The following is a 144,179-nucleotide window of genomic DNA, read 5'->3' as shown; positions in this document are numbered from 1 at the left end:
TAGTCATGTCCGCGTTAGGAGGAGTGGTCCTCTTGCATGGTGGTGGGATGAGGTCGGCCTGTAAGGCCTCGTCAAGGAGACGGGATCTAGGAACATTTAGGGGGGCATATCTGGTGAAGCGGGGTTATCGGGGTTCTCGGGGTCTCGGGTCAGGCCGGGAAGTTTGTGGAGGAGGGGTTGTTGTGGAGGGTGTGTAGTCATTGCAGAATTTTTTATGGAGAGTTTGCATCTCCTCCATGCAGACGTACTCGGCGGCGCGGAGTTTCAACTCATGCATGAAGGGGGTGGGTGGAAGTAGACGTTGTTGGCGAAGGGGCCGGGTTTGAGAGTGAGGGCCATGCATTAAAGTATCATTTCTTGGTTGAGGTGTGGTGTGCGAAAGGCAGCCTTACTAAAACAGTCAATGAAATCCCAGAGCGTCTCGTCTTGTTCTTGTCTGACGCCAAGAAGTGAGATTGTTGTAGTTTGATGTGGGCGGCTGCTGGCGAAGTGGGTGGTAAACATGTGGGAGAGGGTGTCGAAGCAGTTGATGGAGTATGGGGAAGGGTGGTAAACCATTTGAGGGCAGGGCCTTTGAGGGTGGTAGGAAAAGCCTTGCAGAAAATAGCATCATGGGAAGTGTAGAGGGCGACGTGTGTGATGTAGACCTTGAGGTGTTCGTCTGGGTCAGTCTCGCCGGTGTAGCGTTCTAGTGTGAAGGGTTCCCACTGAGCGGGGAGGGGGTGTTGGCGATGAAATCGGTAAAAGGATGACGGTGTGGAGGTTGGGCAGATGGTAGCTGGTGAGGGGGGATGAGATGGTGAACGAGGGTGGGAAAAGTTAACGTTAAGTTGTGATGGGGGATATGGGCGGTAGGGAGGGTGTGAGGGTTGTTATAGGGTGGGATATGAGTAGTGTGTAGGGTGGAAGGCATGTTATAGGGTGGGATGTGGGTGGTGGGTAGGGTGGTGGCGGGGGTAGGGGCCGCAATGTTTCCTGGGAGGGTGGGATGGAAGTGTGTATGATGGGTTGAGAGGATGGAAGTTTGTTGAGTAGTGGTGAAGGTGTGCGGGGTAGGATTGTACTCGCTTTCTTCTTAAGTGGGCTGGAAAGCTGGGGACCCTGGGACATCGGATGTTTCCTTAGCCTTTCCCTTTTGAGTGGGATCGGCCTCAATCTTTCGCCTTAGGCGTGAGTTCTCTTGTCGTAGTGCCTCCATCTCATCAGCACTGCGCTTCTTCAAATCAGCCAGCTCCTGTTGCATCTTGGCTTGACCGTCTAGGATGGCGGCCAAGTCCGAGGTGATGTTAGCAGGTCCTAAGGGACCTGCTTCAGCCTATTTGTTAACTCCTACTCTGCTACGGGTAGAAACCATCTTCGAAAGAATGCGGGTTGGTCCGTAAGGTATTATCTCGTGCCCTACGGTGGGCGCCAATTGTTCCTATAGAGAACAAATAAGATATGTTAAACACAAGCATTACCTTACTTCAGCCCGTAATCTCCTCAGTAGGCTTCCTCCCGACTGGTACATGTCGTTTGTGGATATCTCGGTGTGCATTGGTTTGGACCCGAGGGGGGTTACCTGCTGAAGAGACTCTGATGCTCAAGTCAGGAAAACCTCTTAGAAAGTCAAATCTTGTAATTAGGAGAGTAATGAATGCGTCACTTTAATTGCTAGGGTCCATACTTATTTATAGGTTTATTAATTATGTCTTGCCACGTCATGGGTTGGGCTCATGCTTGGGCCATAGGTGGGCTTGGGTCATGATCCAGGCTCCTTAATTCGAATATCATGGGCCCTAAGGGTCTTGCTGGTAGTGCCCTGAATATGCTAAGTTGTTGCTAAGTTCGTGTTTAATTATTCTCAGTTAGCAGCTTAGGCCGGTTACTTTTTTGGCGGTGTGGACCGGGTACTATCATTTGTTCATACATGGTGATTATTATTATTTGCATCCTTGGTGGTTTATGTAGATAGCTTTATGGATATAACTTGGCTAGGCCGACTAGGTGTGGTACACCAGTCCCCCAACCTTTGCAGGTATAGCTGTGATGGTAAAGGATGAGAAGTGTTGGTATGTATGGCTAGGCCGGCTAGGTGTGGTACAAAAATAAAAATAAAAATAATAAAAAATAATAATATAAAAAATAATAATATAAATAATAATAATATTAAATAATAATAATAATAATATAAAAATAATATTTATAATAATAATAATACATTATTAAAAGTAAAAATAAAGCTAATAATAATATAAAAAATAATATTTATAATAATAAAAATAATAATAATAAAAATAAAAATAAAAATAATTAGACACTATAAAAAATAAAAATAAAAATAAAATGAAATGAAAAATAATAATAAAATAGTAATATCAATATGATAAAACAATAATAATAAAATAAATCAATAATAATAATAAAATCATCATTAAAATAAAATAATGATATAACTAGTGTACAGATAGGTCTATCGCCTATGTGTGTACACATTTTTTAAATATATGTGATATTATATTAGTAAGTGATGATAATATAATGTTATTAAGTTATAATACATAAAATAAATTATATTTATTAAAAATAAAGTAAAATATATAAGCAAACATGTGAGAATGATTGTAGATAAATAGAGAAAAAGAGAAAAGCAGAGACAATTTTATAAAAAATTCTGTAGAAATAATGGTCAATTTTAAAAGTTTTTATAAATAATTATATTTTAAAGGGTAAAATTGGTATTTTGAAATGTAGACACAAAAGAGAGAATCATCTTTATATATTGTTATAGATAATAAAACAATAATAATAATAATAATAATAATAATAATAATAAATAATAATAATAGTAATATAATAATAGTAGTAAATAATAGGTTAAAATACTCCCTTGGTCCATATTTTTGTTAAAAAATCTCAAATAAGTCCTAAGATTTTTTTTAGTCTCAATTAGGTCCATATTTTTGTAAATTTGTAACCATTAGGTCTATTCCGTTAGTATGGTGTTAACGGTGTTAAGGAATAGATTGATAACCATTAGGTCTATTTCGTTACAGTGCATTGTGGCAATAGATTGATATATTCTGAACTTGATTATAACGTTATGGAAGAATATAATCTATTCCAAAGGAACTTCAATTGCATGATAGGTAAATCGTTCTTATTAAGATGATTTTAATCATAGGATTATTAACTGACCACTATAATTGTACAGGTGAACAAAATAAGATATTTAAAAAGGTCAACAAGGTTGTGATGAACAACATAGTAGGAATATTCTTTTTTACGTTTATAGAGGAACAAGAAAAATATTCATGTGGAAAACAATATCTTCAGCATTATGATCGAAGGGGAAAATTGTACTAACAGTGGCATCAAGTAGTATAGCATCTCTTTTATTACCCAGAGGAAGAACAACACATTCTAAATTTAGAATTCTCATTCCTACCCTAGAAAATTCAATTTACAACATCAAACAGGGATCTAATGTTGTGTAGCTATTAAAACAAGCTCATCTTATAATGGGATAAAGCCCCAATGAAACACAGATTTTGTTTTGAAGCTTTAGACAAAACATGAATGACATAATGAAATACTAGGCAATATGTAATCCAATTTTTGGAAGAAAAGTTATAGTCTTAGGAGGGGACTTTAGACATATTTTATAGGTCATTCCTAAAGGAACTCGATCAAACATTGTCCATTCAACCATTAATGCATCATACCTATGGGACCATTAACAAAGAATATATGACTATTACAATCAGGATTATAAACATCTACAACATTAGAAATTCAAAAGTTCTCGAATTGGATAGTTAAAGTTGGAGATGGAAAGTTATGCGAACTAAATGATGGAGTTGTTAATATTGAAATACCACCATAATTCTTGATTTCAGAATTCACTGATCCTATTGAAGCAATAGTGCCATCCACATATCTTAGTGTCAACACCCAATTTCGTCCGGGTAACAATGATAAAATAAAATAATTAATTAATTAATTAATTAAAGTTCAATTGAGAAGAATAAATAAATAAATAATTAAGAAAAGAAAAGAAAAAATATGTTTTGGTTTGAGAAAAATAATTATCTATTTATTTTATTATTATTATTATTATTATTTTATATATTTTATTTTTGTTTTGTTTTATTTATTTATTTGTTTATTTGGGCTTATTATTTTGATTATTACTTTTTTTTTCTTTCTATTATTACAGCTCCTTTTTTGTTTTACGTCTCTCATTCTAGTTTAATAAAAAAAATATAAAAAGAAAAAAAAAAGAAAAAAAACAGAGAGAAGGAAAAGGGGAAAGAAAAAGGTAACGTAAAGCCTCTCTTTTGTCAGACCCAAGCATGCTATGCTATCATGGTTTTGTATTGGGAAAGGTCTGTGGCATGGTCATGATGGCTGAAGGAGCAGGAAGCAACATCTGCTCTCAGTCTGGTCCCAAATTTCGAAATTGGAAGGTGCAGAGGGTTACATAATAAAAAGGGGAAGATTCATGAGAGGAGGGGTCTTTTTTTGAATTACTACAGAGAGGGGAGAGGGCACTAGAAATCAGTGAGGGAGAGAAGGAGTCAAATTTGGAAACGGAAACAAAGCTGTGAGTGCATTAAGTTTTATTTTCACGGTAAGTGTTCTTAACTCCTCTTTAGTTTATGTTACCGTGACTTGATGTTGTTGTTGATGTTCATGGGTGTATGAATTAGAGCTTATGTTAATTTGATATTGATGTTCATGAATGTATGGATGGTTTGAAATGAGCATGGTTATTCTTTTGTTTATTCCCATTGCAACTGGTACAATAAAGAACAGAGCACAATTTCTTTTATTTTATTTTTATTTTATCTGTTAAGATATGTTCTTGTTTGGATGTTACTGTTGTCCGAGTGAATGCTGGAAAATAACCTCATCCTCAATCTCAATCTCTCTCGCCACCATCATCTTTCCCTCATCACCTTCACCTGCAAGACTGCCAAGCCAGAACCCAAACACAACACCACAAACAACCAGAATCACATTCATTTGTCATCATCATTGTCACATACTCGTTTTCACCAACACACAACTAGCACACGAACGAGCCAACATCTGTCTTGACTCACCTTCAAGTTCATCCACCTGCACAAAAATCAGAATCACAGCCCTCACCCATGCAATCCAATACTGCATCGGATCAAAACCCCATTCTAGTCTCATTTTCTCCGATCAGTCACATCCAATCATAGCACAGAGATAGGCAAAGGAGTAGAAACCATCGCCGGCGGCGAGGCTGCCGGCGGTTCGGAGCTTTGAACGGAAATCGCAGCGACCCTGGGTGTCGCGAGAGCAGCGCGAGTCGAGCCTGAGAGAGGGAGAGTGAAGGTCGAGCGTCTCGGGGTTCTCGCCGTCAACGTTTGTGGTGGACACCGCTGCCGCTGCCGAGAACGAGAGCGACGTCTCCGGCGTCGATTGACGCCGCCGGCAAGCTGGTCGTATGTTGGCGTAGAGGTACCTCACGCGAGGCGGATCGAATAACGACGTCGTCGCCGGCGGGGCTTGCGACGGTGGTCGGCATCGTCACCGGTGAGTCAGGCGGTGCAGGCGCGGTCCCAGAGGTCAGAGGTCGGAGTCGTGGTGGTGTCAAGGAGAAGCGGCTGCCATGTGAGGGGAGGAACCCTTTTGTTAGGGTTTTCTGGAAAAAAAGAAAAAAAGGGGGAGCTGCAGGCTTTGAGTTACCACACGCACCCCCTCTTTTACCTTAACCACACCCTTCTCTTTTCTTTTCTTCGTGTACACCCCTTTTTTTAATTCTTACACCTCTGTTTTGCGTTTCCTTAGCACATTCCTTTATTTACTGCACGCACCCCACCTGTTACTTCACGCACCTCTCACATGTGATACTCCTGCACCCCATGCCTTTGTCTTTTGTTTTTGGGTTTGTTGTTGTATTTGCTTTGTGCACCCCACCAATTACTCGTGCACCCTTACTGTTTTGTTTTCCACTTTTATCCATCTTAAATATTTTCATCCTTTTATAAATTTACTTATTTATTTATTTATTTTTATTTATTTTATTTAAAAAAAAAAGAAAACAATTATATTTGAACATTATAAAAATTAAAATATAGAAAAAATCAAAAAATGGTTCTCTTTCATTTTTATTGTGTCTGTCCGACCGCCCGCGTCGTGTGACACTTTCTTCCAAATAATTTAAAAAAAATACTAAAATAATTTTCTTTCCCTTTTAGTGTCTGCCCGATCGCTCGCATCGTATGACACATGTTTTCAAATAATTCAAAAACACCAAAAAATATATAAAATTTCAAAATACAAAAACATCAACGTTTTTAAACAAGATATCTTTTTAAGAACTACGTAACCCTGATTTCTCATTTTTAATGAGAATACGTAGGACCAAGGTCAATCCTTGTCGGGCCCAAAAAACAAAAAAAAATTATTTTTGTTTCTTTTTAGTTTTTTTTTGTCTTATTATTTTTTGGGAAAAGTTAATATTTTGAAAACCACATCAACTTTGCATTTTTTAATTAAAGGTACTGCCCTTGGGCGGACGCGATAGGGTGCTAACACCTTCCCTACGTGTAACCGACTCCCGAATCCAAAATATGGTTTTTCGCAGACTTGTCTTATCTTTATGGTTTTCCATAGTTTTCCAGAATAACTATGGTGGCGACTCCTAAATCTTTTTTAAACCCATTTCTTTTTTCGATTCGCCCTCCCGTCGCGATTCCGGTTGCGACACTTAGCTACTTCAAAACTACATACATGAAAATTATTTGAAGACAAAAGCAATATTAGCAAGTAGGATAGAGACAATGGATGAAATCAATGAATATGTATTGTCCTTGATTCCTGGTAAATACGTTCATATTTTACCTACGTCGATCAATTTATATATTTTATACATGTCATACCAATCCTAGCTATTATTAATATTATTATGCAGTGGAAGCCAAAAAATATCTTAGTGTAGACTTAGTGGATGAATCTGAAAAATCAGCAAGTGAGGATATAGATTTCATTACTCTAGAATTTCTAAATTCATTGACTACCTCAGGAGTGCCCAATCATATTATAAAACTAAAGGTTGGAGCACCTATAATGCTTTTGAAAAACTTGGATCAATTAGAGGGTTTGTGCAACGGAACAAGATTAATTATCACAAGATTGGAAAATCATGTCATTATTGCAAGGGTTATTATTGGAAACAAAAATGGAAATGAGGTTTACATACCACAAATGTCTATGTCACCATCCCAGTCTCCATGGCCATTCAAGCTAATAAGAAGACAATTTCCAGTTATGTTATCATATGCCATGACTATAATAAATCTCAAAGTCAATCCTTAGGTTTTGTGGGATTATACTTACCAACTCTAGTCTTTAGCCATGGACAATTGTATGTTGTTATTTCTAGGGTTTAGAGTAAATCAGGATTAAAGATCTTAATCCATGATAATGAAAAAAGACCTCTAACTTCTACAACAAATGTTGTATTCAAAGAAGTGTTCCAAAATGTATAACACATTACAAATCTCTTAACTTAAAAATTTCAGTATTCCATGATTATTTATTATATACAATTTTCTATATTTATTCTAACTATATATAATCAACAAACAGTAACCCTATATGTGTGCTTAACCTATGAACATCATCTTCGCAGAACAATGTTAAATAACAATTCCACTTGAAAATCATATCCAACAACTAATACATTTTTATAAATGTTGAAAAAAAATCTACAAAAATAAATATAAACATTAATAAAGAATCCACAAAAATCCAACTGACTATACAATAGAAAAACTAAAATAACACTTACTTTCAAAACTCCAACCAAAATCAAATTAAGAAACTACGGTTTCTTTAGAGCTTACTTACAAAGTAGCGATATTCTTCCTTGCCCACCTTCCCTACTACGTCATTCTAATCTCAAATAGTGTGTATTATATTCTTACCAAAAAAGCACCCTTATCATTTAAAACAAGACCAACCAACACCCCAACAAACACAATAATAGTAAATAAATTATTTATGGACCCACTACACATTATGTTTTTCTATCTACACCTCCATAATTCAATTCTAAGTTTGTATAACTGAATCCAGTAACCCATAATTTTAACACGTACATATATTCAATTTTCATTTTCTATAAAGAAAACAACTTTAACATAATGCAATTTCACCATATCCCATCAAGACAACATATCCTAACCTATACAACAGCTTCATCGACCCAATTATTTTCACATGTTAACTAATGACACCACTAAAATAATTTTTTTTATATACGCGATGTATTGTTCTTACAAAATAATAACGCCATGAATATGTTTTACTTGAAAATAGGTAATTAAAAATACTCAACGTATGTCATTAATACATAAATCATTATACGAATGAAATAATAACAATTAAATTCAACTATAAATAATGAACAAAATAACTAATACATGAAACATATATATAATAGTAATCAAATTCAATTCTTTAATCTATTCATTTCATTTAAATTATGAAACTTTTCCTAATATTATAGTATTATAATGAATTTTATATAATAACTTACATTTTTTTGACATTATTATATTTTGTTATTATGTTCATTACTATAAAACATTGTTCAAAGCAATATCTAAAATAAAAGAAGATAAATTATATTGATGTTTTATTAACATACGTTTCATATATATACCTTATGCAACCATAAAATCCATAATAATATTCTTAATATATTGTTTTCAACTCAAATACTACGAACATTTTTGTAACTGAAAGGGGAAAATAAACAAACATTCTTACAACAAAACAACATATTCTTTCAACTACAGACAATTAGAAACATTCTAAACTTTGTTAACATGCATGATTTTTTCGTACTCTTTGTTAATCTCCAACTTTATGGAATCCCCAGCAACTAATAAATTATCGTTCACGAATCTTTTTCATCTAAAGCTGAGATAACATTTAGTTGGAGTTCTTCTAGACCATCTGATTGAGCATGACCAGTACATTGCATTCCCAGTACAAAGTAGGTAATTCTTCCTTGCTTTCAAAATGCAGTAGCAACAAAGCATGATTTAAGGTACCGAAATTTATAATATATCAATTAATCAACCAAACATTACAATATAACACAAACACAAATTACAAAAAATACAATTAAACGACAAAGACGATTACTAGCGAGGAACCTTCAACATCATAAGAACTTAATTGTTTAATCAATGAAACATCATTGTCATTATCAATGGTGTTTGTAGGATAATGCACAGTACCAGAAGAAGATTTCAAACGGCTAGCATAATCCAACTTCATACCTTCTAAAGAAAATATCATATACAAGAACACATTCTCGAAAACATAGTTCAAATGTAAGTAAACTTCATTCCTTAAATTATTGTAGTTAACCATATCTTCCACAACACTAGTTAAATGAAGTCTACCACTAGGATTTACATAATATTGAAACTTAAACATTTTCATAGTAGGATCAATCAATTCCATCTCCCTACCATTTAGAACCTTCTTCTCCCAAAATATGTAAAAAAAGGCATCTAGTTTGATAAACAATTGTTTTGAGAACAACACTCAACATTACATTCATAGCAAACAAATACACATAATGGGAAAAAGTCAATAAAAATAATTTGCAAAAACTAACCTTTGATGGACATAACTTCACCCTCAGTGAAGACAAAAATTGAGACATGGCAATTTTTCCTCAACAACAATAGCACTTGCAAAGCCGGGATATCAGATTGCATCCCAACCCATATTAAAAATCCTTATTTGGAAATATCGATCTCTACATAATAGAGTACATATATAATGCACGTCATCTAGATCATAGAACTTTTCAAAATCAGACGATATACGAAACAATATGTTACTAATCAATGCTTCCTTAAACTCCATATAAAAAACATTCCCCATTGAATTCGTAGAGTAGATCGTCCCAAATGACAATTTCGATCCCAATTCAACCATAAAACCTTCTTCGAAAGCCAGATATTCTAATCACACATATACACACAAAGATCATTGGAAAAACTACACATGCAATCAAAGACATAAAATTTCTTATCCAAAACACAAATATTTGTTAGGAATGCTCAAAAAATAAAACATATAACTTCATTATCCTTAATGAAAGTTAAAAATATCATAAAAGTAAGTGGAATCAAAATCAAGCAAAGAACCATATCACATAAAAAACGAATGACAATATAAACAACACTATTAAATAAAATGAAATTTTATTTTAGGTTACCGCACTGAGATGTAGTAAGGAAATTGAATTCTAAAATAGATTCTTGAAACTATATCTACCACTAGGAGAAGACGACATCTTCCTTTCCAAAAAATGATTAACTTCTATTTATTATATACAAAAAACAAAACGAAGGAATAAAGGCAGAAACACACAACTCTATAATCTATTTAAAACCCCTATTGGAAAATACTTTTGCACACTATATAACCTGATAAAGTAAACTTCTACACAAATTCAAACCTTGATATCCCTTCCTTATGAATGAAATCACTAGGATTTGGGAGAGGTATGAGGTTTAAAGTAGTGAGAGGATTGAATCCATACATAACCTCAAAAGGAGAGACTTTGGTAATATGGTGAACCACCATATTATATGCAAAATATGGGAAGGTACTCATCCCAAGATATGGTTTCCCTTTAGGATTGCCCTTAGCATGGTCTCTAGTGATCTATTCACAACCTCGTTTGGGCCATTCGTCTAGGGATGACTATAGGTGGAAAATTGAAGCTTGGTTCCTAGCCTTGACCAAAGAGTTTTCCAAAAATGGCTAAGGAACTTTGTATCTCTATCAAACATAATGGTTCTAGGCAACCAATGGAGTTTAACCACATCTCTAAAGAAGAGTCTAGCTATATTGTTTGCATCATCTACCTTGTGGCATGGTATGAAATGAGACTTCTTACTAAACTTATCTACAACCACAAAGATAGAACCAAATCCCCTTTAGGTCTTGGGTAGACCTAAGATAAAAATTCATGCTAATGTCTTCCCAATCGGATGAATCAATAGGGAGAGGGTTGTAAAACCATGAGGCATAATCTTAGCCTTAGCTTGTAAAATATGAAATGCACATATGAAAATGCCTTTGTGCTTTTTTTCATGTGTGGTCAATGGAATTTATCTTGAAGAATGCTTAGAGTTTTGTCAACTTTAAAGTGGCCCATGAGACATCGTTGATGTGAATCATTGATGAGGAGTTTCCTATGGGAACCTTGAGGCACAAATAACTTACCCTGCTTAAACAAGTACCCCTTGGACACATAGTAACCCTTTCGTGCTTTCTTTTGACACTTTGCAAAGATGGAGGAGAAGAAATCATCTTATTCATACAACTCTCCCATGTGATCAAAACCAAGATTTGAGCTCCTAATTTTGAAAAGAGGTTGTGTCTTCTTGATAGTGCATTGACCCCAACATTTGTTTTTTCCTTCTTGTATTGATCACATAAAGAAATTATTCCAAATATTCAATCCACTTAGCATGCCTATTGTTTAACTTGTATTATCCCCTCAAATACTTAAGTGACTCATGGTCATTATGAATGACAAACTCTTTGAAGACTAGGTAGTGCTCCCAAGTTTGAAAAGGAGGAAAAACATCATCATATTCTTTCAAAAGTTCTTCCAAATGAGATGGAAACTTGGGTTCTAGATTGGAAGTGGTGCATGTAAGTTCTCCCTTGCAAAGGAGGAGGTATGCTAGTTTGATAGAGCTCCAAGCATGGATTTGGAGAGAAGGAACTCCATGGAGGCAGTGGAATGATGGAGCAAGGTTGAAGGCCCTTGAGCAATGGTATGATTTGTGGAAGTGAAGCTCTAGGAAAGGAGACTATCCTAGGGAAGGAGGCTAGAGGAGCTAAGGTAGAAGCTTAGTCTAGTATGACTCTCAAAGGCAATTTTGTGGAGTGCTCTCAACATCTATCAATTACCATTTAAAGAGTAACCAAATACAAGTGGTGGAGGCCCCCATTTATAGTAGAGTGGACAGCCAAAATGTAATACAAACGCATAATAAAATGAAATGCAAACTTGGCTTAGGCTACAAGAAGCCTTTTAGATTCGTGTGATGCAATGGGAGCAAGGATCATGTGGCAAGTCACAACCTTCATGCCTTTGCACCATGTGATGAGCATGTGCAATGAAAGTGACTCTCGGCCAAGCCTTTCAATTAGGTTTGAATTAGCCCAATTTAAAAGTCAATCAACAATGTACTTTGGCCTTTTATTTTATAAAGCATGGCCTAACATGTGGCCCAAAATTAAAGTCTACACTAATGCTTTGACATGCAACCTCTCATATTTTAAAATCCTCCTTGGCCCATGAGAAGAGCATTTGAAGCCCATGAGGATTTTGGTCATCTTGAGAGAAACTCATTTGAATCTTTCTTAACATGCTTCTTGTTATTGGGCCTTTGATTGAACTTGGGCCTTGAGGTGCATGTGGACCAAGGGTAGGGCCTAGAATGGATTCATCAAAGTTTCTCACAAATGAGAGTTTTCTTGAAATTTTTCTAAGACAAGTTCTTCCCCTTATGAGTGACATTGAAAGGAGCAACTCTTCCCTCCTTTCTCTCATATTGTATGCATGAGTTGGGAGATTGCTCACTTTTATCTTTGCGCCCACTCTCTTATTTTCTCTCTTCATCCCTCATTTTCCTCATTTGTAACACTTTTGAAGGTGCTATGGGATGAAGCACAAACTTTTTATCCTTATGGTGAATGGTGATTTCGTTATTAAGACCATTGTGTATAGTTTTCTTATCAAATTGTCATGGTCTTCTTAAAAAAATATGACAAGCTTCTACAAGGACTATGTCACAAAGCACTCTATCTTCAAAATTCCCTATGGATAACTTGACTTCTACTTGTTAGTTCACATCCAAATACCCCCTTCATTTAACTATTGAAGTTTGTAAGGTTTGTGATAGGGTATGATTGTGAGACCTAACTTTCTACTAACCTAATACTACAATAATTGCAACATAACCCACTATCTATATATTTTGAGAGAACATGTTTTGTTTGAAACTTTACATTTTGTATGAAAGATTTTCTCTCTTTGGGTTAAAGCTTGGGGACTAGGTTGATTATTGAGAACTCTTTTCATCATGCGGAGTTTTCCTTCACAATGGCAGGAATCTTCTACATGTGACCCCTTACTCTCATCCTCACTTGCACTTTCTTCCTCTTTTTCTTGGCTCTTATATGAATCAACACCCCTTAAGATCATGATCTTTTTAGTGGGGTATTGAGATGCAATGCGAGCTCTACCTAGACACTTGAAGCATTTAATATCACTTGTGCACATGGATATGGTGTGAGTTGATTAAGAAAGCTAAGTGAAATCCCAACTGGACATTAAGATAGCAAGCTATCTAGATGTGAAGGTTCCTTTCTCAAAGCTCAAGAGAAGAAGATGATGGATTGATTCAAAATGAAAAGGAAATGGAAAGCACATAAACCATATAAAACCAAGAACAATTAAAGGAAGAAGAAAACATAAAATGGAAAGGAAAGAAATGGTAAAAATGTGAGAAGCACGCCACTACAAGGCTAGGCTAGAAGCCATGACAACCTTGAAGATGAGTGGATGTGTGCCGCCACTTGCTATGCAAGATAAGGCTTAAAAGTATTCACTCACTAGGGAGGAAACTCTCACAAATGGTTGAGACACAAGAGTGTTTTTACTTCAAAATCTTCAACCCTTTTACATGCCTAGGAGCACCCCTTATATAGAAGAGTTTAGGGGCCTCTAAGCAAATAAAAGATACCTAAGGATGTCTCTACAAAAACCTAACCCTAGCTTCTAGAAACTAGGTCAAATAAGGTTACAAAAAATGAGAGACAAAAGAGCTAACTATGGTGTGTGCAAGGCTAATTTCGTTCTAGCACAAAAGGAGACAAAGAATGTGTCTCATATGTCTCCAAAATGTGGCCAAAGTGTGCTAAAAACAAAGGAGACCAAAGGTACATAGGTACACTACTTTTATGTCTTTTACTTTATGCTTTATGCCTTTGCTTTACTCTCTCCTCCACATCATTTATGCTCCCCAATCACCATGTGCCACCTAGCATTGCTTTCTTACTCCTAATTAACCTACAAAGCAAATAAACATAGATTAGCATGTTGTCTTAAGTCAAGTCAACTATAGTCAACAAGTCAAACCTAGTCAAAGGTCAACAAGTCAACTAAAGTTGATTCAACTAAGTCAACTTAGGGAATCAAAAATAACAAACACAAATGAAAAGGATGAAGGATTAGTGAACTTCCTTTCTAAACATGCTTAGTCTTCTTAAGCATGTGTCTCCATCCCTGGTTGGGGTCAATCCTTCGTCATCCTCCCCTCCTTGGAGAGAATTTGACTACAAATTCTTTGAGCCTTTGTAGATGGAGCTTGACTTGATTTGGGGGAGGATTTGCGCCTCCCTTTTATGAGCTCTTGTTCCATCCTTTCTAAGGGTATTACCCCTAGCTTTGGTTATGCCATCTTTATTTTCTAGACTACTTTTCCTCTCTTTCTTGTGCTTTGGGCCTTCCTTTTTGGCTTGGGAAGGGAAGGAAGGGTGATGCACATCTTGCTTTGAAAGAATTTTTTTGTAGGCAAGTAACACCTTAGTGAAAGCTTGCCCCTTTTCTTTTTCTTCTTTATCTTTTCTTATTATATTTCTATCCTTATTAACTTCTTGAGGTGATAGAGGTTGTAAAGTAGTCTTTTTCCCATTTTTGAAGAAAATGTATTGGTTGGTATGACCATCATGTAAAGTTTGTTTATCAAATTGCCATGGCCTACCTAGTAAGATATGTGTGACTTCCATGGGAACAACATCACATAGCACCTCATCTTTGTAGCTTCCTATAGAGAAGTTAATTAGGACTTGTTTATTGACATCTATTTCTCCCTCTTTACTTATCCAAGCAAGCTTGTAGGGCTTAGCATGAGGAATGGTCTCTAAGCTAAGCTTTTCCACCAACCTTGTGCTAGCTACATTGGTACTACTTCCTCCATCAATAATTAGAGAGCAAACCCATTTGTTAATTTTGCATTTAGATTGAAAAATGTTTTCTCTTTGAGTTGGCTCAAGCTCACTTTGATCTTGACCTATCATGCGCCTTAATAACATAGGGTCTTTCTCAAAAAATTTAGTTTTACTAGAGGAAGAAGATTCTTTTGAAAGAGAATGGGAGATGAGTGTTTACTTTCAACATCATTACTCTTCTTTAAGATCATGGTCCTCTTGGTTGGGCAATTTAAAGCAATGTGATTATAACTCAAACATTTAAAACATTTAATGGAACTTGATCTTGGAGAAGTGGAATGGTGAATGTGATCACTTGGTGACTTACTTTTACTTGGTGGTTCTTGATGAGAGTTAGAAGGGAACTTATCATGTTTCTTTTTATCCTTTCCCTTCCATGAATGACTAAAGTAGTGGTTGGGTGAGTAACTCTTCATTGCCTTTCTTTTTCTTTTCAATTGAATTTCAATCCCAAGGGCAAGTGTGAAAACATTTTCAAGAGTGGAGTACTCATACAACTCTACTTGGTCTTGTATGTCTCTCCCCTAAGACCACTCACAAATCTTTTTATTTTCTCTTTGTTAGTTTCTTTTATTTCAACCTACGCATTTGAGACTCTAATTCTTTAAAGTACTCACTCACACTCATAGAACCTTGGTGAAGCCTTTGGAGCTTCAAAAGAAGTTCCTTCCTATAGGAGGGAGGAAAAAATCTAGCGCGCATAAGAGTTTTAATGTCCATCCAAGAAGTCGCGGGTGGCCCTTGGCCATAATTCTTACAAACTTTATGCCACCAAGTATTGGCATACTCCAAAAATCCTAAAACTACTATATCAACTTGTGCTTGATCCTTTACATGATTTTCATTGAAAATTTGATCAACTTTAGCTTCCCAATCAAGGAAGATTTTGGGATCACTTCCTCCATAGAACTTAGGAATCTTTGGAGTTTGCTTCTCTTGTGATGGGTTGCGCCTAGAATTCCCTCTTTTCCTAGCCTCTCTTTCTTGCTCTTTAGCTTCAAGCCTTTGAATGTGCTCTTGGATTCTTAGGTCACTTTGCTCCTTTTCTTTTCTCAATTGTTCAAAGGACTCCTTCCTAGAGAACTCCAAATCTCGAAGCAATCTCATCAATGTATTATTTTTGTTTGGAGTAGGTGGATTTGATGAACTTGCCATGATTCCTACAACAAAACACTCAAAGCCAATACAAAATAAATGAATTAGGGGTTAGACAACATGAAAACCGAGACCAATTCCAACCCAAAATGCAACCTAAGTGTTTAGATCACACTCCCAAAGTAACAAGGCAAGGCTAGCACTCAAAATCCACCAAAGGATTGAAGAAAACACTTTTAAAAACTTGTGCAAAACCTTTCAAATGCAAGACAAGTGATTCGGCCACAACACCCCAAGAGTTTCAAGAAAAGAAAACTAGTAAGACAAAACAAAGAACACCTAGTGACAAGCAAGAAAAGCACAAAAACAAGGAAAGCTAAACTCTAAAGAAGAAAAGTTTGAGACAAAGCTTTTAACAAGACCAAAACAAGAAAAGCACATTTTAAAGACTCTATGAAAAGTACTTGACAAGCATCTTCAAGTCTTAAATCATGCATACACCAAGAAAGATCATAACCAAGTTAAAGCATGAAAAAAGACTTAAGTATGTTTTAAGTTCCTGATAAATTTGAGAACTTTCAATTAAGCCTCTAATAAATTTTTGTAATATATTGAGTACTCAATAAATTTAGTTTTTTCAGTTAAGTCCCTAATGTTAACTTCTTTTGTTAACTTGGTAATGTGACGGTTGATTGGATGGCGTGATTATTATCTTATATCATATTACTTGCTCAATTGTGACCACATGTCATTTTATTATTTTAAAATTTTAAAATTTCATAATATAATTTATAATTTATAATTTATGGTTTTATATTTTTATAATTTAATAATTTTAATATTTTAATTCAAAATTATATAATTATAAAATTATGATTTTGTGAAATATAAAATAATGATATATTTTCAAATTTTATTCAAATAATAAAATCATACTTTTATAACTATGCATTTTTGACTTAAATTAATAAAATTATAATTGTCCAAGGGTTTAATGCATATTTTTTTCTCTAAAAAACAAATAAAAATCTATTTGGTTAAATAAAAGTATTATTGAGAAAGTTTGTATGAATTTTATGGATATAAAAAGTAATATATTAATTTTATTGAAAAATTTATTAATTACTTGATATTGTTATGTATTAAAACTTTTATTTTAACTAAAAATTTAAATTTTAGGTGTATGTGGTACCACGAGTTTCTTATCACCACTAAATTAAAGATTAATCTAAATGTATATTTTTAAAATTGTTGTTTTTTGGAAATATTATTTAAAAATTTAAACATGATAATTATATTTTCTCAGATAAAATAAAAAAAATTCTCAAAACTAACCTTCTCTTAAAATATTTATTATTATTTATCAGTATTTGTTTTAATGGAATTCAATTTCCATCATTAAGAAAATGTAAAACCTAGATAAAGTTAACCGTGGGAACTTGAAATAATTAAATTTATTAGACCATAAAAATCTATAAAGTTTCCAAGTTTAACAAGAAATTAAAACATAATTAAACCTAAATAAATGATAAATAAGTCGGTTTATCTCTTAGGCAATCTTTTAAATGAAATAATTCTTCTAAATTAAATAGTTAATAAACCAATTTTTGTCTTAGAAAATTTTTTAAATTAAACAATTAAAATATCATTTTATATCTTAAAAAATCTTTTAAAATTAAATAAGTAATAAACATGTCTGTCTCAGAAAATCTTTTAAATGTAATAAATATTCTAAATTATTGTTTTTAATTTTATAAGTTCTTAAACTTAATTTCGATGATAAAAAGTTAGACATAATTTGAGTTATTGGACAAACCAATATAAAAATGCAAAAATGCATTTCGTAAATCTCTCTTTTAACACTTATTTTTTACATTACATGTTATTTCGGTAACCAATTTAAGTATGAGAAATTTATGAAAATATCTTTGGAAAGTATTTTAGAAATTTTGTTTATTAGTTTATAATTGTGTTTGACGACTCGTCATGAGTCTTTAAAAAACTTGTTTGGCAGTGTTTTTTATGTAACATTAAATTTCGTTTTTTAGTGTTTATCAACTCAAACTTTACTACTCATTCCAACAAATTTTAAATATACAATTCAACCTTTTATTATTGTGTATTGTTTGTGTGTTGAGTATCATTAAAGATTTTTATTTATTATTTGATCAATATCCCTTTTAAGTTTTTATAATTGTTATACTTGGTGTTAAATATGTAATGAACCCAAACGGGATGAATAGCCTTTGTGGCACACTCACAAATAATCATAATCATGTACTTATATATTTGTCAAATTGTATATTTTAATTTCATATTTTACATAATTTTTTTTAATAAATAACAATATTTATATGTGAATTCTTTGAAATTTAATATATTGATAAAAAAGTAATTACACATAAGTGTTATTGGTTCCTCTTTTCCTGTGTTTTCTTCTTCAAAAATGAGAAATGATTTTGATGATAATATTTATTGAGTTTGTTTGTTTTTATGTTTGATAATTACTTTAAATTAGGGCAACTCAATGGTATGTGAGGCCTAAAGCAAGCTTAAAAAATAAGATCTTTTATTTAAAATTTATTTTTTGAATTTTTTGTACAAAATTATTTATTAAATTATCATAATTAATTTTATTAACATTTCTTTCTCAATAAATAATAGGACTAATTCGTTTATCTTTTTCTTGAGATAATATTGATCTTAAATAAGTTTTTATTATCTTTAGCTTTGAGAAACTCCTATTGGCAGAAACAACTGACACTAAAATTGTTAACATTATTCTATAAGTTATATATACATTTGGAAAAAAATTTAATTTTTTTATATAATTAAGAATGTCAATTGGTTTATGACTTTTTAAATCTATAATTTCTCTTAAGATATTTAATTTGTAAATTAAATCAAATTCATCAATATCTAACTAATTATCATGTTTTAAAGATTTTCAAGGTTTAAGCATTTTTTTCAAAAATGAAATATATACAAACCGTAATACACAAGACATTTGCTTTGTTTTGTTCATAGCTCTTTTTTGTTATACAAAAGTCTCGATTGTAATGTCCCAATTTAGTAGAATAATTCAAATAAATAGAATGCCTCATGTTTATAGTATAAAATAGAGCACCGACATAAAGTATATTAGAATTAACCTTTTACAACTATCCCAAATTATACTGGAATGGAAGTCCAAAGACACAACACAATGTCATGAAAAGAATCTAAACACATATTAGATTAAACTGGAAATTTGCTCAAAGAGCAAGAAACTACAAAATAATCATACTCCATGAACTTCTTGGTGAGATCTCATGGTGGTGCCTTATGTGATGGACATAATTCCACGAACCTCTTTGAAGGTTTCATGGTGGTGCCTCAGTGTATATAATTAGGTAAAGATTCAAGTAAGGATTGCATCCTGAAACTCTAAAGAGTCAGTTAGTCTCACGTAGAGCGTACTGACTCAAGTGGTGAGAGTAGCAAGAGGCCCTAGTCTTTGACACGATAATGGCTTTAGATGTTTGAAGGTTAACCTTGTGTGTGGTAGGGTGAAACTCATTGATAATGAATCTTAGAGTGCAAGCATCTAGTGACCACAAGTGCAAGCATCTAGTGAATCCGACCGATTATATGTATCCAAATAATTGAGTCTTAGAGTCTTGCTTGCTTGCTATCACATGATTGTTTGCCTATCTTGTTGCATGTTTATGATCGGTTTTATGTATTTGTGTGCAATAACATGTTAAACTGATTTATACTCTAGCTTACCCCTTTCTATTTGCTTGTGTTTGTCTTGTGTGTGGTTTTTCCTTTTTGCAATGATCATCAATTTATTGATGTGAGCAGATGTGGGAACCCCTAGTGGTCACCAGAGTGATCCGCAGCGTAGCTAATCTTGGGTTGGATCCCTTTACTCTGAGTACTCTTTTAAGGCATTGTGGCATATGTACTATCTTGCTCTATGAGCATGTATTCTGGATAACTGTCAAACTTTTATTCTTGTTCTGTTCATGGCATCGTGGTGCGCCTTAGTTTCTCTTCGAGTATATTTTGGATCACTATAATGGTTAACACATATATACTTCATTGTGTGGCTTTATATTATATTGCATGTGATATCTCATTTAATTAAGTTTTTATTTACTAAATGGGATGTTACATTAGTTAATACTAAAAAAGTTTTGATGCCCTTTTTTCTTAAACATAATTTTATAATTAATTTAATAGACAAATATTAGTAGTAAAAAAATTTTTTTTGAAACATTCTTTTTCTTGAGACCAAAGGGAGTGCTTTACTCACTTTATCCTTAAGTCGACCATGATTTAAATTAATCACATTTTAGTACATGTAAGTGTTATTTTATTTAATTTTAATTTATAAAAATGATATTTTAAAATTCCTTATATTTTCTAGTTTTTTTATTAACTATAATTCTTTTAGTATTAAAAAATGGAAAATATAATTTATGATAAAAGAATAAAAAAATAAGTTTCAAATAAAAATAATTAAACCATTTTTAAACATCCTAATCAAATAAAATATTTATTACTTAATACAGATAAAGTAATTATATATGTTATTCTAAATTGCATTTTCCATCCAATCATGTATTAGAAAATATACGGGTATTATTAGTTAATCTGAATCAAAATATATTCTGGTTTTATTAATTTGATTTCAAATCATGAAAATCATACCGGTAATAATTTCTGTGATTATGCCTTAAAGTATATATTGTATATATATGTATAATAATAATAAAATAAATTTGAGTCAGAATATATACCTATATTACTGGTTTGAATCATCACATCTTAACAAAATATGTTTATCGTAATTTCTCAATTATTATAATAACATATTTTATGAATTAAAATTTAAAAAGAAAAAAAATGAACACGTGAATCCTGCTTCATTAATAAATATAATAGATTTAAATTGTGAATATAAAGAAAGAAAAAAAGATTAATATGAATATATTATACAGGTATAGTATGTAAAGAAAGAAATTGAAGCAGAAGTGATTATTATTTTTTTGTGTATTATTATATAAATAAATAATTAAATATATTATTTAGGTAAATAAAAAGGAAAAGTGTTGGTATATATAAAGAGAGCGAAGGAGAAAATGCATCAGTGAGCGTGCGATTAAGATGGAGGCGTGATGGAGTGTGGGCCGTGGGATCTAGAGATTGAGGAAACGAAAGGAGTCTTTAAGTGGAAAGAGGAGAGAGCGATCTAACCCTTTTGGCATCATCGCATCAGCGTTTGCGTTTCTTCGCGAGTTGCGCTGAGTTAAGAAGAAGGTGGTGAGAGCGTCTGCAATGGAAAGCCGTCGCTGTTAGGGTTTCGTCCACATTGCATTTGGGAGGTCACGCTATACACACCCAGGTTCTCGATTGGATTCTACTTAGGGTTTCCAACATTTTTCTTTCCCTTCCATCGCGCATTCTCGAGATCTAGGGTTTATGCTTCGGTTATTCTTTTTACTTTCCTTTCCGTTTTTGCAATTCTTTCGTTTCCTAGTTTCTCTCCTCGATTTTAAATATTGAGCGTGTTATTGCTCACTTCGCTGTGCCAAATAGGGATTTTTGAGGAATCTCGCATCTCAATAAGTCGCGATTGCTTTCGACATTTTTTTTATTGGAAGCGAATTGGGAAACGGACAAACTGACATTAGCCGATAGGGTATGAGAGAAGTACACCCGTCACTGGGTTTTATGATATTTTGCTTTAAAATTTGGAGGATAAGACTTGATTTGTGCTTCGGGGTATTGGGGTTTTTTTCAGAGATTGTTGTGTGGGAGTAAAATTTGTTGTCGGCGTTGATATGTGCAGTTGTTGGAGTTTTATCTTATGGCACCTACTGTACCTATAGAGTTTGCTGGACAAAAGGAATCCAGAAAGTACTCTCATTCACAGAATATGGGGAAGTCTAGGAAATATTCCAAAGCTTATGCTACTGGTTTTGTTCCCGATTTTCGGCATGCTGTTGAGACTATGGGTGAATCAGAAGGGTTGGGCAGCTTGGGAAGGGTTGATACGGAGCTTACGGCATCAGCAGATTCTTGTGCACCAAAGAGGAAATGCCCTGGTTTGAGCACGGGTGGTTATGGTAGTTTTGATGTACCTTTTCAACTTTTCTCTTTGTCAAGGATGTCGGGTTTTGAGAGAAAGGATTTGAAAACAAGGTTGACATGGGAACTTGAACAAGTAAAGGAATTTCAGAAGAAAGTTGAAGCTATGAACTCAAATGCTCTAGTGTTATCACCCTCCAGTGACATTAGGAGCTGCAGTGCAGGGCAGAAGAGGCCTAAGTTGGAGAGCCAGCATTTGGCAATGGAAGTATCGGTGCCACATGGTAAGAAAAGGCCCTTACCTGGAAATAGTGGTCCCAGGACAAAGAAAAGTATATCTGGACGTCCTGAACTTCCCAAACCTGCTGCGCCAGTGGCCTCACATGCTGCGATGATGAAACCGTGTGAGGCATTACTTAACCGATTGATGACTCATCAATTTGGTTGGGTTTTCAACACACCTGTTGATGTTGTTAAATTGAACATTCCGGATTATTTCACTGTCATCAAACATCCAATGGATTTGGGTACTGTGAAGAGGAGAATAACCTCTGGTGAATACACTAATCTCTTGGATTTTGCTGCTGATGTGCGACTGACTTTCTCAAATGCAATGACATATAATCCACCTGGCAATGATGTACACGTCATGGCTGATACCCTTAATAAAATGTTTGAATCGAGATGGAAGGCGATAGAAAAAAAAATTCCTGTTATTGACTGTGTCCCGTCTGAGCCTTCTAGACCTACTCGTGTGGAAACAGAAATTTCTGATCGAGTTCCTCCCTCAAAAAAGAAGAAAATAACATCAAATAGTGTCAAGCCTGAGCCTCTTAAAAAAATCATGAGTGTAGAGGAGAAGCATAAATTGAGTGTAGAGTTGGAGGCCATGCTTGGAGAGCTTCCTGATGCTATTGTTGATTTCTTGAGAGAGCAAAGTTATAATGCAGGGCAAACCAATGATGAGGAAATTGAAATTGATATTGATGCTCTTAGTGATGACACCCTGTTCAAACTGCGGAAGCTTCTGGATGATTATTTGCTGGAGAAGCAAAGATCTCAGACAAAAGCTGGACAATGTGAATTGGAGGTCTCTCACCCCCTCTCTGTATAACTAATACATTTGTCCAGCATATGTGATATTTTTGTGACAAATTCTATACCCTTATCTGAGTCTTATTGAATAGTTGTTCTGGAAATTTATATTAAAAGTGTATGATACCACAAGAATAGGTAGATCGACTAATTTTATGTTCTATCAAGTTATAGGAAGAGTTGCTTATGATGACGCTAAAAAAATCATGAAATTTGATGCTAAAAAAATTCAATGCAGTGTTTTGAGAGGTCTTAGGCAAGATAGGTGGTTCCCTGATTATGTGTGTCATATGGACTGACAATTTTTTGCTTGCTTGATTTTTATACAGCTCCTGAATGAATCAGGGTTCAGTAATTCACCGGTGCAGCCTTGCAAAGGTATATTCTTTTTCTTATGCTGTCATGTTTTCATACCCTTATTATATATGAATAATTGACACCATGTGTGGTCTTTTATTTCTCCCTAAAAATGCAGTCAATGAACAAGTTGAGGAGGACGTGGATATTGTTGGTGGTAATGATCCTCCTATTTCAACTTATCCTCCATTAGAGATCGACAAAGATGGTACCAATAGAAACAGTAAATGCACCAGTTCAAGCAGTTCTAGTAGTGAATCTGGCACTTCATCCAGTGGTTCGTGTAGTGCATAATTTTGACATGTTTCACTTTTCAGAAAATGTTTTTCTTTCGATAGTTTCTTTTAAATTCTTTAGATACTGGCAACTCTGCTTGTGTGGCCCATGATGCTGGCAAAATTAATCACTTAAAATACGAGTTCTATATGTTGGAATAATTTATTCTTGTCTGTCGCATGCAAATGATTGAGTGCTATTGTGGTGTCCCAGATTCAGACTCGGGTAGTTCATCTGGAAGTGAGTTGGATATAGCTAAAACATCAGAACCTCTTAGTGGTACCAAGGTAAATGGGATACTAATGGTTTCAGATGTCATGTTGTTCAGATACAATAGAAAAGGCTAGTGATTTGACCAATATCTTTGCTTACACAAAGCTATGTATTGCAGGAAAATGTAGGTTCTGGCTTGACTTTAGATCAAAACAAAGGGGATCCTGGTAATTCAGAAACTGGAAAGGGTGTGTACCAATGTTCATGTCCATATTATGGTTTGTTGGCATTTTTTTTTATGAGGATGCCTCGGCTATTGTTGCCTTCTTTCTCATGATTTCTTTCTTTAGATTCGACAAATGTTGGTGGCCAAGTTGAGCAGACTTCCCAGAGTAAGCTTGTTGCTTCTGAATCAGAAAGCCATCAAGAGGGTAAGCTTGAAAAATTGAAGAAACCTGTCTGCTGTTTGTTTTGAGGGTATGATCTCACCGTTCATGCTGTGACATTTTAGGGGAGAGTGCTGCATCTAAGAGGCAAGTCTCTCCCGAAAAGCTCTATCGTGCAGCTTTATTAAGGAGCCGTTTTGCTGACACCATTCTTAAAGCTCAAGAGAAAGCCCTTGAAAAGGTTTGTTAAGGGGGTAATGCACTGATTGCAATTTTAATTCCGTGCATCAATCAATTCGGTGAAAAAAAGAATTTGATAAACTTAAAAAAATTCTTTTTGTCCTTTCTTCCTACCAAATAGAGCATATCTGTGGCTGCTAAGGTATCATTAAATCTAGTAATTACCAATTTGTCAACATTATTGTCTTTCATGAAAGTTGTGCCCGCATTTTTTAAAGTTTTTATATCTGTTATTTCATCTGTATTGATCTCAGGATGAAAAGCGGGATCCTGAAAAACTTAGGTTGGAGCGAGAAGAACTTGAAAGGCGACAGAAAGAAGGTATGTTCGTTGTTCTAAATAGAGTTTGGTCAAAACATTGCCTCGTATTCAAGATTTAACTGAAAGTTGTAATTTTGTTTATGGTGTGCATTAGAGAAAGCACGGTTACAGGCAGAGGCAAAGGCTGCAGAAGAAGCTCGGAGGAAGGCTGAAGCAGAAGCTGCAGCTGAAGCCAAAAGGAAAAGGGAGCTGGAAAGAGAAGCAGCCCGTCAAGCTTTGCAAAAGGTAACTATTATAAACAAAAGTATGTTAGGATGCAAATGCAGCATCCCTGAATGTTGCACTGAATGATTCTGTTTGCAGATGGAGAAAACTGTCGATATAAACGAGAGCAGTCAATTTTTGGAAGATCTTGAGATGCTGAGTGCTGTACATGACGAACCTATGCCAAGTTTTAAAGAGGAGACAAGCGCAGATCTACCTCAAAATGGATTGGGTAGGATCAACCTACAGGGGAATCCCTTAGAACAGCTAGGTTTGTATATGAAGGATGATGATGAGGAGGAAGAGGAGGAACTGCCTGTGAGTGGTGCTGCTGGACCATTAAATGATGTGGAAGAAGGAGAAATTGACTGACTGTGACATTATTTTGGCCAAAAAATACATAAACGGTGGTTCTTGCGAGCAGTTGCTTGACTAAGGAGGGATGCTGCTTTTTCGGGTGGCTATGGTGCGGAATATATCACTATTTGTATGGTCTGATGCTAGTTCACACCTAAGTTTGAAGATGGACAGCGAAAACTTATAGCAAAGGAGTGAATATTGGTTTTTGTTTTGCTTCTTTCTGATTATTTTGGTTTTAACTTGAGAAATGATTTCCGAAAATGTGGATAGCTAGCTCGCAGCCCCATTTATTGAAGGGCTTTGGTAACTTGGATGGGAAGTTTGTATCAATCAAGATGTCCAATTTTGCATGTAAAAATGAACTCATTTGTAACGAGTTCTGTGTCTGACTTCCAAGTAGTTTAGTTTCTCTGACAATGTAAAATATTTTAGAGCCAGGGTAAAAATCAATTCTTTCTATTTATTCTTTCCTTTGATACCGATTGTTAGTTTATATGTTCTTTTCCTAATCTTTGGTTTTCTTGACCTGCAAGTAAATAATTGTCTTAATAAAAAAAGTGTATATCGTTGATCCTTCCCGAGTTTTAATACAAAAACCAAATCATCCTCATGACGTGTTGTGGCTTATGTCTGGAACTGACTCTTGGTCGGTGAAACTATTAGATATAGGTACGACGTACTGGTGGGTTTGATTTCAAAGTTATAGGTACTTTCGGTGAACTGATTTCAAACTATTAGATGTGGTAAAGCAAACTGGTTGTGGTTTTGGGCAAAGGTAAACGACGGCAATGACACCATTTTCACGGTACATGTGTGCATTTAACTTGATACATACCATTTTATATGATTATTTCTGAGCTGACATTTTAGATTAACATTAAAAATACGCTATGTTTGATATTTTAAAAATGTTTCTCCAATCAATGACGGATATTAGAATAGAAAAAGTGATACATCCTAATAATTTCTCCAATCAAATACCATTTTACTGGAGAAAGCTTTCCGAATTAAAAAGATAAGGGATTACCATAAACACGTTTAAAAAACATCCCAGAAATCGCTGTTGGTTACATTTCTTAAATGGCGAAAAAGTTCGAAACTATTTCTACAATAACTTATTTTAATATTTTGCTTAAACAGTAAAGTTTAAAACTGCTTGGTTTAACATTTTGACAGAATGTCTTGATGCACTGCATAAATTTTCGCAACTTGATAAAAGTGCATGCATAGGAAAATTTTCGTGATCGTACAAATAATTAGATTGCCATGATACACAGCCAAAAGTTTTGCAGATTTCTCAGCCTAACTGTACATTCTAATTTTGCTACATAATGCTCTGCATACATCAGTCCTCGAACATGCCCTCACCTGAGATTGTAGAAGACTCGGTCCCATTAACATGAGGCTGATCTGAGAAATTAGTATCTACACTGTTCAGAATACTGAAGTCAAAATAGTCCTCGTCATCTTCATCATCCTCATCTTCCTCATCTTCATTTTGATTATCCTCACCTTTGCCTTCTTGTTCCTTTGACTGAGCTTCCCTTTCAATCTGTTCCTTGATGCAATCATCGTAGGACATTGAATACCAGACATCTGCCTTCCCCACAATTTTTTTGTTATGAATATCAGTCATCCGCTCTTGAATGCTCTTCTCTGAGTTCTTTGGTTCCCCCCAGTAATCATAACGATACAGTGGACTTGTCGGATCATATTTGCCTTTTTCAAAATTACTAGCATCCACATACCTTCCAGGCTCTTCCAATGGAAGACCAAGAGCTTTGCGACTGCAAAAGGGAGAAATAGTTGTTAAAAAGTCAACCCACCATTACAAGAAATTATGTTTATGAATATCAACAGAATAGTACCAGCTTATGTCTCTAATCAATGCTTCTCTTTCCTCAAATGATCTTCGCCAATGCATGTAGTCATACTCATCCATCTCAATATTGCGCCTCAGTTTGGTAATTTTGTATTTTTCACCTCTGTCCGTTGCTTCTTTCCTTAGTTTAACATGGTGCTGTGTACCAAAAGGGTAACATCAGATTTTGAAAAGAGGAAAACTACAAGTATCAGTAACAGGTCGAGGAGCTCTACAATTTGAAAAAAAAAATCAACAATAAAAATTAAAGGCGTCCCCCCTGCAAAAGGTGGCCCTTCTAACAAGCTCTAATATATGCATTACAACAATAACAGAAAAATGTTTTAGCAAAAAAGGATAGGTGACCTCACGCTCGGCAAGTGCAGCCTCCAAATCAAGCTCCTTGACACTTGTTTTCTGCCAAAGTGTTAAAAGTCAAAATAGGTAAACAAATCCGCAACCATATAGATGCACAATCATAAGAAGAATACTCACCAGAGTAATTTTTGGTATTACTGTATTTTTATATTTAACTTCGGAATGCTGAACAGCATTTTGTTCATCAAAATCTTCATCATCAGTCAAATCTGACACCTTTTTACCTTTATATTTATCAGGATTAATTGCCATATCATCCAAAATCGTTTGTTCAGCTGCATTAATTTGCCACAACTGCAAAATAAAGACAGTAAGTGAAGATAAACAAGGATAAGACACGGTTATGATCAATGTGAAAATCAAAGCACTCATTGAAGAAGGCTCGTGCCACAAAGTTTCGATCAATGTAAAATTCAAACCGCTTAATGAAGAAGGCTCATGCCACCAGTCTTCAAGTTTCTAGTTGTATCAGCACACGATTTACTGAATTTGTTCAACTCAAACATAAGGAAAGATATTATGTTGACGAATTTTGAGTTTCTTTTAGGTTATAAAGTATTGCAATGTGCAAATTTGACTCTACTAAGGTTAGCACTGATAATATGAAAAAAATTTCACACACTCTTTTCTGGGGTTAGAGGTCAGGTACAACTTGCGGTATTTGGAAAAAGGACAAGTATTTCTTGAAATGCACCAGGAGGACCTAAGTTCAACCAAGAATATGTAGTTTTTCTTTATCTCTTTCTCTTCTTTTCATTTTCTTTCTCTCCATGTGCAGTTAATTCTTTATCATGATGATTTCAATTAAACCTCTTAGAAATTTGAGTTGTTCTTAATTTAATTCTTCAATTTGAGTTGTTCCTTGCAAACCATTAACTGATTTTAGATTTAATTATACAATTGGTGGCTCTGTTACATTTGGAGTCCCTCACCATATATATGTCCTTAGTCTAGGAATATAACGATGTGCAAGTGATACTGGTTAATACCTAATGAAATTTGAGATATTGAATTCTTGATTAGGATAAATTGAACATTAGCAAATTGTGTGAATTTGATCATGAACTGAGGCAAGGAGTTTGAATTAAGTGTTGTCAGAGAACAATATGTATGAAATCAAATCCCCCATCCACCTTTTGTTTCGTATTTCACCTTCTAGAAACTAAAAGAAAAAACATTACAAGTTTAATTCTCAACATATTAAAAATGAGGATGCAGCCAGTTTAAAAACTAAACAAAGTCACAGTCACAAAAGGGATTTGGAACCACCATGTGTGCTTATAGACATATCGATTCCAAAATAGCAAGTTGGCATGACCCACCACTGACCTACACTTATATTGACTGGTATATTCTTAAATGGGATAAAATTTGGTTTAAGAGAGAAGCATAAAATGCATGAGCTAAAAAGCCCACCACAAATGTTCCTCCTTGCAACTACTAAAAGTGATGTATTTATAAGATACCTTTTCAACATATGGATGATTAGACAATAGAGGTTCTTCCTCTGGCTTGTCTTCCAAATCTTTTCTAGGAACAGGAGGTCTTCCACAGTCACGCTGTAAATTGTGAAATTTCAAATCAAGAGAATATCTATAATAATAACACTATTTAAAAACAAACCACATTTTGACAGATTCAAAACATAAACCTAGAGGAAGTTGAACCTCATTAGATGTTTAATATTATGCATTGAAAAGGCACTAATGCTTTGTAAATACAAATGCTTCCAATTGACAAATCTGGCTTAATATATTATATTAAATTGAGTGAAATATAGTATCCGTGATTTTGTAAATAGCATCATGCGTTCAAGCATCAGTATCGAATCTTCTTGATTGTATTAAAGCATTGTAGGAGCAGGTACTTTACCTGAACCAAACCTCATGAAAATATCTTGAATTAAATAAACTTAGACATTGAAAAATCCAGAGAAAAAGTAATATTCGAATGCTTTCCCACAAAAAGTAAGCATGAAAGAAATCACAGCCAAGTTATTGTGGAAGAGTTCCATAGTGCAGAGCAAGTTTTATCATGCATTGACACGGTCTGGTATAACAGGGGAAGGTGTGCAAACCCGTATTTCATCTTCATTGGTATCTTCATCACGGTAAAATATTGGTGGGAATTCAAATTTGTGAAAGCTGAAGTTGAAAATAAAACAAATGTCAAATTTACGGTTTCAATCGTATCAAATTAATAAAGATTAAACTATGCACTAAGAATGAGTTACAGAACATTGAATACCAAAAATACGTAATCATACATTAGATGATCCACATTCGGATCAACAAAACGAAGTTCAATAGGGAAGCGGAAGCGATAAGGATCTCGCTTTGCCTGCAGAACAAAATGTGAACAGGTGAACTGATGGTAAAGGAAATTCATTTGTTTAAATACAGAAAACATGGAAACCAACACTATAGTAATTAAATTGATTTGATATTCAAAATTGTCAGTCAGCAAGCAATTTATGGATACGGATGCAGAAATATTAAACATATGATACACAAGAAAAAACTTCAATAACATACGGGAAATGGAGTGGTTAAAGTTATATCAGTGGAGTATTAATGCAAACTCTGAAGCAAGATATTTTCCATAGCTTAGTACCAAAAATAGGTTAAAAAAAGTATACCAGCAAACAGTAAGGCCACGAACCAGAAATTCCATTCTAAATACCCTCCCCCAAAGAGGCAGCAAGCACAGTTGAGAGGGAAATTTTACATGGCATACTACATGTTCAGCTAACGTTTCTATTTCAAAACATAAGTAAAACAATGACTAAAAATGCAGCATTGAATAGCATATTACCAATGAATTGACACAGACAGCAATTTGGTGAGTACTAATATAAAAGCTTCTGATAGGCACAGAGACAATGATAGCAAATGGAATGTATATTATAGAAGAAAACTTATTCATAAAAAGTAGTTAGAGGTGCGCTTGTGTAATAAAGTAGTTAGAGGCGCACTTGTGTAATAGGGTGAAACTTTCTGAGGAAGTCTTTATTTAGGGCAAGGGGCTGCTGTGTGAGTTAGTTTTCAGAGTTGTGAGATTGTTGACAGGGAATTACCCTGTGGGAAAGGAGACATAATTCTTTGTAAGCAAAGACCTTGGTTTCCCTTTTTGACTTACTGTTAGAGTAATATCTCGAGAAACATTCAGTGTAGTTGATATGTGATCTTGTTTTCTGAGTCTTTTAACTGTGAGACGAACAGCTTCATAAAATAATAATATATTAGCAGAAAGCAGAACAGTTACATAAGTTGAATTGTGACTGTTATGCTGCCAGTTTAGGCCAGAAAGTTAGTGGCAAGTAATTAAATGTGTATAGGGCATGTATATTATTAAAAGTTAGTGGCTAGTGTTTATTATTTTCTAGTAATTTGCAGGAAGTCTTTGATGAGGGAATCTGATTTTGAAACAGAAAATTCTGCTGTATTTATGTATTCTGTGTGAATTAATATTACTCTTCTCGAATATATTAGTGTTCTATCATAACATCAAATAAACATTTAGTGATAACTTATGGGAAATTTTCAACTAGTGACTGAAACACTCACCGTAATTTCAACCATGACGTCCATACCAACTTTTATGTGATGGCGAAGCCAAAACCAATCATTCCTCCTTATAGGAACCCACCTAAAACACAACATGGTAGGTGAATCTTCTTGAAAAAAACTGACAGAAATATAAACATCACATAGTAACACTAAACAAGATAAGCATGCTACAAAAGAAGATCATCAAACTTACTTATGCTAACAATGAGTGCGCTGGCAATACAGCTACTGGAAATGGAATGAAATATGTACTAATTAATAGCTCAATATAAATATAACATAAATTTTAAAGATTTACTAAATGGGATTGTTTAACTAAAAATAGAATAGCCTACTATCAGTTACTTCTCTCTTGTATTTAAACAATAATTCCTTCTTCTCTGCAAAATCAATGGAACCAAAATCAAAAGATTTAACTAGAGATGTTAACATAGGTTTCAACCCGTGAACCAACTTGTCTCACAGTGGGTACGAGCCAGGTTAGATTGAAAAAAATTCAGTTTTTTAAATGTGAATCAAACTGAACCTTACTAACTTAACTAGCGAGTTAAATGAGTTTAAGCCGGAATGAAGGTGGATTGACATGTAACCCACCAATAATCCTTTATTAATTTTTTACCATTTTTTAAAGTTTTTTATCATAATTATTGCTTAATAGCATTTTGGGTCCCTATATTTGTAGCAACGATTCAATGTTTTCCCTCAATTTATATTTGAATCAAGATGGTTCCTATATTATTTAAAGACTCAATGTGATTCTTTCCATTTTGTTAGCATTAACATCATTCCTCCCATTTTGTCTTTGGAATTGGACAATAAACACGTAAAAAGAGTGAGGGATTGTAGAAGCAAATTCCAGTTTATCATTCTCTAAACGACCTTAACACTGATATAGAAAAAGGGACCACGTTGAGTCTTTCTAAAAAATAAAACCACATTGAGTTAAAATTAAATAGAGACATGAGATTAAAATTGAAAATATATGATTAGAGGGCTAAAGGGACCCCTCTTACTTTCTAAAAAATAAAACCACATTGAGTTAAAAATAAAATAGAGACTGAAGATTAAAACTGAAAATATATGATTAGAGGGCTTAAGGGACCCCTCTTACTTTCTTCTATTTATAATGAAAATATGATATAGTTATATAGAAGACTAAGAGACTGCACTAGGACCCTAGGTGCAGAACTAGATACAGCTCTAGGAGGTTTCCAACACTCTACATCCTTTACTTAGGGTTAATGATAATACATAGATGTAATAATTCTAACAGAGAGAAAACATTGAATCATTTCTATAAATATATGGACCAAAAATGCTATTAAGTCTATAATTATTTACTATTTCTAATCATGTAGGTTGACAATTTGATCTTTAAATACTAGAATGTTGTTCAATAATATTTGAATAGTTTGAATGTTTAACTTATTTGTTTGTCAAATTATGTAGATTGACACTTTAATTTTCAACTATTGTCTTTATAGTATAAGTTTGATGAAATAGGTTAAAACTTTGATTGAACTACTCTAACAAAATAAATCGAGTGAATCCATTTTGATTGTACTACAACAAATATATAAAATAAATCAAAAACAAGACATCCTTGTAAGTGAGTAATCTGAGTAACCCACCAACCCATGGTGGGTCGAGCCAGGTTACAAAACTTTTGGCTAGTGAGTTGGGTTGAACAACTCATTTTAGCTCAACCCATGAGCCAACCAATGTGAGCTAGGTTGCTCACTTTGACACCCCTAGATTTAACAAGTATCACGTCAATAAAGCATTTCAATGCTACAAATATGCTTATGAAGTTGCTTTTCATCATTTTAGAAAATGCATCTACTAGTTTCTTTTGTCCCTTGAGAGACTGATTTCGTATAAATTAAATAACTTGACACATTCTAAAAGTGTAGTAACTCAATTAGCAAGATTATGATAGTGGAAGTAACTTGTTATCATGTGAGCAGTACATCAGCATTCCAAACAAAATGGAAATTACCGCTTTACAAAAATTATTTAACGAACACTAAAAGGGACGAAAAAAAGTATTGATAGCTACCCATCATGTACCCCGCCAATGTCAACAAATGCCCCTTGATAGAGATGCAACATTGTCACTTTGCCAACACAAATCTGCACATAAAATGTCCCAAGTAATTAATGACAACATATTAAATATACTTTTAGGTACTTTATTAAGAATTATGTCACAGAGATTGCAGAGAAAAGTATGTTTGAACTTTGAATTATATGTAAACGTGACTATGAAACTAAGGCAAACAACGATAGGATTAAACACAATTATCCAAAGAGGACAATCACTCAGCCAGGAGGGAAGAGACAATGCTAATACTCTTTAGAAATCTCAGGACAGATCATAAGTAAAGTTTCTACTTTCTAGAGTCTAGGACATGAGAACAACAGGCTTCAAGATTAATAAGATTGAAATCGCATACTTACTTGACCAGGATAATAGAATGGAAGCTCATACTGCATAAAACGTTAAAGAAGGTAAGAACTAGAACCACATTTTCATAAGCCCCAAATACATTTAAAGGAAAGAACAATGGCAAAGCTGCCTACCATGCCCTCCTTGTAGTCCTTCCCTCTTTTCCTTCTACCAGGGTAATAATCTTGGTCTTGCTGTCACAACCACATTCACATTAACATTAACCATATTCAAAAGAAATAAAGCAAAATCTTAAGAATTTATTTTGAGAAAACACTTTCTATTTTAATTTTAATCACAATTTTTTCCTGGTAACGATAAGGCAAAGTGAAAGAATGAAATTTAAAGTTTCATAGTGGCTGAGAATTATAGTAAAATCCAATACACATATAATAAACTCCTTTTGGTAAAACCAGAGCATTCTCTAACTAAGAGTCATTCTGATTTCTTGAGATACAAAGATTTATTAATAGTGTGTTGGGATTAACTTCCTGGTGACAAATAATCAATTGATTTTTCATGGAGAACGTAAAGCGACAAATGGTTGCTTCTATTTTGTCAGGCCATACACTATATTTGTAGGATCGTATGATTTTAGTTAATGTTTCCCAACAAATGCACTCCAATAAATAGAACTAGAGATCGAAATCCCAACTACATACTTATGAGATGCAAGACCATCTCCAATCGTTCCCCAAAACCTCCCCATGTGTATCTATAAAATAAACTCTAAAGTTCATTAGAATGTCTAGATGTTATTTTCTAATGATTATTATTTTATTTCATCTTTTAAAGTTTACTTTACCTTCATCCTCATTTTTAAAGGAGTCAAACTGGACATTTTTGTAAGAAAAAGAAATAAGAAAATGTCTTCTCAATCCAATCCAAACAGCAAAAAAGTTCACCATCAGTTTGAAGTGAAATTGAAACCTTATAAGATTCCTCTTCCAACCTATCCTTGTTAGCCTCCACCCACTCCTTATACTGCTTCAGAAACACCTTATACCTATCCAAGCACACATTATCGGTGTCAGTCCTCACTCCATTCTCCACCTCCTCCAGGCTCACCCTCTTCGCCTGCATCTTATGTGCCTCGCGAATAAACGCCAGCTCCTTTCGGTCAACGTGCCACCCCCGAGGCGGCCAGTCGCGCGGCGGCACGAGGCGCACCACGAGAGGCGCCGACCACGTGGTCACGAGCGGGTCCGGAATCTCGCCCTTGATCTCAAACTGCTTAGCGACGAACTCCGCCTCCGTCAGCCCCATCTCCTCCCACTTCTTCTTGCGGTAGCTAGGCTTCAGCATTTTGAAAGCTTCGATGGCTTCGGGGGATTTTAGGGGAACTTCCTCGCCTTCGTTGAGGCTCTTGCGTGCAAAATCCGCCTCCGGAGAGAGGATTTCCTCCCACGGAGCCCACCCACGCTCGATCCAGTTTCGGCGCCGGGCTTCATCCTCGGATTCCTTGTCGTTGGGGCCAAAATTCTCGGTGAAGCTATCGTCCACCGGGAACTCTTCCGTGCGAAAGGATTTTGGGACGAGGAGGGAGCTGGAGAGAGCGCGGAGTCGGAGGATAAAGGGCGGAGGATGGTGGATAAAGGGCGGAGGACGGTGGTGGAAAGGAAGAGGGGAAGGGTTTAGGGGTTTAGGCAAAATGAAGAGATAAGAAGTTTGCAGCACTTGCATGACTGAAGTAGGAATGACACGCACTTGTCTTTGTTTTCTTTGTATTTGAAGAGACTGAGCGGATAAAGTTTTTGTATTTCTTTTTCTTTATTAACTAGTAGGAGACCCGTGGTCGTGTTTTTTTGCATTCATTATTTGATTATGTTGAAAAAATATTTTTATATTTTTATGTATAAATAAATTATCAGGAAAAAAAATATTTTGAAGAGTTCAATACTTAATTTAATTATATGCAAAGATTAAATTGATTTAAGGATATATTATTTATATAGTTAGTTTAAATGAACTATTATTTTATGTTGTATTTTTAGTATATTTGATAATAAATTAGTTGTAAGGTAGGTTTAAGTATATGTGTGATATGTAATTTGATTTATTGTAATATATATTATTATTTAATGTTATTGGATATAAATGATTTATTCCGATTTAAATGTTTTGAAATTATTGATTTGTAAGTTTTAGTATATGAAATTATTATAATTATTAAGTAAATATAATATACTATAATTACGAAGAATTATATAATTTGATGTACTATATTTAAATTTTTTAATTTTGGTTATATTTGTAATGTTATTGATTTAAAAGTTTATTAATTGTTGGTAAATTTAAATTTGAAATCATTATTATTAAATTTGGAATATAAGGTCATTAAGATTTTAATTGATCAAAAAACCTATTAGTAGATATTTGAAATTGAATCAGAAACGTTATTTTTTTGGTTGAAATTATTAATATTATTAAATTACAAATAAGATATTGATGGGAATACGAAGAGATGGTGGCAAAAGGAATTATGGTTAGTCTTGTCAACGTGCTTAGACTGATATTGTGCAAGTTTTTATTCTAAAGGTCAGAACGTTTGGATGTGCAACAAGACGTTTCCTTTATTTTAGTTAAAAGGAGATATCGTGGTTGTAGCTTCTTTTGTTCAGAAACGAAGAAGAAAAACAGTGTTCCTCACCAGTCACAGAACCGTCCGACGATCAATGTCTGCCTCCAAGGATTTCAGCTTCACCAATTTCTACCAAAACTCTGTGATGGTGATGGAACCCTTAGAGGTTAGTCCGTTTGCATGTTTGGTTTTTTAATGTTTTGTGTGTTTCATGTATACAGTTAGTTTTTGGACGAAAGTTTTAATTTTTCTGCCATCCTTTGCTTCAACCATGTCCATTATGTTTTATACAGTTGTTATTTTTAAGGATCTTTGTGGTTTTATGCATTACAGGAGTTTTTGGAGTTTGAAAAAGGATTTTATGAACAATGGGGCAAATCTCTACTGCTAGGGACAAATTTTTTCAGTGATCCTAGAGGAAACGTGATCAACGTAGAGTTTGAACAAACTCTTCTTCCTCAAAGACAGTTCCGTGCGGTAGAGCAGTTTATGGGATTTTATGACCTAAACGATGTGTATTACGTCTGTAGCTTTTACTGTGGAGATCGATATTTCCGTATAAGGTTGTTCGATCTGGACTGGAATGAAGTCGTGTATCCTGGTAGAAGGAACAATGGTCTAGCATGTGACCCTCTGTCCTCAGTCGGATTTTTCCAAGCCTTTAGAGTGCAGTTCATTCCAAACACGGAATGTAAGTTTAGTCATTTTTTTTATTTTTACTTTACATTTCGTGTTTTTTACTAATATAGGGTTTCTGTTGGTTGTTCTGGTAGCTGTTGATAATCTTGCCCGAGTACTTCCAAATGTTCTGTCAGGAAAAAATTTCCTTTAACCATCCGGTCAAGTTGTACGATCCTTTGACAAAAAAATTTGAAATTTTTGTGGACACAAATGAGGGTGGAAGGATGGTATTATTTGGATTTTTTCAGTATGTTGAATACTATGGGTTTGTTTCTCCTTGTTTCCTACATTTAAATTATGTAGGAAACAATGTCTTTGTTCACAGGATCTTCTCGGTGGAAGGAGTTGAAATTGATTATAGGAGAGATTTCGAGCCTGGTGGTAGCAACCAAGTTGAAGTTGGTTCTGTTGATTGTGAGAAAATATTAAGTTCTTATGATGTTCGGTCATCTTCTTTGGTATGGCTGATAGTTGTAGTTATTACTTAATTTTGGTTTATATTTATCTTGTTAACACAAATTCTTTGAATGTAGTATTTGGATGCGAAATTTGTGAAAGAAGGCTTGGTGAAAGGGAGAAAAAACTATGTTCTAACGAATGGTCATTCACAATACTGGAACTGCAAGATTCGATGGACAGGCAGGAGTTCATTTGAATGTTATCTGACTTGTGGTTGGAAGAAATACTGTCAGGAGAATGGGTTGGTTGCTAGAGATCGTGTTAGATTTATGGTGTAGATTGACCAAAGCAACGTCATCCAAATTCTGAAGATTTAGCAAGTATAAGTGTTTGTAGTTATTTTGGTGTGTAAAACGAATATATGGCACGTATGAACAATGTCTATTTAGTTTTCTTTATTTCAATAGAACTAATATTTTGTATGTCAACATTGATATTTTTGGTATGTTGGCATTAATGTTTGTCTAATATTTTGTATCTGAATATTAATCTTTTTTGGTATGTTGTCATCTTTGTTTATAAAGACCAGAATATATAATATTAAATGAAGTATGTATTGTAATTATATGTGGTATTTCGGATTGGTCAATGTATCATAATTTCATTTTAGTACTTTATATTATTTTTAAGTAGATTATTAGAGAAAAGAAAGATTTGAATAAATAAAAAATATATATTGTGAAATTAAAATTGTGAACGTGTACATTGTTTGAAAATCAAATTACTTAGAATAAATTAAAATAATATATTACTATATTTTGCATTATATGAAACGTAGAGCAAGAAAAATTAAAAGTTAATCAACTATTTTTAATAGCAATTGCTAAATAAAATTGGAAATTTATAAGTATTATTATATTTTGCATTATACGAAACGTAGAGCAAGAAAAATTAAAAGTTAATGAAGTATTCTTAATAGCAATTGCTAAATAAAATTGGAAATTTATAAGTATTATTACGTAAAAATCCATCCGAGTTCATTGAATATAAGTATTGTCATTGGGAATATTATGTACTACACAAAATTAAATTAATTTAATAATGTGTACTATGAAAATTAATAATTTAATGTGTACAATTAAGATTGAGTATAATGTTAAATATTTATAAAAACTATAATAAGTTAAAGATGTTAATATTTGTTACAATTATTATAGAGAACTGAATTGAAAAAGTAATTCGAAAGTTCATGATTTCATGTACTTAATATAGGTAAGATAGTCATAATTACAATAGCTATTTGATATATGAAAATGGATCACAATTTGTAGAGCTTATAACAATAATAATGTCAACTATGTGGGAGGTGTGGTAGAGAATGATGGTGGTTTGGTTAGTAAATAGTCATTATTAATTGGGCTAGTTATAGGTTTTAGAGTCTTGGTTTACTTGAAAAAATTAATAACGTGACAGTTATGTTATGAAGGTCCATGGCATAATTACGGTGGTGTGGTTAGTAAGTATATTCAGTATCAATTGGGCTGAATATAGGTTTTAAAAATACTTATTTTCATAACTAATTATTATACGAAGGTACATGGGCAACATTTGATCTGATTGTGGTAGGTGTGCCAAATAATTATGTTGGTGTGAATAATAAGTAATGACAGTCGTTTGTTGAATCTATGCATTGATTAAATATTGTTTGGTTTTTTTGGTGTATGGTAGATTAGAATTTTAATGCATATGCCAAAATAAGCACATATTCAAGGAATAAAAATGGTAAATTGAAGATATGATAAACCAACATATATGATGACAGAAGGAACCAATTTACTTGGATCTCCATCTTTTCCTTAAATGCATTCAAACAGAAACTTAAAACAGGACACCAATTCAGCATATGAATGCAGCACAATGAACAATTGATATCTTCAAAAGTAGCCTCTGATAGGAATTTTTCACAAAATACAGGCACACAGGTATGTTACCATACAATACAGTCATACATTGTTAAAAACTTCTTTGAAAACTACATTTGTCGTAGTAGTCAAAGGTTTGTTTTCATTGTCATGGATTAAAATCTTTAATCCAGATTTGCTTTTAACTCTAGAAGCTGCAACATATAATTGACCATGACTAAAAACTGGTGTTGGCAAATACAACCCAACACAATCTAAAGATTGTCCTTGAGATTTGTTAATGGTCATAGCATAAGACAACATGATCGGAATTGTCTTCTAATCAGCTTGAATGGCCAAGGGGACTGGGATGGTGACATGGACATACGTGGAATGTAAATCTCAGTCCCTTTTGATTTTTCAGTAATAATCTTTGCATTGATTACATGGTTTGCAAGTTTAGTCACTATTAATCAGCTACCATTACACAAACCTTGAGATTGATCCAAATTTCTTAAGAGCATAATTGGAGCACCAACCTTTAGCTTGATGCTATGGTTTGGTAGTCCATATGTTCTTAAAGAATTTAGAAATTCAGGTGTAATACCATCATATGCTTTAGCTTCTGTTGGCTCAGAGGTATCTATGCAATCAGAGCTTAGATATTCTTTAATTTCTCCTGAAATACATGAATTAGATTAAGTTGACAAATCTTAGTGATGATTTAGTAAATTGTTAATTATGAATAATGCCTGACCTGGAATTGATTCCAAAACAGATTGATTAATTTCATCAACTGTTTCAATTCGACTGGCTAGAATAGCTCTTGATATGAGGAACCCTTCATCTTTGTACTTTTGCATTAATCCTGGATATGTGCTATTGACAATGGCTTGGATAGGATCATTATATTCTGATATTAGTAATTCTGATGGGATTTCTATGTCAACTAATCCATCGTTTGGTTCATTCAATGCACCATTGCCAATTTTTATTATCCACGAAGAAAACTCTTCAATTTCAGCTATAGTAGACTACTGTAACCCATTTTGCAATAGCCGCATGTTCTTTGTCAAATTCATAATCTGGCAATGATCCCAAAGATAGGATGAATTTATAGTAGCATGAACAATATTAGACATGCTTCCACGTGGAATAACAGACAGTATTTGTCTAAAATCTCCTCCAAAACCAACTACTTTGCCACCAAAAATTGAATTAGTTTTGTTCTTTTCCCTCATGATGTCTTTTAAAGTACGATCCAATGCTTCAAAACAATACTTGTGAGTCATTGGTGCTTCATCCCAAATTATTAGGTTTGCCAATTTCATTGCTTCCACGTGGAATAACAGGCAGTATTTGTCTAAAATCTCCTCCAAAAATAACTACTTTGCCACCAAAAATTTAATTAGTTTTGTTCTTTTCCCTCATGATGTCTTTTAAAGTACGATCCAATGCTTCAAAACAATACTTGTGAATCATTGGTGCTTCATCCCAAATTATTAGGTTTGCCAATTTCATCAGGTCTGATAGTTCACTACCTTTTGTAATGTTGCAAACAGAGTGCTCTAGTGTAGGAGCTGGAATTAGTCATAATTTATTAAGTTATATTTTAATGTCTTGATGAATAATGCATAGAGAAAAGAACACAAACCTGTCATACGGTTAAAGTTAGATTCAAATATATGTAGCTCATCATCCTTGTTGTAATCAAGTTCTGCATATACCAATCTATTTCCACAATAAGCTACCACAAAATCATTGGGATAAGGCATAGACGGTCATTCCTTTAATGTTCTCTAGTTATTATGCAAGAGCTTCTCAATCTCAATTAAAGTCAAATTTTGAAGAGTTTCAATATTGAGAAGGAGTTCTGCAACACAAAAATTCAATTAACATACTTGGAACATGAAACATAGATTTGATATGCTTTAATTGATTGTACCTTCATTTGTAGCAATAATCCGTTCGTTGTATAGTATTCCATCAGACAACCATTCTCATGTTTTACTCCACAACTCTTCAGGTTTTAAGACAATATTTGACATGAGGATGGTTACAAATAATTTCCTTAAGAAGTGTCCGGATCCCCAATCTTTAGCTTCCTTAATAGCATCAACATATTCGGTATCTTCTGCTAAAAATCCACAAGCTTCACACACTTCTCTAAATGTAGCATATATTATGTTGTCAACAGTTCGAAGATCTACATATGATTGTGGACCTTTTACTACTGTTAGCATCCTCCTTAAGTAGAAAAATTCACCAGTTGCTGGGGGAACCCAGATAAGTCTGCCAATGGTGTTGCCCTTTTGTCTTGGTTTCCAACATCTTTTATTCTTGTTATAAACATACTTAGATACAAATTGTGGATATGTTAAATTCCTTGCATCAGAATATTTTTTGTTGCAGTCTATCCAGGTTGTAAACATTGACTCCTTAACTATTGGTTTTGCAATGATTTCATCAATATCATCATCATCCTTGAAGTACACTGATTGCTCACCAGGCAAATGAAAAAATAGTCGTTCAACAGCTGGATTTCTTCCATTAATAGAAATGAAAATATTCTCCAACATGCTTCACATGGGGAAATATATCTATAATCGATATACTGTTTGATTTCATCTGTAACAAGTTGAGGTACATTCTCATCATTGCCATTGGAAACTATAGCAGCTGTAATTCTATCATATCCTTTATTGATGTACTTAAATAAGTACTTGATATAATTGAAACGATTACACCATTCAACATTGACATGAGCTTGATATTTGACCAATATTGTAGGATTGTAAGGGACAACAAAACGATTATCTAGTTCTATGTCATTCTTGACAACAGTGATACTGTTGCTTCTTCGACGATAATGAGGAAAACCATCTTCTGCAATTGTGGTAATATTTTGGAATTTCTTCGGATAAAATCTGGAACATGAACCATTCTTCATGCACGAAGATGATCTATTAGATAATCCACATGGTCTATGCATCATATGTTCTTTGACACAGGCATACAATTGTGGCTCCTTTTTGGCACATGGTATTTCAGTTGAAATGACCTTATCTATATCCAAGGCTGTTGGATATTTGCTAGAAGGATGCAAGAATATTAGCAAATGAGCATGTGGTAAACCTCATTTCTGAAATTCAATACTATACATGTCTGTCAAAAATAAATTAACAATTACGTTGTTAGAAGACAACAATAGTTCAAAATTTGGCATTCAATCATCAAAATATTAATACTTACATGCTATTACTCTGCCCAATATATGCTTTTTCGTTAAATCTGATAGCAACTGATCAAATTTGATTCTAAATACTCTTGCAATAATATCTGGCCGGTCTGAAGACTTAACTTTGAACTCTTTAATATTTGAGATATCTCTGGCCATTTCGGGTTGCAAGTAAAAGTTAGAAATAGATATGGGAATCCTACATGACCACATATTGCCATTCCATCAAAATATAATTGATCCATAAATCTTCTGCCACCAACAAAGCTTGACGGAAGCACAAATCGTTTTCCTTTTTTAGAGGCATCAGTTTGACTTTCATTACTTGGTTGACAAAGGTTATTATACTTATCAACCCTCAGCTTGGATTGATTGTTTCTGATGAATGATAATCTTTCTGACTCAATCATTGTGTATCCATCAACAACAATTCTTAGAACAATCTTCTAGATCTAAGAATAGTCATTGCCTCACAATCTCGAGTCTGAATTCTAAAACAAAACCATTCCCTGATTGTTAACTGATTACGTTTTGATGCCAAAGAATCGCGATGACTAATATCATGCCTATAACCATCTTCACCATATGGAAACAATAGAGGATATTGATATCCCAAATAACTGGTGTGCAACTCATTTATTCTTTGCAGCTTACCTGTCCTGCTTTCCATAATAAAATATCTCTAGGAGAAGCGCTATCAACATCGCCAACGATTAATGCAGCTACTTCTGAAACCATTGGCATGTTGTATATTCGTCCATCCTTTTGCCTATCTGCTATAAGCCTTAACTTGAGATCATGAAATGGTTGTTCTGCATATCGATCCCTAGCCATTCTGAAAGATTTGCATTGTACATTGTACTTATCAACCATCTGAGTTAGTGTTCTTACAATTTCAGCATCAATATCATTATGGTTCCTACAATGACATTGAATTTCAAATCAAAATGATAGCCTCATTATATAATAAATTCAGAAACCATAATAGTAGTTTACCTCAAAGATTGAATTCTATTGTGTATCTCGTTATCAGTATCATATATGTATAGCTAAGCAAACTTTGGCTGTTTTCCAAGTGGTGGTAGAAGACTACCAATTCGATGACATGACTGGCCATGAACTCTTAAATTTGGTGGTCCACGTCCATTGTTATATTTGTTGTCAATTTTTGCTCCAGGAGATGTGAATGCAAACATTATGTTGTATGTTCTAATGTGTTGTTGATAACTTCGACTTTGTTTAGAATCAGATTGAAACAGAAGTTGTTGAAGTTCATCAGGGGGGCTTTTAACATTGGCAATTGAACTTTGCCATTACCACAACAAAGTTGAAAGTTGGGATTAATACTTCGATGACTTTTGTCAATACGTTCTTCATACCACATATGACCTTGGCAATGCTGACAAATATAGATTGGATCCCCTATATCTGCATACAACTTGCAAATGAATAGATTAGTGAGTTTATATTATCATAGATGATTGAAAAAATATATGACAATAATTGTTTTTAGAAGCCCTATCTTTATTTGTGATTGATGAATTCGTAGTTCATTTCATACTTTGCATGACTGTCTGCAAAATAAGTATTCATGTAATTTATCTAATACAATTGTAATCAAACTGATATAATTTTTTTATTTGACAAAGTATATGAATATTCATTTTGTTATTATAACTTAATTTTACCTTCTACATGGGAATTAAATGAATCTGAATTATCTCGGCTTAACTGTAGTTCATCAATAACTTCTAACTGCACTGATTGAGTTGGCATGTTGGAATCATTGGTTGTTGTGACTATATTAACAGTGGCTTTAAACCTCTGAAGAAGATTTTGTTGCTTTCTTCTGCTTCCAGCAATATCTCTTTGCTCATTCACCAAAGTAGGATGTCGACCTTTCATTGGTAATTCCTTATGAGACCTTTCTTCATTCACAAAACAACTTGTTACATCAGCTAATGGTGTACAATTTCGTCTTTTTGTTTCAGGGTGCTTCTATTGTATGCACGTAGCATTCATCCTCTTGTGTTGGATTATTTGTTTCCTTTTTAGTCTTGCACTTGTATTGGACTGGGTATTTTCATTATCCATCCTAATAGATAAAATAGTACATGAAAAATTTATATTAGAAATAACACTATGATATAAGGCATAACATATAAATTTAACATTTACGAACCGGATTCTTGGAGAATCGTTAAAAGCATCACAGCTAAGACACTTAAAAGAACCAACTTCGTGAGTTCTTTTCGTACAAACGTTACACACCAGATAATTCCATCCATCATTTCCTAAGTTAAATTTAAGTGTAAGTGCAACAGTAACACAAGAAATCTCCTATATCAATACAAAAAAGGTCAATAATATCATCAACAATTACAAAATGGACTTAAAAGAAATTTACAAACATGACAACTACCTCTAATACAGTAATAATCTCTGAAACACTTTTAACAACATATTTATACATAAACCTATCAACATGACTAATCTGTGAAGAGCCACTATATTGACTCCCCTCCTCAAAAGTTTCACTGTTAGAGGTTCTACAAAGAACAAATTTGTTAGTGTTTATGAAAAAATAATAATTAATCAACAATACATGGCTAACATATAAACATACTCTGCAAATTGCTTCTTAAAATCAATCAGCTCAAGTATGTCATCACCCATTATCAGTTTCGAACCATTCCAAGAATTAGACAGTGACACTGGCCATGGACCTATACAAACAAATTAAATTAGATTAAATAATAATGATAATCTAAATATAGTAATGACGTTATTCATAACTGAAGCAGGCTTTATCTTAGCCTGAGTAAGAATAATAGCAACATTAGATGTTTGACTACATGTCCTCCAATAACTCAATAATTTCTCACAATACGAATCCCACAATGTGCAACAGATTATAACACCACTACATTAATGACATAACAACAACAAATTACAAAATAGTTATCAAATAATTAAAAAAATATTGTAAATATAAAACACCATACATAATGAAACAAACCTCAAATCTTTGAGGTCAAACACAACATTTTTGGAATGGCCTTTCTCCTCTACATTGTCCAGCATACCAATCACATCTAACATGCAAAAAAATTAATAAATTAACAATAAAAATAAATATAGGGCACATACATAACGATACAACAATAAACTTACCAACCAACAAATCAACACAATACTTTCCATCAATGATATCCTTTATACTTTTGAACTTCCAAAGCTTTCTAGGTATGCTTGCAATGGGTTGTGGTCGTATAGACGTTGCTCCTATAAACAACAGCTTAAATGGATGCTCACAAACTCTATATTGAGCTCTGTTCTTCAACAGTTTAAAGTTATGCATTATGTAAGTTTCACCCTCTTTTAGCTTCTCTTCCCAAACACCCATATCTTCCTTCTTAATCATTGCAACAATAACATCACCCTGAACAACAAATTAAAACATATATGGTTAAATATAGTTGTCATCTAATAAAATAAAATGTACAACATGCTAAAATATGGTACTTTACATTATCTTTTGATCCATCAGAACCATTTCCATACTTCGTTTGGAATCCCAGGACTCAACATACCACGAATCTACGATTCTAACAGCAAGTTTCAACATTTCCTTTCTTCCATCAATATCCTTGATCATATCAAATTTTTTTGCCATCTAATACGTGACAAAAATTAGGTGTTAAGTTTCAACCAACGACACAACGACTTCAAATAAAGAAAACAAAAATAAAGTAAACAAAATATCAAGGTACGAATCTTCTTCAACAAAATCACAACAAAATCTTCTTCAATATGTTCTAATCATATACAACTGAAAAAATGAACAGAAAAAAGTCCTGAAAATAACAAAAAAAATTTCTTTTCAACAAAAACATCACAACATCTTCCAAAAAAGATGAATAAATAATATCTGAAACAAAAGGAAACTTCTATAACGTCTTTTAAAACATAATACAACACAATGACGAAGTACAAAAAAAAAGGAACAAAATAATGAACAAAAAAAAACATCAGAAATTTCTTTTCAAGAAAAACATCACAACGTCTTCTAAGAACGATGAACAAATAATATCTAAAACAAAAAGAAACTTCTATAAACGTCTTTTAAAAGATAATACAACACAATGACGAAGTACAAAAACAATGGATAGAGAAGAAAGATGCATCAAGAACAAAAAACAGTAAATACAAAATATTTAACTTTAAAAAAAAATATCAACAACAACGATCAACAAATAAAATGTAGTTCAAAAGTTAAAGAAAATGAACTTACGGAACTAAGAAAGGAATGAAGAAGAAGAAGAAGAAATAGAGAAGAAGGAGGAAGGGAAAAGAAGGATACCTGGAGAAGAACGACGCAGGTAACTTGCCTTGGAGAAGAAGAATTTTCAAATGTCACAACAAATGTCCATCACATCATTTAACACTCTGCACCGCCAAACACACTACAACACCAAAATGACCAAAATACCTTTAGTCTAGCACACGTGTCAATGAACGGGAATGTCTAATTCAGTAACTTTATTATCCTAACATTTTCTTAGATATATAGTAGAAGTAACATTAGAATTTTTTTTCTCATTTTTTTTTTCAAAATGCCGTCTTTAATCAATTGTAACAGCTTCTCTATTTGTAAAAAAAAATCACACATATTTGAAAAAATATAAAGCCGAATTTAAATTTACTTGTACAGATACTAGTTTTTGGGGTTAATTTAACCACTTAAGCATAATCAACCATCTTAAAATATATCTCTTTGACAAACTCTCTTATTTTCATAGTTGGAGCTGAATAAATATGATGGTAGAAAGAAATAGATGAAGTGTACATAAAAAAAATTGTAATATATTATTCCTTTTTTTAGTATAAATTTATTAATTACATAAAAAATCACGTGATATAAAAAATAAAAAGAGATAAACTTTCCCATTTTATTTCAACTTAGGGGGAAAGTGTTTTCTAATTAAATTATGTTTATAAAATAATGTTGAAAGTCTAATAAAAACTAAAAGTAAGAAAGTAATCGAATGTTAATAGTTAATAACTTCAAATTATTAGCTAACTTATTAAATTATAAGTATTTAGTAAAGTTGTTTGTTAAAGTAACATTATAAATGTAACCCTTTAAAGAATCAATAACTTCGTATTTTGTTAATAAATTTCAGTCTCTTTCAAGAACATAATTCAACCCATGATAACAAAAAACAATTAACAATTTCATATGATTTCCAACAAAAACACTACCGAAGCCAATATTTGCTTTTTCCTAAATAAAAATAGTTTTAGATAAACTCTTTCAATCAAATTTAGAAGTATGAATTCAGTAGTCTAACTGTGAAAAGTCATTTTCAGTGCATCTATAAACGTGTTTATAATAAATAAAGAATAAAGAATAGAGTAGTTTAAAGTAAAAAATTTATTTACACAATCTAATTTAAAATTCTTCATCAAACTTTGGTATATAAATACTTATGCACTATAAAGTGGCGGTGCTGCAGAAAACAGCATTGCATGGAAAGATAGTATCTACTATTTCTGGCAATAAATAAATAAATCTAAAAAATAATGACTTCACGCATTATGCTCATCATTCATCAATAACTTATATATAGAAGCATAACTAGATCAATAGCAATTATCTGTACATAGAATTCATACCAAATGAGAAGAAGGAATGGCCATTCTTCAGAAACATATCATGTCTAAAACAATCTTAGGCTACACAATAGGAGACTGCCTGAATTAATTCTACGCCGTTGCATCCAACTCTCAATCAACAAATCTTCATTGCTTTTAACTTTGAGGTAATCATCCATGTCATACCTTAATCCTTTGGATTTACCTGTTAATGACTGCTCCGTGTAACAATAAGCTTCTCCAAATTTACTGTATACATCTTTTCCAACATACTCCTGAAGGTAATCAGGGCTCCAGCTTCCACGACTGCTAATAGAAATGCTACCTTGATCTTCTACTTTGATGTTTTCCTATCACCCATGAACAAATTTTAGCAACCCAAGTAATATAAAAGGAGGTAAAAATAAGTATAGACATAAGAATATAAGGGTCAACAATTGTTGGCGTAGTTTAAAGTTTTCCCATATCAATGGCAATTTTGTATAATGATCCCTTGAATTTAATTTTGCTATTCGGTAACTCCAACCAGATTATGCAACATATGTGGGTAAATGTCCTGATAAAATGACGATGCGATGATGGTTAAAAGAATCATACAAATTTTCCAGAGCTATTCTCTAAACAGTAAATTTAAGCGAGACCGTGAAATATATGAAAGTCACATGTGAAGATACAACATATAATTATCATATGGTCATGTTACTTCCACAAATTATTCAATCTCAGACACATTTAATGGAACAATTTGAGAGAAAATTGATTACCTGAGTAGAACTTGAAGTTTTCGGAGTGACTGCCATACGTGCCTTATTCAGGCTTGTCATAGGAGAAGCATCATTCCCTGTTTCCCATTGCAACCATGGCAATGTAACTCCATCCATCAAAACAGGAAGAGATCTAGGCACAGTGACGGGAAGGCTATTAACTGTTTCTGGTTTTATTAGTCCTCCAATGGATGAGCTTGCATCACTCCTTTCACCATCAAGTGATGAAATATCTGTATCTTCAACATTTGAAATAAAATCCTCAATATATCTCTCAGCCTCCTCGGTCAAGCGCATTGACACTCGGCTTCTGTCATTGCTTCTCTGGACAGAGAAACAAAAATACATAAATAACACTGTTCAAATAAATCAAAACAACTAATTCATCATCTCTTCCTTCACGAAGAAAGTCTAATATTGGTAAAATTATATTATCATTATCAGAACTAGAAGCACAATAGAGATAAGCACCTTCCTGGTTCTCAATGGATTTTGTATATGATTGTCCTCCTTGGCAGGAATCAATTCATTAACAATCTTAGAAAGTTCTCTGCCTCGCTGCTCCTCATACACTATTTCAGCTAATAACTCCTGTTTTCGCTTCTCTGACTGTAATTTTAAACCAAAAAAAAGGAAAAATATGATTCTCTGGTCAAATAACTTCTACCAGCAAACAGCATATTTCAGTGTTCAAAACAGTCCAAGGTATGCAATGAGAGTGGTCTAACCTTCCTTGTGACATTAATGGAAAGTTACAATGTTTGGATTGATAGAAAGTGATGGAATGAAGTGGAACAAAATGAAATCATATTAGGTTCCATTGTTTTTGGATGTGTTAAAAATAGGATGGAATGATATAAACCTTGATGGATATGGAATCCATCCTCTTTTTCTTCATCTTAAAATTGAGAGCCGAAGTATGGGATGGAACAACTTATTTACATTAATGATAACTTTATTTCACTTGACTCCATTTTTTTCTATTTCATTTCGTTTCACCCACCGTTAGATATCCAAAGATAACTAAGTTTGCAACAGGAGTTACTACTCCAGAATGGTCTGGTGTGCTTGTTTCTGCTTATTGGACCTCCGCCATGTGCAATGTAAGAAGAACAAAACAAACACAAGAGTCTAATACTCAGTTTGCTAAATCCATATAAAAAATTAAGTATTTCACAAATGTGTGCCCCCCACAGCAACACAGTAACAAAGCAAAGATGTTTGGTTTACATTACAGAGGTGCAAGTTTCCATACCATAGTTTAAACTGCAGAAAAATACTTTTTTTTGCACTGCAGAGTTTAATTAATAATTTGATTTTCTAGTAAAACCGCATATGGTTGAGCTTCCCAGCTAAAAGTATACCGCCTTCCCCCGCCCCTCTCACAATAAAAAGCTAGCGCAATAGAAAATTATGTTATGAAGTCAGCAAAGACTATTACCCAGACACTCATACAACTCAATAAAAAGCTGTCATCAGTACGAAAGAAAGAATTTTTATTGTATTTGAAATTTTATTACCTGTTCCAGTTCAGTTTCGTAGCTACTTCTGATAGAAGAATTGCTTGATAACAAGTGATCACCTGCGGATAAAGTGGAGGTCCTCGGTTTTACCACAGCCTAAAAATGAGCAGAGGATGCAATCATAACAATGCTAAAGCATGGTAGAGACTATACAATACAAACAAGCAGATTTAATTAAAAAAACATGTTTCACGAACCTGTTCAGGTTCCATATTCCTTAATACTTTCTGCTTTGCTTTGTGCAGTCCTTTATCAATATCAGTAAGTGACACCTGAACATTTCTAAAATAAGTAAGAATATGAAGCAAAATTCATCAAACTGAGACAGTTCTCTTGCACCACTGTAACTCTTCAACCTTTTTCTGTGCATAAACTGCCCGTTGTTTCGCAATTCCACTCTTATTAGAGTGAGCCGCTGCTGCTTCATCATCCGTGAGAACAGATGAATGACTCTGAAAAGAGACAGAGGCAATCTCAAATTTGGGGACAATACAAAAAATTATGTTGTTGACGAATTTTAGAAAAGACTGAATACCACCTTTTATAAGCCCTTGTTTTCTGTTTTCAAAACTTTATACAGGGAGTTAAAATAACCTTCATTGATAAAGGACAACTTATTTTCTTCATCTTAACATTGTTTTCTCTATGTTTAATTCTTATTGTTAACGTTTGCTATACAAACTAATAACAGAAAACATTTTCTCAAACCAACTACCCTGAAATCTTAGTAAGTTTCTTTTTAACCTTTATCTTCTTTTCTTAATTATACTTTGACTTTCAAAATTCCTGTCAAATCCCTCTATCTTTATTTGTAACATCCAAACAATAGAAGAAAAGATTACCATTTCACTCTCCTAAACATAACATATGAGCTTCAATTTATGGATACTTTCATAGGAAGAATTACTGCTACAAGCTTCCACAGCAAGATATAAACAAGTATAATCCTGAAAATGATCACACTTACAGAGTAGCCATCGTACGCCCTCAAATCCCGCTGACTAAGGGACTTTCTGAGCACTGGTCTTTGATCTGAAGCAACTGGCTTATGCATAAGCTTGTTCCCAACATCAGTATTTTTCAGATTTGAACGACTTCTAGAATTCTGAGATTGATCAAGGTCACTCTGTATCATGCAAGATATGTACATGCATAAATACATGATTTTTTAGTGAAGTTAAAGAGAACCATAATAAATGGCGCTAATCACCCAATTGAGGAGGGGATGGTAATTTTAGAGTGCAAGCAAAGCAGGCTGGTTGGTATTTGATTCTAAAATCCAGTTTTATCAAAAGAAACTCGGAACAGCTTGAGCTAGATCTCTTAGTTTATAAATAATTTAAGCATTGAACTTAAATGAAAAAACAAAAACAAAAACAACAATATTATCAAATAATATACTAAGTAAAACACTTAAAAACATGAGCTCTGACCAATCAAACAGATTAGATGGCTGACTTAGCCAAATAGTTTTTGTGTTAAAAGAAAACGATGGCAATTACACACAAAAAAAAAATATCAACCTCTTTTTTTTTGAAACACAAAAATCAACAGCACTTTTTTTGAAACAATATCAATCTCTCTAAAAGCAAAAGTGAATTCCCCCAAGCATGGAAAGCAACAGTACTATATTTTGTCATCCAAGGACCTACCATAATGGTTTATATGGTCCACCAGTTGTATTCAAAGTAAATTCTCTTTTTCACTGTAAAAGGAAGCTAGATCCATTTTTTCAGCTATTAAAAAGATCGTTCACTCTTTCCAACAAGCTTAAATGACATTATAAAACGAATTAGATTGGATAGATAGATTTCACCAGCAGAAACAAATATGCAACTAACAGTGCCTAGTTTGAGAAATAAATAAGAGGGGAAATTACGCTAGGAATGAGGTGAGTCCTAGCATTACAAATGTAGCGGAAAATCGTTACTAATTTTTCAGTCCTTTCATTTCATTCTCCTCTTCAGTCTTCACTCTACTTCCCAAATAACTTAAAACCACAACAAAACAATATATTACGAAAATATTGTCCCCCTGACACCTAACCCATTAAACGATTCGAAATAGATATTAAAATTTGAGCAACCATTACCTACACAGAATAACTCAAGAACACTAATTTCTCCACCTAAACGGCGTACAACGGATTATTATTTACTTCGAATTTATAACCAACACTGAAATCAAACCCAATCATAAAACTATAGCAAATCAAATACGTTCACTGGAATACCTCGGAATCGCTGATTTGATACCGAACCACCGATACCGATCTCCGTCTTCTCGAATTCGCATCGGCTACCGGTCTTACCCCACCACCACCGCCAACACTGCTCCTTCTATCATCTCCGGCTCCGGAACTCTTCCTCGAAACGGACCTCCCTCGCCGCTGCGACGCGCCGGCGACGGCGGGACTGGCCTCCGACTCGGAGGTTCTGGAACCGCCGAAACGGCCGCGATTCCCGGACTCGAAGAACTCGATGGCGAGATCGTCGAGGCTGATCTCCGGGAAGACGGAGCCGCGGACAGTGTTGACGAAGCGGCCTTTCGGAGTGCGGCGATCGGCGCCGCCGTCGTCGTCGCGAGAGAGAAAGGAGTGGCGGGCAGGACGGCTGAGGCTCCGGGAGCGGCGGTGGTGGAGGGAGGAGGAGGAAGCGGAGTCGTCGGCGGAGGAGGCTCCCACAGGTGTTCTCTTGGTGGTGGATTTGAATGCAGCCGTGGCCATCGGAGAAAGGGGAAATTGAAATGCAGAATTCTAGGTTTGCGAAAATTCAAATTTCATTCATTGCTGGTAAAGAAATGTGAGTTAGTGCAGTGAAGACGGAGAAAAACATTGGCGGAGAGACCAGAAAAGCCAGAGGGATTTGAATATCGTAACTATTCAATTATGTTTGGTACTGAGGCATTATTGGTATTCGGACAGTACTACACTATATAATAATAAAACATATTTATATTTAAGATAAAGAAAAAATATAATAAATTAATTTAATAAATGAATTTATTTTAAATGTAAAATATTTTAATCAATTTAATATTAATTATTAATATGAATTTTAAAGTAATTATTAAATGATATTGTAAAATACTTTATTTATACCCATATATCTATATTTATATATAAATTTATTTGAACAGCACTACAAAATGATTTCGATTCAATTAAGATAACATAAAAATCTAAATAATTTCTTTTAACTTAAAAAAATTATTTTATTTATTTTATATGATTTATTCTTATAATTTTTTTTCAAATTAATTATTTTTAAACTAGATTAAATAATTTTAATAAAAAAATTATTCATAACAAAATTTATTTTTATTTAATTTTAAAATTAAAAGAAATAACACATGTTCGCATAACACATGTGTTTTTACTAATACTATTAAAATTTATTGATAATTTATAATTTCTGTATAATTTATGTCATTTAGTCAGAAGTTAACAAATACTTTGGATGTGAAAATAAAATATTATAAAAGTTATTAATTGTAATTAATATAGGTGTGTGAGAGAGTGATAATCTAAAAATTATTTACATTGATCAATACATTTAACTAATTAACTTGATGTTCATTTAGAACTTTACTAGTATAATGTATGGAATAGAAAACTTTATTTTTTCTTTGTCACAAAACAGTTCAAATCGCATAATCACTTACATCACACGTAAATTCAAATCCAATTTCCCAGCTAGGTGCAATGATTATAGGTGTAAAGACTAGACTGGTTTTTCAAAGATTGAAAACATTTAAGGGTTAAATATGTTTTTGGTCCCTCAAGTTTCAGTGAATTTTGGAATTAGTCCCTCATCAAAACTTTATATCAATTTAGTTCTCCATCTTTCAAAATGCATGAATTTAGTCCTTTTAACCAAATTTTGTTAAGTTTATCTGACGTTTCAAGCACATTTCATGATAATATTTAAGTTAACATTGAAGCAAAACTGTGTCAAACAGTGTAAATAATTTAAATACTATCATGAAATGCACTTGAAACGTCAGATAAACTTAATAAAATTTGGTTAAAAGGACTAGATTCATGCATTTTGAAAGATAAAGGACTAAATTGGTCAAAAGTTTTGATGAGAGACTAATTCTAAATTTCACTAAAACTTGAGGGACCAAAAACATATTTAACCCATTTAAATACTCTTCATCAAATTGAAAGGAGTGTCTTTGTTGAGCAAATTACTCGATGGCTTAGTTATCTTTGAGAAATCTGCGATGAAATGTTTATAAAAGTTATAGCATGTCCAAGAAAGCTTTGGATTCCTTTCACATTTGTTGGTGGTGGGAGTTTCTCGATGACATCCACTTTTTCTTTGTCAACTTCAATGCCCTTGAAAGATATTTTGTGGCCCAAGACAATCCCTTCAGTTACCATGAAATGGTATTTCTCCAAATTGAGAATGAGATTGGTTTGAACTAGTAGCGGTCCTTTTAAAGATGGGGGAGCCACGGATCCCCTAATGTTTTTTTTTTAATTTATATATATTTTAAAAATATATTTATATATTATTTTATTATTTATATAAATTTGGTTTAAAAAAGCTTTTCTAAAAATTGAAAACTATTTATTTTTCCTCTTTTGTTATTTTTTGTTCTCTTTTATTTGCTTTCTCTATTCTCTATACATCTCTTTCTCGTATCTTTTTTCTATCTCAATTTTCATCCTCAATATCTCATCATTTTCAAAATCAAATTGCACTAAGACGAAATTAAGGAGCTAAGAAACATTTTGGACCGAACAATTTCTTATTTTAAGTAGGTTGATTTTTTACCTTTTTTTGTTCGAAGCAATATGTTTTCCTCTTCTATGTGACTTTTCTACATTATAGGAAGATCTCTATTTGATATAGATAATAAAAACATGATATAATTATTGATCAAACTCTTCTTTGTGTAGATGGGGTTATTTTAGGCTTTGAAGTTGTGTAAGAGAAGAGCTTATGTAAGGGAAGAGCAGTATTATGAATATATTCAAGGTAAGGGAAACTAATCATTTAGAAGTTGTTAATTTTCTTACAATATTGAGTTTTGGTTTTGAGATTTAGGTTGGGGTATTCATAATTTTTTCTTTTCCTAGATAGGTGAGAGGTGACAAATTCATATTATAAAAATTATGATAAAGAATAAAAAAATTGATTTTTCTTTTCAAGAGGAAGACTTGTGATGAAGATGAAAAAAATATATCTACGTCAACTAAACTTGAGAAACTTCGCGAGAATCCAAGAATTGAAGATAAATGAAAAAAAAACTCGCTAAAGTTCCTAGAGTTACATATAATGAATTTGAAAATTCTTTAGAACGTGATTCGGGATACATCCTCAAATTTGGTAATACATACCAAATCAAATTGACGAGGTATGAATGACTTATATAAAATGGGGTCCATATCATGACTCTTCCCGTTTCTATTGCTACAATTGAAAGATATTTTTCTCCAATGAAAATAATCAAGAACAGGTTGAGAAATAAGATGGAGGCTAAATTCTTAACAAGTAGTATGATAATTTGTATTGAAAGGGATATTGCAACAAACTTTAGTTCTGATTCAATTATTGAAGATTTTAAGTCATTAAAATAGTGTAGAGCAGCATTATGACTAAAGGTGTTTTTTTCTTTTTTTAATATATTATTGTTGATGATAAACTTTATGTTTCACTTTCATATATATTATTTGTCATATTTTGTTGGATTCTACTATCATGTGGTTTGTTTTAAGTAGAGAAAATGATGAGAGGAATGAAAACCATTATTTAATTAGAAAAAATAATTTATAAATAAAAATATAACTTCGCCCCCCCTTGAATTTTTGTCCAAGTTTCACCACTAGTTTGAACACATCTCTTGAGCATGACTTCCAAATTTGCCAAGCACATATCAAAAGAGCTTCCAAACACTGAAAAGTCATCAAAGAAGACTTTTATGCACTTCTCCACAAGGTCAGAGAAAATAGCCAGCATGCATCGTTGAAAAGTGGTCGGTGCATTGCAAAGCCCAAATGACATCTTTCTATAGGAAAATATACCAAAAGGGCAAGTGAAAGTTGTCTTCTCTTGGTCTTTAGGGTCCACCACAATCTAGTTATAACTCGAATAGCCATCCAAAAAGCAATAGAAAGCTTGACTCACCAATCTCTCTAACATTTGATCCATGAAATAAAGGGGAAAATGAGTCTTCCTTATGACCTTGTTCAACTTCATATAGTCTATACACATCCTTCAGCCAGTCATAGTCTTTGTGGGTATCAATTCATTTTTATCATTGCAAACAACTATCATGTCGCCCTTCTTGGGAACCACTTATATCAGACTCATCCAGGCACAATCTGAAATAGGGTAGATAGTTCCAGCATATAAATTCAAAACCTCTTTTTCACTTCCTCCTTCTTCACGTGATTCAGTCTTCTATGAGGTTGTGCCATTGGTTTCAAATCCTCCTCCATGAATATTCTATGCATACAATAGGAGGGACTAATTCCCTTAAGATCAGATATAGACCAACCAATGTCTCTTGAATTGGCTTTTAGCAACAAATAAGTGTTAAGAATAAGTAAATTTTCTATTTGAAATTGACAATTATCACGTATCAAATTGTGCTATTTGTGTATAAAACAAACCTCCTTAGCTTAAGATACAAAATGAGGTATTTAGAATTGGAGTTTTATGAATATTAGTGATATTTTGTTATTTTGCAGTGAATATAAAAGAAAATATCAAGTATGCAACTAAGCCACAATACTAGAGTTGAGCCATGGAAGTAGAAAAAACAAGACAACATATTTTGACTTTCTGGCTGAGCATAACAAATGGAGTTGAGCCTTGTGAGGAAACCCTCTCTGCAAGGAAACATGGAGCCCAAATCCATGAGGTTGAGCAGCCAAGAAAACCCTTCCAAGAAGGAAAATTCATGTGCTAAGCATCGGGACAAGGGACTGAGCTGAAAAGGAAATTTACTTGTGAGAGCACCGCCAAAAGTTTCTATAAATAAAGACATTGGGTCTTCATTTTAGGAATTGAGTTAAAGTTGAAAAACGTAGCAGTAGTATAAAATAGGGTCTATGAGGCATGTAGGAGATGCTCTTAGTGTAAATCTTATGTGTAAATGTTGTTGGAATTGCATTGTAATATTCTATGAGTAGTTAAACTCCCTCGTGCTCATGTTTGATGTAATCAATTATGATTCTATATACTTCTACTTCTTGGATATTTATCTTTGCTTTCATTTAATTGTTTGTGGTTTGACTTATGCTTAATGATGACTTGATCACTCATCTTATTTCACGGGTTTGATTTGAGTTGGAAGACTGGTCTCAACTTATGTGGATGAATTGACGACTCATCCTATTTCACTAGTTTGGATTGATTTGAAAGACTAATCTCAAACTAAGGTTTAATCAGTCATCATACCTGTACTAGTGCTTATTTAGTAGCTAGAGGGGATGTTGGAGGAGAGAGTCTTGCATATTAAAACAAGGATTCATTCTACTAGAAGTTGAGGAATTACACTGGATTTGAAGTCCTTAGGTTCTAGTGTATTAGGGATGAAGCTAGATCTACATAGAAAGAGTACTCCCAAGACATTGAATGATTTGCATAATAAGTTAACAAGATGGTAATGGTATAGTAGAAGAAGATGAGATGAAATCAATTCATAACCCCTACATCACTCAATCTAATTACTATTATCTATTTTTACTTGCACTCTTTATCACAAACTAAAAAACCAAAAATAAAACTATCAATATACTTGTTAAATCCCTATGGATACGACACTTGTTGGTATTATTACGCACTAGTGCACTTGTTGGGAAATGGTTGTTGTGAAACAGTCATCAGCAACTCAATCAACCTTTCTTCTTTTGAGGGTGATAAGTGTAACATCCCGACCGGATATTACGGGTTAATTAATATCAGATAGAAAATATAAATAACTTCATTTAATAAAACATCATTTTCCAAAAATGCGAGAAATTTAAAACTTTTATTTACTCCAATAATAATCCAGAATCCATGTAATAAATTACTATTATAATTATCCAAAGGTCTAGTAATATCAAAAGTTACAACTTATTTGAAATCATAAAACAATATAAAAACTCCGAGAAAATTCCCAAGCTAGCCCACGCTCCGAGCCTATGCCTCACCAGAACCACCTGCAACATCACCTGCTCCCGTGTACCGTGTACACGATCATCGCCAAACACAAGCAGATAGGGTGAGCTAATATCAAACAATCATATGTATATAAAACAATTATATATCCAATTAATTATATCATAGAACATTCCCTTCCTTCATCCCACATGACCACAACCATGTTCTGATATCATAAGTACATCAAAGGAAAACCACCCTTTGATCTCACATGGCCACAACCATGATTTGATATCCCAAAATATCAAAGGAATCTCATCCTTTCCTTCCACATGGCCACAACCATGTTGACCGTGTTCTACATCTTCTTGTGAGTACCTCAAGATGTCTTGCTGCCACACCTACTGACCACAACCGATAGAGCACGTGTAGGAAACCATGTTACGGATCACACACCGTAACACTAGGTGGAGTTCCCAATACGAACATAGTATGTAACGTCCCAAGACTACCAAACTCGTCAGCTATGTACTGAGGAGGGCAGTCTATCTGGACCCATCTGTACTGACCACAACCAGCACACTCACACCGGCAACACTCGCTAACCCGAGCCACAACTCAAGAGTTCCTCGTGTTCATCTGCTATCCCGAGCCACAACTCAAGGGACGTCATTCCGAGCCACAACTCAGAGAATGCCACGTGCTTAACGCCTATCCCGAGCCACAACTCAAGGGATACGTTCTGAGTCATAACTCAAGGAACACTAGCAAGCCCACCTTTGAGATATCTTAGAAGCCTTATAGACCATACATCACAATTCAAACACCCACCAATCTGAGACAGCATAATCGATTGCCTTGAAACACACAATTGCTCCATCCTTCGCTTAAGCTTGAAGCCTTCGCCTAAGCACCCAAGCCTACCTCGCTTAAGCTAGGTTACCTCGCCTGAGCGAGTACCGCACACAAAATAAACCTCAAATTCTCGCTTAGGCGAGGGACTCTCGCTTTAGCGAGACACTCTTTCGTCCAAAATTGGACTTCGCGCCTGGGCGAGATGCCTAAACAAAATCACCCAACACTCACGAGTTCTCACTTAGGCAAGGCACACTCGCCTAAGCGAGATGGCCTGTCGCCCAAGACCAAAATCCTCCGTCTGAGCGAGACGCTCGAGCAGAAACAATGTTTGAGTCTCTGCTAATCTCGCCTAGGCGAGCCTGGCTCGTTTGAGCGAGAATTGCATACTCCTACACTATTTACGCATGCAAGCACCAACAAATGTGCCCAACATCACACTCCAATTCATACCAATCATTTGAAACAATGCAACAAACATATGAACATAACTTAGACTTAATATGGTCCCCAAAAATTCCCAATTTGCACAATAACAACATATATAGTGTAGAAATCCATCATACTTATAAAATGGGTTCATAATTTTGATCATATAACATCACAACACTCAGACCCATAATTCACATCTTACATAGTACGAATTTCATGGCATAAACTCATTAAAATCATATGCATACAACAATAGTATGAAAATTTGGTTTCAGCTCCCCTAACCTGGAATTTCCTTACGTAAAAACTTGAACAGATGATGATCCTTCTTCTTGGCATAGAAAAATGATTTCCCCTAGTGCTCCCACAATTAGCCCCAAACAACCTCTCAATTCTCTCAATCCTCTCTCTCAAATTCGTTCTCCTCTCAATAGGTAACAATGACAACCCTCCAAAACCCTTCCTCTCACCAAAATTGCCCCTTTTAAAGTGTCTTAATGCTATGTTAATGACCAAAAACGAGAATCTGATTTAATGATGCTTGTAATTACCATTCACGGACCATTATTATTATTATTTTTTTTCAGCCTCCCTTGGCTGCCCCTTCTGCTAGGGTTTTTCTCTACCCTTTCACATTCATGCCTCAACTAATTTTTTAGAAAAAAAGAGAGTTAAATTTGGGTTCACCAAGGTTTGAACCCATAACATGCTCATCAACAAATCAATGCACAACCGCTCAAGTAATTTGTGACATAGGACTTGAACCTAAGTCCTCTCACATAATCAAGCACTCTCAACCACTTGAGCTAGTACTTTTCCACATCACATCAATCAATATTTAATGCCATAAAGGATCCCACTACCCGCATTTATTAATTAATTATTTATTTAATTAATTAATTTTCTCAAGTCTTACAATAAGGAGTTTTTGATGATCACAGATTTTTTGTTAGCCCCCTTAAGAAACATATACTTCAAGTGTGGAGGTAACACCTTTAATTAAGCTTTTGCTTCATTGACTTTGTTGCCAATCTTCAATTCTTCAATGTTCACCTCATGAGCAAGAATTTCCTTCACAATGTCAAGATTGGTCAAGCACTCATCAATCTTTTTCTCCTCCTCATCATTGAGAGTCTCAAAAGCATTGGCTAAAGCTTTCTCTAGAGGAGTTGAGGTGTGTAAAACCTTTTCAGAGCTCATGAGAACTCCATCAAACAACCTTGAATCTTTCCATGGTCTATTGGTTACACATAAGACTTCATTTATGCCTCAAGATCAGTATGTTCTTCATTGGATTGTTGCACAACTTCAAAACATTGAAAGTTACCTCCTCATCCTCATCTTTTAGTTTCAACGTTCCCTCATCCACATTGATGACAACCTTGGCTGTTTTCATGAATGGTCTCCCAAGAATGAGAGGTACGCCTTCATCTTCCTCCATTTTCATCACCACAAAATCCACTGGGAATTTGAGCTTATCTACTTGAGTTATCACATCTTCCATTACACCATAGGGGTATTTGATGGACCTATCTAACAGTTGCAAGGTCATCCTTGTTGTCTTGGCTTCGAGACCACTAATCTTTTTAAGCATAGGTAGGGGCATTAAATTAATGCTAGCCCCTAAGTCAACGAGAGTTTTCCCCATATCATGATTTCGAATGGTGTAGGGGATGGTGAAGCTACTTGGATCCTTGAAATTTGGAGGAAGATTTTTCTGAATAATGGCACTATAATTCCCTTGCATTTCAATTATTTCCTCTTCTATGTACTTCTTCTTCTTACCAAGGAACTCCTTCATGAATTTAGCATATGAAGGTATTTATTGTAGTGCTTCAGAAAAAGGGATCTTGATTTCAAGTTGCTTGAATATGTCTTTGAATCGAGCTAATTGTCTATCCTTTTCTTTTCTTGAAGGGTTATGAGGATAGGGAATGTGTTTCAAAACAACTTTCTCTTTTAGTCTTTTCTCTTTTTCTTTCTCCTCATTTTTATTTTCTTCTTCTTCTACAACAATCTCTTCATCAACTTCTTCTTCTTAGATCTCTTCTCCATTATTTTTCTTCTCTTTAATCTCAACTTCTTCTTTAGAACCTAGCCCAACCTCCTTTCCATTTCTAATGAAAATGGCCTTACATTGCTTTTTGGGGTTGACTTGAGTGTTAGCAGAGAATGAACCACCTTGTTGATATGCCTATTGCATTACCAATTGCCCCACTTGCACCTCCAAATTATTTATGGATGCATCCATATTCTTTTGGTTTTGAAGTGATAGTTTCATGAACTACTGGAATGTGTCTTCAAGCTTTGAAGTTCTATCGGACAAGGAGGTATGTTGGTAACTTTGTTGAGGTAGTGGTCTATTGGAAAGTCTTACTTGGCCCATGTTTGGGTGAGGTCTCTATCCTTGATTGTAATTCCATTATCGGCTCTGATTACCCATATAACTAACTTCCTTTTGAGATGTGTTTTGCATGGCACATTATCCATTAGTATGGTTTTCCCCACACAATTCACAACTTTGCACTTGTTGATGTTGAGCTAGAGAAGAATTTTAAAGTTCTTGAGGAAGTTGTGAAAGTTTCTTTGTGAGAGCTTTGAGTTGTTGGGTCATGATCTTGTTTTGAGCTTGTAAGGCGTCTTGATATTGAATCTTTAGAACACATTTCTTTTGCAAATGGGTTCTCTCATTATACACTTCGTTATCGCTAGATGCCATGTGTAAGACCCAGAAAATTCATACAAATAATAAGTAATAAGGTACGAGGAATGGGAGGTTGAGAATAACCTAAGGGAATTTCTTGATAAGCCTAGACAAGGAATAGTGCTTGCTCAAGTGATTGAGAGTTCTCGGTTAGGTGGAGAGGACTTGGGTTCAAGCCTTGTGTGTGTCAATTGTATGTTTATTTAATTGTGTTTTATTTTACAAATATATTGTGAATGCGGAGGTAGGACTTAACACAACATATATGTGTGAATTAAACGTGAAATATATGATAGCTTGATGGTTGTGGTTATGCTTGAGGGGTGGGAGGATGTGAGTTCGAACCTTGGTTGGCATAAGTTATATTTTTATGTTTAATGTTTTTGCTAAAGAAGGAAAAGCCTATAAACTCTAGAGCTCCTCTAAGAAATCAAAAAGGCAATTGTTGGGGAAGTAAAAGCCCATGTTAATGACCACTAGGAGTAAGGAAACCAGGCATGGGGAGCTGTATTTTCATGCTTATCTTTGTTGGTTTGTCTTCTCTTTGGTGTGTATTTTTTTGTTCCTTGCGCTTGGTGGTTCGTTAAACCTATGACCAAGTTGGATGGCAAAATTGTGATGTGGACACATGATTTCTATGGCATGAACCTTGTTTATGAACTTTTATCTTGTTTCCTTTCTGTGAGTAGTACGATGAATTGGTTTGATGTGTGATTCAAATGTTGTGATGGGAGGATTATAAAAGAATATTACTTTTCATTTCTATGTTAGATGGTAAAATTAAAGATTGATTTTTATCGTGACTATTGCCTTGATTAAAAATATACCATGCCTGTGTTTTCGACAATGGTTACGATTATACATACGAAATGGCATCTTTGTTTTTTTTTTCATTTTTTTTTCTTTAGTGGTAACGAAAGTGTGTTGGATGCAAGAGGGTTAGAGTTGAGTTTTTCATCGACAATGATGGCTTTCTTTTAGGTGAACCATTATAATAATTGTACTATATATATATATATATATATATATATATATATATATTACATATAAACTGGACTTTGTGTGTAGGATGTCATACAAGTATGAAAAGTAGTCTTTTATAGATAAAGTTTGGATGCGGTGGGGTTACGATGATCAGTGATTATAAAAAGTAAAAGAGGTTTCCGTTTTGGTTTTGCACTTACGTATTTAGTCTGAATTATAGGAAGTTTGCAGATGATATCATGATAATGTATCACATTTATAGAAATATATCTAGATTGAAGAAATTAAAGTAAGGAGTATTGATATAATAAAATATTAATATATTAAATTAGTTACGTGTTTGGTATTATTATATTGTATCATATATACATTATTACCTAGCTTTATATGAATATTATTTATATCTTGATTGATGACATTCTATTTTGGTTTTTAGGTAATATTTATGATATAAAGTTTTGACGTTTGAAGATTGTCAGTTTTATTTTTATAGAAATGAGTTGGATATAAAAGTTACTTAGGTTGAAAATTGGCAGAGTCTCTTTTATTTTATTTTAACTGAAATGTTTAACATTTTTAGGTGATTGTTTGGTTTGTGGTTTTTTTTCTTTCTTGTTAATGATGGGTCACTTTTTTTAGGAATTGTGCATTTGAGATAAAGAGAAAGGGTTATGTGATTGGAGTGAGAGGCTTGGTGTCGTGTTAAATTCTTTATTATGGTTTGGCATTTAATAAATTTCAATTTATATTTTATAAGTTTGTCAATTTTAGGGAAAACTTGAAGTACGGAAATGTTTTCTTTGTTTTAGAAGTAGCCATTTTTCTTTATTTCAAATTTATACTTGAAAACCTAAACAATATCTATATCTATCTATATATAAATATGGCCGAACGACGGGAATTGAACCCGCGCAAGGTGGATTCACAATCCACTGCCTTGATCCACTTGGCTACATCCACCCTTATAGTAAAAATGATCTATATCTCAAATTCTACCTTTTCATTATCCTTTTTTTTGTTTCTAACAAAGGAAAAAAAATATAAGGAATCATTAAATCAATAAAAAACGTATGTATAAATCTATAGAAATCTAAAAAAAAGATTACTAATCCAATATCCAATATAAAGGAGCAATATTAACAAAGTTGATATTGCTCCTTTATCCATTAACAGATGGAGCTTCCATCGCAGCTAGATCTAGAGGGAAATTATGAGCATTACGTTCATGCATTACTTCCATACCAAGGTTAGCTCGGTTAATAATATCAACCCAGGTATTTATTACACGACCTTGACTATCAACTACGGATTGGTTGAAATTAAAACCATTTAAGTTGAAAGCCATAGTGCTGATACCTAAAGCGGTAAACCAAATACCTACTACAGGCCAAGCAGCTAGGAAGAAATGTAAAGAACGAGAATTGTTGAAACTTGCATATTGGAAGATTAATCGGCCAAAATAACCATGAGCAGCTACAATATTATAAGTTTCTTCCTCTTGACCAAATCTGTAACCTTCATTAGCGGATTCATTTTCTGTGGTTTCCCTGATCAAACTAGAAGTTACCAAGGAACCATGCATAGCACTGAATAGGGAGCCGCCGAATACACCAGCTACACCTAACATGTGAAATGGATGCATAAGAATACTATGCTCAGCCTGAAATACAATCATAAAATTGAAAGTACCTGAAATTCCTAGAGGCATACCATCCGAAAAGCTTCCTTGACCAATAGGATAGATAAAGAAAACAGCAGTAGCGGCTGCAACAGGAGCTGAATATGCAACAACAATCCAAAGACGCATACCCAGATGAAAACTAAGTTCCCACTCACGACCCATGTAGCAAGCTACACCATGTAAGAAGTGTAGAACAATTAGTTCATAAGGACCGCCGTTGTATAACCACTCATCAACAGAAGTTGCTTCCCAGATCGGATAAAAATGCAAACCTATAGCCGCAGAAGTAGGAATAATCGCACCAGAAATGATATTGTTTCCATAAAGTAGAGATCCAGAAACAGGCTCATGAATACCATCAATATCTACTAGAGGGGCAGCGATAAAAGCGATAATAAATATAGAAGTTGCAGTCACTAAAGTAGGAATCATCAAAACACCAAACCATCCAATGTAAAGACGATTTTCGGTGCTGGTTATCCAATTATAGAAGCGACCCCATAGGCTTTCGCTCTCGCGTCTCTCTAAAATTGCAGTCATGGTAAAATCTTGGTTCATTTAATCATTAGGGACTCCCAAGCACAAAAATTCTCTATAATGCGAGAATTTGAGGACTTGTTATTCAACAATATAACATGACTTATATACCAGTGTCAACCAATACTAATATCCATAGTATGTTCTTATTCATTGGTATGTTCTTATTCATTTCGGTTTATCCGAATTTACCTTGTTTATCCCATTTCATTAATTCATAAAAAAAGTTTATTTTCTATATATCATTCTATTTATAGAAATAGAGAATAGAAATATAAATATAATACAACATCGATTTACAAAAATGAGTTGCCCGGGACTTGAACCCAGAACTAGTCGGATGAAGTAGATAATTTATTCTTGAATAAAATTCAACAATAGAATAAAACAAGAAAAAATCCCTCCCTAAGCCGTGTTTGCAGTTTTCATTGCACACGGCTTTCCCTATGTATACATCTAAACCTTAATTACTTGCCTAGCAAAAGACTCTAAGAAAGTGAAATATAATATTTAATTCATTAAACCCGAATCTTGACTCTGACTACATGAGCATTTCAAAATCCTATATATAGATATAGAAGACTAAAAAAAATGATTATTTTATCCTCATTGAATAAAAAAAAGGAAGTTCGTTTTATCAATTTACACTGATTTAAAAAATAACATAACCTATTTTCAATTATAAATAATTGACGAAATCGTTTCTTAAAAGAATATCCAAATACCAAATACGACCTCTATAAAACCTACGCAAAGTAAAAGAAGTTCTTGGAAAAATCAAAGAAAAAAGATCTTCTTCTGTAAAAAATTCTTCCAATAATTTTTCTGAACTTAATTTTTTCAAATAAATGTGCACAGTACTTTAATGCTTACGAGCCAAAGTTTTTATACAAGAAAACCGAAGTATATATTTTATTTGATAGAAACTCTTTTTTTTGCAGATCCATTGTAATAATGAGAAAATTTTCTGCATATGCGCAAAAATCGGTCAATAATATCAAAATCAGATAAATTGGCCCAAACCGGCTTACTAATAGGATGACCCATTACATTACAAAATTTTGTTTTAGCCAATGATCTCATTAGAGGAATAATGGGAACTATTGTATCAAGTTTTTTGATAACAATTTTAATAAGAAATGAATTTTGCAACATTTGACTTCGTACTACTGAAAGATTTAGTGGAATACTTAAAAAATAGCCTAAAAAGTGAAATGAATACTGAGATAATTCGTTTATATAGATCGTTTCTAGTCCAGCCCAAATATCAAAATGACATTGCCATAAATATATAAAATAGTATTTTCATTTATTTATCAAAAAAGGAGTAGTCTTTAAAACCAGAATTGATTTTCCTTGATATCTAACATAATGGATGAAAGTATCCTTAAAGAAGAAGAAAGTATATGAACAATTCTTAGTAGATACTTCTACAAGATGTTTTATTTTTTCATAGAAAAAAATTCGCTAAAAAAAACGCGAAAATGTTTTAATTGTAACTGAGAGGATTTGTTACGTAGAAAAAGAAAGATAGATTCATATTCCCATACATATAAATTATATAGGAACAAGAAAATTCTTCGATTCCTTTTTGAAAAAAAAGTAAAAATCCATTTTTTTGGAGGAAAAAGACTATTCCAATTATAATAGTAATAAAAAAAACAACCTTATTAAATGAAAGAAAGAGACATCTTTTATCGAATATCGCAGGATTTGAACCAAGATTTCCAAATGGATAGGATAGGGTATTCGTATATCTGACTTATAATTTAAATATATCAGTTGATCTTCGAAAAAGGGAAAGATCGAATGAATTGATTGAAAATTTTTATAAGATTTTACGATTTCTAATCCCCTTAAGGAAGAGCTAAATAATTGTAGAGAAAATAGAATATCCACGACGATACCAAAACCTTCTAATATTATTTGAGAAAAAAAATGATAATTATAACCCACAAAAGTATTTTTTTTAGAATCATTAACAAAAAGAATGAAATGAGTCATGAGCAATGGATTTATTGTTATAATCGACATTTTCTATAAAAAAGGACTCATGAGCATAAGCTAGTCCATAAATAGATTCCCGAAAAAAAAGTGGGTATAGGATGTCCTGGTATCGAGATCTACGGAGTTCTAAATATGCTTGATATTGCTCCATTAAAAAAGTCTATTTGGTTAAACAAAGAATCAGAGATTCATTGGATTATCAAATGATACATAATGCGATATGGTCAAAACAGAAAATTATAGGTATAAACATATACCTAGAGAAGTAAAACCCATTAACGGACTCTCTCTAATCGATTTTTTGCCTAATTTTTGTTCTAGGATATCGAGCTAATTAAGAATCCTTTATTTTTTTTTACCTAATCGCTCTTTTGATTTTGGAAAAAATATCTTTATCAATATACTCTTTCTTTTACACATTTATCGCTACCCCAAAATACGAAAAGATAATGGAAAATAGCTATATAGTTAGGACTCATAACAAAAATAAACCATTCACTAGAAAAGCTTTTCCCACATCAAGCACTAACCTATTTTTAATGTACAATTAGATGGGGTAATGATCCAAATAAAAAATAAATGAAAGCTCGATGCTTTTTGTTTCCCTATTAGAATTAGAACCACCAAGTTCCATCCCTTTATTAATCAAACCCAACAGAATTTTTTTTGTTACGAGCCAAAAATTCAAACAAAAATTTGAGCTGGATCCTAAAAGAATGAAATATTTTTAGAATTCTTCATTGATACGACATGCTACTTTTTCCAGTCATTCCTTTCTGGATCATTCGTGGTTTTACAAGCTCTACCGATAGTATCGACGAACCCATTGCTTCATAGAAATGCGTAAAAGATAGAGTCGCTCTTAAAAGCTGAGTACTCTACCATTGAGTTAGCAACCCTATTACAATTTAAAAAATAAGGTGGATATTTATACCCAATCGCAATCAAAAAAATAAAATTACAAAATTGAATTGTCTAAAAAACTAAAAAAGATATACCACCTATTTAAATACTATGTTCTTGAAATACTATGTTATAGTTATCCATTATTATTATTATATATATATATATATATATATATATATATATATATATATATATATATATATATTGGTATATATAGATCTAATATTTTCGTATATATATTCGTGTTTACCTTTCAATTCACTTACTTATTCATTAACAAAGTTTTTCTTGTTTGTGTCGCAGAAAGAAAACCAATGAACCTACCATTTGATGAAGTAATAACGCCTATTTAACGTAAGTAAGGTGATCAATTTATTCATGATCAAATTATTTATTTGATACAGTGTTGTCAATATTAGTATTGAAAAAAAAAATACAATCGAATTAATAAGATTTTCAATCTTATTAATTCGATTATTAGTATTATGTTAGAATTACTTATAAGAAAAATTATTTAATATATATATATATATATATATATATATATATATATATATATATATATATATATATATATATATCTTCTTTTATTCTAAAATGATATTTTAAACTAAAAAAATGTATAAAATTATAGAAATATAGAAATCAATAGGAAAATACAAATTTAATATAGAAATGGAACAACTTCCCTATTATGTGAAATTCACATCGAAAAAGGCAATAGCCAGTTTCCCTTATAAATTGTAATCACTTTTTTCGTAAAATATCATCTACTTGCTATGCTTCTATTCCAATACGAAAGATAGAAATCTATTTAATAATATATATATATATATATATATATATATATATATATATATATATATATATATATATATATATATATATATATATATATATATATATATATATATTCCTGATATTAAAATACTTAGTGTATTTTAATGTGGCTTAGTTTTGTAATCTGTTCTTTTCTTTATTTATTTCGTGATAGAATAATCATAAATTTTGAATCCTGGAACTTGTGGCGCTCGATGGCATGTTAAGATCGTTAGGCGGTTCAGAGTATAATTTCGCTTGGCGGCGCTTAGCTAGCGCCAGGTGATAGTGCAGGGGCAAGGATCCATTGCAGATGGATTTGCATGGATGGGTTTGATGGCTTGGTCAAGGACATGCTAGATTAGTTATGAGCGAGGAGGTTCGTAACGAAGATTTGATATGCATGATTGATGCGGGCAGGGAGGTCCGTATTTGTTGTACTCTTGTGTGGGGGTACGAGCGGGGAGGTTTGTATATTCCGTGCTCACACTTGAGGCTACTGTGAGCGGGGAGGTTCATAGTAGGTGTTCACGCATGTTGGACTATGAGAGGGCAGGTTCGTTGGAGCATGATAATCCCTAAGGACCAAGGTTGTGAATGGATCTTTCTCATAAAGGTTATGAGATTGGGGTATGATGTTATAAAGTAGTCAATAAACTAAAATTGGCTAAGATAGATTAGGTGAGGGTTAATTCTTATTATTTCATTGATTGTATTATTTTTCTTTCTCAGCTCACCCTTTCTGTTTGTATTTGGCGATGATCACATGACTTGTCACGTGGAAGCAGATGTGAATCTAGGTGAGCGTGCTGATGCGTAGGGACTAAGCGAGGCAGACTAGGGGATGATTTACTTTGTATTTTAATTTCAAACATTGTAATAAAATTTATGAAGCTTTTCTCTACTATGAGCTTGTAATAATGATGTTACAGCGTAATATAACTACAGCGATAAAGTTTTAAATTTTCCCGCGTTTGGGAATCTTATTTACTATCTTGAATTTCAATAAAATTTTATTTTATCAAGTAATATCCATCTAGGGTGTTACACCATGTTCTCTACCAAGTCATAAGCTTCCTCTGGTGTCTTCCATTTGATATTTCCTCCAACTGAAGCATCCAACATAAGGTTTGTTTAGGATCTAAGCCATGCCAAGAAAAATAATAATCCGTGTACATTAATCAAACCCATGAATGAGAATTTTCTTGAATAGTTCTTTAAACCTATCCCATGCATGACCTAAGGACTCATCCATATCTTACTAGAATGCAGGTATTTCTTACTTTCCCTTGTTGACTTTGGACTATGGGAAGTATTTACTCAAGAATTTGGCCACCACATCATCCCAGTCATTTAGGCTATTCTCATGGAAGGGGTTTAGCCAAGCTTTAGCATTTATGGGAAGTATTTACTCAAGAATTTGGCCACCACATCATCCCAGTCATTTAGACTATTCTCATGGAAGGGGTTTAGCCAAGCTTTAGCATTTCCTGCCAATGAGAAAGGAAAAAGACTTGGGTGTATGGCTTCATTGGATACTTGATGGATCTTCACCATGTTGCATATCTCTAAGAATGTTGCTAAATGTTTGTATGGATTTTCCTCGGATAGTCCATTTAATTGATTACTCTAGACTAGATGAATAAGAGTTGGCTTGATCTCCATATTAGTGGCATTAATTGTTGGCCGAGCAATACTATTGAAGTTGATAGGGCCTGTGAACACTACATAATCTTCTAAACTGTATGGATTTTCAGCCATTTCTTCCTCTGGAGATGAGTCAAGACTCACAGAAGTAGTATGAAGATTGTTTGAAGAAGAAAGATGAAGGGCAGCTTGTTGTGCTAGAGCTCGTTGTCTCCTTGTGGCACTATTATTTTTGTAGGAAATTTTCTCTATCTCATGATCAGTAAGGAGTGGTTCTAAAGACACAATCTTTCTTTTACTGATTTTACCTTGCATACACTAGAGAACAACAACAAGTTCAAACTACAAGTTAGCCCACATAATTTGTGTATCTAATTGAACTAAAAAAAGTAAAATATGAATAAAAGAATGGAGTCTAAATAAGTTAAAAATCACACAATAGTCTAGTATTAGACACGAGTCCCATGCAACGACGCCAAAAACTTGTTATGGCTCTTGCAAGCGTACCAAGTTGCGCAAGTAGTAATCGGTAAGATCAGGATATCGTTTCCCAAGAGACTCATGTAATACTAACTAATCACGCAATTAATAATTAATTTAAACTAAAGAATGAATCCATAATTTGAGTTTTTGTGTAAGAAAGTAAATTTTGCATAAAAGATTAAGGTGATTTTGGATATTTGAAACTCTTAGAGAATAGAAAAGACAAGAAATGCAATGGATTGATATTGTTGGAGTTAGATTTCACCGACTTTACTCTCAAGCATATAAAACACTCAAACTCTCCTCCATTAAATTGCTAATGTCAACCCATAAGTCTTCTCAAATCCTAATCCCTTAGTTGAATAAGCCTAGGTTTTCTTATTGAGAATCAATTCCTTGAATCCCCAAATAAGAGAACCCATTTTATGAACTAGGGTTTAAGACAACTAATGGGTCAATTTATTCCTAGACATAAGTTCCATTAGGTATCTTGTTCCAAGTCTAGGTTTCAAAAGATATTTCCCAATACCTAATGACCCAAATATCATGTAATGAATGGTTAAAAAAAAGCAAGCATTAAGTAAAGAAAAAAAGATACTAGCAATTAATGGAAGAAGCATGTATATATTCAAAACATTCACAAATACATGATAGTTCAGTGGCTACATTTACCCAGATAATATTGTGTCGCCTGGCGGTGGATGTTTCTTCCATATTTTCACATTTTTTATCTTCTTCTTGCTACTCAAGGTCACTCACTTTAAATCTATTCCGCTATTTTCCAGTTTTCGAATCTGCTCTTGGAGTTGTAGTGCTTGTTGGCTTAGGTGTCTGTGTCTTTGGCTAGCATTTTCCAGGTAAGGGAAGCTAGGTTTTTTCGTATTTTCTATAAATCTGCATATTTTCAGCTTTGCCTCGTGTTTATATGGCTTGTGTGCTACTGTGGTTGTATGGAATGCTTTGAAAGGTTGTTTGGTATGAACTATTCGTTGATGCATGTTAGAACAGTGGTGAGATCTTGTATTTTTGCCCAAGCGAGCTTGTCTCGCCTAGTCGAGAATAACAGAACCTTACTCTGGTTCCTACTCGAGCTCTCGCTTAGGCGGAGAACTTTCGTTTTAAGTGAGAACTCGTGGGATCCTGTTGTGTCTCGCTTCGCTAGTAGTTCAGGCGAGAGACCTCACCTTTGAGCGAAGAGTAGTCTCGCTCAGGCGAGGAGGGCTTGCCCAAGCGAGAACTCGTGAAACCTGCAGGTCTCTCTCTTGGTAGTCTTGCCTAAGCGAGGGCCTGTAGCTTGAGTGAAAGACCTCTTTCGCTTGAGCGAAGGTCCATGGCTTGAGCGAGACTGGTGCAGGAATTTGCTCTATGGCCATTCTTGTCCACATTTTTGATTGTTGGTTGTATGATTGGTTGGAGTACCCTATTTAAAGTATGAAGTATGTGAATATGTTTGTAATATCTGATTGTATGGGTTGGAATTGATGAGATTGGTATGATCTTTTGTATGGAACATGATTGGATGGTTGGTTATAAATATTGGCATGAGATTAGTATGCATGATAACTTTATGCTTGGTTGGTGAGACATGATTTTGGTGTGGTTTAGGACGTAATTCCATGAATCTCTTGGTGAGATCTCATGGTGGTGCCTCATGGTTAGGACGTAATTTCATGACCCTCTTGGTGAGAGCTCATGGTGGTGCCTCATGGTTAGGACGTAATTTCATGACCCTCTTAGTGAGCGCTCATGGTGGTGCCTCGTGGTTAGGATGTAATTCCACGAACCTATTAATAAGGTTTCATGGTGGTGCCTCAGTATATAATTGAGTAAGGATTCAAGTAAGGATTGCATCCTAAAACTCTGAAGAGTCAGTTAGTCTCATGTAGAGCGTACTGACTCGAGTGGTGAGACTAGTAGGAGCCTTAGTCTTTGGCAGGATAATAGCCTTAGATGTTTAAAGGCTAACCTTGTGCGTGGTCGGGTGAAACCCATTGGCAATGGCTCTACAGAGTAGTAGAGGGCACCACAAGTGCAAGCATCTAGTGAATCTGACTAATTATATGTATCCGGATAATTGAGTCTTAGAGTCTTGCTTGGTTGTTATCACATGCTTCGTTGATTTATGAATTCTTGACTTTTAAATTGTATGCTCGATCGTATGATAAAACCTTTTTACTTTAGCTTACCATTTTTGTCTGTTTGTGTGTTTTGTGTGTGGTTTTCTCCTTTTGCGATGATCATCAATTTGTTGATGTGAGCAGATGTGGGAACTCCTCGTGGTCATCAGGGTGATGGAAACTCTATTGCGTAGCTTATCTTGGGTCGGATCCCCTTACTCCGAGTTTTCTTTTAGGATTGTGGCCTATGTAATTCTCTTGCTCCTTAAGCATATATTTTGGATACTGTTAAACTTTTATTCCGTTTTGTTAAAGGCATCGTGGTGTGCCTTGGTTTCTTTCCTAGTAACTTTTGGATAACTGTAAGGAGTGACACATATACTCCATGACTTTGCTCTTTATATTATTCTCCGTGATGTTTCATTTAATTAAGTTTATTTATTAAATGGGATGTTACAAAATCTACCCTGATAATATTGTGTTGCCTGACGATGGATGTTTCCTCCATATTTTTCACATTTCTTATCTTCTTCTTGCTACTCAAGGTCACTCACTTGTCTGGGTTTTGGAACAAAGCTTCCTATCCACAATTACACACAAAAAATGGGGATTAATGGGAAAATTAGATCAATGTAATTCAAAATGTATTTATTTACAAAAACAAGAAAAATTGAGGATTAAGTAGGTTAAAAACTATGGAAGAGTTGATTTTATTAATAAAATAGGACTGAAATAATGGTAAAAATTAATATTATCATGTTAATCAACTTCTTCATCAAGATTTATACGGGATTGATTGGTTAATGGCTTTTCTTGCTTGGCTTACGATGAACATGTAAAATCTTGAAAGATCAAAGTAATTGTGTGTAGCATTACTTTTAATTGAAATTCTTGAAAGTGTATTTCAACTTCTTAGTTGTCTAGAATGTATGTTTTACATAGGTGAATCTTGTAAACGTAACTTTTAATTGATTAGTGAATTTCTAGCTAAGGTTGCTAGAAATTGGATGTGGATTCTTCAAGAATCGAACCAATATAAAATTTGTTTTCTTTTATCTCTTCCTTCATTATCTTTGCATACATTGATTATTGTAAAGGCTTCATAAAATTACGCATCTTACTTATGCTTTATTAATCGATTAAAGAAAATCTTGAATAAAGTTTTTGAAAGTAAAAAGGGATAATTTTTGAAACAATCAATTCACACACCCCCTTCTTGTTTGTGAATATAAGCGATGTCTATTTTAACAGAGCACACTTTCAACTTGGCTTAAAACATATTTAGTCTACAGATTAAGTAAGTCATGTTTAATTTAACACACATTTAAAAAATTGAATTTTTTTAAACCCAATATAGCACAAACCTGTGAGTCGAATTGTAAAAAATAAAAAAGAATGACTCTAAAGAGAACTTATATAGAATAAATATAAGCAAACTATAAGATCAAACTATCTCTTTTCTTAAACCAATCAAATAAGATAATCGAGTAATTTAAATTTTAATATTAAACTTTATAAAATAAATATTAGCGAATATTAAAAATGTATTAGTTAAAAACTAGTATAAAATTTTTAATAATTTAAAATTGTACTTATCAATACCTTTTACATTAATGGAAAGATTAAAAAAATGAGAGGAGGATGTGACAACCAGAAGAAAAGAGGCAACTAGAAATAAAAAGTTAGGAAACCATGAAGATGTTTTTTTTACCAATATGTGTTCATAAGCTTTCAAAATAACGGATGTAGGTTCACCTTTTTCTTTAAAAACAAAAATCTTGTAAGGATAAGTCATGCCTACTAGGCACAATCATGCCTCCTTGGCAACTTCATTGTGAAGAAATCGATATTCTATGATACGACTTTTGACCTGGGAATGTAAAATCGTGGAACGACACAATGAAATCTACGTAAATATTGAAGTTGTGAGAGTTAACTATGACTTCAATCTTCAATTAATATTAATTACACAATTAAATTTCGTGGAACTAATAATCGACTTAACCACAAGTTTTTTAAAGAATTGAATACGTTTTTGTCCCTCAAGTTTCAGTGAATTTTGGAATTAGTCCCTCTTCAAAACTTTATACTAATTTAGTCATTCATCTTTAGAAATACGTGGATTTAGTCCTTCTTGTAAGGATCATTTATTTTCTGCCCCAAATTTTAAAGGACTTGCCCTAATCTGTTGGGCCTATGGGTTGGCCCATAGGGTATCTAAGACCCCTTTTGTTGATCATTCGTTTTCCATTTCGCACTTTTCAGAAAACTGCTCTTCACCTTCCTCCCCCAGTTGAAAACGTAATGCTCTGCTAGGGTTTGGCCTCAACCTTGGTCAAGCTAGCTCAAACCATTTTCTCTTCTGCAAGTTACTTCTCATCCAATACTTTCCTTTTTCTAGCTTTGTTGGTTTGTTTCCAGCTAGGGTTCACTTGGGTAACCCCCTTTTAAATTTATTCCACTGTTTCCAGCTCGCGAATTTGTTCTCAGAGCTGGGTGTCTTTTTTACTCATGCCAAACCCCTCACAGTAGCTTTCGAAAAGGTAAGAGAAGTTAGGGTTTTTGTATCTTCTTCCGCTTATTTTACCTTTATTTCGTGTTTGATATGCTTGGGACCTGTTGTGATTGTTTGGATTATGAATAAATGAGTGTGGTTTGCAAATACTTGATTGTTGCACGCAAGAACAGTGGTGGGTATTGGTTTTCTCGCCCAAGCGAGTGTGCCTCACCCGGGCGAGATTAACAACAACTCGCCCAAGATTTTCTGCTCGAGCTCTTGCTCAAGCGGATAGCTTTCGTTTGACCGAGGGGTCATCTCGCTCAGGCGAGAGAGGCTCGCCTAAGCGAGAACGCGTGGGTGCTTGAGGTGTTTCAATGTAGTTGTAGCTCAGGCGAGGGACCTCACCTTTGGGCGAGGGGTGGTCTCGCTCAGGCGAGGAGGTCTCGCCCAAGCGAGAACACGCGAACCCTGTTGTGTTTTCTGTTGGCAGTCTCGCCTAAGCGAGGACCTGCAGCTTGAGCGAAAGACCCCTTTTGTCTGAGCGAGGGTCCCTAGCTTGAGCGAGACTAGTGCAGGAACTTCTGTCCTTTTTCATGTTCTCTTTGGTGTTGGTTGTATGATTGGTTAGAGTACCCTATTTAAAGTATGAAGTATGTGAATATGCATGAAATACCTGATTGTATGGATTGGAAATTGATGTGTTTGGCATGAGCTTGGTATGATATATGTTTGTATGGTTGGTTATTTTTATGAATTGACGTGATATTGGTATGCATGGGAACTTTATGATTGATTTGTAAAACACTGACAAGGTATGGGTAGGACGTAATTCCATGACTCTTATAGTGGGAGCTCATGGTGGTGCCTCATCCAATGGATGTAATCCCATGGATGCTCCTAGGGAGAGTTCATGGTGATGCCTAATCTAATGGACTTAATTCCATGAACCTCGTGGTGAGAGTTCATGCTAGTGCCTCATGTAAGGACGTAATTCCATGAAGGTTTTGTGGTGGTGCCTCATGACTAGGACATAATTTCACAAAGGTCTCGTGGTGGTGCCTTATTATATGTATCTGGATAGCCGAGTCTTAAAGTCTTAACTTTGCTTGTTTTAACATGTTTGGATGTCTGTTATGTATTCTTGACTTTGAATAGCATGTTGAGTTGTAGTGTCTGTGGTTTAGTGTACTTGCTTAGCTTTCGTTGGGTCTTTAGTGTTGCTAGCTAAGTTTTTCATCTAATCAAGTTTGACTAATGGTTTTCTTGTGTGCCCAGTGAAATGGCACCTCCGCGTAGGAATCCTCAATCTTCCCAAGGCGACGCACCAGATATCTTAAGGGCGATAGAGGCTATGGTGGCAGCCCTAACTCAACAAAGTACCAACATGATGCAACAACATGAGGCGTCGATGCAACGCCAGACAACATCTTTAGAGCAGCAACAATTGGTGATGCAGCAGATGGAGGCTGCAAGGGTGGCTGCTGAGGATGCCCACAGGCAGCATATGGAGGCCCTCCGACAGTTGGAGGAGAACAAGACCGCTACCCTTGTTCACAGTCCTGAACCACGACTTCTCCATCGGGAATGGAGTTTGGAAGACTTTTTGAAGCATCATCCAGTCATGTTTGATGGCAAGACCATTTCAGATGTCGCAGATCAGTGGTTGAAGGACATTGAGAGAATTTGTGATGCCAAGATGTGCCCCGAGGAGAGTAGGTTGGCCTTTGCAGTGTGCATGCTCACGAGAGAGGCTGAACATTAGTGGATCAACATGAAGTCCATCATGGAGGAAAGGCGGGAGCCAGTTACTTGGGATGTCTTTAGGAGGAAGTTTCTCTCCGAGTACTTTCCCAAAAGCGTCAAATATGCTAAGGAGGTGGAGTTCCTTCAATTAACTCAAGGGAACAAGTCTGTGGCTGAGTATGTAGAGAATTTCAAGCACCTCAGTCATTTCTACACCATGCCGCTGGATGAAGAGTGACGATGCAAGAAATTCGAGAATGACCTCCGTGGAGATATTCGTTTGATGGTGGCCCCGCTATCCATCAAGGATTTTGCAGCCTTGGTGGAGAAGGCTGGGGTCATGGAAAAGATGAGGGTGGAGGTGGAAACCCAACCCCCACAATAGTAGAGGGTGGGAGGACCATATAGGTTCAGGCATAGGCATGGGTATACGTCATGACTGGAGTAGAGGCAGTAGGCTCAGGTAACCTTGTATGATTGTTGGTAAATCCTGTTGCGTGTTGTATGATTTTGGAGTGACACACTCCTTTATGTCAGAAACTTGTGTGGAAAAGTTGGGTCTGTCGGTGTGTGAACTACAATCTGACCTTGTGGTATCTATTCCGGCGTCGGGTTTGGTCAGAACGTCGTCCTTATGTGCTAGGTGTCCGGTGGAGGTAGAGGGGCACATATACAAAGTGAATCTAATATGCCTACCTCTACAAGAGTTGGAGGTGATCTTAGGGATGGATTGGATCTCTGCCAATCGCATTCTTATAGATTGTCGGGGGAAGAGACTATTGTTCCCTAACTTAGAGGAGCCTGAGTTGTTGTCGTCCCAAGGGGTTATGAAGGAAATACAAGATGGCACGCAATGCTTCATTATCTTCACACAACTAGAGATGGAGAAAGAGGAAAAGAAGTTTGTCATACCAGTAGTACACGAATTTGAGGATGTGTTCCCGGAGGAAGTACCAGGGTTGCCTCCCAGTAGAGAAGTGGAGTTCTCTATTGACTTGGTACTAGGGACTGGTCCAGTGTCGATAGCTCCGTATCGTATGGCCCCAGCGAAATTGGTGGAACTCAAGAGTCAGATTGAGGAATTATTGGGGAAGCAATTCATTCGACCCAGTACTTAACCATGGGGAGCACTAGTGTTGTTGCTGAAGAAGAAAGATGGGAGTTTACGTCTGTGTGTGGACTATAGGCAATTGAACAAGATGACTATCAAGAATAAATACCTCCTCCCGAGGATAGATGATCTGATGGATCAGTTTCATGGGGCGTCAGTGTTCTCAAAGATTGATTTACGGTTGGGGTATCACCAGATCTTGGTGAAGGCAGATGATGTGCAGAAGACAGCCTTTAGATCTAGATATGGGCACTACGAGTACGTGGTTATGCCTTTTGGCGTGACCAATGCTCCAGTTGTGTTTATAGACAACATGAACAGAATCTTTAGGTCATTCTTGGATAAGTTTGTTGTAGTCTTCATAGACGGCATACTCATCTACTCCAGGACTCAGGAGGAACATGCAAAACATTTGAGGTTGGTGCTTAGAGTTATAAGAGAGAAGCAGTTGTATGCTAAATTGTCCAAGTACGAGTTCTGGATGGAAGAAGTGCAGTTCTTGGAACATGTGATATTTACCCAGGGTATAGCGGTGGATCCAACAAAAGTTGAAGCGGTGATAAAATGGGAAAGTCCCAGGTCGACAATAGAGATCAAAAGCTTTGTGGGTCTAACTGGCTACTATAGGAGGTTCATAGAGGGATTCTCCAAGATAGTGGCGCCTCTAACACAGCTTACCCGGAAGGACCAACCATTTGCTTGGACGGATAAGTGTGAGGAAAGCTTTCAAGAGCTTAAGTAGAGGTTGACGAGTACTCCAGTGTTGGCCATCCCTTATGTGGGTAAACCCTTTGAGGTTTACTGTGATGCCTCTCATCTGGTGATTGGTTGTGTGTTGATGCAGGAGAAGAAGACGGTGACTTATGCTTCGAGACAACTTAAGGTGCATGAGAAGAATTACCCCACTCATGACCTGGAGTTGGCAGCTGTGGTGTTTGCCTTGAAGATTTGGAGGCACTACCTCTATGGTGCTCAATTTCGTGTATTCAGTGACCAAGAGAGCCTCAAGTATTTGTTTGATCAGAAGGAGTTGAACATGAGACAAAGGAGGTGGATCGAGTTCTTGAAGGACTATGAGTTTGAACTTTTGTACCATCCGGGGAAGGCAAATGTGGTAGCAGATACCTTGAGTAGGAAGACAGTGGATACTGCACACCTTATGATTAAAGAGGTGGAACTACTAGAGAAACTCAAGGACATTAAGCTACAAGTGAAATTAGGATCTGAGTTCATAAGATGTAGTACTCTAACTATATCTACTGACTTCCTAAACTTAGTCAAGGAAAGACAGTTGGCAGATGCTAGTCTGACAACAGTGAGAGAACAGCTCGGATCAGATGAAGCGAATGAGTTTGCCTTGGTTGGTGAAGGGGTATTGAGATTCCAAGGTAGGATATGTGTACCAGATGATGTTGAGGTGAAAAGGTTAATCTTTGAGGAAGGGCATAAAAGTCGTCTTAGTTTGCATCCTGGCATGATTAAGATGTATCAAGATCTCAAAGAAACCTTCTGGTGACCGGGTATGAAGAAGGATGTGGCTCAATTTGTGTCAGCCTATTTAACTTGTCAAAAGGCGAAGGTAGAGCATCAGAGATCCGGTTGAATTCTACAGTCGTTGGACATACCCGTGTGGAAATGGGATAGGATAGTTATGGAATTTGTGACCCATTTGCCACGAACCTTTAGAAGTCATGATACGATCTGGGTTATAGTGGACTAATTGACCAAGAATGCTCATTTCTTGGCAATGAATCTGAGGATGTATATGGCCAAGTTGGCCCAGTTGAACATTAAAGAAATAGTGAGGTTGCATGGGGTACCGTCGAGCATAGTTTCAGATAGAGACTCACGGTTCACTTCAAGGTTTTGGTAGATGCTACAGAGTGCTTTGGGTAGCAGGTTGACCATGAGTTCAGCATATCATCCCCAGGCCGATGGTTAGTTTGAGAGGACGATCCAGTCGCTCGAGGACTTATTGAGGACATGTGTGCTGGATCATCAGGGTGCTTGGGATGAAGTTTTGCCTTTAATAGAGTTCACGTACAACAATAGTTTCCATGCGAGCATTGGCATGGTGCCATATGAAGCTCTTTATGGTAGGAAGTGTAAGACCCCTTTGTGTTGGTATCAGGATGGGGAAGCAATATTGGTTGGATCAGAGCTACTGGAACAGACTACAGAAAAGGTGAGAATGGTGAGAGATAGGATGCAAGCCTCTTAGAGTATATAAAAGGCTTACGCAGACCGCAAGAGGAGACCCTTGGAATTCGCGGCTAGAGATCACATGTTCTTGAGGGTGACCCGAACCACCGGTGTGGGAAGGGCTATCCACTTAAGAAAGCTATCTCCTAAGTTTCTTGGACCATATTAGATCTCGAGGGGGATTCGGCTATTGGCCTATGAAAAATCCCTACCTCCTTAGTTGGGCAAATCTTCATCTAGTGTTTCACGTCTCACAATTGAGGAAGTACATCTTTGACCCATCCCATGTGTTGGAAGCCGAAGATGTATAGATCAGGGAGGATCTCACCATGGAAGTACCACCCGTTGTTTTGGAGGATAGCCGAGTTGAGGAACGCCGTGGAAAACCAGTCAGTCTTGTCAAACTCATTTGGGATCGGCGGACAGGTGATTCTACTTGGGAGTTAGAGGAGGATATGAGGAAGTCTTATCCACATCTATTTTCCTGGTGAGTCTTCATTTTTGAGGTCAAAATTTTTTTTTTTTTTGGGAAGAATGTAAGGCTCATTTATTTACTGCCCCAAATTTTAAAGGACTTGCCCTAATCTGTTGGGCCTAAGGGCCGGCCCATAGGGTATCCAAGACCCCCCTTGCTAACCATTCGTTTTCCATTCTGCACTTTTCAGAAAACTGCTCATCACCTTCCTCCCTCAGCTGAGAGCGTAGTGCTCTGCTAGGGTTTGGCCTCAACCTTGGTCAAGCTAGCTCAAACCCTTTTCTCTTATGCGTAAGTTATTTCTCATCTGATACTTTCCTTTTTCTAGCTTTGTTGGCTTGTTTCCAGCTAGGGTTCACTTGGGTAACCCCATTTTTTAAATCTATTCCATTGTTACCAGTTCGCGAATATGTTCTAAGAGTTGGGTGTCTTTTCTACTCATGCCAAACCTCTCACAGTAGCTTTTGAAAAGGTAAGGGAAGTTAGGGTTTTTGTATCTTCTTCATATCTGCTTATTTTAGCTTTATTTCGTGTTTAGGGTTTAGGGTTTAGGGTGAAATAAGAGTACAAAGACAGAATGCTCAACAGTCAGCTCCTTTCACAAGTGAATTTTCTCAACCAACTTGAATAATAGAGACAAAAACTTAATCAATATTTTCATGCTTCCAGTCAATAGTGGTGTGTTGTATTTTTCTCTTTCTCAAGTTGGGTTATTTAAAGAGTTTTACTTGAGTTTTCTTAACAAAATTAATTCAATTAATTCAAAAATAAAATCAAATAAATTCGAAAATCAATTTTTATTCTCTGCAAAAAAAAAAAAGGTGATTTTTAGGAGAAGATATGGTTAGAGAATACTTGACTTAAAAATCAGTTTCAATTCAAAAGATATTTTTTAAAAAAAAAACATTGTAGAAACATAATTTAATTGATTCAAATAAAATCAAATAAATTCGAAAATCAATTTTTATTCTATACAGAAAAGATAGTTTTTAGGAAAAGATATAGGGAGAGAATACTTGATTTAAAAATCATTTTCAATTTAAAAGATATTTTTATTTTTGAATAACTGTAGAAACATAATTTAATTATGTTTTAATCTTAATTGATTTTGTGCGTGAAAAAATGATTTCATTTGTGAAGAGAGATGATTTGGCTAATAATTCCTCTTATGCTTCCTCTTTATCCAGAGTGACTTGACACCCTAAATACTCTATATCTTTATCTTGAGCTTCCCTTAATCTTGTAGTATTTTTGCTTAAGTGTCCATAAAGGTAGGGTGACATCCTTTTTGCTAACATATTTATATAAGAACTTCTATAAAGCAATGAAGCAAGTAGCTATTTAAAGACTTAAATATACATTTTGTCTCTGTTTTCATCAAATTTATTCAATTTGGTCCCTATTTTGGTTTTGAGGTCAATTTTGTCCTCACTTTTGTAAAATTGAGATCAATTAAGTCCTTTTAGGAAATGATGTTAAAATTTTTAACAGCATAGTGACAATGTGGAACTGTTTGTGGGAGTTGACAAATTAATTTTACAAAAATGAGGACCAAATTGATTACAAAACAAAAATAGGGACCAAATTGAATAAAATTGACGAAAATATAGACCAAATGTATATTTAAGCCTTATTTAAAAATTAGAATAATTAAATTAAAATATTATAATCAATTTAAAATAAAAATATGCTTATATTACTTTATTTTTTTATTTTTTTATATAGAAGTTGTTTCCTCCTTACTTTTTCTAAAATTTTGATATGCATAATTATATATAAAAATGATTCCCTCTTTTCGCAATAACTACATATGAAAAAGATTTCTTATTTAATTTCCACATTTCATAATTCCAATTTTATCCTTCACAATATAATTATTTGTTAAATTTTTAAAAATTAACATTACTTTTACTTGTTTTCTATGGAACTGTCTATCTTCTCTTCCATTTTTTTTCCTATTTATCAACAATTATTTTCTCTTTTTTTCCATTCATTTCACTTTGTTCTTAATACATATAAATTTATTTTGTATATTAACTTAATAACATTCATTACAAGAAAATGTTTCATTAGTAACCAATTTTAGTGACCAAAAGTTGGTAGTCACTATAATGACTAATTTAGATACCAATTTACAAAGTACAAATTATTGGTCACTAAAATAATTACTATTATGAATAAAAAATTATAATTGAGTCACTAAATTGGTTTGTAAAGTTAGCTACTATGGTTTTGGCTATCAAAGAAAATTTGTCACTAAAAATTAGTTACCTAGGTTTTAGCTACCAAAATGACTTAGTTACTAAATTGGTCTTTAATTAATTAGTGATCAATTGTAATTTTTTATTTATAATAGTGGTTATTTTAGTAATCAATAATTTTTTATTTTATAAATTAGTATCTAAATTGGTCATTATAGTGACTAACAACTTTTGCTCACTAAAACTGGTTACTAATGGGACATTTTCTTGTAGTGATTAGAATATCATCACCTATATGTAAGGCCCACTTTCTACCTTACCCTTTTATTTTTAGGGTTGCCCCAATCTTTTGGGCCTAAGGGCTGGCCCAATGGGAAATTCAGACCTAATCTGCCCTACTCTAATCCATTCACTCCACTTTACAAAAAACACAGCCGTTAAACTCTCCCCTTTTTGCAACGGAAAGCTCTGCTAGGGTTTGGTCCCAACTCTTGGTTAAGCAAGCTCAAGCATGTTCCACTCCGCGTAAGTTGTTTCACTCCATACACCTTGTTTGCCAGTTGAACATAGTGTTTCTCACTAGGGATAACCATAGTAATTTGTCCTTGCTCCATTGTCTTCGTCTTCAGCTCACTAAACTGCCTTAGGAACTGTGGTGCATCTCTGTTTGTGCCCAAGATCTCCCTTAGTATCTCTTTCCAGGTAAGGGAAGCTAGGAATTTCATGTCAGTTCGATTCTTGCTCTTTTGTCAATGTTTGCATGATTGTGTGGTTGATGTGTTACTGTAAACGTTTGGATGGAATGGTATTGTTGTTTGGGCATGAGTGTATGACTGTTGCAGGGAGAATAGTGGCAAGACCCGACATTTTTGCCCAAGCAACCCTGGCTCGCCTAAGCGAGACTTGCATAAACAAACCTTAGCTCGCGCTCGAGCTCTCGCTCAGGCGGAGGGCTTTCGTTTTGAGCGAGGTACTATCTCGCTCAGGCGAGAGATGCTCGCCTAAGCGAGAATGCGTGGGAGCTCGAGGTGTGTCGCTGCAGTTGCAGCCCAGGCAAGGAACCTCACCTTTGGACGAGGAGTGGGCTCACACAAGCGAGGAGGGCTTGCCTAAGCGAGCGTGCGAAAAACCTTCCAGGGCCTCTATCGCGATCTCGCCTAAGCGAGGGTCTATAGCTTGAGCGAGGGGACTCCTCTCGCCTAAGCGAGGGCTTCTGGCTTGAGCGAGATTCGTTGTAGGCCTTGCTGTTTTCTTCACTTGGTTGTTATGGATTGTTTGGTTGATTGAATTATATATTTTAAGTATGAAGTATGAGAAAGGCATGGAATATATGTAGTTATGAATTGAATAAATATGTTGATGGGATCTTAGTATGTAAAATGAATGAGATGGTTAGTATTAAAGTGGAAATGGTATTGGTATGACATGAAATTCTATATTCATGAATTGGGAAGAATGAGATGGTATGGATTCAACATGGAATGTGAATGAGGATGGACTACAGAGGTTGGCATGGGGTTTTAAACGCATGATTAATATTATTTGGTTGCTTGAATATATTTAATATGTGGTCAGTACGTAATTCCTTGAAATCTCTAGGTGAGATTTCAGGATCGTGCTTCAGTGGTCGGGACGTAATTCCATGACCCCTGTTAGTGGGAGTTCATGGTGGTGCCCCATCTATATAATTTGGTAAGGATTCAAGGTAAGGTTACATCCTGACGCTCTAAGGAGTCAGTTAGTCTCACATAGAGCGGACTGACTCTTGTGGTGAGAGTAGTAGGAAACCTGAAATTCATTAAGGGCTAACCTTGTGGGGGGGATTGAAACATTGTACCACTTGTAACACTTAGCTCGGGGGTGAGCAGGATAATCCACCACAAGTGCAAGCATCCGCTGAATCTGACTAGATTTTATGTAATCTGGAGGAGTCGAGTCTAAGTCTAGTGTATTACTTGAGAAGTCATAACATGATTGGTTGATAAATACTGTTTGGATTGTGTAATAGCATGTGACTGCTTGATAAATTGTTTCTACTCTAGCTTACCCTGTTTGGTGGTCTTGTATGTGGTTCTTCTCCTTTTGCGATGATCATCAATTTATTGATGTGCGCATATGCGAGAGGCACTCAAGGTCAATAGGGAAAAGATGATTCTGCTGCATAGTCTGCCTGGACTGGACTTCATGTTTTATTTGGGCTTTTTCGTTAGGGCTATGGCCCATATACTGCTTTACTCTTTAATACTCTATCATCTACTATTAAGTTTTTGGTTTTCGTTTGTACCTGGCATCGTGGTGTGCCTTGGTCTCTCCTAGTATTTTCCAAATATTGTAAGGAGTTATGTTTAAACTTCAAGGTAGCGCTACTATATTATTTTGATGTGACACTTCCTTTAATTACGTTTATTAATTAAATGGGATGTTACAACCTATTAATATAATATGCATATTTAAAAAAATTCATACACACAACCAGTGGCGGAACTTGAACAAAAATTTTGGGGGACCAAATTATATTTGTTATATATAAATTATTTTTTTTAATTAAAAAAATCATTTCTTTACATCATTTGTTTTATTCAGAACAAACGCTCATGACAATAGAATCTAAACAATATGACAATAATATATATGAAAGAGTAACATAAAGTTTATCATCAACAATATTATATTAAAAAAAATCAAAAGTTACCTTTAATCAGAGTGCTCCTCTACACTCTTTCAATGACTTAAGATCTTCAATAATTGAATCAGAAATGAAGTTAGTTGTAATATCCCTTTCAATATAGATTACCATAGTACTTGCTAAAAATTCAGCCTCCATCTTATATCTCAACTTGTTCTTGATTATTTTCATTGCAAAAAAAAGATCTTTCAGTTGATTTGGTGGGTATTGCATTTTCAAATTCATTATATGTAACTTTAGGAACCTTAGAGAGTTGTTTTTCGTTTTCTTCAATATTTGGATTCTCATGAAGTTTCTCAATTTTAGATGATGTAAATGTCTTTTTTCCATCTTCATCACAAGCCTTCCTCTTGAAAAAAGAATCCATTCTTTTACTCTTTACCATAATTTTTCTAATATAAATTTGTCACCTCTCAGTTATTTACAAAAAGATAAACTTATGAATACCCAAAATTAAATCTTATCTTAAAAGCAAGACTCAATATTTTAAGAAAACTAATAACTTCTAAATGATTAGCTTCCCTTACCTTAAAGTAGATTCCTAATCGTGTTCTTCCCTTATACAAATTCAAAGTGTAAAATAGCTCTATTTACATAAAGAAGAGTTTGATCAACAATTAAAGTATGATTTTATGATCTCTAACAGATAGAGATATGCCTAGAACGTAAAAAAGCCACATACAAGAGGGAAAACATATTGCTTCAAAAAAAAGGAAAAAATGAACTTATTCAAAAGAAGAAATTGTTCGGTCCAAAATGTTCCTTAACTCCTCAATTTTTCCGTAGTGTAATTTGATTTTGAAAATAGTAAAGAATTGAAGATGAAAATTGAGATTGAAATAAGACAAGAGAAAGAGATGGAGTCAAGGAAGAGAGAAATCAAATAAAAAAAGTATAAGAAATTATAATAGAGAGAAAAAACGTGATTTTTAAATTTAAAAAAAAATTCAAACTAAATTAATATAAATAAAATAATAATATCTAAATATTTTTTTTAAAAATAAAATAAAAATTAATTAATATAAATAAAGTAATAATATATAAATATTATTTTTTAAATATATAGAAAATAAATTAAAAAAAAAGTTGGAAAAGCTGTGACTCCCCTGTAAATACTATCTTCCGCCACTGCACACAATATCGCACATGTGTTTACACTAGTATTATATAATATTAATAACAAATTTTAATTTCAGATTTTTTAGTAATTTGATGAATAGTTTTATATATTATTAAACTTATATAATAATGTTTTCTTAATATTTGATTAGTAAATTAACGTTAAAAAGATAAATGTTTATTTATTTAAATAAATAAATTCTGTAAATATAATTTTAATAATAAAATTATCTAAAATTTCAAAATAAAATATTTTTTCATATAAAGTTAAAAAAACATAAAATTTGAAAACTAAAATAAATAAAAAATATTACCCATAGTTCATTAATTATTATAAACAAATATTTCAAAATAAATAATGCATAAAAAACGTGATTATATAAGAATTTAAGAAAGATTAAAAAGAAATAGAAAAACCATTAATTATATTATAAATAAACAATTTAAAATTAAATTATATATTTATATACAAATTTAAAAAAAATAAAACTTAAATTTAAAAAGATGTAAGTAATAAAGAAAAGAAAGAAGAAGTGGTATCTTAAAACAACAACTTGTATAAATTAAAATATAAAAGTGTAGTAAAAGAAGTTGTGAAGATGAAATACCACTTTTATACAAAAAGTAAGAGGTAGAAATAGCAAGTCATGGCACAACTTCACTGCATATGTTCAAGTTGCCAACTCCAAACATGATTTCAGTAATAATCTGTCAACTAGGATGACTTCAATTTAACAATTTTTTCAACAGATGTCGTCTAATATTATAACGACTTCAGTGAGATTTATTTCTGTGGAAGTCGTCTAACACTATAACGACTTCAGTGAGATTTATTTCTGTGTGAAGTCGTCTAATTCTATTACAACTTTGCCTTGAGCTTAATTATTTTAACTTCCACATAAATTATCTTTTGACTAGTATAATTTCGACATAGTTAAAGAAGTTGTGCTATTCTTCCATAACTTTATCTTAAAAGATAAGAAGTTATGTATACATTTCACAACTTCTTCAAAATGAAGTCATGCCAATAAAACAGGATTTCACCCTTTCGATAATTATTTTAAGATCGGTCTTAGATTTGTAATTTTGAAACTAAATTAATCCAGATTTGTAAGAAAAAATAACCATGAAGAACAAAAAGAGCGAAGAAAGAAAAAATAAAAAATAAGCATATGGAAAGAATAAAGAGAAATGTCATCCAAGAGAATAAATAGAATTTCAAATGCTTATTTTTTTAATTTTAAAATTATATAATTTTAACAACAAAAATAATTTATAACTTCTTTTAAAACTCATTTTTTTAAATTCTCTATTCAAGCATATTCTATAATAAAAAAAATTATATTTTCTTTAAAATTACTTTGTTAAAATCTTATGTGAATCCCATTGTACAAGAACTGATTTAGGATCTTTAGGGTTAAAACCAGTTATGACCACGAGATATTTTCTTTTGGCAGAATTGGGTATTCTTTTTGAAAATTGGGTGAAGAAGAAATAAGAGGTGAATCTAAAAGTGGAAGGAAAAAATCACTCTTTCCAAAAGAGGCAACACACAAAGGATGAAAAAATCCTTTGATGCATTCAAGGATTCTTGAATCACTCAAGAACTAGGAGAATCACTCTCACTATTAGATAGAAAATAGAATTTCTGAACAAAACTTAATTTAATTCTATTGATAAAAATGGTTCAGCTTATACAGCATCAGTAACCTTCAGAATTACAAAGGACACAACTTTTTTGAATTACAACCCACTTAAAGTTATTAATGATCCACTCAAGCTAATAATAATTCACTACTTATTTCTGATTGTAACTGAAATTAAAACAATAAAAAGTCATCTACAAGGTCCTGTTGGTCTTCGAAAGGTTAGTTCTTAAGTTAGCAAATGGGTCCTTATTTAACTTGAAAAAAAAAAACTAAAGTCATTGGTTAAGCCAAGACACAATTTAGTTAGTCAATTTTAAAAAACTTTGACCCTTATTTAAATAAAAGAAGCTGCATCAAATTGGTATATTAGTCCTTATTTGGACCATGATGCAATTAAAATCCCTAGTCTTTTCTCCTTAAAATTTGGGTTTGTATTCAAATAATAAGGACAACACTTGTTGTATTTGTTTTTCTTGCTCTAGTCCTCATCATTGATCCTCCAAGTTCTTTAAATAAATCTTTATCCTTGGTCATTTTCACATCTCCATCAAAATCTCTCATTAAACACAATTGTGTATCAATGTATATTTCTATTTATTTATTTTTTCTATTTTCATTTTGTCCCTCCCATTTATTAAATGGGGAATTATATTTTGAAACTCGTCACTTTCTCTTATCTTGATCCTTATTAAACACAAGAAGGTATCTTCTGAAGCGTTGGTTAGGTAGGTAGTTAACACGTGTTCCAAAAAAGATTGGGTGACAAAAGTAAAGTCTATGATGTAAGGGGTGAAAAATACTGATGAAAGTATATTACACAAAATAAATCTCTAAAAGTTGTATGCTATATTTAATAAAATATATGATGTATTTAATAAATCACACCTAATAAAAGAACAATATTGGTTGGTCAATATTGCAAAGACAAGATTTTGATTTCAACATAGGCTTGTATTACAACAATTTTGTTCCATTTATCACCAAACTAATGGAAAATTTGACTTACAATTTTTAATTTGATTTTTTTTAAATCACCTTTTTTTAATTCCCAATAAAATTCAAACTTCTGACATTGCGGAACCATGTTTCATTTAAACCAAAGACACATTGGTTTCCTCACAATTTTCTAACATTAATTGTTTAATTATTATTAAAAAATACAAAATCGGAAGAAAGAAATTCAAACCAACATCTATTTTTTATTTATATCCAGTGTTAATTTACACAAAAAAACTTTTGAAAAATAAAATTTAAATTTCGTTCTATCTTACCATAAAATTTTCAACACATTTTCTAATACTGAGAATTGCAAATATATGGGTGTATTTAAATGATAGAAGAAAAAGTTTAAAGATGAATGTGAAGAATGAAAGAAAAAGAAAAAGGTGAAAGGTTGATACAAAATCATATGACTCAACATGCACACAAGACCTTTTGTTAACTGTTTAAAAGAAAAAGTAGAGGATGTCATCCATAGAACCATGGGGTTCAATAATTTCTCAACTGAAACACAATTTGCACCTATTATTACCTATTATCACCAACAAAGTCGGTGGAAACCACATCATCTTCAATCTAACCAACAATTAACTCCTTCAACTTTTCTTTTCAACAAAGACAACAGTTTTATAATGGAAAAGGAATGACTACAAAATATCAATAGATGACTAGTGAAGTGATGACCTACATATGATCAATGGGGGAAGAAATAATATTATTTTGGAATAACTAAGTAAACGAGATTACTAAGTGTGTGTTTGGTTCGGTAAATTAATTTTTCAATGTAAAAGTAATAATTAATTGATTTTCATTTGACGTGAATATTTTATTTTTAATTAATTTTTAAAATTAAAAACACATATACTAAAAAAGCAATTCTAATTAATTTTATACGCAGAGTCAAGTATGCACTAATAAGATATTAAGATAGATACCTTGCACCAAACTAATCTAAATACATCTAGGTAAGGTCCATTAAAATTATATAAATTGAGTATATTTTATGGAATACAGTTATTCGTTAAACATTACATTTATAGTGTTTGTCTTATATATTACTGCTTGAAACGTTGAAGTGTTTTTTTTGGATAATATCCAATTCTTCATATCAGTTATTTGAGGCTTAGAAAATATGGATTGTGAGGATAACATCTTGGAGCATGTAATAACTTTTTTTAGACAGTTATAGTTAGGGTTTTAACGTAAAACTGACAGGTTGTAATGTAACCCATGAATAAAGGGTAAGAAAATGTATAAAAACACTTTCACGGCAACGGAAGAAAAACAATGAAAATATATTTAGTTACAGTAATTCTGAAGCATGCTCTTCCTCATCTCCATTCTCTTTTGCTAGGCCAATCTTATATACAAACAGAAAGAGGAACTTGATTTAGACTTATGTAGATGCACATATACATTAATGTAAGACCCACTTTATTTTTTATCTTTAATTTAAGGACTGCCCCAAACGGTTGGGCCTAAGGGCTGATCCAATAAGGAAAAAAGAGATCCTAAGTCTGTCCTCACACTTCTTTCCCCTACTCTTCAGATTTTACACAGCCGTCAAACCCTCCTTTCGCAACCAAAAGCTCTGCTAGGGTTTAACCCCGATCCCGATCCTGTGAGCCCAGCCTCGTCTCTTTGATTCGTGTAAGTATCCTACACTTCTTCATTCCTTTTCCATTCGTAAGCTAGGGTTTCTAGTTGGAGTTTCGTGGTGGACCACTCTAAAAGCTCACTCCGCTATTCCGTTCCAGCTTATTCGTCTGTCCTGGGAGCTGTCGCATCCCCGCTGTTGGAGTCGAACCCTTCATCTAGCTATTTCCAGGTAAGGAAAGCTAGGGTCCGTGTGTCTAGTCATTTTTAATTTTCCCTAATACATTTGTATGATTCTGTGGATGGTATGCTTCTGTGATTTGATGAAAATGTCGTTGTGGCCTTTGGGTTTGATGTTTGCATGTCTGTTGTGTGTATGAGTAGTGGCGGGCACTAGTTTTCTCGCCCAAGCGAGCATGCCTCGCCTAGGCGAGACTAACAGAGGTTCACCCAAAAAATTCTGTGCGAACGGTCGCTCAGGCGACCTGGTTCCTTTTTGAGCGAGGTGCAGTCTCACTTAGGCGAGATGGGACTCGCCTAGGCGAGACATCGCAGAACCCACTGTTTTCCTTATCGCGCTCTCGCCTAGGCGAGAAGGGTTTCGCCTGAGCGAGAGGGTCCTTCTCGCTTGGGTGAGATCTGTTATCTTGAGCGAGATCGCGAGCAGGTTTGGGTGCTTTGTTGAATGGTTACTGTTGGGTGGTTTGCTTGTTTGATCTAATTGTTGTACTTGAGAGGTTGCGTGATGATGCCATGATAATGTGTGAGTTTGAAATGGAAATAGTATGTTACTTTGTTGGGTATGAATCGGGAAGCATGAGTTGTATGATTTGTTGTTTATACATGATATTACTGCTAAGGGAAATTCTTGTTTTGGTGGATGGAGCATGAATAAAGTGTGGGTAGGGCGTAATTCCATGACTCTCGTAGTGAGAGAATCTTGGTGGCGCCTCCTCAAATGGACGTAATCCCATGGACCCTCATAAGAGGAGTCCCTGGTGGTGCCTCAATATAAGGACGTAATTCCACGTGCGTGTCGTAGTGGTGCCTCAAGGCCAGGGCGTAATTCCACGAAGGCCACGTGGTGGTGCCTCATTATGCGTATCCGAATGGTCAGGTCTTGGGGGTTTTTAAATGATTTTGGTAATCCACGTGTGAATGTCTGCTATCCATGTTTGACTCTAAGATTTGCATGTTGACTATTGTGATATAAGGTTTCTTTGCACTACCTTACCCTATTTGCTTGTTTGGATTGTCTTGTATGTGGCTCTTCTCTTATTACGATGATCATCAATCTTGTTGATGTGAGCAAATAGGAGAACATCTGGCAGTGGTAATGATGAGAGGGATGGTACCGCTTGATGGACTGGATGGGTATTGGGCCCATTATGGGGCCCACCGCTGAAGATTGTATTTTTGCTATGTTTTCTTATTTGTACAAGACTCGTGCTATTAGTTCTCTAGTGCTTTTTGTTTTAGGCCGTGTGAGGCCTCTTTTACGTTTTATGGATATGTTGGGGGTACGGAGTACTTCATATTCCAAATCTCCGTACCCTCTGAATATTATGTATATGGCGTTTTAGTTAATGGGCTTTAACTATTTAATTGGGACGTTACAATGAACACTTAAAAAAAGAGTGGAGAACAGAATAAAATATATATTGAACTTTTCCCATAAACCAAAATTACTTTTTCATCTAATCTTTTGGATAAATTGGATGAAAACACTTTTATAAAAAGTTAAATATATAAATTTAATTTAATTTATTACAATAGCAAGTTTATCCAATGAGAACTTTAACAAACAAGTAGTATGATTAGACAGATATCAGCGAGTAACAACTCCAGTTATGGATTGAACAGTGGTCATCAGACCCTTAACTTTTCATTAACAGCCTACAAAATTGACCAGAAACAATTAAGACAATAAGTCAAGTTTCTATATAAATACTTATAAAAAAAGTAAAACTTGATTGCTATTTTAATCATTTTTTTTTTCAGTTTGATCTCTCTTTTAATCAAGAATGAGAATAAAAATGTTACTAATCCCAATAAATTTCTCTTATAAACTAAAATCAATTTATACAGTTAATTTTTAATTAACTTATTAAAAAAAAGTTGAATGTATTTTGGACAAAATGACAAAATCTGCAAGAAATTTCGAGCTCAAAGAATATATGGAGAATTTGGAGTAAGTTGATGTTACCAGCGTTAGCCCTGACTTGTATTTATGCTCATTATTAACACCAACAAAAAAGGTGGGAGGGCCCAAATAATAACCTTATTTTCCCCACTTGGATTATATGAAAAAAAAAAAAAACACATTAAGATTCTATCCATAAAACGTGAGCTTCGACTTTGATTAAGTACGAAATTTTAAAAAAATACTTTATTAATAATAAAAGTAATACATGTCTTTTCCATATTCATAAGCCATGATAACCATGATAACCAAGCAGCAATAGAAAGGGCAAATTAAGTTTGTTGTGTAAAATAGAAAAGCACCTTCCGATTCATCGTAAGTTAGGTTAATCAACGTCAACTTGTAATTGAAGCTACAACATTATAACGGAATTTCTGTAAATGACAATTACTATATAACATCATGGTCACTTTTTCTTTTTGCTTTTGTTGTTCTTATTATCTATTTGCTTACGGATTTAAACCATTTTTTTTTCTCTTCTCCGTTCTGTCTCTTGTGTTCTTGAACATGGTGAGTGGGAGACTTTCAAATATGTGACCTGATTCAAAGTATCTCTCTACATTCCAAAAAAGTTTTGTTGGTTTCAACTGGTAACCAAACACGATATTAAGTCTTGAAAATCAGGGTAGACCCAATGTGAATGAAGTAAGAGCCAAAACGTGGATTTATACATATTAAAATATGAGCAAAAAAATGTTTCAGCCACGAATCCACGATCGAAACCAAGGAGGAGGATGAAATGAGAGAACCAGAATCGAAAAATGGGGGTCAAATATCCACTATAGCATCCCTGCACCTACCTCCTTTGCATCCTTTTTTTCCACTAACTAAGTTGCACCTCCATCATACCAACACTTCATTCTCTTTCTATCTCTCACCATGTTTTCTACCAACTCACCACCACACTTCTGCACCGCACAAACTTTTTCTTCACTTTTCCACGCACAGATTTGAGCACCTGTTATACACATTTTTCTTCTTTTCTTCTAATCTATGATGTTATGCAAATAGTGCATGAATTCATGTCTCCATATCCACAAAAAGAAGCATCGCCCATATTCCAGGAAGAACAAGAAATTAAAAATCACATCAAAGAAAGTTTCGGATTCCACCAATTCCAAAAATAATTTTTAAATATATTTTGGATTGAATATTTCCAAAAACATTTTTCAAAATATACCGAAATATATCTTTTACATATTTTAGTATTTTGAAAGATATTTCTGAATTCAAAAATTTCTTTCAGAATACTTAATCTGAATAATATTTTTATATTCTGGATTATTTGTTTTAAACCTTTTGAATTGAATTTTTCAGAAAATATTTTTAAGATTCAGAAATACCTTCAGAAACCTATAATATAATAACTGCATACTGTATAGGGTGAAAATAAGGTTATTATTTAGGCCCTCCCACTTTTCCTGTTGGTGTTAATAACGAGGGTTCTTCTTGAACAAAAACCAAAAACAGATTCTATACAAAATATGTGAGCATTAAACTATTGAACTTCGACTTTGATTAGGTACGTAAAATTTTATAAAAAGAGTAATAACGTCTTTCCATATTCATAAACCATGATAACCTACCAACGATAGAAACAGCAAATCAAGTTTGTTGTGTATAATACAAAAGCACCTTACGATTCATCGTAAATTAGATGAATCAGCATCAACTTTTAATTAAAACTACATCATAACTGAATTTACTTAAGTGTGCAATTACTACATAAAATCCAAAATCATGGTAACTTCCTTTTTTCTTTGTTCTTGTTATGCATTTCTTCACGTATTTAAACCCTTTCTTCTCTTCTCGTCTTCTTCAACATGGAGTAGGAGACCTTCACATACGTGAACTGATTCAAAGTATCTCTATACATTCCAAAAAAGTTTTGTTCGTTTCAACGGAAACACGCTATTAAGTTATAAAAATCAGGGTACACCCAATATGAACCAAGAGCCAAAACGTCAATTTATACAGATTAAGATATGCGCAAGAAAACGTTTCAGCCACGAATCCATGATTCAAACCAAGCAGGATCAAATGAGAGAACCACAAACGAAAAATGGAGGGTCAAATATCCACTATAACAATCAATAGAGACAAGTACATTAGCAAGTACATAAAATGCCGAAGTACATTCGCAATTATCTAGAAATCCAAAAACTCCATCCCCCTTCACAAGACACAAATACCAAAAGTCCAAAAAGAGCTCATGCTCCTCCTCACAGGGTACATAAATACCACTGCTTCCACAAACCGACTATTTATTCAGACCTCTCACTTTTGCTCCAGAAAGACATCACTGAACACAGCTAAACGTAAAAATAAAGTAGTACTGTGTAGTACCAGCTTAAAAAGAGGTCTTGGCAACGTGAACAAGCAGGTCAATCACACGTGAGCTGCAAGACATGGAACTCAGCAGGTATTAGATCTAGCTCAATTAATAATAATAAATCATACATAATTCGCGTCATTAATTTATTGGGTAAATAATTACTCAACAAAAAATCTGTTTCCTGGCGCACTACAACACTGTTATATTATATAGAATAAAGGTTTAAGGTGGATTACCTGTATCCCCACTCATTGTCGTACCACGAGACGAGCTTCACAAAATTTTCGTTCAATGCAATTCCAGCCTTTGCATCAAAAATACTTGATCTGAAACAACGATTGGACAAAAGGGTTCAATAACAGATAAATGAATAATGTGAAAATGAAATGCAACAAAAACTTGGACCCTAGGCATCACTACAACGACCAGGTATGAATAATTTCCCAACTGCGGCATAATTTATACCTGCTGTCACCCACAAAGTCGGTGGAGACCACATCATCTTCGGTGTAACCAAGAATTCCCTTCAACTTGCCCTCGGATTCCTCCCTGAGAAAGACAACATTTATATAAGACAGTGGGCAAGGACCGATCCCAAAATGGGCGCACCTCTTGAATTGAATTTCGAATAACAAGAGTCACAAATTTGCATAAGATTCAACAACACCACAACATCAATAAGAGTATTCTGCACTTACTTGATAGCATTTTTAATTTCGGCATAGCTGGCACTCTTCTCCAGCCTCACTGTGAGGTCAACAACGGAGACATCCACGGTGGGAACACGGAATGCCATTCCAGTCAATTTTCCATTCAAAGAAGGAAGGACTTTCCCAACAGCCTTGGCACAGAAAAATAAGAATACGAAAAGATCAAAACAGAGTTGTCTGTAAACAATACAATATCAATCTTGTGGCAAAACCAGAAAAAAGCAAAACATATTAGATGAAATATTGACCTTGGCAGCTCCAGTGCTGCTAGGAATGATGTTAAATGAAGCAGCTCTTCCACCTCTCCAGTCTTTGGCTGATGGTCCATCAACAGTCTTCTGGGTAGCTGGTTTGCAATACAATAACATAAACCAAACTCAGTAATTAGTATGTATGAGCCAAAACATGCAACAGGCAATCCATTTAGAGAGAGACTCACCGGTGATGGAATGAACTGTGGTCATCAAACCCTCGACGATGCCAAATCTGTCATTAATAACCTGCAAAATTAACAAGAAACAATTAGAACTAAAGTAGTCTCAACACAACCAACAAAAAAAAATATACTACACGGAATGAGGCAAACAGCAAACCTTGGCGAGTGGAGCAAGGCAGTTGGTTGTGCAGCTGGCATTGGAGATGATATCAAGCTCAGGCTTGTACTCGTGCTCGTTAACACCAACAACAAACATGGGAGCATCCTTGCTGGGGGCAGAAATAATAACCTTCTTAGCACCACCCTGGGTTAAAAAAACAAACCAAACAAACATTAAAATTCCACCTTACAATAAATACTAACCGTACATAAGCACATCGCATAAAAATATAAATCTCAAACAATATTTGAAGAAAAAGCAGCGAAATTTGGATACATAGATTCAAACATAGAACACAGAAAATACAACGCGTGTAAATAGTTAATAGAGTTAAAGGGTAGTGCTGTAAATAATAGAAACCTTCAAATGGGCGGCGGCCTTGTCCTTATCGGTGAAAACTCCAGTGGATTCAACAACGATATCAGCTCCAGTCTCACCCCATGGGATCTCGTCAGGGTTCCTGAGGATGAACAAGAGATTTAACTTTGTTCGCGAAGAAATGAACACTTACAACACACACATATAACAAACAATGGAACACATGAAAAAACAGGTGAAAAATAGACCTGTGTCCAAAAACAGTGACTGGCTTATCGCCAAAGAGGAGGGTATTGGAGTCCTTAACGGTGACATCGTGATGCTTCCAGTGTCCATGAACACTGTCGTATTTAAACATGTATGTCTACAGACGCAACCAAACACCGTCAACAACCAGATCTAACGGCTAATAACAATATAAAATTGAAAAACCTTGCCGATCTGAACAGTAAACGTTGTTCTAGTGTTGACAGTGAGAGAGAAGAGAAGGTGTGTACCATGTAATCGGTAGTGATGAAGGGATCGTTAACAGCAACGAGTTCAACATCGTCTCTCTGAAGAGCCACCCTGGCCACCAAACGGCCGATTCTTCCAAATCCTGTTACATTTCATAGAAATAAATTTCAAAAAAAAAAGGCGAAAACGAAAAAGTGGAAAAGGTGTTGAACTGATATGAAGGAAGAGAAGGGAGAAGAAAGGATGAAGATGATGTACCGTTGATTCCGATCTTGACCTTGCCTGATCCACGCAATTCATTGGAAACGAAAAGGAAAACGAAACAGAAAGAAGAAAAAAGTGAGAAACGGAAAACAGTTGAAAACGAAGAGAAGAGAAAAGAAAAGAAAAAATGGAGAAAAATGTGATGGCTATTTGCATACCCATAACTGGTGAAGATAGAACAATTAAGGATAGGAAAAATAGCAGAAGGTGAGAACAGAACAGAGAGTATGAGTGAGGTGATGAAGTGATTTAGTGAGGTAGGGTTTTAATAAGGTAGGGAAAGAGAGACAGAAGAGTAAAAGACCGGAATAACCGGTATGTGCCTCAAGTGAATTCCGTCTGAGAGTGACTATTATTACCGGAACTCCAAGTCATATTCTGTTTCACTGCAAATATGCGAATATTCCATTCTTTCTATTTTACTTTAATAGTTTTCTTAAATGGTTTTGTAATGTTTTTAAGGGTTTTGGATTTCCTGCTATTTACTATTATTATAAAAATATTGTGTTTGGTAAATTCAAACCATCTGTGCTTTTTTTACTTAACTTGTAATGTTAAAATAAAAATTAATCAATCAATTATCCCATTAATAATGGAAATTTCAATTCAAGTAATTGAAGGATAAAAAATTATGACATCTTTAGGGTTTTCACCTTGTGGGCATTTTCATACAAAAACCAGTTAAAAACCATTTGAATTGAAAACATTTGGTCAAATTTGGTAACAAAACAATGGATTTCTCTGTATACAACGTTATATATATATATATATAAAAAAAAAACCATTAATGTATTGCTTGTCATCTTTCTCTTCAGTTATAATTTAATTTACAATACTTAAAAATTTTCTTCATAAATATTTAAAATGTAGAAAGTTAGATTAAAAATAATATAATAGCATAAACTCAACTCAAGCATATGTTAAAATAAAAATTTTAAAAAAAAAGTTAAATAGTTTTGTTTTCATTATTATGATAATACTTTTAACTTTGTCTTACTGATTTGAATGCTTTTAATTTGACGTAAATTTTTTTAATAACATTTCAATACATTTTTTTTGTATAAAATTGATAGTAATATTATATTAATCAATAAATGTGCCATAAATAATTATTACACAAAATAGCACATTATCATTAAAGTTTATTTATTAATAGAAACCATACTTAGCACAAGTAATAAATATTATTTGTTATTGTAACAATATTATCAACATAAATTTAAAGAAAATGACAATTATTCATTTTATAAAAAGTAAAATCAAATTATAACATCCAAAATAGCATAATAAAATTAAAAAATAGCCATCCTAATAATAAAGAAAACTATTTAACTAAAAAAACAATATATATATATATATATATATATATATATATATATATATATATATATATATATTAACGTCTCATTTAAATATTAAACTTAAATAAATGCAATGTCACACAAAATAATACAAGAAGCAAGTTTTGGAGTAAAATCGCTACTCGTTATCCAACGAAAACATAAATGAACTAGGGCACACCACAGTAAACAAGTAAAGGAAAGGGTCAACAGTAATTCAAAATAAAACCTAAGGACAAGACACTACATAGGCCTTAGCCCTAGACGTTCATGGAATTACGTCCTAACCCAATGAGGCACCACCACGAAACCATCGTGGAATTACGTCCTAATCATAACCACAACTTGTTCCAACAATCCATCTAACAAAATCATCCATACCAATTCCATGCCACTCTTATAACCAACCATTTCATACTCATTACATGCCAAGATCATGCCCAATTCATTATCAAGTCCATACAATTAGAGATTTCATGCATATCCATATGTTCCATACTTTGAATGGAACTAGTCAAGTAAATCATGTAATTAACAACTGCAACAATAGAAATATACCATCCTCCAAACACACTACTGTCAATCTCGCTCAGGCCAGCAACTCTCGCTCAAGCGAGAGGGATCCCTCGCTCAAGCTAAAAGCTCTTGCTTGGGCGAGTTCTTGAGCGGTGGGCACCTCTAGTTCTCGCTCAAGCTAGCCTATCTCGCTCGAGTGAGATTGCTCTCGCTCAGGCGAGAGGCCTTCGCTCAGGCGACAACTCAAAACAGAGGAGAGGGCGAGACACTATTAACCTCGCTTAGGCGAGAGCTCCTCGTTTGGGCGAAAGACGCACTCGCCTAGGCGAGTTTAACAGGTCTCTCCTATTTTTTTACGCGAGCACTATTCCAGAAACATAGTAAATACATACCCAGCACAAATTTCATGCATACACGACATCAATAAAATCAACCATATGCTACAAAACTCAAGGAACCCTAGCTTCCCTTACCTGGAAAGAGCTAGCAAACTGCTTTGATCCTAAGCCCACGAACGCAGAACCTCCCAGAGCAGATTTGAGAGGTGGAGAAGAAACGAGGTTGAGCTAGCTTGAAGTGAACTAAAGGCTAAACCCTAGCAGAAAAGAGAGAGGTGAGGCACTATTTTTGCAAGAAAGGCGAAAGTGAGAGGGGTATGGTTGCCTTAGGGGTCTTGAATGTTAGTTTTTAAATGGTGAGTTTAGCCAAGAAGTGGGGGTTGAATTGGCTTTATAAAACCTTTTCGAAAGCTTAAAACCTTTTTCAATTGAATCTAATAGACTGGAACGTTTGGATGTAAATGCAGCAGACCAGTACACTTTCAGTCGATTAAAATATAAAATAGGAGACTAAATTGTTCTTGATGCTATGAAACAGTCAATTAAAAAGACAAATCAGTCGGCTAAAATACTGGAGAATTATGCAGAATTCGCGAATTCAACTCAAACAACAATCTTTTACAAACAAGACATGTTCTAATCACTATTTATAACAAGTACAAAGCCTCATATTACACAAGAACGCATTGAACCACACCAAAGATCAAATTGCTTGGTTTTCTTGAGTTTTTAAAGAGTTTTAAAGAGAGAGAGATGATGGAAAGAAGAATGCATAACTGTTTTTATATTGGTTCACTCAATCACAGAGCTACGTCCAGTTTTCCAGGACAACCTGAGCCTGGTTTCCACTATATTCAAAAGTTTTACAAATCAAACACCAAGATTACACTTTTGAACACAAAGCACACAAGACTTTTGACTCACACAAAGTCTAGAATCTCAACCTACAAGAATCACACTTGCAGACCTGAAATCACATAAGGCAAACCATCCAGAGGCACAAGAACATCCAAACCTGATGGTGGTTGTCATTAGCACACCATACATGTGTTCTTCAAGCTACTCACAAGCCAAAATGCCTCCAAGATCAACCAAGATCTTCAAACACGAGTTGCAGCTGTGTATTTCAGAGAGAGAATGCTTCCTAGAGATGAATGTCACGATTTCGTTCAGAAAAAACTCAGATTCGCACCTCTGCTCGCGAAAACACAGCTTATATAGTCTGGTTTAAGTGAAAACAATCGTTTGAATTTTCCGTACAGTCAGCTGATTTCACCTGACTTAAGTGAAATTAGTCGATTGAAAAATAATTCAACTGACTGAATGCATTCATACCAGAAACTATATACAACAAGCATTTTAACCTGTTAAAACCCACTTTAACAGGTTAAAAGAGACACACTAAGGTACACAAGACATCTAACCTATGTCATATAGCCTATCAACTATGTATAACACTAACACATTACATTTAACATGTTATATACAAATTTAACACACTAAAAACATAATCTTCAAATGGATCTTCATCAATCTTCATCAAACACTTAAGATCTTCATGCACATGGCTTTATCAATTCTTTACTTCAAGCTTGCTTATGCCAACAATCTCCCCTTGAATTGATGAAGCCAACACCCTCGAGTTGAATTGATGAGCTAAGATCCATAGAGAAACCTGAAAAATCTTTTGCAAACAAAATACAAAGATTCCATATATACAACCAAGCAAAATCACACAAGCATACATACATATCACATGTGCATATGCTCCCCCTATCACTGATAATATGATTTAACTTCAGATTTTAGATTAAGTTTGTAGTATTATATGATTCCAGTAGATTTATTTCAGGTTTTCCAAATCTAACACAGATTTACTCATTTTAACTCATTTTTCTCCCCCTTTGGATTCATCAAATGAAAGTAAATGCATAGATCAATTTGGAAAGATGAAAATTTTCATTAAAGCATTAACATAGGGGTGTACCAGGGCACTTGACACGAATACAAACACACCAAACCAGAAACATAAATGTAGATACATCATGAAGCTAAAAACTGATATGATCAGTCGATTGAAATGAGAAAATAGCCAACTAAAATACTAAAACAGACAGCAGACACACAAAATGCAGCACAAAAATGCAATGCATGACCTATGAGCCATTCCCTTCACTCATTCCTAGGGTTGTCTCTGTTGTAGACATTGGAGAGGAGGTCATGAACGTTATGGAGTTGGTCATCCAAGTCTTGGAACCTTGTTGTGCAATATGCATGATGTGCATTTTGAGCCATGTTGAGGTTTTGAAGCTGGTTGAGAACCATTCTCTCAAATTGGGAGTATGCAGGTCTAGTATTCTCAAGAGGGTTGTACAACTCAATTGCCATTGGCTGAGGTTCATCTTCCTCTTGGTTTCCTCCACTAGTTCTCGCTTCATGATCATTTGCTCCAACTTCAATATTTGCACCTTGATCTCCTTCAACTAGCCAAGTGTTGCCTACCTTGGTGAATCCCATCTTGTGCATATTCAGTGTTGAAACATGATTGAGAAGGCCAATAGACTCCTCAAGCTCTCCTTCCACATCCACACCAAAATGCTCAATGAACTTGGAGATGAGCACCACATATGGAAGCTTGAAATATGTGAGCCTCTTTGCTTTTATCATATGGTCACGGATTGTGTATGTCCAGTCCACCATCACCCTATTTTGAATGCAGTACATCACTAAATCACCTTCATTCAAGGTAGCATGGTTGCTCCCCCTATGCATGATGATTTTGGTCACCACCATGGCTAGCAACCTTTCCTCCATACCAAGCCTTCCCACATGGAAATTTCTAGCTTGCTCACCTTGGTTTCTTACACATTGATTGAAGTATTACACCTTGTTGAACTCATTCATTGCACTAGTTTCACCTTTGTGGACTTGCACACCTCTTTGCCTTAGGCCAACCACATCCTTCCATGTTTGCCTAGTGATTTCCATCTCCACACCTTTGACACTTGATTTGAGAACACCATTGATGAACTTGAGGTTGGCATAGAACACCTTCACCAAATCCGGATACACCTTACCCAAAAGCTCAAGGAAAGTCTTCAATTTTTGAGCTTTGAGATGTTGCTCAAGGTTGCCAAAGTTTTCTGCCCTTAGCCATGACATACGAATCACCTTAGGAAGAATGATTTGCTTCCTATTGATCTCAATCAAGAAGGTTTGAATTCTGTCCTCATGACCTTCAAACCATATCTCAAGTCTTCCTTGATTCATAGCATTTGGAGAAGATGGAGTAGGTGGAGTGGAGCTTTCATCATCTAAGGGGGCATCTCGTGATCTTCTAGGCATGGTGAAAAGTAGGTTTGGCTCTTACTAGTAAATGAGAATGCCAATGCAAGTATTTCTAGAATCAGCAGGTTGATTTTCAAAATCAGTCAATTAAATCGTGCAGATTTTCTGGTTTCAATGCAGTACAGGAAATCACAGGCATGGTGAAAAGTAGGTTTGGCTTACTAGTAAATGAGAATGCCAATGCAAGTATTTATAGAATCAGCAGATTGATTTTCAAAATCAGTCAATTAAATCGTGCAGATTTTCTGGTTTCAATCCAGTACAGGAAATCACAACAATTAAATGTGAGGGGAATCTGAATCAGAGATGTAGTGACGTGTTTCCCATGCTTTTTATGAACAATCCACTCACAAACAGTTCACATCTAATGCATGTACATTAGAAATCATGTAATTAAAGCACTTTATGTTCAATGCAATATGAAAAGTTGATTTTAGCTGATGTAATAGCTGTTACAACTGCTGCTACAGTCCAAAAACAGTCATGTGATGCATACTTTGACTGGGTCAATCAATTAAAATCAATTCAATCAATTCCACATCAACATAAGTGATTTTAACACAAAAAAATACAGAGTTAGTCGACTAAAACTGTACCAATAAACTGATTTTTGGTGTTGTGGTAGTTTTAAGTGAAATCTGTGTTAAATTTGTAGTTTTAGCTGACTAAAAATTTCAGATTTCACGAAATTCACAATAAACCAATTTGAATCAAATATATGTGCTATTTTGTGAGATTTAACATATTGAAACAGTTTCAGAACACAAATTATGCAGATTTTGACATTTTAAATGAAATCTATGTGTTGAAATTGCAAATTTAGCTGACTGAAATTCTGGCAGTTTTCAAATTATGCAGATTTTTGTCATTTTAAATGTAGTACACACATGATCTAATAAGATTAACAAGCCAAATAGATATCAACATACATTCTTCATGTCAAGAATACCTAATTCAGTTCTAAGCTTATTAAATCTATCACGTGCAAGTGGTTTAGTGAATAAATTCGCCAATTGATTTTTAGTTTTCACAAACATGATTTCAATATCACCTTTTTGAATATGATCTCTTATGAAATGATGCCTGATTTCAATGTGTTTAGTTTTAGAATGTTGAATTGGATTCTTAGTTAGATTGATTGCACTTGTATTATCACAATAAAGAGGTACCTTCTCTAGCTTTACACCATAATCCATAAGTTTATACTTTAACCATATGCTTTGAGCACATGCATGTCCAGCTGCTATGTACTCAGCCTCAGCTGTAAAGAGTGCTACACAAGCTTGCTTCTTGTTATTCCATGAGATTAGGCTTGATCCAAGTAGATGGCATGTACCACTTGTGCTTTTCCTATCCGATTTGCACCCTGCATAGTTAGAATCTGAAAAACCACTAAGAACAATGCTAGATTCATTAAGATACCATAATCCAACATTAGTTGTCCCTTTCATATACTTGAGAATCCGTTTTGCAGCTTTGAAGTGCGATTCCTTTGGATTGGATTGAAACCTAGCGCACAAGCAAACACCAAACTGTATATCCAGTCTACTAGCAGTTAGATATAGCAAGGAACCAATTAACCCTCTATATTTGGTTGAATCAACTTGGTTTCCAGCTTCATCAGCATCCATAAGGCAGTTTGTAGCAATTGGAGTGGCAACCTCTTTGCAATCCTCCATTTTGAACTTTTTTAGTAGGTCAAAACAGTATTTTGACTGGCTTAAAAATGTTCCATGCTTGAGTTGCTTCACTTACATTCCTAGGAAGTAGGTTAGCTCACCCATCATAGACATCTCAAATTCTCCCTGCATAGCTGCAACAAACTCTTCACACATGGAGTTATTATTTGATCCAAAGATTATATCATCTACATATACTTGAACAAGTATTACATCACTTGCATGCTTTCTAATGAAAATTATTTTATCAACAACACCTCTAGCATATCCTTTAGATGAAAGAAAATTGCTTAACCTCTCATACCACTGACGTGGTGCTTGTTTCAAACCATATAAAGCCTTTTTCAATTTGAAAACATGATTAGGATAGAGGTGATCTTCAAAGCCAGGTGGTTGTGATACATACACTTCTTCATTCAAGAATGCACTTTTCACATCCATTTGAGAAAGTTTGAAATTACACATGCATGCATATGTTAACAATAGCCTCAAAGCTTCTAGCCTAGCCACAGGTGCATATGTTTCATCAAAATCAATGCCTTCCTCTTGATTATAACCTTTAGCAACTAGCCTAGCCTTATTCCTAACTATATACCATTTTCATCCATTTTATTTCTAAACACCCATTTTGTACCAATCGCATTCATTGCATCAGTTTTAGGAACAAGAGACCACACATCATTCCTAGTGAATTGATTAAGTTCATCTTGCATAACAACAACCCAATTACTATCAAACAATGCATCATTCACATTCTTAGGTTCAATTTGAGAAACAAATGCAACATGTTGAAAGAATGCAAGCTTGTGTCTAGTGGATACTCCATGTTCTATGTCACCAATTATGTTGTCCTTTGATAATCCTTTGGGTTCAATCCACTCCTTGGGTAAATTGTTCTCTGCAGCTTTTTCAGTCGACTGAATTTCCTTTTCAGCTAACTGATTTCCTGCAGCAGATTTCTTTTCCAGTGCTGTTTCTTCTTTATCTACAATCTTAGGTACATGATCTTGCAATTTTAGGTTAGTTTCATCAAATACAACATGCGTAGATTCTTCCACAGTCATCAATCTCTTATTATAGACTCTATATGCATGACTTTGTGTAGCATAGCCTAGAAAAACACCTTCATCCGCTTTTGCATCAAACTTGCCAAGAGTTTCTTTGCCATTGTTTAAAATGAAACACTTACATCCAAATACTTTTAGGTGACTTAAAACAGGCCTCCTCCCTTTGAAAAGTTCATAGGGTGTTTTCTTCAAAATTGGCCTAATCAATACTCTATTTAAAACATAGCAAGCAATATTGACTGCATCAGCCCAAAAGTACTTAGGTAGTGAATTCTCATTTAACATAGTTCTAGCTAGTTCCTCAAGTGACCTATTTTTCCTTTCAACAACACCATTTTGTTGTGGGGTTCTTGGTGCAGAAAAATTATGTTTAATGCCATGCTTTTCACAAAAGTGTTCAAACCTTTCATTTTGAAATTCTCCACCATGGTCACTTCGAATAAACACTATCTTGGAACTCTTTTCATTTTCTAGCACCTTGGCAAGTCTTTTAAAAGCATGAAAAGTGTCATTTTTGGTAGCTAAGAACAAAGTCCATGTGTACCTAGAGAAGTCATCAACTATGACTAATGCATAAAGATTGCCACCAAGGCTCATGGTTCGAGATGGACCAAATAGATCCATGTGAAGCATTTCTAAAGGTCTTTCAGTTGAAGCAAAATTTTTGGATTTGAAAGAGACCTTGGTCTGTTTTCCTTTTTGACATGCTTCACACACTCTATCCTTCTTAATCTTTAGTTTTGGTAGTCCTTCAACCAACTGTTTTCTGTTTAGCTGATTAAAATGCTGCATGTGTATGTGACAAAGTCTCCTATGCCATAACCAAGTGTCATCCTCTTTTGTAAGCAAACAATGGATGCTAAATGATTCATGATGCAGATTAAGTAGATATATATTGTTCACTCTTTTTCCTATCAAAACAATTATACCATATGCATTATATATCAAGCAATTATTTGGTTCAAACATCACTTTAAAGCCTTTGTCACATAATTGACTTATACTTATCAAATTATGTTTGAGCCCTTCTACCAACAACACATTCTTGATGTTGAAAGAGGATCCATTGCCTATGACTCCATTTCCAAGGATTCTTCCTTTGTTGTTGTCTCCACAGGTTACAAATCCTTCTTCTTTCAATTCCAACTTTGCAAATTTGGTCTTATCTCCTGTCATATGCCTTGAGCAGCCACTATCTAGGTACCATAGATCTTTCTTTTCCTGTTTTATGACCTGCAAAACAACATAGTATTACATGGTACCCTTTGATAGTTTGGGTCTAACATGGTTATGCCTTTGTAGATCCCTTTGGGATCCATTTCATAATTCCCTTAGGTACATCATACTTTCTAACATGACAACTTTTAAGAATATGACCTTTCTTCATACAATAGTTGCAGGAAATGAATGGCATAGCATTTGGCTCACTCTTGGAAAAGAAACTAGAGAACTTCTTGGCTTTCTTTTCATGAATAGGTGTATAACCAAGTCCAGCCTTTCCAAAAACACAATTTTGAGAGCCAAGAACAACTTCCAAGTTTGCTTTTCCTCTTGTGAACTTTGCACATGTTTTCAAAAGATATTTCACTTGATTTTTCAAAGTAGTGCATTTTCACAAGGTTTTATAGCCAACTGTTTTTCAAAACAATCGACTGAATTACTGTAAATCATTTCCAAATGTTCGAAATCAGTTTTTAAGTCGACTGTTTCTGATTCTAGTTGGCTAACTCTGTTTTCTAGCCAGCTATTTAATCCTTTTAGCCAATTGTTCACGACAACAATTTTGTTTGCCTCACTATGCAACTTGATGAGTTCAAATTTTTGCCCTCATTTAATATTTAAATTTGGGAATTTAATTGAATTTTCTGTGCTTAAAGATTGATTTAATTAGGATTTGTGATTATTGGATTTATTGAGTAAGTTTGGTAAAAGTGGCGTAAAAATTGATTTTAGTTACATAAAATATTATTGGATATTCTAACGTTTGTTAATGCAGCTGGAATTTATTTTTGGTCAATTAATAGTGTGGATTTAAAATATTCAAAGTTACAAAATAAATCCAAAATCAGGAAATTCTGGAAAAGAATAAATCAGGAGCTAAATGCACCCCCAGTTTTTATTTGCACACTCCTACAAAGTGGACCACCAAAAATCCTGTTCTGCACCCCTAGTTTTCACTAAGTTGCACCCCTCCTACCATTTAAACTCCACTCAACCAGATCATGCCATGTGGCAATCCCCACCTTTTAAAATTAGCCAACCAGAACAAGACACGTGTCACAATCTTCCACTCACCAAATTAACCAATCAGATCTTGCCACGTCATCATCTCCTTCATCTCACTTATGAAACCCTAACCCTAATTTTCTCATCTCCTTCCATCACCATGGCAGCCGCCGCCGCCATCTCCTCGCCGGCCACCACCAATCTGCAGCAGCGACGGCGCCACCATCTTCCTCCATCAAGTCGCTCCATTATCACGATTCTGCAGCACCACCTGAAACGCCGGCAGCCACCACACTTCATGTGCAGAACCACCGCACCACCATCTTCAACCTTCACGCCAATCTCTCTGCAGTTCGGAGCAGCGCCGTCGCAAGCACCATCAACACCGTGACAGCACACATCTTCTTCACTCGCGCCACCACAGATCGTGCAGCTTCCATCACCACCGCAACTCCGTTCTAGCAGTTCTGCGCAGCCATCGCGCCAATGTGACGCTCCTGCAACCATCCGCGAATCCAGATTCTGCGAGCAGCGCCGCCTCCATCTTCTCCGCGCAGCCGTGAGCGAGAACGAGTCATAACAGTAGCAGAAACAACAACCATTGCGACGCAGCAGCGAACCAGTTTCGAATCCACCATTTCTGCAGCCACCGCAGCAGCACAACTCGCCGGAAATCCGACCACCATCATCGCGACGCCATCTTCTTCCATTGTCAACCATCAGCGAGGCAGCTTCATCTTCTCTGCAGTAGAACCAGATCTGCACGTTGCGTCTCCACACCACGCCGGAAACGCGTCCGCACCGTCAGAGCACCATGAACCACCGCGCCGTCAGATGCACAGCCAAGGGAGGAGGGAGGAAGGAGCAACAAACCCTAATTCTGGAGAGACAGTACACTGCCACGTGTCAGCATCTGATCGGGCAGTCAAACTGGTCAACTGGTCAACTCTGGTCAACTGGTCAAAGTCAGCAGTCAACTTTGGTCAAAACTGCAAATATGGTTAAATGAGAGGGGCAAAATTGGAAATTGGACAGGAATTAAGTTGCTAATTAATTAAATAAAAATAAAAGATTTTAGCAACTGACAGATAAAGCCCAAAGTCCAGTGGAAGCCTATATAAAGAGACTTAAGGGAGCAGAAGCGGAGGAACTTACAATTTACAACTTAGACAGCTGAAAACTCTCCGGTTTTGGCAGACATCGTCATCCATCACATCTCTCTTTTCTTTTATTTTCTTTCCTTCATCATATATTATCATGTATTCCATCAAAGCCATGGAGGGCTAAGCTTTAAGGGTTGATTCCACTGTAATTTCTTAAATGGATTCTGAGGTTAGATGAATTTATGTGTTTGTTATTTTGATTATAGTTGTGGTTTTTGTTTATCTATGTCCTTTGCTTCTTAATTGAATAGAAAATAATGATTTTAAATCTACATGCATGCTAATCATATGAGTGAGTTAAAAGGTTTTTAAATTAAATTGAGACTTTACTTTGATTTTGTTTAGAAACTTTCATTTGATTAAATAAGTTTTTGCCAATAATTGAGACTTTAATTTGATTAGAGGTAATTACTTTAATTAAAATTAGTCAAGACTTTACTTTGATTAGTTAAGTTTTCTATTTGGTGAAGAAACAAAGGAATAGACATGATTAGGCATAGTAAAGTTAATTGAGATTGTACTTTGATTGAATTTACTATGGACAATCTAACAATTCTCACTTTTAATTGAGACTGTACTTTGATTAAAAGTGAGGATGCCAACAAATGAATTGAGTCTTTACATTGATTGATTTGTAAATCAACAACAATAATTAATTTAACAATAATCTCTAGATAACCAATGAAGAATCTTATTTAGAAAAAGCAGTGGAATTGACCTATTTACTATTACTGTGTTTACAATCTTCCGTGTCATTTTCTTTGCACATCAAAATCCTCCTATTTTTATAGTTGCTAGTTTTAATTGCATTTTTAAGAATCAAATATTTGAGATCAATTCTGTATTTGTTGTGAGACGACTCAGGGTTATCTTAACCCTAACTATTTTGTTCACTACTAACTGACAATACTGAAGTTGCTAAAGTAGTGGTAATTTGATCGCCTAACGACAGCGATATCACAACTCTTCAAAGTAATGCAACAATTGGTAATAGTCATTCTTATCTTTGGATGACAAGGAACTTACTTAGCTTGATGAGGATGATTCATATCCAGCCATGAGGCATAAGTTTGCTTCCTCACTTCCTTCTTGAGATGAAGTACTTGTTGAATCATCATTGTCCTCCCAAGCTATGTAGGCACGTCTTTCCTTGCCATGTTTTCTCCTTTTTCCTATCATCAACCTTTTCCTTCTCTTTGTTAACATTAGGACATTCAATCTTGATATGTCCTTGCTTTCCACAATTATAACATGAGAATTTAGAAGAATTACTTGAATCATTTTGTTTAGAATTGTACCTCCTTTGATTACTTTTGTTGCCTTTCCTCTTGAGATACTTTCCAAACTTCTTGACTAGTAGATTCAAGTTCTCATTGTCACTAGATTCAGCAACCTCTTCCTCGGTTTCATCACTTTTCTTAGAACTAGCCTATTTAAGGCTATGGGTTTTACCTTTTTCTCACTTGTTTCAAGCTCACTTAGCCTTTGCATTTCAATCTCATGCTCTCTAAGCTTACCAAATAGTGCAGTTGTTGTGATGATGGATAAATCCTTGGATTCAGATATGGCAGTCACCTTTGGTTGCCAATTTTTATCAAGACACTTAAGCACTTAGATGTTTAGCTCCTCTTTGTCAAATTCTTTGCCTAGACCCATGAGATGGTTGACTATGTGAGTGAACCTCTTTTGCACTTCAGCTATGGACTCTCCTTTTTGCATCTTGAAAAGCTCATACTCTTGAATCAAGGCATGCTTCCTTGCTCTATTCACTTCACTTGTTCCTTCATGTGTAACCTCTAGGACATCCCACATTTCCTTTACATTCTTACATTTGGATACCCTAAAAAATTCATCCATGCTCAAAGATGAAGTGATGATGTTTTTGGCATTGTAATCATATTGAGCTCTTCTCCTTTCTTCATCATTCCATTCACTCCAAGGCTTGTCCACATGCTTATTTTCAACAACACATTTAGGAGTATATGGTCCATTAACTATTGCATCCCAAATTCCTTTGTCCATAGATTCAATGAAAATTTTCATCCTTATTTTCCAAAACTGATAGTTTAGTCCACAAAACATAGGTGGTTTATGAATAGAGGCACCTTCAGCAAAAGGGAGTTTACTTTCAGCCATTTCAAAAAGATTTTTGATCAACTTGAATAACTTTCAAGAACCTTGCTTTAGATACCAATTGTTAGTTTTGAAATGGTGAGTTTAGCCAAGGGGGGAGGGGTTGAATTGGCTTTATAAAACTTTTTCGAAAGCTTAAAACCTTTTTCAATTGAATCTAATAGACTGGAATGTTTGAATGTAAATGTAGCAGACCAGTACACTTTTAGTCGATTAAAATATAAAACAACAGACTAAATTGTTCTTGATGCTATGACATAGTCGATTAAAAAGACAAATCAGTCGGCTAAAATACTGGAGAATTGTGCAGAATACAGAATTCTCGAATTCAACTCAAACAACAATCTTTTACATACAAGACATGTTCCAATCAGTATTTATAACAAGTACAAAGCCTCAGATTACACAAGAACGCATTGAACCACACCAAAGATCAAATTGCTTGGTTTTCTTGAGTTTTTAAAGAGTTTTAAAGAGAGGGAGATGAGGGAAAGAAGAATGCATAACTGTTTTTATACTGGTTCACTCAATCACAGAGCTACATCCAGTTTTCCAAGACAACCTAAGCCTGGTTTCCACTATATTCAAAAGTTTTACAAATTAAATACCAAGATTACACTTTTGAACACAAAGCACACAAGACTTTTGACTCACACAAAAATCTAGAACCTCAACCTACAAGAATCACACTTGCAGACTTGAAATCACATCAGACAAACCATCCAGAGGCACAAGAACATCCAAACCTGATGGTGGCTGTCCTTCACAAGTGATCTGGCACGCATGTCCTCCACAAGTCCTCAAGTGACTGGATCGTTCTCTCATATTGGTCATCGGTCTGGGGATGATAGGCTGAACTCATGGTTAGCTTACTACCCAAAGCACTCTGCAAGGCCTTCCAAAACCGGGAAGTAAATTGCGGATCTCTGTCTGATACAATGCTCGAAGGTACTCCATGCAGCCTTACAATTTCCTTAATGTACAATTGGGCCAACTTGGCCATGGACATCCTCAAGTTCATCGCCAAGAAATGAGCACTCTTGGTTAGTCGGTCCACTATAACCCAAATGGTGTCATGCCCCCTAAAAGTTCGTGGCAAATGGGTCACAAAATCCATGGAGATGATATCCTATTTCCACACTGGTATTTGCAAGGGTTGTAGAATCCCACTGGGTCTTTGATGCTCCACCTTTGCCTTCTGGCAGGTCAGATAGGCTGATAAAAACTGAGCTACATCCTTCTTCATTCCCTACCACCAGAAAGTTTCTTTGAGATCTTGATACATCTTAGTCATGTTAGGATGCAAGCTAAGACGACTCTTGTGCCCATCCTCAAGGATTAACCTTTTCACCTCATCTTCATCTGGTACACACACCCTACCCTAGAATCTTAGTATACCATCACTTCCCAAAGTGAAATCCTTAGTTTCATCTTACCCAAGCTGCTCTCTAACTCTGTTCAGACCAACATCCAATAATTGTCTTTCTCTAACTGAGTCCAAGAAGTCACTAGATATAGTCAGGGTACTACACCTAATGAACTCTTACCCTAACTCCCAGCTTCATGTCTCTAAATTTCTCTAATAGTTCCACCTCCTTGATCATGATATGTGCAATATGTATTGTCTTCCTGCTCAAAACATCTGCCACTACGTTCGCCTTCCTCGGATGGTACAAGAGTTCAAAATCATAGTCCTTCAGGAATTTCATCCACCTCTTCTGCCTCATGTTCAGCTCTTTTTGATCAAATAGATACTTAAGACTTTTGTGGTCGCTGAACACACGAAATTGGGCACCATAGATGTAGTGCCTCCAAATCTTCAAGGCAAACGCAATAACTGCCAATTTCAGGTCATGAGTGGGGTAATTTCTCTCATGCACCTTAAGCTGCCTTGAAGCATATGTGGCCGCCTTCTTCTCTTGCATCAACACACAGCCAAAAACTAGATGAGATGCATCACAGTAAACCTCAAAGGGTTTTCCCACATCAGGGATCACAAGGATTAGAGCACTTGTAAACCTTCGCTTAAGCTCTTGAAAGCTTTCCTCACATGTATCCGTCTAAGTGAAAGGTTGGTCCTTTCGGGTAAGCTATGTTAGAGGCGCCACTATCTTGGAGAATCCCTCTATGAATCTCTTGTAGTAGCCAACTAAACCCACAAAGCTCCTGATCTCTGTGTCCTACTTGGGACTCTCCCACTTAACCACTGCATCGACCTTCATTGGATCCACTGCTATCCCCTGAGTTGATATCACGTGTCCCAAAAAATGTACTTCATCCATCCAGAACTCGCACTTGGACAGTTTAGCATATAGTTGTTTCTCCCTCAGAACACCAAGCACTAACTTCAGGTGCTCAGGATGCTCCTCCTAAGCTCTGGAATACACAAGGATGTCGTCTATGAAGACTACGACGAACTTATCTAAGAACGGTCTGAAAATCCTTTTCATGTAATCCATAAACATAGCCAGAGCATTGGTCACACCAAAAGGCATAACCACATACTCGTAGTGTCCATATCGGGATCTAAAGGCAATCTTCTGTACATCGTCAGCCTTCACTAAAATCTGTTGGTATCCCGACCTCAAATCAATCTTCGAGAATACCGACGACCATGCAACTGATCCATCAAGTCGTCAATCCTCAAGAGGGGGTACTTGTTCTTGATGGTCATCTTGTGTTAACTGTCTGTAGTCCACACACAAACGTGAACTGTTAGTTTTAAAATGGTTGAAAAGCCAAGAAGGGGGGGTTGAATTGGCTAGTTAAAAATTTAGGCTATCTTTGCAAGCTAAAGACCACCCTTAATTGAATCAAATAGATCACCAAGTTAGGATGCAAAAGGTGTTGGACAGTATACTTTAAGTCGATCAAAAATAGAGTTAACAGATTGATTTTACTAAACAGATTTTGTTATGGTATAATCAATCGATTGAAACAGGAAAATAGTCGACTGAAATACTGGGAAAAATGCAGATTTGATATTTAAACCAGAAACAATGCACAAGAATGGTGAAGACAGGTTCTAAGTGTTTATACATACATGCTCAATGTTGCAAATGTCATGAAAACATGCAAGATCATGAAAAAAATGATTAAAGCACAAGTTCTTTAAACTTTAAAATGAAAATGCAAGAGAGAAAGGTTAGAGAAGAGAGGACACCACGAGATTTTTATACTGGTTCACTCAAACCTGAGCTACATCCAGTTTGTCAAGGCAACCTGGGCTTGACTTTGCACTATTTCAAAAGATTTACAAAGTATCCACCCTTACACTTCCGAAATATGCAAAAACACCACAAAAGACTCTTGAATCACACAAGAATCACACCAACACAGCAAGAACCCTCTTACAGACCTGGAAAACCACTAGGCACACACACAAAGCTTGAGAAAGATCAAACCTCAGTGGTAGCACAGCCCATCCTACCACAAACCACTTTCTCCAAGCTTCAAACCAAGCCAAAAGCTCCAAGAATTGATCCAAGATCAATCTTCAACAGCTGCAACACGTATGATCACGAAGGAGAGAGTTTCCACAAGTTTCCAAAACAAATTCGTGCGCTAAAATGATCAACAAACCTTTCTTTCGAAAATCACAGCTTTTATAGTCAAAATGTTACTAAATCAACTGATTGAATTTGTTGCAGTTTAAGACTACTGCAGCCAACCTTTTAACCTGTTGAAAAACCATTCAACAGACAAAAAGAGACATTTTAACCTGTTGAAAAACCATTCAATAGATTAAAAGACACACCTAAGACCAAAAACATCTAATTAATGTTATAAGGTCTACAACATGAATTACAAACTTAAAATACACTTTCTAAATGATGTAACTACATGGAGAGCACACGTTCCAGCCTTGATCAACATGAGTATCATCAAATCTCCTTTCTTTCATCAATGTAGGCTTCATTCCAATGATATTAGCTTCAAGATAGTTCAAAAGAGCTTCATTCAATCTTCATCAAATCTTCAAGAAGCAAACCACCTTGGCTTCTCATGTCAACATGAACTTCCATCATTCTTCTTCACCAACAGCACTGGTGCTCCCCAAGGCGAAATGTTGGGTCGTATGAACTGTTTTCCTAATAACTCCTTTATCTGCTTCTTGAGTTCCACCAACTCCGTCGAAGCCATACGATATGGGGCCATGGACACTGGACCGGTTCCCGGTACCAAGTCAATAGAGAACTCCACCTCTCTATTGGGATGTAGCCCTGATACTTCTTCCAGAAACACATCTTCAAACTCGTGCACCACCGGTATAACTGATGTCCCCTCTTCTTTCTCTACCTCGAGATACGTGAAGATTATGTAGCATTGTGCGCCATCTTGCAACTCCTTCATAATCCCTTGGGATGATAACAACTCAGGCTCCTCTGAGTCGGGAAACAACAACATTTTCTCTCGACAATCTATAAGAATGTGATTAGCGAGAGCTAATCCATCCCTAAGATTACCTCCAACTCTTGTAGAGGCAGGCATATCACATTCACCTTAAATTTGTGCCCTTCCACCTCCACCGAACACCTAGCACACAAGGACAACGTCCTGACCAAACCCGACGTCAGAGTATATACCACAAGCTCACACTATAGCTCACACACCAGCAGACCCAAACGTTTCGCACAAGCATCTAACACAAAGAAGTGTGTCGCTCTAGAATCATACAATACACAACAATCCTTTCTAGCTATCACATAGTGACCCATGATAAGATTACCTAAGCCTGCAACCTTTGCTCCTGACATAGCATAGACTCTGCTCATCGCCTGAGGCCTGTTGTTGCGTAGGAGTCTGGACTGGAGGTCGTGCCACTACCCTAGTAAGGGTGGGGTAGTCCTTGCCAAAGTGGCCTTCCTCTTCATAGTTGTTACATTTGCGGTAACCCTCCATATATGGACAGACACTTCTCATATGAAGGCCTCCAACACTAAAGTACTAGACCCTGCCTTACTGCGAAGGGAAGTGCTTAGACCCCTAGGACTGATGGTGGGGTCTATCATACGGTTTCCTCCGCTCCTCATGCCCCGATTTGGACCTAGATGGTCCACCAATCCTCTGATGTTGTTGTGGGCGCTGAGTCTCTACCTCATTCTTCATCTTCTCCATTACTCTGGCCTTCTCCACCAAAGCTGCAAAGTCCTTGATGGACAGAGGGGCAATCATCAGATGAATGTCTCCACGGAGACCATTCTCAAACTTCCTGCATCGCCACTCCTGATCAAGCGACATGGTGTAGAAACGACTAAGGTGCTTGAATTTCTCAGCGTACCCTGTCATTGACTTTCCTCCCTGAGTCAACTGGAAGAACTCTACTTCCTTGGCGTACCTCACGCTATCAGGGAAGTACTAGGAGAGGAATTTCCCCCTGAAGGCTTCCCAAGTAACGGGTTCCTCCCTTTCCTCCATGATTGATTTCATGTTGATCCACTAATGCTCCGCCTCTCCCGTAGGCATATGCACTGCGAAAGCCAATCTGTTATCTGTCGGACATATCTTCGCGTTGAAGATTCTCTCCATGTCCTTTAGCTATTGATCTACGACATTAGGACTGGTCTTGCCATTGAACTTCACAAGATGGTGTTTCAGAAAGTCTTCCAAGCTCCATTCCTTGTCTACAAGTCGTGGCTCAGGACCAAAGACAGGTGTAGCTTTCCTGTTTTCCCCCAACTGGCGGAGGGCTTCCATATGCTGCCTGTCAACGCCCTAAACAACCACCCTAGCAGCCTCCATCTGCTGCATCACCAACTACTGCAGTTCAAGCGACGCTGCTTGTCGCTGCATTGATGCTTCGTACTGTTGCATCATGGCTGTACTCTGTTAGGTCACAGCAGCCACCATCGCTACGAGGAGGGGCCACAGTTTAATGACACACAGGAAAACCATTCGTCAGATTGATAAGATAGGAAAATGAGTTAAAGACACTAGAAAGACACCACGAAAGCTAAGTGAATACCCAAGTCCACAAACCTAAGGAATGACCGCTTTGATACCATAAATGTACGTCCCATTTAAATATTAAACTTAAATAAATGCAACGTCACACAAAATAATACAAGAAGCAAGTCCTGGAGTAAAGCCGCTACTCCTTACAGTTATCCAACGAAAACATAAATGAACTAGGGCACACCACGATGCCAACAAACAAGTAAAGGAAAGGGTCAACAATAATTCAAAATAAAACCTAGGGACAAGACACTACATGGGCCTTAGCCCTAGAGATATACCCAAATAAACGGAAATCCAGTCCAAGTAGACTATGCAGCGGAACCTCCATCACCCTGATGGCCACGAGGAGTCCTCGCATGTACTCACATAAAAAAATTGATGATCATCGCAAAAAAGAGAAAACCACACACAAGAACACAAACAAACAGAAAGGTAAGTTAGAGCAGAAAATGATTTATCATACACTCACATACAAACTTAAAACTCAAGATGCATAAGCCAATCAAACATGTTATGACTCGCAAACAATACACTAAGACTCTTTATGTGAGGCTAACTGACTCTTTAAAGTGTCAAGATGCAACCTTACCTTGAATCCTTACTAAATTATATAGATGGGGCACCACCATGAACTCCCACTAACAAGGGTCATGGAATTACGTCCCGACCAACTGAGGCACCTGCATGAGACCTCACCTAGAGAGGTTCATGGAATTACCCCTTAACCCAATGAGGCACCACCACGAAACCATCATGGAATTACGTCCTAACCATAACCACAACTTGTTCAGACAATCCATATAACAAAATCATCCATACCAATTCCATGCCACTCTTATAACCAACCATTTCATACTCATTACATGCCAAGATCATGCCCAATTCATTACTCAAGTCCATACAATTATAGATTTCATGCATAACCATATGTTCCATACTTTGAATGGAACTAGTCAAGTAAATCATGTAATCAACAATTGTAACAATAAAAATATACCATCCTCCAAACTCACTACTGTTAATCTTGCTCAGGCCAGCAAATCTCGCTCAGGCGAGAGGGATCCCTCGCTCAAGCTAAAAGCTCTCGCTTGGACGAGTTCTTGAGCGGTGGGCACCTCGAGTTCTTGCTCAAGCTAGCCCATCTCGCTCAGGCAACAACTCGAAACAGAGGAAAGGGCGAGCCACTATTAACCTCGCTTAGGCGAGATGCTCCTCGCTTAGGCAAGAGCTCCTCGTTTGGGCGAAAGACGTACTTGCCTAGGTGAGTTTAACAGGTCTCTCCTATTTGTCACGCGAGCACCATTCCAAAAAAATAGTAAATACATACCCAACACAGATTTCATGCATACACGACATCAATCAGGCATTTAAAACATGATTCACCAATAAAATCAACCATATGCTACAAAACTCAAGGAACCCTAGCTTCCCTTATCTGGAAAGAGCTAGCAAACTGCTTCGACCCTAAGCCCACAAACGCAGCAGCTCCAAGAGCAGATTTGAGAGGTGGAGAAGAAACGAGGTTGAGCTAGCTTGAAGTGAAATAAGAGGGCCTTACATATATATATATATATATATATATATATATATATATATATATATATATATATATATATATATATATATATATATATATATATATATATATAAAATAAATTTTTAAGTTAAAACTATATATCATTTCGATTTGGAGAAAAAAAATTCAAACAAATTAGATATTTCCTTTAAAAGTTCTAATCTAGATTCGAGAATATTATCATTAGAAATTGTAATAACACAATTTTATCAGAAGTTACATCTTTTTGAGTTCTCTAGAATTTCTAAAATTGTTTTTCGCTCAACGGAGAACTGACTCATCCAACAACTAACTCACCTAGTGATCATCTATTGGAGCACAAATCTCATTTTTTTTCAACAACCCTAACCAGTCTAAGCTTTCTCCATTTCTCAAAATATTTTTTGTCCACTAACAATAGTGCTCACCCAACGACCAAGACCTTAGCAACCCATTTTGCTCGTCCAACTCACTTTAGTTGTTTAACGAGTGGAATGTTTAGAGCTCATTGGATTTCTAATTTTTCATTTTCCTGTAGTGATGATTTGGCTCACCTAACGAGTTTGTATAAAACCCAAAATATGACAAATACATTGGCTAAATTAATTGGCTCTAACTAGTTTTTTCTTATCTATTTTTCAACCCACTCTGCGTATATACCAAGTCAAAATAGTTCACCAGGAGCCAATTGATCCCACCACAATATTTGTTCTCCAATTATTTCTCAATCACACATGTTCATTCAACTCACACCATCAATCAACTTTTAACGAAACAAACAACAATACTACACATGATAATTCATCACAAATATACAATCATCATTAATTCAGTCAAATCACAATAAACAAATCAATCAATTTAAATATTTAGCCTCCTTTACTTAGGTTGTTAGTTAATAACAAACAACTTTATTGTCTCTAAAGACATCAACTCACACAAGATTCAATATCAGCATATAGAAAATTTAGAGTAATGATCTTAATTAACAATCCTTCCTAATCTAACATAGATTCATCTTGAGTCCTTATGTGATACATGCAAAACCTGGACACCTCACATGCAAATAGATACACAAAAAAGACTAAACCAATGGTAAAATATTAGTTTACTATGTTTAAGATTATGATCGGGTAGGATTGTAGCACTCTTTGCGAGGACTCATATAACACACTCTTATCTTTAAACAAATAGGTAAATGTCAAAATCTTATATAAAGTATAGAGAGGGAAAAAAACTTTTAGAGACTCAATTAACTAATTTTTATTTATAATCCGGACTTTTTAATCTTAAAATAATCAAGTGTCTTATATAAAAAAATATTCATACTCAAATAATTTCAAGATCCGTATAGAAATTCAATGAACGACATTTAATTTAGACTAAAATTGTCTAATTTAGTGTTTCCCCCTTAAGTATATAATACTTTTGATAGAGGGGGAATTCAATATTTTTCCATTATCTTTGACTATGAAAATGTAATATATATATATATATATATATATATATATATATAAAAGAATGTTGAAATGGTGCAGATATAGATCAACTACATGTTTGACATGAATTACACATTATTCGGGTTCATAATTATGATGTGAGATTTAGTTTTTTTGGTTATGGTCATCCTATCTATCACATACATTACTCTAAGTCATTTTGAGATTATTATTTTTCCTTTAGACCTTTAATTCATATATTAAGAAATGGATTTTAAGCCTAATTCAACAAAAAAAAAAAACAACTTGTAGAACAAGGTTTGCATCCACTTATATATTGTGAATTGACCTTATTTCTAGTTGATGTGAGATTTCTAACATCCCCTCGCACCAAGGCATATACATCTTGATTGTGGGATTAGACAATGGGTGCTCTGATAGTAGGTGAAATAATTGACCCAACAAACAACAAATTTCACTAGGATAAGCTCTAACTTATGGCTCTGATACCATGTTAAGAAGTGGATTTTTAAGCTTAACTCAAACCCATAAAATCAGCTTGTAGGGTGTTCAACAGGCTAAATAGCTTGTGCATATAGATATGTGATCAACATATCAAATCGGATGAAACAATAATCAATTAGTTGATTTCACTAACTTAAGTGAAATCAATCAATTGATAGTTACTTTTAATTGGTTTAATATGTCAGTTAGCATAATTTATATTATCTCTCTTTATCTTAGAAATGAGTGACTTTTGAAACACTGGGAAAAATACTTTGAAAATTCATTAATCACTTTCTCTTAGAGATTGTTCCTATAGAGAACAAATAAGATGAGTTAGGCACAAGTGTCACCTAACCATGTAGTCCGCTATCTCTTCATTTGGCCTCTCCCCGGTTGATACATGTCAGCTTGAACCCAGGAGGGGTTACCTGCAGAAGAGTCTCCGAAGCTCAAGTAAGTCAAAGCTCTCAGAGAGTCAAATCAGTGATTAATGAATGCGTACCTTTAATTTCATGGGGTCCATGCGTATTTATAGAGTATTAATGATGTTCGTTTACCTAATGGGATGGGCCTTGGTTTGGGCCCTAGCCTGGGTTATGAATGGGACTGGGCCCTAACCCAGGCCCCTCAAGGTCTATCGAACGCGGGGACCTCCATCTTACTAAGTCTTCGAGGGCGGTCTGATCCGTTTATTTCTTGGCTTACCAGATGTCGTCCTTGGCCGTGTACTATCCGTGTTGGCCATTTTGTTGTTATTTTAACCTTTATTCATTTAAATTCGAGACCATGGCGGCCCAGGTCGTGTACTTGGGTTGTCTTTGGCATGCTCGTGAGGTTTATCATTTCTATGGTTGTCGACTAGATCCGATATGAGTTAGATTTACTCGGCCTAGGCTGAATATTTGGCTGCCTTGATGTATTTCTTATTTATTTGATTGAGCTCAGTTGGGTGTGGTACACCAGTCCCCCAGCCTTGTCCGATGGGAGTTGTCGGTCAAGGGTGATATGTGTGGGTTGTGTTGGTATGCTAGCGGAACCGGCTAGGTGTGGTACACCAGTCCCCCAGCCTTTAAGTGTGGCAAATAGTGTTAAGGCTAAAAAGTGGTAACCGTCAGAAGGTAGGTGAAGGGGTGTCAGGGGTCCAATCAAGAAGTTTTGGCACCGTCATTTTTCCAAAGTCGTATCTTTCACAATGATGGTGTCGATTGGTCTGGGGTTTTATTTTGGCGGGAAGAGTTTTCGTCGTTTGGGATCCTGGACTATAAATATAGGTTTGAAAACGGGTGAGGAGTTACTTGTTTCATTTGCGAGAGTTTTGAATTCAGAGATCTTGTGCGCGTCATACTGTCCGACTAGTTCCCAATTTCAACCGACATCTTCTCGTAAAAACGAAACTAGGTATGTCTAATAGTGGTAGCGTGTCTACGTCTAGTAGTAGTGAAAGTACCGAGTCGGATAGAAGTAAGGATAGGCAACTTGGCGGAGAGGGTACGAGTTCTGGAGTTGTTACGAGCGGGATGCCAATGGAGGTTGTGAGGGAGGTTCGAGAGGATCCCCCCGAAGAGTTGGAGGAGAGCAACTGGTCGGCGAAAGGCGACTATGGGTGGGCTGCTGCTGACGTTCGTGACCAATCATCTTTGTTCAGGTGGTTCCGTCTGCTGAACTCTTGGTTAAACTGCACACCTGTCATCTTCAAGGGTGTCAGTGGGGACATTGTTTCGCTAGAGAGGGTGAGTGCTATCGACTGGGTATGCCATGGGCAGGAGGGGGCTACTGAGAAGTTTTTCTACATGTATATGTGCCACTTTTCTCAGCTTCATGTGCGATTGCCTTTAGACGATTTTACCATGGGCGTATTGCGGGCGTTGAATGTGGCACCTACACAGCTACATCCGAATAGTTGGGCCTACTTGCAGGCTTTCCGCATTCTGTGCCAGTCCTTATACTTGGAGCCCACTCCTTATGCTTTCTTGTATTTTTACTACACCAGACCTCGGCGGCCGGCTACTTGGCTATCTTTGATTAGTCGCCCTAGCATCAGCAGACTGGATGCTTTCTCCCAGTCTTTCAAGCATTTCAAGGATGGGTACTTCAAGGTCGTCGTTAAAGAAGGAGGAAAAGCTTATTTTTTGAACGCAGACGGAAGTGCCAAGTTCCCTTTTAGTTGGACGAACAATCCTTCTCGGTATAAGGACATGGGGATGGATGAATTGTCGGCTGGTGATAAGGAGGTTGTGGAAACCTTGTTGAAGTTTGTTGATAAGTTGCCCACTAAGGGCCTAGTTAGAGTTTATAATTCGGTGCACCCGATAATAGATATCGAAGGTATCTATTTATTACTTAAGTTGTGTTAATAATACTAAGTTGTTTTGATCCGAGTGGTGATGTATCATTGTAGGGCATATGGCGCAGTCTGGAAAGAAGAATTTGGCGCTTTTTCAAACGTTGAGGAAGGAAATGGCCGCTAAGGCCAAGGTGGCTGGGAAGACTAATGTTCCCAACTTACAAGAATCTGTGGTGGAGGTGCACGTGCACGGCGGGACGAAAAGGAAGGCTGAGCTTCCACCTCGACCCGAGAAGGGAAAAGATGTGAAGAAGGTAAGGGCGGCCCTGCTTGGAACGGGGTCGGCTAGCGGGGTGGGGTCGGCTAATGGGGAGAAGGGGCCGGAAGCTGGGTTGATCGAGCTGCCGGAGATATCCGTGAGGAAAGATATTTCGATTACCCTCCCAGATACCATCGTAAATTCTATTGACAACATGGATGCGGAGCACATTGTGAGAACAATGGTTGAATTTGGGAGCAAGGCTTTAGTTTTGAGCTGACATGTGGGGTCGCTTTATAGGAGGGAAGTGAAGGAGGGTGACCGGAAAAAGGTGGAGGAGTTGCAGGGGAAGGTGGATAAGTTGGAGGAGGAAAAGGCTGCATTGGAGAAGGCAAAGGAAAGTTGGGAAGCAGAGAGGAAAAGGTTGGCGACATGGAGGGTTCGTTGCTTGGACTTTGAGGAAAAGTTGAATAAACGTATAGGGGAACTGGAAGAGGACTACGATGATTTGAAGGACAAGTATGATGGAGCTGTTGGTGAGCTTGATGATCTGAAGAACATCATCATACAGGAGCACATAAATGGTTTTGAGAAAGGATTGCGGCAGGCGGCTTTTTTCCATCAGGATGTGGACGTAACAGATTCGAGATTTGATGTGAATAAAGATGTTATTGACAGGAAGTTGGTCCAGGAGGATGATGACAGTGGGAATGAGGAGGCGCAAGAGAAGGTGGCAGAGGAGGAGAAGAAGGCGGGTGATGCCGAGGATGCACCTGTCCCCACAGACTAGGATTTCTGTCTTAATTGATTCGAGAATTTTATACGAGCCTGTCTGTAATATTTGGTACATTTAGCTACATTGGTTCATTGCACTTATGTTTAAATGCGATTAAGATTCTGCATGTTATTATGTATGTTGTGTTTTTTTTATATGTGGTGTATGCGTGTCTCAATAAGTCATAAGTTAAGGGTGTTCGACCCAGGCCGCTTACTTGGGGTAAGGGTGGGGAACTTTAAACGAATCACGCATAAGATAAGGGTGTTCGACCCAGGCCGCTTACTTGGGGTAAGGGTGAGGAACTTAAACGAATCGTGCATAAGATAAGGGTGTTCGACCCAGGCCGCTTACTTGGGGTAAGGGTGGGGAACTTAAACGAATCGCGCATAAGATAAGGGTGTTCGACCCAGGCCGCTTACTTGGGGTAAGGGTGGGAAACTTAAACGAATCGCGCATAAGATAAGGGTGTTCGACCCAGGCCGCTTACTTGGGGTAAGGGTGGGGAACTTAAACGAATCGCACATAAGATAAGGGTGTTCGACCCAGGCCGCTTACTTGGGGTAAGGGTGGGGAACTTAAATGAATTTAAATGAAAAACACATGGAAAGCCGTATAGTTGGGAACCCTTCTTTTTATTTATTGAATAGGGGTGCCTCGTTAAAACCTCCTTGGCCAAAACCCTCCTTAGGGAAAAAAGACCAAGTGAGGAAAAAGAGTACACCCAGGGTTACAAGTATTGGTTCGATTACAATACACATTCAGCTGAAGTAGAACTTGAGGTGGGATACATTCCAAGTGTTGGGAATCTCTTCCCCAGATAATTGTTATAGGTGATAAGCTCCTCCTCCTGCATCTTCTCGTATGCGGTACGGGCTGTCCCAGTTGGCGGAGAATTTGCCATCCTTCTTTCTGGCACTACTGGCCATTCTCCATACTAGGTCCCCGATGACGAATGATCGTGGACATAGTTTTGCATTATACTTCCTGGCAGCTCGTTGTTTTGCAGATAAATTACGTATCTGGGCTTTTTCTCTGAGTTCGGGTAGAAGGTTGAGATGTAAGGCCATGTTTTGTTGGTTATGGGTTGGGTCGTATAGTTCTCGGCGTAGGGACGGTTCACCAATTTCTACTGGTATCATGGTGTCTACGCCGTAGACTAGGCTGAATGGGGATTCGTTTGTTGATGATTGGGGGGGTGTATCTGTAAGCCCATAGTACTTCTATTAACTCTTCGGGCTATCGGCCTTTGGCGGTATTCAATCTCTTGCGCAACTCTACGAGGATGACTTAATTTGCCGCCTCTGCTTGCCCATTGGTTTGTGGATGTTCTACAAAACTTGTGATGTGCTTGATGGCTAGGCCGGTGTAGAATTTGGCTAACTCCTTGTCAATAAATTGTCGGCCATTGTCTGTGATGATGGTATGTGGTACGCCATATCTGCATATAATGTCCTTCCACACAAATTGTTGGACTTGATGGGCCGTGATGGTAGTTAGCAGCTTGGCTTCGATCCATTTAGTGAAATAATCGACGGCTACAATTAGGAATTTTACATGCCCCTTGCCGGGTGAGAAGGGGCCGAGGATGTCCATTCCCCATTTAGCGAATGGCCATGGGGACAGTATGTGATGTAGTTGTTCCTGTTTCTGGTGAATAAGGTTGCCATGTTTCTGACATGGCTTGCATTTCCTGACGTGATCCTGGCAGTCTGCTTCTATGGTCGGCCAGAAGTGTCCGGCTTTGAGAACTCTGGTAGCCATGGTGCGTGCACCGGAATGATAACCACAAATTCCTTCGTGTAGCTCTTTGATGATATATTGGGCTTGCTCTGCCGTGACACACTTAAGTAGGGGTTGGCCATATCCGCGTTTGTAGAGGTCATCGCCTATCATGGTGTACCTGGCGGCCTTAGCTAGCCAAGTTTTGTCCGCGTTGAGGGGGGGTTGCCGGTTTTGAGGTATTGAATGTAGGGGGTGGTCCAGTTTTGGCTTTGGGAGGGGGTGACGTTGTTGGCTGGGGTGTGGGTTAAATTTTGGCAAGTGTGTGTGATGGAAGGTGTGGACAGTGTTTGCTGTAGTAAGGATCAGTGGCGGTTTTTGAGCTTGGTGCTAGCCAATTTGGAGAGGATGTCGGCCTTGACGTTGTCGGTTCATGGGATGTGTTCGATGCGGACTTGTTCGAAGGCGGATTGAATGACTGCATGGACCAGATGGTAATATTGTAGAAGGATGGGGTCTTTGATCTGAAATTCGTCATTTAGATGACCTACAGTGAGTTTGGAGTCGGTTTTGCACGTTAAGTTCTTGACGCCTACTTCGCGAGCTAGGGAAAGGCCGGCGAGGATGGCTTCGTATTCAGCTTGGTTATTGGACGTTTTGAAAGCAAAATGAAGGGATTTTTTGATGAGGATGTCGTTGGGCCCTTCTAAGACGATGCCGGCGTCGGCATCCCTTGGATTTGAGGAACCATCTACATGAAGTGTCCATTGGTCCTCTATGGGTGTTTGTTGTAGGTCGTTGACAAAGTCTAAAAGACACTGGACTTTGATGGAGCCGTGGGGTTCATAGCAGATGTTGAATTCTGATAGTTCCACAGCCCATGATGACATGCGTCCGGCTAGATCTGGTTTTTGTAATATTTTTTGGATTGGGTAGTCGGTCTTAACGGTTATGGTGTGGTTTTGGAAATATGGGCGGAGGCGGCGTGCCGCGTGGACCAAAGATAGGACCAGTTTTTCTACCATTTGATATCTAGTTTTGGGATCTTGCAATGTTCTGCTCACAAAATACACAGGATGTTGTGTGCCTTCTATTTCTTGAACAAGCGCGGCGCTGACGGTATAGTCGGTGGCCGTGATGTATACCAGCAGGGGTTGACTGGTGTCCGGCTTGTGGAGGATAGGTGGGGAGGTTAGGGTTGTTTTGAGTTTTTGGAATATTTGTTCACAATCATCAGTCCACGTGAACCAGGTGGATTTCTTTAGGAGTTGGATTATGGGTTGGGTTTGTTCGGCTAGTTTGGGTAGGAAACGAGAGATGGCTGTGAGACGGCCAATGAGACGTTGGACCTCCTTAACAGTAGTGGGGTTGTGCATTTCGATGATAGCCCTGCATTTTTCAGGGTTGGCTTCTATGCCGCGTTGGGTTAGCATAAAACCAAGGAATTTACCCCGGTCAACGCCGAATACGCATTTGTCGGGATTAAGGCGAAGGTTATATTGGCGCGGCGCGGAGAACACTACTGACAGGTCTTTAGCGTGTTGGTGATGGCTTGGGGACTTGACAACCATGTCGTCGACGTATACTTCGACACAGTGCCCCGTTAGGTGGCTGAACACCTTGTCCATTAGCCGCTGGTAAGTTACCCCAGCGTTTTTGAGGCCAAAGGGCATGACTCTATAGAAGTAGTTGGCATCGTCCATGATGAAGGCAGTTTTGTGCATATCTGCTGCAGCCATGGGGATTTGGTTATACCCTGAATACGCATCCAAAAAATTAAGCACCTTGTTTCCTGCCGCGCCGTCCACAAGTCGATCAATGTTGGGTAAGGGGAAGGCGTCGCGAGGGCAAGCCTTGTTCAAGTCCATGTAGTCTACACACATCCGCCATTTGCCATTGGTTTTCTTCACCAAGACAACGTTAGAAAGCCAAGTGGTGTATTAAGCTTCTTCTATAAATCCTGCGCTCAGTAGCTTGTCGGCTTTGACCTAGGCTGCTTGCCGACGCTCTTCACCAAGCTTGCGTTTTTTCTGGGATACGTAGCGGGCTTCTTTATATATGAATAGTTTGTGGGATGCCACCTGGGGGTCCACTCCAAGGAGGTCGGCGGCCGACCAGGCGAAAAGATCCGTGTTGTTGATAAGGATGGGTGTGATGGTGGCACGCTCATCAGAGTTTAAACCGGTGCCTAGGTTAATAGAGTGACCATTGGGAAGCTCTAGAGGAGAGGTGTCCTCAACTGGTTTGAGGCGGACATCCCGACCTATTCTGGGGTCAAGGTCTTCGCCGGATAGGGCTATGCTGGAACCAGGGGGTCGTTCGATATGGTTGGTTTGTTGGATTGGGAGTTGTGGTCGCAAGCTTGCCATGTAGCATTTCCGTGCCAAGCGCTGGTCGTAGTGTATGGTCAGGATGTCGCCGGATGGGGTAGGAAATTTCATGGCCAAGTGAGGGGTGAAGACGACTGCGCCAAGGGTATTGAGGGAAGGACGGCCCAGGAGGATGTTGTAGGATGTTGGCGCGTCGACGATAAGGAAGCGGATTTGGATGGTTTTGGTCTGGGTTCCATCCCGAAAGACGGTGTGGAGGTCAATGTAGCCCCGTGTGGATACCTGTTCGCCAGAAAAGCCATATATTGGCTCGTCATATGGGATCATAGCGGTGTCAGGAAGTTGAAGTTTTTGGTAAGTGGCCCAGTAGAGGATATCAACAAAGCTGCCCTGATCAACTAGGACTTTCTTAACAGCGTAATTTTCGATTTCAACAGTGATGACCATGGGGTCATCTTCTTGGTGGTCGAGGCCGTGGAAGTCATCATCTGTGAATACGATAGGAGGCATACGGCATCTGTGGTGGGAATGGGTGATGTGGTTGATGGATTGTATATGGCGGAGGTGTCTTTTTCTGGCAGAAGAGGTGGAGCCTCCGCTTGCGAAGCCACTAGAGATGGTGTTAATGGTGTCTCGTAAGGGGGGTCGGCAGGGGTGATGTCGGTGCGGGCGGGCTCTGGTTCTTGATTGTTGGGTTGGGTGAGGTGTCTGTTGTGATGGGAGTCATATGGTGGACGTCTGTGGTCATCTCGAGGAGGGTGACGGGATCGAGAGGAGGAGGAATGGTCATCTCTACGGATGAAGCGGCGAAAGTGGCCAGCACGGACCCGTTCTTCTATTTTATCCTGGAGTGCTTTGCATTCTTCTGTAGTGTGACCATGGTTACGGTGGTAACGACAATATTTGGTCATGTCGGCGTTGGGGGGTGTGGTTGTCTTGCGTGGTGGAGGGATTAGATCGGCTTGGAGGGCTTCGTCGAGTATGCGGGAACGGGTTACGGTAAGGGGGCGTATATGGTGAAGCGAGGTTGGCGGGGTTTGCGTGGGTGGGTATCAGGGCGTGGGTTAGGTTGTGGGGTGGGGTTGGCGGTGGTGGCTGCGTAGTCGTTGCAGAATTTAGTGTGAAGTGTTTGCATTTCCTCCATGCGGACATAGTCGGCTGCACGCAACTTAAGTTCGTGCATGGAGGCAGGTGGGTGGAGATAGACGTTGTTGGTGCGGAAGAGTTGTGAACCATTCTAGGGCAGGGCCTTTGAGGGTGGTGGGGAAAGCTTTGCAAAAGACTGCGTCTTGGGATATGTACAAGGCGACGTGGGTGATGTAGACTTTAAGGTGCTCGTCAGGGTCGGTGTCGCCAGTATAGCGATCCAGGGTGAAAGGTTCCCACTGGGCTGGGAGAGGGGTGTTGGCGATAAAATCCGTGAATGGGTGACGGCGTCTGGGCTAGTGAGGGGGGAGCAGGTGAGGTGGAACGGGGTGGTTGATCATAGCGGGAAAGGTGGAGGTGATGTTGTGAGGGGGAATGTGGGTTGTCGGAAGGTATTGTGGGTTATAGGGTGGGATATATGTGGTGTGTAGGGTGGTGGGTATGTTGTAGGGGATCTGGGTGGTAGGGAGGGTAACGACGGGGGTTGGGGGTGCGGTAAGCCCCGGTTGACCAGGTGGAAAGTGATGGGGATAGGTAACGGGTGTCTGTTGGGTGGTGGTGAAGGTGTGAAGGGTGGGATTGTATTCACTTTCTTCCTCTGTGGGCTGCAAGGCCGGAGACTTCACAGCTTCAGAAGTTTCTTTGGCTTTTCCCTTCAGATTGGGATCAGCCTCGATCCTTCGCCTCAGGCGAGAGTTCTCTTGCCTTAATGCCTCCATTTCATCAGTGTTGCGTTTCTTCAAATCTGCGAGTTCCTGTTGCATCTTTGCTTGGCCGTCTAGGATGGCGGCCAGATCAGGGGTGATGCTAGGAGGTCTAGAGGGACTAGCATCCGCTTGCTTGTTCACTCCAGCTTTGCTACGGGTGGAAACCATCTTCAGAGAAAAACGGGTACTAAAGGTGTTCGTCTCGTGCCCCACGGTGGGCGCCAATTGTTCTTGCAGAGAACAAATAAGATGAGTTAGGCACAAGTGTCACCTTACCATGTAGTCCGCTATCTCTTCATTTGGCCTCTCCCCGGTTGATACATGTCAGCTTGAACCCAGGAGGGGTTACCTGCAGAAGAGTCTCCGAAGCTCAAGTAAGTCAAAGCTCTTAGAGAGTCAAATCAGTGATTAATGAATGCGTACCTTTAATTTCGTGGGGTCCATGCGTATTTATAGAGTATTAATGATGTTCGTTTACCTAATGGGATGGGCCTTGGTTTGGGCCCTAGCCTGGGTTATAAATGGGCATGGGCCCTAACCTAGGCCCCTCAAGGTCTATCGAACGCGGGGACCTCCATCTTACTAAGTCTTCGAGGGAGGTCTGATCCGTTTATTTCTTGGCTTACCAGATGTCGTCCTTGGCCGTGTACTATCTGTGTTGGCCATTTTGTTGTTATTTTAACCTTTGTTCATTTAAATTCGAGACCATGACGGCCCAGGTCGTGTACTTGGGTTGTCTTTGGCATGCTCGTGAGGTTTATCATTTCTATGGTTGTCGACCAGATCCGGTATGAGTTAGATTTACTCGGCCTAGGCTGAATATTTGGCTGCCTTGATGTATTTCTTATTTATTTGATTGAGCTCGGTTGGGTGTGGTACAGAGATAATAAGAGGTGATGCAATCCGTAAGATTGATTGCTTATTATGTGAAAATCTCCTATTCATTGCTTCAAACTTAAATCATCAAGAAAACTAATAACTTGAGTCTTGATTGACAAAAATCGATATAACCAGGCATTTTGAGATTAAATTTGCTTAATTGAAAATATCTTGATTTGTCATTGGTTTCCAATTCATTGAAAACTATATCATGCATGAAGTGTAAATATCACTGTCATTTCTGCCAATTTTTCAATCAATTATTTTTCTATTTTAATTGATTAAATGAACAATGCAACAATGAAGGATACCTAAAACTTTTGGTCAATCATAAATAAATAAAAAATCATAGTTTTTTAAATTGATCACTATCTTAGAAGGTCAATTCAACCCATTTCCCTTTCTTGACCTCAATATGTTTTAGTGTTTATAAACTTTCAACCCAATTTCTCTTAGACACTATAAATTGTAGGTTTAAAAGATCTTTATAAGTTAAGAAGGGGGGCTGAATTAGTTGAGTATTAAAATTATGTCCAATTAAAACTTATGAAAACCCTTTTAAAACGAATTCAATTGACTAGTAAATCAAAGATGTATTGCTGTAGAATCATACTTTTCAGTCGATTAACAACAAAAATAACAGATTAATCTATTCATGCGATTCAACAGATTAAAAGATAAAATCAACCAATTGATATTCTGGAAAATTATCTAGAAACACAAAAAGCACCAAACTCTCTCAACCAACATTCTTTATCAAACAAGATTTGTTCCAATCAGTACATCCAACCTAATTGTATTACCAAATAATGTAAAAATACATGCGCACCTTACAAGCATTGATTTAGTGAGTTTTCTTAAGATTTAAATGAAGAACAAGATAAGGGAGAGATGATCACACACTGATTTTTATATTGGTTCACTCAATACCTGAGCTACTCCAGTTTATCAAGACAACCTGAGTCTGATCGTGCATTATATCAAAAGTTTTACAAAATCCATCAAAGATTACACTTTTGAATAAATCAAAACACCAAGATTCTTGAATCCCAAAAGAATCATATCCCCTACACTAAAAGAATCTCACTTATAGACCTAGAATCACACTAGGAACCACATAGAAGCACAAAAACAACCAAACTTGATGGAAACTCTCGCTAGCCAATCGAACATGTGTTCTTCTTGCTTCAAGCAAGCAAAACTTCGCTCAAGGATATCAAGATCTTCAAACATAAGTTGCACACTGTGTAATCTAGAGAGATAGAGAGTTTTCCAAATTCGTATCATTATTTATCGCACTCAGAGATCTAAAGTGTTATTCCACTCTCTAAAAATTCAGCTTATATAGCTTGGTCATAAGTGAATTCAACATGTTGATTTGTCCATACATATGTTGATTTCACTTGACTTAAGTGAAATCAATCGATTGAATAACTATTCAACTGATTGAACAAATTCATACCAGAACTATATGCAACAAGCCTTTTAACCTATTAAAATCCTTTTAACAGATTGAAAAGGACAAACACAAGACAAAAGACATCTATCATATGTCATATAGTCTACAAATACAATGCAATCTACAAGCTTTGAGATCTTCATGATAACTTGATGAAGGCATGACCAACGGAAGGGTGGCGCCTAGCGAAAGCAACACATTTTGAAAACTTCACATATGTTATTTTGTGTTTTCTTTAATTAAGGGTAGTATTTAGGAGTTAAGCCATGTTTAGTTTGACCTAATTTTAGGGCAACTTACTCTTAGATTATAAATAGAGATTTATCTTCATTGTAAAGATAAATTTGATGAATTGAGAGTTTCTCTACACCTTTAAGTGTGTGTTAAATCTCACAGTCTTTATCTTGGGTGTTCCACCCGAGTAGCGACAATGGTCTTATCTTGAGTTTCCCGCAAGTGGTGTGGCTTCCTTCGCTCACTCCATCCTCTAATCGATTCATGTTTCAATGTTATCCCCGTTCCATCCCATTTCGTTGATTTTCGTCCTAGGATTCATACCCATTTTGTGTGAGACCCAAATTCACCCAAAACCTGAGACGATCCTACGTCATTACTCCAGATATAAGAATCCATAAGCTTGATCAAAAACGAATCTTCATCAGTTCTTTATCAACCACACATGATCTTATGCACTTGCTTCATCAAATCCATGCACCAAGGTCACTTGTGCTAACATAAATATGACAAATTTATAACACTTTATGCTTTCTCATTTTCTCTTGTTCTTTTTTTTCTTCTCAAATGGCTCAGTCTTCATTATATAGATGTTGCTTCAGGTGGCCGTTAAGAATTTGAATTGAAGCTCTTCATTACAATCTTCTTGATATGGAATGCCTTGATCAATTATTTTAATTTGATTATTCTTCAACATCATTCTTCAAAACTTCAATTTTGAATTAGTCAATGTTCTTTAGGATATCTTATTTCCTTTTGTGATTGAGCTCAAAGTTGATTTTGATTCTTCTTTCTTCAACGTTCACAAATTATCATGTTAAGGAAACTTTGTGCAACTTGATTCTTCATTTGAATTGTTAGAGCAATAATATCCTTCATTCACTCAAACAGTTCATTCATTATATATTTTTCAATATTAATTTTATTCGAACGTTTGATTCAAAAGCTTTCTTCTTCCATAATTCGTTGTAATTCATTTCATTGAATATCTGTTTCAAACACTTGTATCAATATATCAATTTGGATGGATAATCATGAGATCAAAAACCTGTTTCAGATCATCAAAGCACTCCATAAAAGCATTAAAGGTTGTCCGACACTTAGGTCGTCTAATAACTTAAGTTGTTATGGATCGTCTAACCCTTTGTTATCTAATGCCTTAGTCATCTAACACTTTAGTCGTCTAGCACAATGACTTAGGTTGTTTAGAGACTTGAGTCATTTAATGCATTCACCTAATGATTTCTACTATTAGACTCATCTAATACTTTGACTCATTTAACTCTTAGACTTAGGGATGTCAAAAACATTCGTATCCGCGGGTATTCATAGATAAAACCCGCAATGGGTAGGAAATGGATATTGTAAATGGATACCCGCGGGTAACGGGTATGAGTATTTTTAATACCCGCATGTTATCGGGGTGGGTACGAGTATCATAGTATTTGTACCAGTGGATACCAATACTCGCTATACTCTAATTTAAATTAAGAAAAAAAAACATGATTAAAATATTAACATATTGATTTTCAATGACTTATTTTTTTATCAAATAGTTTAAAAAAAATTCATTTCTTTGTAAACTATCATTCACATACTATTTAAATGAGTTATTTAGACTTTGTTTAAAATTTATGAATGTTATGTATTGTATTTTTATTTGAATTTACGATTAAAAAGTTGTTAAATATTTTTTTTTAAATCATACGAGTACCCGTGAATATTTATGGATATTAAAAAAATATGCAGGTACCCGACGGATATGGGTACTACGGGGCAGATATTTATTCAGTAGGTAGGATACGTGAAAGCTACTATCCGTACCCTACCTGTATCGTTGACATCCCTACTTAGACTCGTTTGATGCCTTAGATTTGGCCTTTACTTTTACCATACTTATTGCTTTCATTGACACATACAATGCATGAATATAAATCCATTTAGCATATGCAAGCAATACTACACATAATGTATTTTGATCTTCGAATACCATTGATCAATTTCTCATTCTCACTACTTCCATTAGATGCTTTCTCTTAGTCGTCTGATCATATTTTCACTTCTGACCAGATACTTACTCATTTGGTAAAGTGTTTTGATATCATCAAAACCTTATTCATATTTTACAATAAATTAATACTTAAAAAAGGATAACTGACAGAAATAAGGGTTGCTCAAAATTGACAAAAATCATATATTATAAAGTAAACGTGTGATTTCCGCAAACATCATTTGATTTCATAATTTTGTGTTTAATTTTCATCCAATAAAACGTGAGCGCATATTCCGTTGCAGAATGAAGTAATCTTATTCGTTATATTTGAAAGTTATATTAAAAGAAACAAATTTAGTATTTCATGTCTCAAACCCGTTTGTACAAAAATAAAAATAAAAATGAGAAGTCCTAATAAAAGGAAAACAAAAAGAAGAATTTAAAATAAATTGTTTTTATAGGCTAAAATTAACTTATACACACAAACTTTTGAAAAAAGTTAGAGTTTTATAAAAGTAGCATGCATAACTAAATGGAAAAAAATCAATTCACTTTATTTTTACCAACAAATATTTGGGTATAACATACCTTAAATTATAAAAACTAACTCGATATTCATTAAATTGCTTAAAACTAATTCAATGATGTTAAAAGATGAAATTTGATAATCCTAGTTTACAGAAAAAGAAATAAATGTAGGGTGAATAGATAGTTGACGTAAGTATGCAACACTATTCCGTTTATGCTTTGTGTTTTATTAGGACAAGGAAAGGAAGTGGATCAGATTCAGTGGGCACAAAGGATTTAAATGTTCCGATAGATGTGTGGCTTTAAATTTTGGAACCACACACTCGCCTTTTACTTTCTTTTTAGGGTTCCAAACATGTGGCAGTGCTTAGAGGGTGCCAGATATTTGATTCAATAAAACAATGAAATGTCCAAAAACTGGGATAATAGGACATGCCTGCCTTAATTGTTTCACCGTGTACTTTTGTCCACTTCTCATTATTTGCGTATCTCAAACTCAATTCAGATCTTCTTCCTTAAACAACTTCGTAAATCTACAACTTCCCACTAAGCATTTCTTTGGTTTTTAAATCTAATAGAATTCATTCTAATTATGTTAAAATATATGTACAGTACAAAGAATTTATTCCAAACGTAAACTCAACAATTTTTTTGGTTTGTGAACTTATGATTGGACATTGATTTATATGTACCAGGTTCTCAAAGTATATTTTGGACATGTTAAGAAACAGAGGGTAACGTAAACTTCTTTTACTGCCGTTGAGCATGAACGAAAAACAAAAGAAAACAGATGGACTCTTTTTACATTTTGATCCTTTTTTTTAAAAGCTAAAACTGAATTTCAAATATTTTAAATAGACAAAAACCTATTTTATACTTTGAACCTTCACGTTTTTATCACTAATATTGTTAGAACAACATAAACAAAGGCTTAAAAAAAACCCTCATACATTTTTCCTAATTTTAAAGAACTCATACGAGTACAGTTCGCATTAAAACAATAATTTTTCTTTTAAAAAGATATTGAGATATTCCTAGTTATGAAGTCAAAATTATAAACAGAGCTTGAAAGTCAAAATTTGGCTTACAAATATTAGACACGTGTTACCCGTGTGAACGGTTGTTCATATTCACGTGTCATTTTGAAAGCTTTGTAAAGTTTTCAAAATTTAAAGTATTTAATAATTTTAAACTTTCAATATAGCACAGGCTTTCCATTTCCTAAATTATTTTGCACCTGTTTCGTTCATCTCTAGAGGATAGCAACATAATCAAAACTTTGGACGGTATTAAAATGGTAGTCCAATGTTTGCAATACGATATTGAAATACATAGAGACAAATAGACAAAAATAGCACAAGAAAAATCTTATAATCTAACATGATCCAAATAGAACAGAGAAGAAAGATTTAAAACCAAAGGAATCTTAGGCAATAATCGCAAATACAGCCACCTTGTTCGTATATCATCACTTTAAATTAAAAACCAGAAGACTGGCCAAGTGAATGAATGGCTGGTTTGTCTTGAAGTTTAAGGAATAACAACTTCGTATAACTTTTCGACAATGTTTTCATAAAAAATTAATCATACACTGATCGAACCACGTTTAAATTTTATAAAACCAAGAAAGTTAACTTAGAATCCCAAGTTTTAAATGTGCAAAAACATACGGAAAAAATATATATAAAGCATGAATCAATACTGAAAAATGGAGGGCAGATGTCTACTATTATCAGAATCGATGAAGCCGAGTACAATAGCAAAGTACATAAAAAACCAAAAACTCCATCCCCTCCCCACACAGAAGAGGCAAAACAAAAAAGAGCTTAACGCTCCTAGCAGGGTAACAACAATGGTTCCTGAAACCGATTTATTCAGACTACTCATTTTTGCACGAGCAAGACACTAAAATCGCAGCTAGACACAAACATATGGTACTAACGTGTAGACATGCTACCGTGCAGTAACAGCTTAAAGGGAGTTCTTGGCAACGTGAACAAGCAGGTCAATCACACGTGAGCTGCAAGACAAGGAACACAGGTATTAGATCTAGCTGAATTAATAAAAGTAATAATGATAATGAAGCATATATAATTGGTACGATTAGATTTTTGGCTAAATTTAATTACCAATTGGGTTAATTAACCAACCAACAACCTGTTACATGACGCACTACCAAACTGTTCTACACAAGAAAGGTCTAAAGGTCAATTACCTGTATCCCCACTCATTGTCGTACCACGAGACGAGCTTCACAAAATTTTTGTTCAAAGCAATTCCAGCCTTTGCATCAAAAATACTTGATCTGAAACAACGATTGGACAAAAGGGTTCAATAACAGATAAATGAATAATGTGAAAATGAAATGCAACAAAAACTTGGACCCTAAGCATCACTACAACGACCAGGTATGAATAATTTCCCAACTGTGGCATAATTTATACCTGCTGTCACCCACAAAGTCGGTGGAGACCACATCATCTTCGGTGTAACCAAGAATTCCCTTCAACTTGCCCTCGGATTCCTCCCTGAGAAAGACAACATTTATATAAGACAGTGGGCAAGGACCGATCCCAAAATGGGCGCACCTCTTGAATTGAATTTCGAATAACAAGAGTCACAAATTTGCATAAGATTCAACAACACCACAACATCAATAAGAGTATTCTGCACTTACTTGATAGCATTTTTAATTTCGTCATAGCTGGCACTCTTCTCCAGCCTCACTGTGAGGTCAACAACGGAGACATCCACGGTGGGAACACGGAATGCCATTCCAGTCAATTTTCCATTCAAAGAAGGAAGGACTTTCCCAACAGCCTTGGCACAGAAAAATAAGAATACGAAAAGATCAAAACAGAGTTGTCTGTAAACAATACAATATCAATCTTGTAGCAAAACCAGAAAAAAGCAAAACATATTAGATGAAATATTGACCTTGGCAGCTCCAGTGCTGCTAGGAATGATGTTAAATGAAGCAGCTCTTCCACCTCTCCAGTCTTTGGCTGATGGTCCATCAACAGTCTTCTGGGTAGCTGGTTTGCAATACAATAACATAAACCAAACTCAGTAATTAGTATGTATGAGCCAAAACATGCAACAGGCAATCCATTTAGAGAGACTCACCGGTGATGGAATGAACTGTGGTCATCAAACCCTCGACGATGCCAAATCTGTCATTAATAACCTGCAAAATTAACAAGAAACAATTAGAACTAAAGTAGTCTCAACACAACCAACAAAAAAAAATATACTACACGGAATGAGGCCAACAGCAAACCTTGGCGAGTGGAGCAAGGCAGTTGGTTGTGCAGCTGGCATTGGAGATGATATCAAGCTCAGGCTTGTACTCGTGCTCGTTCACACCAACAACAAACATGGGAGCATCCTTGCTGGGGGCAGAAATAATAACCTTCTTAGCACCACCCTGGATTAATAAAAAGACAAACCAAACAAACATTAAAATTCCACCTCATACTAAATCGTCTAAAAATATAAAATCTCAAACAATATTTCCAAAAAGGCAAAGAAATTAGGATACAATGCTTCAAACATAGAACACAGAAAATAACAAGGCGTGTAAATACTTAATAGAGTTAAAGGGTAGTGCTGTAAATAGAAACCTTCAAATGTGCGGCGGCCTTGTCCTTATCGGTGAAAACTCCGGTGGACTCAACAATGATATCAGCTCCGGTCTTACCCCATGGGATCTCTTCAGGGTTCCTGAGGATTAACAAAAAAGATTTAACGGCATTAGTCGAAAAGAAACCAACACATACAACATAAACATGCAAAAGGGTGAAAATAGACCTGTGTCCAAAAACAGTGACTGGCTTCTCACCAAAGAGAAGGGTATTGGAGTCCTTAACGGTGACATCGTGGTGCTTCCAGTGTCCATGAACACTGTCGTATTTAAACATGTATGTCTACAGACACAACCAAACACCGTCAACAACCAGATCTAACGGCTAATAACAATATACAAATGAAAACCTTGCCGATCTGAACCGTAAACGTTGTTCTAGTGTTGACAGTTAGAGAGAAGAGAAGGTGTGTACCATGTAATCGGTAGTGATGAAGGGATCGTTAACAGCAACGAGTTCCACATCGTCTCTCTGAAGAGCCACCCTGGCCACCAAACGGCCAATTCTTCCAAATCCTGTTACATTTGAAATAAATAAAATTAAAAAAAAAAAGAATAAAAAGAAGGAGAAAACGAAACAGAAAAGGTGTTGAACTGATCTGAAGGAAGAGAAGGGAGAAGAAAAGATGAAGATGATGTACCGTTGATTCCGATCTTGACCTTGCCTGATCCGTGCAATTCATTGGAAAAGGAAACAGAAAGAAGAAAAAAGTGAGATGAGTTGAAAAAGAAGAGAGGAGAAAAGGGAAAAAAAGTTGTGGTGGTTATTGCATACCCATGAGTGGTTGGTTGGATTTGGAAGAGAAGACTTAGGAGTTGAGAATGGAAGTGAGAGTGAGTAAGTGAGAGAGTGGGATAGGGTTTTAATAGAAGAGGGAAATGAAAAGTAGTTGGTGGTGGGTGACACCTACAAGACCGGCGTAAGACCCGTGAAAGATTACCTCATTCCATTTTCTGCCATTTCTACGTTCCAGTCGCTCTAATTCTTCTTTTATAATTACTCTAAATTAAGTAAAAGTGAGATTGGGTTACTTCTTTTTTATCGGCAGAAAATAATTAACTTTTTCTAAATAAAATAATTTTATATTATTAAAAAAGTTGTTTTATTTTTGTTATTCATTATATATATAAATTATAAAAAGATTTCATAAGAAAATCTAACAATTTCTATCAAAAAAAATGTTTTATAATAAATACACTAGAGATAAGATATGTTTCACCAGATGATTTAAACAATTTTATTTCTGTTACATGTGATATTATTATTATTAACAATAATTCAAATGCAGGGTCTGAAGGAGAAAACAAAATACAAAACTGAAAAACAAAGTAGGTAGGTGTAAAGGAAAATGGTTATTGTGCAAGAAGGAGGGTGTTAGTTACGCATGGTAATACGAGACAACAAAAAGGTTTTGCATGTGTCTTTTATGTTAGAAAGAGAAAGTAAAATGAGAAAATGTGTGTATATTTAAAACGAAGAAAAAAGTATTTTAAATTTCAAACACTATTTTTTATGTTTAAATTTTTTAACTTTATAATTAGGGTCGACTAAAATAAACCTAACTCCTGTTAAAAATTCAATTGAATTAAAAAGTAATTTATTTGAAATGAATTTAATTGAGAAATAGTTAGACAATCTAAATTGAACTTTAAATTGTTTTTTTTTTAACAAACTGAATTAAATTGAATTGTTCTGTAACTATAAACTAAACTAAATTATATTGAATTGAACTGTTTTCCAAAAATTGTGTTATTTTTAAACTAAATTGAACTAATTTTGATAGGTTATAAATAAAAAAAAAACTATTTCAACATTTTTGAAAACTTAAAATATAAACTAAAATAATATTAAAAACTAAGTTAAATTAAACTTAATTTACTATATGTCATACATTTGGAAATTACTATATGTCATTAACAATAATCACGTCGACATAAATTAAACTAATATTAAAAATTAAATTCAATTAAAATACAAGCATATTAACGGTAACATTAACATTGATTTTACCAACTTTAAAAATTCAAAAAATCCAAGTAAATTATTTTTTTGTTGAGTTTGGAATATGTCTTATGTGTAAAAGTTTATTGTTGGAATTAAATCTGCGAATTTTGTAACGTCCAATTTAATTATTAAGCGAAATTAAAAGAAACGTCACATAAAGATAGTACAATAGCGCAGTCATGGGTCCTTAACACAATCCCTACAAACTGGGCACACCACGATGCCAACGGGAAACCAGATAAAAGTCTAACAGATGAGAGTATAGTAGTAAAGCATAAAGCAATACATGGGTCATAGCCCTAAAGAAAACCCATGAAGAAAATAAAGTCTAGCCCACATGGCTAAGAAGCGGAATCGCCATTTCCTTGTTGACCGCGAGAACCTCGCCCATCTGCTCCCATCAATTAAATTGATGATCATTGCAAGAAAGAAGAGCCACATACAAGACAACCATACAACAAACAGGGTAAGCTAGAGTAAAACAGTTTATCAAGTAGATACATATCATCACACAATCCAAGCATTTCATATATCATCCAAACATGTTCTGACTTCTCAAACAATACACTAGACCCTGACTCGACTCATCCGAATACATATAATCTGGTCGGATTCAGCGAATGCTTGCACTTGTGGTGGATACCTTTGCTCACCCCCAAGCTGCTCACCCCCGAGCTATGTGTTACAAGTGTTACAATGAATCAATTTCCCTCACCACAAGGTTAGCCCTTAATGAATTTCAGGTCTCCTGTTACTCTCACCACAGGAGTCAGTCCGCTCTAAGTGAGACTAACTGACTCCTTAGAGTGTTAGGATGAAACCTTACCTTGAATCCTTACTAGACTATACAGATGGGGCACCACCATGAACACCCACTAACATGGGTCATGGAATTACGTCCCGACCACTGAAGTGCAACCCCGGTGGTCTCACCTAGAGGCTCCAAGGAATTACACACTGACACGGACCAAAATCATACATCAACAATCAGAGAACACTAATCATGCTTACAATTTCATACCAACCTCTGAAAATGAATCCTCATTCGTATCACATGTTGAACCCATACCACCGATCATTACCACCCCATGAGTATAGGGCCTCATCTCATAACAATATCATGCCTCTTTAATTCCAACCCATTCATTGATTTCACATGCCAAGATCCCTCAATCACATTTATCCAATTTATAATACAGAACATACCATGCCTTTCATTTCACAGACTTCATACATCATACAAAACACATCATAACCCAACAATACAATTACCAATTTAACAAAGTCCTCCAACCTGTAGCGTGTCTCGCTCAAGCCAAGAGCCCTCGCTCAGGCGAGAGGGGTACTCTCGCTTAGGCTATAGACTCTCGCTTAGGCGAGATCGCGACTAGTGTTGGGACTTTCTCGTAGGCTCGCTTAGGTGAGTCTTGGCTCGCCTGAGCGAGACAACCTCTCGCCCAACAACGAGGTCTCTCGCCTGGGCTAAACCACAGCAGCATTCCAGGCCTTCACTCCTTCTCGCCTAGGCGAGTGGTTCTCGCTTGAGCGAGACTGAGCGAGGGTTCGCGAAACCCCTAGTTTGCACCTGCAAGTCTCGCCTGGGTGAGTTCCTCTCGCCTGGGCGAGATTGACAGATCTCGCCACTGTTTCTCTTACAATAGTCACATGCTCACACCCAAATGACAAGACATGGTCGTTCACGCATTCAACACACTCATACAGTGCATACCACATCCAACAAACTCTAACTCATTCAGAAAACAATCAAGACTCTGACTCTAACTTCCCCGTACCTGGAAAA

The 144,179-nt window shown here is 35.7% G+C and overlaps 9 protein-coding genes, 1 long non-coding RNA gene and 1 pseudogene across 14 annotated transcripts; 2 read left to right on the top strand and 9 right to left on the bottom strand.

Moving 5' to 3' along the window:
* Positions 1-21,317: 21,317 nt before the first annotated feature.
* LOC114162635 (transcription factor GTE10-like) lies at positions 21,318-26,169 on the top strand. 2 transcript variants are annotated; one of them, XM_085666933.1, is made up of 12 exons: positions 21,318-21,568; positions 21,763-21,865; positions 22,016-23,344; positions 23,679-23,727; positions 23,825-23,983; positions 24,196-24,269; positions 24,374-24,443; positions 24,546-24,626; positions 24,707-24,822; positions 25,076-25,142; positions 25,237-25,367; positions 25,446-26,169. In XM_085666933.1, exons 3-12 carry the CDS (start codon positions 22,034-22,036, stop codon positions 25,716-25,718), a joined length of 2,331 nt encoding a protein of 776 aa, XP_085523059.1. In that variant the 5' UTR covers positions 21,318-21,568; positions 21,763-21,865; positions 22,016-22,033; the 3' UTR covers positions 25,719-26,169. The 2 variants fall into 2 exon arrangements, with proteins under 2 accessions (XP_085523059.1, XP_085523058.1); XM_085666932.1 differs by having other exon boundaries at positions 21,318-21,865.
* Positions 26,170-26,873: 704 nt separating this feature from the next.
* PDE312 (Nucleic acid-binding, OB-fold-like protein) lies at positions 26,874-35,676 on the bottom strand. Its single transcript, XM_028047367.2, has 12 exons — positions 34,894-35,676; positions 34,098-34,157; positions 33,975-34,004; positions 33,574-33,647; positions 31,512-31,593; positions 30,212-30,285; positions 30,023-30,089; positions 29,412-29,504; positions 28,063-28,239; positions 27,934-27,984; positions 27,575-27,726; positions 26,874-27,493 (listed from the first exon to the last, which is right to left on the bottom strand). Exons 1-12 carry the CDS (start codon positions 35,644-35,646, stop codon positions 27,052-27,054), a joined length of 2,055 nt encoding a protein of 684 aa, XP_027903168.1. The 5' UTR covers positions 35,647-35,676; the 3' UTR covers positions 26,874-27,051.
* Positions 35,677-39,627: 3,951 nt separating this feature from the next.
* On the bottom strand, positions 39,628-44,668 carry LOC114163498 (uncharacterized; annotated as a pseudogene).
* A 316-nt stretch (positions 44,669-44,984) lies between these two features.
* LOC146883625 (uncharacterized) lies at positions 44,985-46,197 on the bottom strand. The gene is made up of 3 exons (XM_085666132.1): positions 45,938-46,197; positions 45,783-45,858; positions 44,985-45,489 (listed from the first exon to the last, which is right to left on the bottom strand). Exons 1-3 carry the CDS (start codon positions 46,185-46,187, stop codon positions 45,465-45,467), a joined length of 351 nt encoding a protein of 116 aa, XP_085522258.1. The 5' UTR covers positions 46,188-46,197; the 3' UTR covers positions 44,985-45,464.
* A 2,171-nt stretch (positions 46,198-48,368) lies between these two features.
* Positions 48,369-53,621, bottom strand: LOC114195998 (uncharacterized). Of its 2 annotated transcripts, none has more exons than XM_028086468.2 (8): positions 52,942-53,621; positions 51,676-51,834; positions 51,065-51,160; positions 50,906-50,980; positions 50,706-50,804; positions 49,657-49,794; positions 49,186-49,509; positions 48,369-48,771 (listed from the first exon to the last, which is right to left on the bottom strand). In XM_028086468.2, exons 1-8 carry the CDS (start codon positions 53,431-53,433, stop codon positions 48,487-48,489), a joined length of 1,668 nt encoding a protein of 555 aa, XP_027942269.1. In that variant the 5' UTR covers positions 53,434-53,621; the 3' UTR covers positions 48,369-48,486. The 2 variants fall into 2 exon arrangements, with proteins under 2 accessions (XP_027942269.1, XP_027942270.1); XM_028086469.2 differs by having other exon boundaries at positions 51,676-51,813.
* Positions 53,622-61,096: 7,475 nt separating this feature from the next.
* On the bottom strand, positions 61,097-61,898 carry LOC146883624 (uncharacterized). Its single transcript, XM_085666657.1, has 2 exons — positions 61,425-61,898; positions 61,097-61,282 (listed from the first exon to the last, which is right to left on the bottom strand). Exons 1-2 carry the CDS (start codon positions 61,896-61,898, stop codon positions 61,097-61,099), a joined length of 660 nt encoding a protein of 219 aa, XP_085522783.1.
* Positions 61,899-64,595: 2,697 nt separating this feature from the next.
* LOC146883623 (photosystem II protein D1-like) lies at positions 64,596-67,999 on the bottom strand. 2 transcript variants are annotated; one of them, XM_085666382.1, is made up of 2 exons: positions 65,475-67,999; positions 64,596-65,405 (listed from the first exon to the last, which is right to left on the bottom strand). In XM_085666382.1, the coding sequence occupies exons 1-2, from the start codon at positions 66,022-66,024 to the stop codon at positions 64,945-64,947; spliced, it is 1,011 nt and encodes a 336-aa protein (XP_085522508.1). In that variant the 5' UTR covers positions 66,025-67,999; the 3' UTR covers positions 64,596-64,944. The 2 variants fall into 2 exon arrangements, with proteins under 2 accessions (XP_085522508.1, XP_085522509.1); XM_085666383.1 differs by having other exon boundaries at positions 65,496-67,999.
* A 23,982-nt stretch (positions 68,000-91,981) lies between these two features.
* On the top strand, positions 91,982-93,869 carry LOC114162104 (uncharacterized). Its single transcript, XR_003599140.2, has 3 exons — positions 91,982-92,317; positions 92,425-92,495; positions 93,580-93,869. It is a non-coding gene; the product is annotated as an uncharacterized LOC114162104 (long non-coding RNA).
* A 2,660-nt stretch (positions 93,870-96,529) lies between these two features.
* On the bottom strand, positions 96,530-99,479 carry LOC114162103 (glyceraldehyde-3-phosphate dehydrogenase, cytosolic-like). Its single transcript, XM_028045880.2, has 12 exons — positions 99,304-99,479; positions 99,140-99,163; positions 98,923-99,023; positions 98,674-98,789; positions 98,468-98,567; positions 98,105-98,251; positions 97,951-98,011; positions 97,760-97,857; positions 97,500-97,642; positions 97,267-97,350; positions 97,038-97,127; positions 96,530-96,865 (listed from the first exon to the last, which is right to left on the bottom strand). Exons 1-12 carry the CDS (start codon positions 99,305-99,307, stop codon positions 96,817-96,819), a joined length of 1,017 nt encoding a protein of 338 aa, XP_027901681.1. The 5' UTR covers positions 99,308-99,479; the 3' UTR covers positions 96,530-96,816.
* Positions 99,480-116,963: 17,484 nt separating this feature from the next.
* LOC146883622 (uncharacterized) lies at positions 116,964-117,446 on the bottom strand. Its single transcript, XM_085666656.1, has one exon. The coding sequence runs from the start codon at positions 117,444-117,446 to the stop codon at positions 116,964-116,966; it is 483 nt and encodes a 160-aa protein (XP_085522782.1).
* Positions 117,447-138,429: 20,983 nt separating this feature from the next.
* Positions 138,430-141,374, bottom strand: LOC114162978 (glyceraldehyde-3-phosphate dehydrogenase, cytosolic). Of its 2 annotated transcripts, XM_028047008.2 has the most exons (12): positions 141,149-141,374; positions 141,015-141,038; positions 140,789-140,889; positions 140,541-140,656; positions 140,354-140,453; positions 140,011-140,157; positions 139,857-139,917; positions 139,668-139,765; positions 139,408-139,550; positions 139,175-139,258; positions 138,946-139,035; positions 138,430-138,750 (listed from the first exon to the last, which is right to left on the bottom strand). In XM_028047008.2, exons 1-12 carry the CDS (start codon positions 141,150-141,152, stop codon positions 138,702-138,704), a joined length of 1,017 nt encoding a protein of 338 aa, XP_027902809.1. In that variant the 5' UTR covers positions 141,153-141,374; the 3' UTR covers positions 138,430-138,701. The 2 variants fall into 2 exon arrangements, with proteins under 2 accessions (XP_027902809.1, XP_085522327.1); XM_085666201.1 differs by having other exon boundaries at positions 140,354-140,656.
* Positions 141,375-144,179: the final 2,805 nt, after the last annotated feature.

This window comes from Vigna unguiculata, chromosome 9 (assembly GCF_037176805.1).
Source record: "Vigna unguiculata cultivar grain cowpea cultivar isolate G323 ecotype 2 chromosome 9, ASM3717680v1, whole genome shotgun sequence".
Classification (NCBI taxonomy): domain Eukaryota; kingdom Viridiplantae; phylum Streptophyta; class Magnoliopsida; order Fabales; family Fabaceae; genus Vigna; species Vigna unguiculata.
This window is presented reverse-complemented; position numbering and strand designations above follow the sequence as displayed.

Bases quoted from the DNA above. Each gene is read 5' to 3' on its own strand.
- LOC114162635 (XM_085666933.1), top strand. From the start codon at position 22,034: ATGGCACCTACTGTACCTATAGAGTTTGCTGGACAAAAGGAATCCAGA. The intron at 23,345-23,678 runs GTCTCTCACCCC...ATTTTTATACAG, and splicing joins CTGGACAATGTGAATTGGAG to CTCCTGAATGAATCAGGGTT. The intron at 24,823-25,075 runs GTTTGTTAAGGG...TATTGATCTCAG, and splicing joins AAGAGAAAGCCCTTGAAAAG to GATGAAAAGCGGGATCCTGA.
- LOC146883622 (XM_085666656.1), bottom strand. From the start codon at position 117,446: ATGCCTGCCTCTACAAGAGTTGGAGGTAATCTTAGGGATGGATTAGCT.
- LOC114162103 (XM_028045880.2), bottom strand. The intron at 98,252-98,467 runs GTTTCTATTATT...TTTTTAACCCAG, and splicing joins AGGCCGCCGCCCATTTGAAG to GGTGGTGCTAAGAAGGTTAT. The intron at 97,128-97,266 runs GTATAAATTATG...TCGTTGTTTCAG, and splicing joins GACTTTGTGGGTGACAGCAG to ATCAAGTATTTTTGATGCAA.
- LOC146883624 (XM_085666657.1), bottom strand. From the start codon at position 61,898: ATGAAGGAGTTCCTTGGTAAGAAGAAGAAGTACATAGAAGAGGAAATA. The intron at 61,283-61,424 runs GTAACTTTCAAT...AGCTCTGAAAAG, and splicing joins TAAAAGATGAGGATGAGGAG to GTTTTACACACCTCAACTCC.
- LOC114195998 (XM_028086468.2), bottom strand. From the start codon at position 53,433: ATGGCCACGGCTGCATTCAAATCCACCACCAAGAGAACACCTGTGGGA. The intron at 51,835-52,941 runs GTATTCCAGTGA...TGCATGATACAG, and splicing joins ATCAAATCAGCGATTCCGAG to AGTGACCTTGATCAATCTCA. The intron at 51,161-51,675 runs GTAAGTGTGATC...GTCTCTTTTCAG, and splicing joins GGGCGTACGATGGCTACTCT to AGTCATTCATCTGTTCTCAC.
- LOC114162978 (XM_085666201.1), bottom strand. The intron at 139,918-140,010 runs GTTTGCTGTTGG...TTAATTTTGCAG, and splicing joins GCCTTGCTCCACTCGCCAAG to GTTATTAATGACAGATTTGG. The intron at 139,259-139,407 runs GTAAGTGCAGAA...TGTCTTTCTCAG, and splicing joins GAAATTAAAAATGCTATCAA to GGAGGAATCCGAGGGCAAGT.
- LOC146883623 (XM_085666382.1), bottom strand. From the start codon at position 66,024: ATGAACCAAGATTTTACCATGACTGCAATTTTAGAGAGACGCGAGAGC. The intron at 65,406-65,474 runs GTACTTTCAATT...TTCACATGTTAG, and splicing joins TATGCCTCTAGGAATTTCAG to GTGTAGCTGGTGTATTCGGC.
- PDE312 (XM_028047367.2), bottom strand. From the start codon at position 35,646: ATGCAAGTGCTGCAAACTTCTTATCTCTTCATTTTGCCTAAACCCCTA. The intron at 27,727-27,933 runs GTCACCTATCCT...TTTGGTACACAG, and splicing joins CTGCACTTGCCGAGCGTGAG to CACCATGTTAAACTAAGGAA. The intron at 27,494-27,574 runs GTACTATTCTGT...TCCCTTTTGCAG, and splicing joins TTGATTAGAGACATAAGCTG to TCGCAAAGCTCTTGGTCTTC.
- LOC146883625 (XM_085666132.1), bottom strand. From the start codon at position 46,187: ATGATTAAGAAGGAAGATATGGGTGTTTGGGAAGAGAAGCTAAAAGAG. The intron at 45,859-45,937 runs GTAAGTTTATTG...TTTGCATGTTAG, and splicing joins TTGTGTTGATTTGTTGGTTG to ATGTGATTGGTATGCTGGAC. The intron at 45,490-45,782 runs GTTTGTTTCATT...TTGTTTGTATAG, and splicing joins TTTGACCTCAAAGATTTGAG to GTCCATGGCCAGTGTCACTG.